This window comes from Agelaius tricolor, unplaced genomic scaffold, assembly GCF_023055355.1.
Source record: "Agelaius tricolor isolate 1412-34295 unplaced genomic scaffold, bAgeTri1.0.p SCAF_2, whole genome shotgun sequence".
NCBI classification, from domain to species: Eukaryota; Metazoa; Chordata; class Aves; order Passeriformes; family Icteridae; genus Agelaius; species Agelaius tricolor.
The window spans coordinates 29,291,527-29,404,351 of NW_027269262.1; the positions used below are offsets into that span (position 1 = coordinate 29,291,527).

A 112,825-nucleotide genomic window follows, 5' to 3' on the forward strand; every position below is an offset into this window, starting at 1 on the left:
CATATTCCTCTGATATTTCCCACACAAGATACTGAGACTTGAACCAGAATATTCAGAGTATGCAGTAAATGAGCCAGAAGCAAATCTGAGGCTCAGAGCACAAGGACAGCAATGGTCAACTGCTTCTACACCAAAACACAAGGGCTCCCAGTCTTGTGGATATTACACCAGCTGGTTATGTTGTGCTATCAGCTGCACCATGCCAAAGGCACTGTCTGTTTGCCATGCAGAATTATCTGACCTGTCCATGATGTCCACATTGTACAGTTGGTAGCACCACGCTGGCAGAGGCAGAGAAGTGCTCTCAAGCAAACTTGAGACTCTTGGTCTTGGTTTTAGAAACCAAACTCTCTTGGTTGTGGTGGTTTCCAAAACCAACCACAGAGCAGATCAGGTGTGCTGAAATGCAGTGAACCAGGAGCTCTAAAATGCCAATGCCTGAGCATTATTGAAGAGTCATCCCCAGTTACTGGCCTGGCAAAGGCAGAAAACCTCTTCTATGCTGACCAAGTGCTGAGGGGTGAGGGTGGGGATTTTGGGAACCGAAAGAAAACAATTTAACAATGTCAGTGATCATTTAAGATCGCTCCAGATTTATTTGTCACAAATCTGACTTCAGGAACCAACAGGGTTAATGGATTATACTTAAATGGTTTCTGAAGCCTGCAGAAGGCTGGAAGATCCAATTGGATTGAAGTTTCCAGGAACAAAGCATATCTTAAAAGACTGATCTCTACTCATTCTACCACTCTACCCAGGAGACCCAGCCCTGGCAAGTCCATAGCCAGAAAAAACCCAGACCATATGGATCTGGTTTCTACAAAAGCCATGACTCAGAAGATACAATTCCCACCAAGTTACATTCCAGCACTGTTGCACAGGGTTGAAATGCATTTTTTTCAAGGCAAAAGTACAAGGCAGGATAGTGGAAATGGCACATGATGCCTTGTGGCAGCCCACAGCTGTGGAAAGGAATGAGAACCATGAAGTGTTTCCTCACACAGGGACCTGACTGAGCAGGGTTGAGGTGGCACTGACCAATTTCTGTACCAAACAAGACAGGCAGGGCTAAGCACGCCTACAACATTTAACAAAGTTGTACAACAGCCTCTTGATGGAGCTTGGGTGTACCTGCCCCTGCTGCCAGGTTCAACTTCAGTTCTAATTGAAGTAGTTTAATGTGCTTTGTCTGAACTACTTCACATAAATACACACATATGCACAATCTGTAATTGAATAATTCTCTGTTTTCATTCAGTAATTCACATTCAAGATCACAAAAAAACAGGCCAGATCAGAATAATGATTGGCTTTGACTACAAAGGGTAATTCTGGGAGCTACTACATTCAAGCATGCCCTAAGTATGGGTAATACAGTCGGTTCCTGTGGTTTTCAGCATCTGGGAATGTGAGAGAGGATTTTGGGGTTTGAGATTTGTTTCCAGTTCATTCACCATGTAAGTACAGCCACATTTAAATGGAACTATATGTGCAACTTGATCTCACTGCCTCAAGCATACATTTCTTTCATCATTTCACACAGGGAGAGGTTCTTTACTCTGGGTAATGGAAATGACACTCCCACTCCCAGCACTTCCCTGACTCAAAAGAGTACAGGAGAAAGTGCAAGCAAAGGGTCATTGCTGTTCAACAAGCCATCACTTACCATATTACAGCCATCATCTGTAGTGACAGCTGTGATATCCCAAGACTCTGGAACACTTACCACCAGAACTGGTCATTTGAGCTGTGTCTATCTAACTGGCCTAGACTGAAAATGCTATTTTGCTAATCTGGCTAGCTACCTGAAAACATTTTCAGACCAAAAAGATCCACTAGAGACTCAGATACCCCAATTAATCAATTCATGAGCATCAAAACTAGGAGAGAAAACAGCAGCTAGAAAATTCTTCCTGTTTTCACTGAACGTGAAACCAGTTTTTTTTTCTGAAACAATCCAGATCTCCTCATTGTGCAGCCAAGGCAACTACAAAACTTACTCTCAAGTTCTTTGGTCTGAATATTTCCACTGGTGAAGTTGCCACAGCAATAAAGGCTGGGATTCTTTCCCACTTCCTGTGGACTGGACATGGACCCAACAGTTTTTCTTGGACCACTTCACAGGATAGGTGCCTCTCTTTGCCAAAGTTAAGCTTGTATGAAATACTTATTTCTAGAATTTAGAGGAAGTAGTGGTGAAGTCTCTTGAAACACTGGTTTAACCTCTGTTCTATTGCAAGTTCACTCTCAGTATATGAACTATACACAGCCAATTGGTTATAGTCCCAGAAGCAGGAAAATGACAGAGTAGACAGTATCTGCAAAGTAAAGATTTATGATTAACTTTGAAATGCACAGCGAAAGGCACATAAAAGTTGCAGGAAAGGAAGTTTTGACTAGGTACTGGTGGGGAGGTGGGGGATTCTTCACCACAAGAGGTGTCAGACACAGACAGGTTGGCCAGAAGATTTTATCATTCAAGACATGGAGGGAGGAGTTGACTGGGTGAGGTCCTGAGCAATTTGATCTAACTTTGAAGTCACCCCTGCTTTTGCAAAGGTTTAGACCAGATGACCTGCCAAGGTCTGTTCCAATCCAAGAGAAAAGCTAAAGTAGGAACGTTCAAAATGTGTGACTGAATCAGTATCATTAGGTACTGAGGAAGAAGTCCCAAGTTATTTAAGACAGCATAATAACCAACCCTAGGTGACTAAAGAGTGTACATGGAAAGAAAGCAAAAATCTATAAATTTGACTTAATGCAAAATGGAACAAAGAATTACTTCTATAGTCCTGTATAATAAGATAAATATTCAGAAGACTAAAATGCCTCTGAAGATCACTTCCTGAAAACATTTACTTAATGCACTATTGGAATGCCTAACAAATAACACAGAAATAATGCACATCTCTAAGGCAATATATATATGTCCTCATCACTATCCTAAAAAACACAATCCAACCTTTGAAAATAAAAAAAAAAAGAAGACTTGGAGAAAGGTGATGGAAATTAGACAGGACTTAGCAAGAGGTGAGGCTAAAAGGCTTTTCTAAAGAATAAAACAATGAAAAACATCAGAGTTATCAGACCTCCTAATGATATCCATCCATTGAAAAAAGGAAGATGCATTTAAAACTGAAGGAAATTCTGTGTCTTACAATTTCCTCCAGGGACAAGGAAAACAGTCATGATTGTTTCAGAGGCAGGTTACTGTCTATGCCCTGAACCAGTGCAATGACAATTACTTGGTTTGTTGTCAGAAGGAGCAGTTTGCTTTCATCTCAGAATTCAGTTCTGATATGGAGCAGCATCACCAAGCTGAATGGCCTGGCAAGGTAAGGGTCAGCTTACACTCCATGAAATGCAAGCAAAATGCTACAAAAACATCCTCCAAGATTCATAAAGAAAATAAGTGAACAGTGTAGTGAATTAGTTTTCATCTCAATGTCATAATTTCTAGTCTTTGGATAACCTATTAGTTATGCATCAGTTTTGTTTTCTGAAACTTACTATATAACTACTTACTTATATAAGTACTATTTTGCTGTTCAAAATACCAAATACCATGCTCACCACCTTCACATACCATAACTATACCTAGCTGAACAATTCTCAATCATCAGTGGTTAGAGTAAGATGCAAACCTGAGAACTATTTACTTTAAAATGACTATAAGAAATGCTAAAATAAAACTGAGAGCAAACAGCACTCTGACACTGTGCAAGTTTTAAACTTTGCACATTCCTCTCTTACCCTAAATCTCTACTGTTTACAATTTAGTTCAAATCAGATACAAGGTTCCTAAAGCTACCAAAATTTATTCTGTAGCACTTGCTTTCCTATACTTCTTCATTTGAAAGCATGAAGGAACAGTTAACGTAGTGAAGGAAAGCTTCGAGTTTCTATTTCTTAGTTAATCTTCTGAAGCACATTTGCATCTCCTCACTTACCTTGAAGGGGAAACAGCAGAATAAATCTGCCAGTGTTCTGCTCATCTCTCTGAATGCGCTACTTTACTTGAACAAATACAAGAAAGAATTAGAAAGGATCATCCTAATTTTGTTTCTAACTTGTAACACAGATTCTCTCTTTTGCTTACAATACATATCTCAGATAAGAACCATTGCTGTGATAAAATGAAAAGCAACTGCCAAGTCCCTTTGAATGGAGCTACCATAAAAATAACACTCTTAAAATACGACTTAATACTGATAAAACAAACTGACACTTTGAGACAACAGTCGAAGTCATATGTAGACACAGATAACTTTTGTGACTTTCAGTATCTGAAGAGACTCAAGATGACCTAATCAGACCTGGCACAGTGTAGTTATCTAAAGTTTGTATCATGTGTAATGTACTTCAACTGAGTTACAAGGCACTGGTATTTCTCAATAAATGTCTTCAGATGAGCAAATGAAAAGAGATGGAGAACAGAACACTGCCTTTAGAGCATGCATAGGAAATTTATGCTAAATACACTGAGCACAGGAGAGACAAAGGACAATAAGAGAGCTTACCAATTCTCTTCAAAATATAGCTACTGATTTTTTTTCACTACCATGCAACTATTTGCTGTCGTTAAATAAGACAGCAGTGGGGTTTTTTCCCCCTCCTACATCTGATCTGAACAGCAATTAATGCTGAGGAACTAAAGTGAGATTTCTACTGGAAACTATTAATAAATCTCATAATACAGGTGTGTTACACAATAACAAAGGCAATGCTTTGGGGTTTTTTCAGAACAGGTTAAATAAAAATATATACAGAGGTTCTTAAAATTCTATCTGAAGACTCAAGTACAAGAAGACAGACTAGATGGAAAGGAATTAAGTGTCTCTGTAATGGATAGAGCCAACTAATATTCCTACTCAAAGCTGGTATACAGAAGCACTGTGCCTGTAAGTGGAGGACCATGGCTGAGCAGAGTTCTAAGGCAGATCACTTTTCAGCAGCTCTGGGAGCTCTGGTGACACAAGCTTCAGTGGCAAGAGAGGCTCTAAGATAACTCTGTGTGTTCTATGGCTATGCTTGAAAAGTGCTTAATGACAGAATATTTGAAATGCCCATTGGTGCAGGGATTTTTTTGCAGAAGTCCTGTGCTGCTCACCAACACAGCACAGCTCCTGGGTACATGGCATGGAGACATGGACATGCTCAGCACAGCCCACTGTCCCTTAAACAGCTGTCCCTAAGCAGCCCCAGCTAGCCACCAGGGGACTGGCTGAGCTGAGGGGTTTGGAGCCAAACCCCTCAGGGCTGCAGCCACTCTTGGGACTGCTCCTTCCCCTCCCCATACTCAGCAGGGAGGAACTGGCAATGTATAGGCTGGAAATCCGACTGCTCCTTCAACTTGATACATGCATTTTAAGTTGTGCAATTATTTGTACTGCAGTTCTATGTGACCAACATGTAAAATGACTTGTTGAACTAAGAAGGGTACAATCACAGTAACACTGAGGCCTGCCTACAAGTTTAGTTGCCTCCCAAACCCCAGTACTTCAGTTTTTGTCAACAGGATATCACCGCAGGGATCATAAAAGTGGAAAATACAAAGTGAAAATTTTTGTGTGTTCAGTGATGTGCTGTGTGCATATGAAATCTGAAACAAATTAAGAAATTGTTAAAACTTACAGGACTTTCGCACTGCATTTCTGATGCTCCTGCTTCTCACTCCATGAAAGCTTACTCAACTCTGATTTAGAGCGTCTTTGCTGGAAATGTTTTTAAAATAATGTTTTGTGTTTGGGAAATTGTTCCTGAAGTTAAAGATACCACATTCTTAAGCACCACTACACACACACACCCTAAAAATTGCTTGTTTGTTAAGATAAAAAAAAACAGTTGGCACTGTCACCCACCTTGTCGTCTTCATTGACCATGAGAAAGGAATAATATCTTCCACATAACCACTAAAATGGACTTTTCCCCTTTTTTTTAAGTCTTCTTGGCATACTTCAATATATTTCTCACAAATTACTTTCATAAATCCACTTCAGTCTCATAAGATTTGCAGGGCTATCCAGACAAAGGGGTCAATAAAAGATAGTTAGCTATTTGGATGTTTTATCTAATATTAAACCCACATTGTCTCATCCTATGTATTTTTAAAGTAGCAAGGTAATAGTACAAATTTTTAACCTTTCCCCTGTATTCTGTATGAAAACTCTTGTGTACTGCTGCAGAACTAATGGAGATAACACTGACAACAGCAACTTAGGATAGTAAATCTAAAATGGCCTTAACAGCCAAATATAATTTCACACAACTTTTGCATGAGTCTAGGTTTAATTTGATTTACAGGACAGTTGGCCAAACAATGACATTTATCATAAAAATATCCTCTCCATTAAGCAAATCTCATTTTTCTTTCCAAAAGAAAATTCAATGTATACTCCGAGCAGTCACTGGCTCATTTTCAAGATCAGCCCACACAGATTTTTCTTAACAAAACAAAGCAATTTAGTTAAAAAATGCAGACCAATGTAATGACATAGTCATATTGCTTTTGGCTACGTTAACTTTAAAAACCATGCCAATTTCACTATTTTTCTTTAGGTTTTATTAGAAAAAAGCAGCAGATCAACATTACAATTCAGAGTCTAATCTAAATATGCACCTGACAATGAAGCACATGTGAATATGAAGTGAAAAAGGATTCCAGAAAACCTTCAGTTTTGCCAATCTTCTACCCAAATCATGTATCTTTTCTTCTGGCTTTCTGATGACTGAAATCAAACAAGGAGCAAAAGATTTATTGCTATGAAAACAAAACTGTAGTACAGTAGTAGAAGTCTTGGGCGCTAAAGCATATTGAAGTTAACTTAATCTCAAAGTGTACTTTAATCTTTTGTTTGGCCATGAAAGTCCATAAGCTGACTGACCCAAGTATAAATTGAAATGGCAGGTCTGGAAAAAAAAAGAGTTAGACAGCATGTTAACCTCCAGTTTTCAGACAGTAATAAAAAGATACAATTCCAACAGCCAAGAAATTAAAATAAAAGGAAAGTGGATCTGACATTCAAGAGCTGAATTTATTCTTATGCTCATTTTGTTTGCGCCCAAAATAATTTTAGACTCACCAGGACAAAAAAAAAGTATTTATGGACTATCACACAATTGAAAAAGAGAAACAATTGCCTTTTGACTTGGTTATTTTCCCCCACTGAGGTATAAAATCTACATATAAATTTGATACTTCACTATAACAAATTGTACTTTTCATAGTTCTGATTTAGTTTCATTAAACCCTGTTTACTTTTTGCTTTTAAACCACAGAATTCTTATGTCATGATACTGAATCTGGTTTGCAGCTCTCTCTTTCATTTATTTGTGGATCTATATTTAGTAGTCTGGTTACCACTGCTAACCAGGAAAAAAAGAATTCTTGAAACTTTCTTCATTACAATAGCACTTTCAGCAGAGGTTACTGATGTGCAAGCAAACTAAAACGATATGTAGCTCTTCAGAGAGACTATTTCATTGATTATGCTTCCACTGTCCAAATGTTCTCTAAATTATTTGCTGGAAGAAACTCTTTCGATCTTGTAAACATCAGTGGGCACAGTTTCACTGCTATGTGTGGTAGTTTCACATCCTTATACAGGAAGGCTGGTTCACAGATACTGAGAAGCTGCAGGAGTTCTAACAGCTGAGGAACTGTGGATTCTGCAGAGCAGAAGTTTCTCCTGTTGCTACTTGACAGCGTAGCCAAAGTATCAGCCGAGGTAGCCCAGTCAATCCTTGCTCTTCTCTAGAACCTCTCAGAATATTTCTGGAAGGGTGACATTGCGGAGCAGCCACTGCTGGGAGCGGCTGCCGGTGCAGTCTCTGATGCTGGGTACCTGGCTGTCCTCTTCCGTGGCTTTGTCCAGGCACTGGTTACTGTTCACATGCAACAGGGTCAATTTCTTGAAGAGACAATAAAAAGAAATTAGCTTTATAAAAACCACCAGGCATAAGGTAACCAAAAAATTTCTAGTTGGCATCAAAACTTTTCCATAGGCAAGTAGGAACTAGACAAGACTCTGTGGTTACTGACTGCAGATCCCTATCCTAAAAACACTTAAATATGCTATATGACATGGCAGACACTAAAAGCAGTGCTTTATGAAAAACAAAACAGTCTTAACTTGCAAATGATGTTCTTTGTCAAGCAACATCCACCATTCTTTAAATAGGGCTATCCAGCTAGAGATATTTGAAGAGTTAGAAATTACAGGTAGGTAAGATATACAATTTCAGTTATTAGTTATAATAGTAGCTTTTATCAGATCAGAATGAACACGTTGAATATGTTTTCAAAACTACTTTTTTTCCTCAGCTGGGGATACAATACTGACCTTACACTACAGTCTTTCAGCACTTTTTGGGCTCTATTTTAAAAGTATGTTCTTTAATGAAAAGTATGTGCAACTTCATATAAGTGTATATCTTTTGCAATACCTACTAATCCCACTTATGCAATCTTTGGTAAACCACTCCATCTACACCTCAGCACCATCCTCATGGAGAAGAGGTCCTCAAAAACTGCATTTCCTGCCACAGATACTCCTCCTACAGATACTCCCCAGTGCACCAACTTGCCTACAGCACCACAGGCATTACTACCTGTATTTCTTCTCTCATTCAGCAGCTCAGCCAGGACACTGGAATAATTGAAAAGTCGTGGCCTTACGTGCACAAGCAGCAAAAGGTAATAAAAAAAATCAAATTCAAAAATCTGATGAGCACATCAATTTCCTGCACTCATAGAGGTGCTGAAGAATGAAGGAGAGAGTTGAACAGAGGAAAAAAGAAAACAAAAAAACAAAAAAAACCACAGGAAAAAAAAAATCACTCAGCTATGTGGGCAGGAGTTCTTTTTAAGTGCCCTATAAATTTTTTTGTGCTTTATTAGCCAGCTTTCAGTTATGTTCTGAAGATTATGCCTGGATTTTCTACTGACGAAATAAAGAGAAGAAACAAATATAACCAAATCTATGGCTGAGAATCAACATAGGGGAAGTCTGTGACAATCACTGCAAGACAGATTATTGCGTTCAAGTGTCTAAAGATGTATTTTTATTATTACTGATAAGGTAGAAACCTAATGAAAAAGCACTTGCTCTTTGGTAAATCACTGTAGGTGGTAGTATTATTTATATTATCTGCTTAAGTCAGGTAAACTAACTACATTAAAACCAAGAATGAATGTTCCCAGGACTAACTTAATCCTGCAAGCCTTCAGCTTTCTTCAGTGTCCTATCAACAACTGCCAGCAATGTACAGAAATCCTAGCAGAGATCCATTGCCTTCCACATTAACTGCCATCCACAAAATCATCATTCACACATATTTGCTCTTGGTCTAAAAGGCTGCAGGCTTTGTTAACACCTCAGCTACTGTAGTCTACAGCAAGTGTATTTAGTCAGAAATAACCTTCACCTTGCTTTTTAATTAGTGAAATGACTTTTTAGTAGCTAAATATGTGAAAGTTCTTTTTAAAAATAGTTACTGCAAGTACTGGAAAGATTCTTCATCCACAAATTGTCTCAAAACTGTTTTTTGGAATAACTGATATTAAATTAACAAGCATGAGAGCTACTTTTTTTCTAACTATCCATCAAGTCAGAGTTCTTGACTGCATTACTCAATCAAAAAATCATTTCTAGAGCTGGCAAATCAAATTAATGATGAATTGATCACAGGACAATGATTTCTAGATCTGGCAGTTCAACATATGAACTTCAAAGTAAATTTGAGCACTATGTAGAAGAAAGAACATGATTTAAGTAAAGGTGTTTTAAGGTATATCTAAGGTATAGATATACCTTAGACATAACATGATTACAAATGTAAAATCACCTTTATCAGTTTGCAATGCTGATTTTTTACTTGGAAATGTATTTCCTTTTAACTTTGTGCAAGACTTTTAACTTTGTGCAAGACTCAGAAAAATACTGAGTGCTAAATTTGTCACCACTTTATTATTATCATTACTCTTATTGCTCCAACAGATACCTGGAATACGTCTCCATTTTTGATCTGATTGTAACACAACACTACACTATCAGATAATATTTCTCCACAGGTTCCCAAAGCACATGCAACCTGCTCTTACAAAAGCTCCCTCAAACTCACCAGGTAATTAAATCAACACAGATGTCCACTCTGTGACTACATAGTGAATTTGTGACAGAGGGAACATAATCCTGACTTTGTTTCCCATTTTGTCTGTCCATTAGTGGTCCACACTGGAATATGTTGCTCTGCAGGTTCATATAAAAGCTAAAGTTGCCTCATTTTACAGTCAAAAGTCCTTAGAAGACTTACCACTGGATCATATTCCCAAAGCTGATTTCCTTTTAGATGGTGGCACTTGAGCATCGTGACTGGGCCATTAAGTTTGGATACATCTAAACACAAATCATCTGTTCGAATTTCTTTGTTGGCAGTATATGAGAAAACCTAGAGAGAAAGAATGAGAGGAACTGAAAAAGAACTGCTTCAACCAAAAGTTTCCTGGAGTGAGGGGAAAGTGGAGCATTTGTGCATTACTTCATTTATTCCCACTATTTTTTTTTTCATTTGCTTTCTGTTCCCTTCATAACAGCGAGGCATGGAAAGATTTTTTATATTTTTTGGGGGGGGAACAAGTATTAACACAATCACAAGCTGTTCAGTCAAAACAGACTTTTTTTGAATTGAAGATTGCTTGCTGTGAAGGAACAGGAGACTCCCCAAACAGACGTAATCTCTGTTTATGTGAAAACAATTCATCAAGAATCATTAAGAAAGTAGAACAGAAAAACCAGATGAAACACAAATCCCACAACTGACACCCAGAAAAAGATATACTGAAACATATTTCAGGCACAGGCCTGGTTTTGTTTTTTTAAGTAACAATGCCAATCAGGAGTTCTAACCAGAATGCATTTCCAAAGAACCTACAGGTGGTGAAGTCTAGCTCATAGCAGTATTTTCCTCCCATGATTTTGTTTTTGACTTTAAAGTTGATCTAAAATGTATTGCAATCAGGCCTGAAAAACATACAAGCAGAAACCAACACCAAATCTTCTCATGCATTTCCTCTTACAGGTATTTTCTTTCATGAGGGTTCCCTAAGTATACTTTGAAGATAACTACTGAAAACATCCAAGAATTGTCACAATAAGCAGTAGTGTCTGAAATAATTCAATACATTAAGAAAATTCCTTTTTAAAAATTGTCACCTGATTGCCACCCATTCCATGGCAGTTAAAGATTCCAACTTTCTCATTTTCTTTTCTTGCCATGTTATCCAGACATTGATTTGTCTCCACATTTCTTATCTAGGAGGGAAAAAAGAGCACATCACCAAAGGCTGATATTTTTAGAAGAAAATTAGGTCCTTATCAAACCACAGTGGGCACCAGTTCTCTCCATGCACCAGAGGTCATGTGAAATAAATGACCCATATTAGCAATGAGGCATCACTGTCCAAACTCTCAAGCAAATGTTCAAGCTACCAGGTTACAGAACCATGATTGTTTCTTTGCTTTCTTTGGGGATCCTTCCACTTTGGGGGCACTTTTTGCTCCAAGATTCAGCTACAACAGAATGGACACAATTGAGTCTGCAGCCCAAAACCTTCAAAAGTACCAGTCCCTATATCACTATATAGTAAGCAGGCATGAATACCAAGTCTCTTGATAGTCATGAAGAAGCACATTCTGCTAAAAGTGTTTCTTTTAAAATCAACAGTACAAAATCACTCTACAGAAAACTTGATATTTAGTTCAACATGACTTATAGAGGAGAGGGTGCCTACTTATTTAGGACAGCATCATCTGTTAAAAAGGTTAAAGAAAAAAGAGAAATGCTCAGCAAGGCTTAGGGGTCACTAGAATTTGCTGGTCGTTGGTGAGGGTTCTGGGGGTAAAGTTCAGGACAGCTTTTAGGCAAAGACCTTGCTTGACCTAGTGCAGCTTTCAAGCAAAACTTCACTCATACTCAATGTAGAGAACATTATACAGAATGTTATGCACAACTACATTTCTGAAGGATTATTTCTAAGGCCGTTTATATGACATTTTGTACTGTAGTAGAAAAAAAGGAAAACATTCAAATTACAGTACTGCATACCAAAGTTCAGTTGTCTGCCCCACTGAGAAGCCAGATTTGTCATTCTACATGGGACAGAAACACAGGTGCAAGCTACTCGAACTTTGCTGGAGTCAACTTGCATGCACTACTCAGTTCAAAACAAAACTTACTGTACAATGTACTTCACATAGGGAAGACGAATATGAAAGATGAAATCTTACCTCTCCCAGAGAAAAGTAATGGCGTGGGATTTGGGAATCAGGATAAACATTCTCCAGGTACCAGGAGAAAGGCTTGCACTGGAGCTTGCGCCTTAGCCCAAGTCTTGACGATATGTCCCCATAATCAACTTTAGTAACACCTGAAAAAAGAAGTTGTATTCAATGTCTGCCAATAAATACCATTTAACCATAAGAAAATCCATCAGTATAATTTACTACTTCCATGAAAGACTTTCTCTTTAAAAAGTCATCTCTATTCAAAAGGAATTTTGCTTAATATAGCATTATGAACTTGTCTGACAGGACCTGTGACTTCTTTTTCCACAACAGATAGAATCACTCCATCTGGGCTGTGCATGACAATTTCTTACCTGTGGTTTGTGGAACAATTTGAGTGTAGTTGCTTACTAAGTTAATAGAAGGCTGAAACCTTTTTAGTAACTAATGCCATTCTATCCCCAGTGGTAACTGGAGTGCGTATCTATGCAGCATAACACAGCAGTCTCCTTCTGTGGAGCAAGCAGAATTCCAATTTAATTTATTTCTGTAAGCCAGGTACCACCTGCTGGACTCTTCATCATCTATCTAACTGCACAAAGAAGCAGCTAGAAAGCAGCCTTCATACAGAGCACTAAAGCTTAAATAATTCAGCATTTGTTCAATATAACCGCAGCGTTTGCAGGAAGTATGCTCACCATTATGACTGTTATAATTTTTTTGTGGTAGTTTGCTTTCCTTTTTATTCCTTTGCTCCTCATTTATCAAAGTGCTCCTTCTTCCTGTACCTTCCCACTCCTTTATGATTGCTTTAATTCCCTCTGAAAATTAATTTGTGCAAGTCCCATCTGCAGATGGGTTGAGGATGGTGTGCATGAACTGCAGATATTTTTGTTTCACCTGAATCCAGCAGTATTGTAATTAATATTCTATTATTATTATTATTATTATTATTATTATTATTATTATTATTATTATTATGTAGGATCATTTCTACTTTTCAAGCATCATGTCTTTTTTTCTGTTTCCCACACCACACTCTGTAACACACAGGTCAAATGCAGTTCACTACAAAAAAATCCAAATCAAAAAAAAAAAAAGAACAAAGCTGGCCCCAGCAATTTAAATTCCTCTAACAGACTACAAATATGGCACAGCTATCCACCATACTACAGACCTCCAGCTGCACACATTTTTCAGAAATCTCTCCACTTGGAGGACTGCGAGTTACCTTGAAAATTCTTGACCTTGGAATGAGTTTGAGACATTTCCAAGCTGGCATACTGTGTGTTAAATGGACTTGCCAGCAGATGGTGTCTTTCTACTCAATTGAGACAGATAACTGGATCAAAATTTAGCTGTCTGTAAATGCCAATGAAAAACATAATATTTCAGAAAGAAAAAAATGTTAGCCGGGTTTTTAGGATTTTTTTTTTTTAATGAAAGACTTTATTTTAATAAATATATTGGTAAACTAGCAAGCAATATATTTAAACAAGCAATATATTTACCAATATATTGGTAAACTGGTAAGGGAATGAAAGCAAAGGAAATCTTGTTTGTATAGAATCCCAGAAAACTTCTGTCTGGGCTTTCAAGTCACAGAAAAAATCCCAGAACTGAGAAATACAAGACAAATTTTAAAAAAACAAAAAAACCAAAAAACTGAGCCACAGAATGCTGCTCTATCTTCATGAAAGCAAATATTTGCTCTACAAGAAAGCAATACTCTCTCAAAAGCTAATGCAAGAACAGAAAGGTTCTGACCACAGCTAAGTACTGGATTCTTCATTTTTCAGTGATGAAAAAGCAGCTGATGGATGAAAGAGTTATCATGCCACTCTCACAACAACTTTACAAACAACATCCCACAACACTCAAAACATACTCATGTCGCTACACTGACCTCCCAAAACCAGCACTGTTTAAGGCTTTGTCACATCACTGAATGGCAATACGAATTAAAGTCACATCTATAAATAATTAAATGTAAAGTGAGACTTAATAGCATACAAGCAAGCTGTTTCTTAGAGTAGTTTTAAATGTCAACACACACACAAAAAAAGTGTCAGCTGATTTTTCTCTTACATTGTATTCCATTAAACCATTTTTATTCAGAAAGGTTTTCAAAAAATCCTCTCTGAAGTCAGGTCTGCACTAAAGCATACACAAAGACTACAGTTAGCAGCAGGTTAACAGAAGGACTGAAGAGCAGAACAGTTAGAGTTGCCCTTGGAGTGTCCTCTAGTAAGGTTGAATTTTTCTGTTTCCAAGGTTTTGGTAACTTATCGATATTACTCTAAACCTGCTTAAGTATTTCTCTCTCCAGTTACTTATGGGGAATTTGTTTTGGGGAAAAAAGAATGGAAGAACACAAGGAAAACTGCAGCAAAGTATAAAGCATACCAAAAATTAGGTACAGGTTTAAATCATTATTTTCTCCACAGAGCAGTAAAATTTATATGTATACCTACAACAGTGACACATAAGCTTCTAGGGGCTTTGGACATTTGTTCAAAGGCTCAGCTAAAAACAAAAACCAAACTGCAAAATGTAAATTAGATCAGATTTCCCCTGAGGAGACAATTATGACAGATTCCAAAGGAATCATGAGGAAGACAGTCATAGCCACTTGTTTTTTCAAACTGTTTGTCCATTAAAAACAAAAAATTAGGAAAGAATCATATAACCACAGAATAGTTTGGGTTGTAAGGGACTTCAGGATCATCTCATTCCAACCCCTCTGCCATGGGCAGGGACACCTTCCTCTACACCAGGCTGCTCAGAGATCCATCTAACCTGACCTTGAACATTTTCAGGGATGGGGTATCCACATCACACAAATCAGAAATAGTATTTAAGAAACCTTGCTACTGTTGTCTTTATCTGACCATAACTATATCTTTCCTCAACCTCCCTGCCCCTAACCCTAATTACATCTAAAAGTTTGGGCCTCCCTGATGATTCTGTTTGTCACACAGCTTGCTGTTAGCTGTGGGACAATTACATGGTTTTTTTCCACACACCTGCTTAAAGACATAATCAAAATATATAAAATATTTTTAAAAATATAATACATAAAATACTGGTAATGCAAAAAACATCTACTTCAAATCATCCAGCCACACCAGCACCAGCCATGTTGCAACAGTTGTGCCATGCTCAATTTTTCAAGAGCTGAAGATTTCCTTGCCCAAGTTTAATGTGTGGCAATATATTTATGCTAAAGTCCTTTGAAAAAAAAAATAGCATGTTGTTATCATCATGATTATAAATTGCTCAGTCATTTGCAAAAGCAGAGTATGAAAACTATTTCATATAAATCTAGCCTTCTGATAAAAATAATATAACTTGTTTTTATTTAGTATTATGAAACTCTATAAGCAATAATAATTTAAAACCAATTTGAATAGCTACATTCTTTGCATTCTCAATTAATGCTAATAGGGACTGGTATCTGAACACAAAAGCACGTGGAAACATTTAGTTTATACTTTGAACACTGCACTGCAAGATGTGGACTCAGTCCCTCCTCTGTCCTCCCCATCAACCATAAATAATGTTTTCCATTTCTAGTCTCTACATACTGAATCTTGACCTGCTGTGCCTGGCTAGAGACCAGGGCATGCAGTGATGATATGAGGCCTCCAGACCCAGTTTTCAGGATGTTGCACCCCTGTCTCTGTCTAGGTGACTCCTGCTTAGCTAATTCCACAGTGCTGTCTATCCAGGCTTTCTGCCTGCCCACTTAGTCCCAGCACAATACACCTCCTGGCTACATCCCAAAATATATCTCAGAATATACCCTTTGGGGCAAAGCTGACCAGCCTAATGCATTGCAGCTGCTGCTACTGCCAAAGGGGCAGCTTTCCCTTGCTCACCTTCAGACTACTGCTGTACCTCCTGTGCTGACAGATTCTAACTTAACCCCAGGGAGCCAGCCCACAGGAGGAACACCCCTGACAAATCCAGAAAGTCCTAGAAGCAGCTGATGCAGATGAAGGATCAGCAGGTGAGGGGAGATGAAGCCCTATTACCTTCCCTACACCTGCCATGAAAGTCATCTCAAAAAAACCCAATCCTACAAAATTCAAAGAGTGTAACTGCTTTTGTAGCTTGCACTTACCTCACAAAATGAAAGGCATACAGAGGTGATATACAAAGTAACAGAGCCTCATCACAGCTTATCGGTAACTTACATTTTTAAAGGAACTTGATTATTTTTTATAATTAGGTCTTCCTGTAACTTTGTACCTTTAAAATCCAGCTTGACATGGATGCATAAGAGCAATCTTTACCAAAAAAGACTGTACCTATTTATATACAATTTTTATGAATATTTCTACATGTTCATGTTTGAATTCATAATACTATATTAATTACGCAACAGGGCAATAACAATAAGCTGTTAGCTTCTGATTTCACCTAAAAAGTTTTGAATAGTACAAAGACTATTTTTTTATTAAATGTCTTACACAGTCTCATTTGAGTAAAGCATTCTTTTAAGACAAAACCACTGTGAATCCACAATGTCAGTTGCTTTCAGAAGTGTCTGTAAAATCCATAATCTAAAATTTGACACTGTTCAGACTCATATTACACTGTATTACAGCTTTTAATGTCAACAGTAATGCAAGTTTAATAAGCAGGTCATAAGGAAATACTAGTTTTAAAGAAATTTCTTTGGAAAATCAGATGTGGTATATAAAAATACCAATTAGTACATAAAGTCTAATGGCTCAAGTATTTAGAAAGGTTGGCTTTTGCTACCTGAAGTTTGTCTTTTTATGTAACAACAAAAATAACCTGTATTTGAAAGTAATAATTCAATATTTCCCAGGCTTCCTTTCTTCTCCTGAATTTTTTGCAGAAAATCTGATTTTACGGGAAATTTTCCCACATATTTTACATCCTCTTGTTTTGCTAACTGCCACATAAAGAAACAATAATAAATATCTTCACAGTCAATTATATTGGCAACTTGCCCCTATACTCTAGATAGTGAAATGCAAATTCTGTCAAGACAGAAGATACTCACTTTTGCCACTCCTCCTTCTGTGTTTCACTTAAATCACTTGTGATGCATTCAACATGGAATGCCTACAACATGGGAGCCAGAGCCCAAAATTCAGCACGTTGCAATATGACTTTGGATGGCTAATTTTCAGCACTACAACTGAGCTCTTTGATGTTCTACTGAGCTTCAATTCTATTGCACAGGAAGCTCATTCAGAAATCATGTTTATGTTAAAAAGCAAACAAAAACCCCTTCAGGACATGTCTCTGGCTAACAAAATTATTTTTCAATTAAGACCTTACTTTTTGTACACCTTAAGTGAGTTCTGTCTTAACAAACTTCAAAGCAATAACATTCTTATATAAATATTCACTTTATTTCCCAGTAGTAGCAATATTTTAATTCTTAATAAGTATTTCTCATAACCAAAGACCTGCTCACCTGGGGAAATAATGTAGAAAAAGTTTTTGAATTCATCCATCCAGACTTCTGCGAGCCGCCTGTTATTTTTGTTGATTATCTGCCCTGTACCTCCTGGGAAAGTGTACGGTGTTGCTTTCCTGAACACATGCCCAACATGTGAACAAGTTACAATTTCCAAAGTGCCACCACACTGCCAGATCTGGAAGCAACAGAACAATTATTGCATAGTTTCAAGTTGCTAAAAAAGTTCCAAAACATTAATCACTTGCTTCTGTTCAAGGTGGGGAAACAACATTTGCTGAGGTCTAGAGCAAATTCACACTGCATGGAAGAGAACTGCATGTTTTTTCCTGCTCAATGGATAAAGATGCTCACAAGCCCAAGCAAGGCAGCATATGAAAGTACTTCAGCCCCTGGAACAATACCACATCAGCCAGAGATTACTTTAAAGAACGGGGCAAGCTGACCACAAAGGAAGGAGAAGGCTCACATGAATCACAGGAACTAACAGGTGTCTAAACTAGTCCATTATAACACAGAATCTCCACATAAAAGAACCCACACACTTCCCAAGTCTCTAAAAATACTTTCAGTTTTATCTTGGATCTTGAAAAATAGCAGATTCAGAAAGCTGAAGTACTTCAGAATTCCCACCTATGTACTTTCTGCTAACAAAATTAAAGGAAATGGTGCCATTTGGTAGGAACAAAAATGAGAATACACCACTAGTTAGGTCCACAACCAAATGAACCCATGAAGTTAGTAAAGAGCAAGAAGAAAGGGTTTGTAACAGAGGTGCTCACATGTCACTGCCACATAAAACGATGCACTGACAACATCATCCTTAACTGCTGCTCCCACAACAGCTTTTCTATCTGAATTCCTTTCAAAACAAACACTCATTCTTCAGAATAACCATCTAAATCTTTTTATCACAAAGCTATACCAACAATTCATCATGCACTTTTTTACTGGCAGATACAGTCTTTGTGTATCTCTGCTGGAGGAACTTAACAGGGAAGGGAAGTGCCAGAAGAGGCAACAGAAGAGGACATTGGTGCAGGTGGCAGATCTGTATTTTACAGAACTCCAGATGCACTGTCCTGATTAATAAATTAATGATTAATAAAGCCCTGCAAAGTTTTACCTACCCTGAAGGAAATTTCTAAGTTTTCTCCACCCCAAATATCCATTCCAGCATCATATGTTCCAATTTCCTGAAAGTAATCTCTGTCTATTGAAAAAAGGCCTCCTGCCATTGTAGGTGTCCTGGAGGAAGAAAAAAAAAAATCACATTGGTCACTGTAAAAACATCCTTAGATACATTTCACACTTACACTGACAAAATAGCTGTTTATTTCCCAAGTTCCTAGCATATTCCTTCTCAGTAAGCTTCCCTTCAAACTCTGCTACTATTGGTGTACTTGCTAGCTCAAATTTTTTCAGAGATGGAACTAGGTAGTGGCAATTCTCCTTATCTTCTCACTTCAAACTGGTGTCTGGATAGAGAAACAGTCCCTAGAAAGCTGCTGTCATTCCTGAGAAAGACTTCTGCCTCCAATGCTGGTAACTCATAAAAAGGAAACCAGTTTCACACAGAAAAATTCTACTTCAGGCTACTGTTCTTGAAACAGCTTCGGGAGGTCAATAATCAGTCTGCTTGCTTTCACTTTTATTGCTTCATACAAGAAAATTGTACAGTCAAGGTTGTATCCAGATTTCGCTTACATATTCCTTATTGGTACAAAAAAATAAAACTCTGCTAGTAGTTTCTCAGAGCTTTAGAAACATCTCCCAGATTTCAACTTTTTTAGACAACAAACATACAATAAGTAAATTACATGTTAGGCCAATGACATAACTTTATAGTTCAATTATTTACACTTTTAGCACAAATGATTTTATATCACTAGCTATTTTCCTGAAATGTTTAGGGCTTTTTCTGAAAGACACATTAAATACAAGCTAGGTCACAAGCTAACTAAAAACTTATGTGTCTTTACCCCTACTAAAAGGAAATAGAGGGAAGAGAGCAATATCCTGAGCAGACCTCTTAATTTCTTAAACTAAAGACAAACAAAAACCAGCAAAGGCTGGATCCTGAGCTTTATTGTAAGTAAATAATGCCCAGTTTTCAGAAAAGTAAGGACAGAAAATGTAAGTTTGCAACTGTTAAAAGGTACACATTGCACACAGGCTATCTTTCTCATTACATTTTTATAAACTGACATGACATCTAAGTATAAATTCATGTCTCATCCCACCTTTTAAGACTTAAAGTTTGCATATAAATGCACATGCACAAATATATACATATACACACGCATATACAAAAAAAAAATCAATGCATGTTTACAAAATACAGTTTACTTTGTTATAATAAAAGATAAAAACAAGATTCAGTTTAAAAAAAGAAAAAAAGCTTTGTTAAAATCTCGTGCATCATTAGAAGTGTTACATGAAAACTAGTAATTCTCCAGTAATTGACATAGAACTGAAAAATATTTTCAAAGTGACAAAGTGATCCATTCCTTTACTTCTACCAAAAGTTACTGACAACCAATCCATGCAAGAACTGTTATGTTGTTCCTTCAGACAAAAAAGATACTACAATGTTTGACTAAGTATTTAACAACCTTAAGTACTTACTTTTGAGTTTCATAAAAAGCAAATATCAGTCAAAGATTTTAAGCCATTTAATAATTTCTCATTACCTAACAGGGAGGGTTCGGTCTCCTTTCCGTCGGTCCATCTCTCTCTGAGGAACCGGGTACCAACGAAAATTCAGCTTCCAGTTGAATCCACCGTAGGTCATGTCAGAACCTGCCATATATTCGAAGGTGTCATCACTGATTACATCAATGATGGGACACACTACTGTCCTCCTACGAAAAGGAAAGAAGCAAAATTATTAAATTTTAAACTAATAAAATCTATTAATCAAAAGGGTAAAGATGATGTTGGGGTTTTTTTTAAATTATTGTTTTTACACATTCAGTTGAAATTTTTATAATACCATCTCTTAACAACATTATTCAATAAATTAACAGGAAACATACTAAAATTCTGTCTTGCTAATTATAAATCTGATACAATTTTGGCAATGCCAGATCTTTCTAAATCATATTTGCATTATTACCAGTAATAAATATTCATCCCTCTCCAGACAGAAATAATAATCCAAACTTTCTCATTGCTACAGAGTGATTAAATAGAAAACACGAGGTTCTTCTTTCTAGTTGAGCGGTAAAAATAACTTGCATGTTTTGAAATTAAAACTTGGATATTAACTTTGGGTAAGTATTTTTATACATCCTCAGGACTAAGAGATGACAGTAATTGTTAACAATGTACAACTACTACATCATAGTTGACAGAAAGTGGCCTCGTTGTCCACTGTCCTGACATTATTAACACACATATTCACAGAAACCAATTCTAATCATCTGAAAGACACTTAAGTAACCATGCTCAAAGCAGGCTTCTTCTCATGGGAAGCTCTGTAAAAAGATTCAGAAACTGCTTGCAACTGAATTCAAAGGACTTAAGTCGAGATATTTGCATAAATTGTAACAAAGTATGTATTTTTGTCTCACAAAACCTGATTAATGATAACAAAGTTTACTTTGTCTTTGCACAGTGCTGAACAAAGATTCTTCATTATTTGTAGCTTACTCATCATGTAAGACTATATTTTGTAACATCAAATTTGTAGTGTGATTTTTATCTATAACAATAAAAAACCAGGGATCTTTAGCACCATGTTTTATTCTATTTTATATGTAGACTACTAACAGACTAGTGCAAAACTACAGCTACTGTTCAGATGTAGGGATATTTTATAAAGCAGACAATTCTCTCACCTTCATCCCTAATACAATTTCCATCGTGTATATAAGTGTAGATCAGCATGATTCCAGTAATTATTCTAACTTTAGAATATACATTCCAGAAGACCAAGACACAGCCCAGATTTCCACAATCAAAACCATTATGTAATAAAGAAATCACAATGAGAGCCTGAAAACAGTTCTTGTTCACAATGATAGTGCTACATGAAATCAGGGCTTGATTCTTTTCTCAAGAATATCTACCCAAATTCATGAAGGAATAGGCCAAGCTGCAGACTGAAGACCTCAATTTCCCCTAATTCCTCAATTTTATTCATTGCTCCCACTACTTAACACATTATTCCATGCATCCCAATATAGACTTCACTTGAAACAGAGTTTTACTTTTAAAAGTTTAACTGAATTAGCCTTTTATCCTTACACCAATGACAATTTATTCATCTCTTCAGAAAGTAGATATTTGCTTGTAGGCTATTTTGTAATACTTGAAAAATTTCTTAATAAGTGAAAAAACCAAAGATGGGCGAATAGATGGATAATTACCTGTCAGCTTTGATCCTTGCCAGCAGAGGTTCAAGCCAGCCTACTGTACATTCACAATGAGCATCTAAGAAGGTGATGACCTGGCCTTTAGAAGCAGCAGCCCCCTTTAATCTTGCTCTAATCAATCCAGAACGTTGTTCCATTCGAATCACATGAACAGGTACTTTTAATTTTTTCACATAACTCTCCAGTGGTCTTTTCAAGAAGTCTGTAAAGAATGATCAAAACTGTTAGTTATGTAGTTCAGCTTTTTTTTTTTTAATGGAGAGACTTGAATCAAGATACATTTCCCCTGTTCTTGCCTATCCTTTTTCTACTTTCTCAGATAGTTTCCACTACACTTCACAATACTCCTTTCCACATCTCCCAAGTGTTTCACTCAATAGCACAGAAAGTTCTTCCTCCTCTTTATTTCTCCATTATGGAAAACCCAAAAACGAAGAGAGGGTTGGACACTTAGACAAAACCAAGATGGAATATACAAGTATTTATGGCAGAGAATATGTGACACTTATTTTCAAAAACATGCATAAGTGCTCTTGGACTTCTTTACCAAGGAAATACAGAAATGTTTTGACTAGCTGAATATAATTAATTGCCTCCTACAGTAATGCAACTTACAGATAATTTCTTTGTGAGAAGTTTAAAACACAATTAAACAGATTTTTCTATTGTGCTTTCTCTAGGATTTTCTGGTTAATATTTTTTATATTAGATTATCACTGTAACAGCTAAAAAAAATATATAATAAGCTATACATAAATGAGAATCTGTAACACGAACAAATCTCAAAGTAGCACAAATTATGAAAAACAAGTTATTCAAAATACAGCAGTCAGTTACCATACACCCAGAGAGTCAAAATTACTTGCACTGCAAAGAGCTATTGGGTTGTGATGATTGATGCCAAAGAAAGAACAAAGAAGTGAGGGAGAATGCAATGGACGGTCACAGAAACAGACTTCTGCAATAACTCGCAGTTTCAAAACGTGTAAAAAAGGCAAAATAGTCTTACTGCTCAGCTATGGAATATTAGATTGTACACTCAAAGCACATGGGAGTTGAAAGTTGTACCACAACAGTGCATGGCCTGTAGCAGGATTTCACATAAGGTAGAAAGTACCTCATACAAAAATAAGTGTGACACTGGAGGGGGGGAAGTTCAGCATGAACTCTTAGTGACTCTTTTGTAAACCTCAAGAGGGAGGGTTGACGTGAAGGTGATTACCATTCCTTATCACTTCTCCAGACGAATGAGTTCTAATTGCCTTCTCATGTTTTTCTGTGCATTGTTGGACTGCCACTAAAACCCACAGAAATAAGTTCTGACGCATCTTGAAAGCTAAACTGTGCTAAAAGTACATAAGAGTTTGATACATCTAAATATTTGTCTCCAGAGAAACTCAAAGCAACTTAATTCTTACTTTGCACATGAACAGGGACTCAAATTATTACGTGTTTCTTAGTACCAACCAAGCGTACATGTCAGAACATTTTGCAAGGCTTTTGGGGTGGAGCACAGAGATCATGACTGAGTCTGTAGCAAATATAGTCTCATGTCTTTACAGTGTAGCTTTCCAAAGCCACTAATTTAAAAGAACTATTATCATGGCAATGTTTGTAGCTTTAATGTACACATGATGTACACAGAGAGAGTGTGCAGCATTTCTCTCTATGCTCATGAGCAAGTCACACAAATCAATGTTTCTCTGCACATCTCAGGTGTAATACTGATAAGCTATTAAAGTAGTTCCATCCACTTTAAACTTAAATGAATTAATATGGCCTGTGACATTGGTTATTGAATGTAGTTACATTAACAGAATGGTAAAATTCTGGCAGAGGGAAGAGAGAAAGAGTGCAATAGTAGGACTGCAGCCAGACTTATGCAAGTCAAGAACTTGCATAAAACACAATCTCACATACAGAAAGTCATGCTCAATGTATTGCATATGAAAATCTTGAGTCCTACCTATATTTTATCGGTAAAGTATTTAAAATTTCAATTTATCAAGTACTTTTAACTTCTCTAAGAAAGAATCAGAGATGTGTGCAGTGTTTTCACTACAAAGGGAAAAAGGTTAACAACAGTCCTTCTCTCATGTTTAACCATGGCCATAAGAACATTCTTATGAACTATCACCTTGTTCAAAACTGCAGAAGGGACTATTCCCAGAAACAAAACATCGTGACAGACCTCCAGTAACCGTGTCCTTAAAATATCACTAGAGCTCCAGCAAAATATGCAGAAAAGATAAAGCCTGATCTCTCATCCCTATAAAAGCATAGTAAATAATTCAGGCATCAAGATTTCTGAAGTTCTTCTGCTACCAGCAGTTAGGGTAAAATGTTTAAATCTAAGCAGCTACTTTCCCTCCAGAACACCCTCTCTAAGAGCAATACACATCCCTCACAAATTGTTGCCTTTGTTCAAGTAGCAGAAAACTAGCTTTTTTGATTAGTCATGCATCCAGAAACTAATAGGTTTTTATAAGGAAGACTTGATTTTTTCCCTTAGAGGAAAAAAAAACAAACCCAAACATTTACGTAATCTTTTAATGAATGTAATACACTTTGGCCTACAAGAAACATCAGGATAAAGCCATGAAGATGACTTTTTATCTTTTTATTCAAACCTATTGGTCATACTAAATTCTATATTGAACACTGAGATGAGAAGTTTTATGCATTACAGAGTCAGCTGTTTATAAATGACCCAGGATTAGAGCTGACTAACTTTTTAGCATTGCTTCAGACACTTTACAACAGGTTTAATAAGGTTTAAAAAAATCCAAACATCTCCACAATACTTCTAATTTGGAACATTAAGAATTCATGTAGTTTCATGGGTATAGCTATAATTTGTTGTGGTGGATAGTATTTTCAAGCCTTTTCTCTGTCAAAAGGGTGCATAGCTTTACCTAGGACTAAGCATCTTCTGTGGAAGTAGCAGAACTAAGGAAGATAAAAGAGCAAATATATTCAGTTCAAGTCAACTAAGTGCATTAGTTGAAAAATACCTTGCTGATTCTATTACCAAGTCACACTGATATGCATATAAATGAAAAATTAGGTTTCAACCCTTTTTTTTATTAATAAACTACAATAAAACACAGGTTTATCATTTTTATAAGCATGCAAACATGTTTTCTTAAGAAGTATGAATATTTTTGTAAGTACTGTTGGCAGGATTCAGTTGCAGTCACATTGCTTTGACCTGCATCTCTGTAGCTAAGTTCTGTGGATGTGGTCTATCCTGATGCCACACTTGGCTCCTGGGTGCTGACCTAGTCAGAGGCAGCAGCTAATCGTGATTTCTCCTGTTAACTGTGTCAAAGTAGTTACTAAAGATCAACACTTCAAAACTAAAGTTGCAGTTCTGATCAGTAACTAGAGAACAATTTTACAGATACGTCTTCTTTCTCCAATGCTTTTCTTTTGGGTGTAAATAAATGCGTGCTATTTATGCAAATTCATTCTTCTAAGAGTATGACACTAGCAGGTACAAAGTGTGCTTCAGGCAGACTGAATGCTTACTTTATTCCAATTAAAATGACTCTGATGTTAGAATTCAATATACAATACTCAGGCTGAACATTGTATTTTTCTGGAAAAGTATGCTGCTTTAATTCAACACAAACAGAATGCTTAAGTAGCAAACACAAACCTTTCACATCTTCAGGCATCGTACCCTTCTGTTTTGTTTAATGTAAAAGCATGCTTGATGGAACTATAACAAGCTCTTGGAAAACAGAACAAAAATAACCCCTCTCAGTAATTGTTGAAAATAACAACAAATAGAAGATGCCTAAGTAATCTGAAATGAAGATCACAGGCTTCAAAAAGAAATGCTGGAACAGGTTCAGTAACAGCACCAAAGAAAGTATGAAATGCTCTATCTTTCAGCATGGAATTAAGTTAATATGTTTTCACTACCAAACCCAGAAAGAGAAGATGTATCTAGAGAAAGCCACTTGCTTTTTTAAGTGGACTAAAATTCTATGATTCATAGTGAGGACATCTTATTGCTATGTTGAAATTGATTTTTTTCTAAAACAGAAACTGAAGAGGCAAAACAAAAGTAATATGATGTCTACATATTCTAATATTAGCTTGCTCTTTATTTCTAGGTCATACTGAAAGCTGACCTGTCACAAATAATAATTAGCACTGATTTGAATTAGTGCTAAGAACTGTTTTGATAAATAAAATGTAGAATTTTTTACATAAAGGTTAAAAACTACAACAAATAAAGAAGTATAATTACAAATTACCCACAAGTGCAAAAAACAAAACTTTGATGTTGTGCCTTTGTAAAAGCAAAATTTGATCATGCCTCTCATTTAATCTGGAACACATTTCTGTGGCACTTTGCATAGGCATTTCTCCTCTGCTGCCAGAATGTAATTGTATTTAATGCTTCTGTTCTTTCTTCCCAAATTGCACTGGAATTAGCTGAAGCACTTAGAGTTGGGTAAAAAAGGAAAAGAAAAGCAAGTGAGGGTGCCCAAGAGAGGAGAGGAGCAGAGACAAGTGCAAACACAAGCCGAGTGCGTGTGCTGTGCTTCCCCAGGAAAGCGGAGCGGTGCGAGCTCAGCTGGCTGATGGGATCTGTCCATGCTCCACAGGCAGCTGTGCCCCACACCGACCCAGTCAACCAGCCAGGCATCATGCACACACACATAACCTGGGGGCAGCTCAGTATGTTTGCTGCCACCTTGGAGGTAGAGCAAAAATCCACTTCTAATCCTCTTCAGCTACAAAAGCTCCCCATAACCACAGTAAGTTCGTAACTATCCTAAAACCTCCCCTTACACTGTAACCTGTGTATCATGGGGCTACTTGGGGCAAACCCAGCTCCTCTCTTCAGACACACAGATCTTGGGCAGATTTTGTCATCTGGACAAGAGTCAGACATCTTACTCTGAAGCTGGAATTACCATAGGCAGCAAAACATGAATTTTGCATCACTAGAATGAGAAGCAACAGGCTGAGATATCAGCATGCTGTAAAACCCTTCTATGTCTTACACATGGGAATTACTTCTGATACAGGCAACAGCCTACAACTGGTGACTGTCAAGACTTTTTCTCTAGTGGCCTACTACATTGGTTTCAAAATAGAATGAAAAAAAAGGTGAATCAATATAAAAATATAGACATGTTTTATTTAGTAAAGCTGTACTACCCTCTCACCTCCATTTGCCAACACAAGAAAAAAAAGTACTTCATAACCCATACCATCAAGAAATATTAAGTAAAGAACAAGCCAAATATCAACTATTAACCAAAATTAAATGTTAAGTATTATATAGAATATTGTTTTTATTTTGAATATACGCAATTAAAAATACTATGAAGATTAAAATCTAAATAATATTATTATATTTTACAAAAAAATCAGCTTCAAGTTTTGCTTATTACACATGGCAAGTGTCATTCTGTAGCATGGAGTTTTCATCTGGAGCACTATTCATTAAGAAATGGAACCTCCTGCAGCACAGAAACTGAATTTTAACTTCCCATGAACTGAATAATCAAAATTGATCCCTCTGAACACCGAGCCAAATGGTGGCAGCGACAGTAAATTTAAATGTGTGCAACAAACAGAGCTGCCTTTGCTATTATTCACCAGGTGATTCAAGTATTAAACACCCTCAAGCTGTATGAATGTGATCAAATTCTAAATGCAAAACACTAAAACTGTAGCAAAACACAAAGTCCATGCTGCCAACAGAAAGGCAGGCAGACAGATGAAGTTACACCAGCTTTCAGTGCAGAATAATCCATTGTATTTCAAAATGGGTCTTGCTCCCTCTGCCTTCCCCTGCCCCAGGTGCTGTGTTTTGCAAAGGAGGGCTAAGCCCACATCAAGGATGTCAGAACCCAGGAAATTCCTCTGACAGCCCTGGAGGACTTGAAACCCTGACAGGGGGCTTGGAGACCTTGGCACAGAGCCCAAGACCCCTGTGCCTTTGATCTTGACCCATGGAAAAAAATTACCACCCTTATATGAGGAATTACAAGCCACGAACGTTTAAGTAAAATGATAGGGAATTTATCACAGGGTGAGAATGTAGAATTTTGGGGTTTTTAGAATGGGGGTTCAGGAGGCAAGATGGAAGAACCTGGGCGTGTACAGTCTTTCTCCTTCTTCTTCTTCTTCTTGGCCTCCATATTCTGCTGTGATGGTGGCATTTTGGATTGGTTTACAGTAGAAACACATGGTCTAAGATAGGTGATAGGTATTGGGAAGTTATGGTAAATAATGTACACGTAGTTTTTAGTATAAAAAGATAACACCGCCCTGAGGGTGGGCAGTGTGCTTCAACCCAACCTGCCAGACAGACCTGTGGCGGGTCGGAGAAAGAAATAGATAAGAAACAATAAACTGTAGCAAGCACAGGCCCTGCAAGGGCCCCGTGGCGAACAGAGGCCTAAAGATAGGAAATGCCAAGTCATGGTGAATAGCTAGAAGCCACTCTCTTCCTCCTTCGGACCCCTGCTTATCTCTCTGTAACCCTATAGGTCACTCTCTATAGTAGGGGAAATGTATTGTATTTGAATATCTGTATAGAGGCTTTGCCCCAGAGGTCCTGGTTGCCCTTGATGGGCTGCAGCTTCGATGTCCTTAACTGGGCTGCAGCTGTGAGCAATGAAGCTAACTGCGATAAAAAGGGGCTGGGTTAGCCAGGCAGGGAGAGCCTTGGAGGAGCTCTGACCTGAGAGAGAATAGCATGCAGAAGAAGGAGTCAGTGAAGATCAGCAGCCATCAGAACACACCGAAGAGGTATGGACTTTAGAAGTCTGATAATATCATTATGGGACTCTAGAGAAGTAGAACAACAACAACAACTCTCCTTTAAGTCCTGCTATTGGACAATTTCTGACAACTTCCCCCTGTATCCTATATAATGGGCTGTTTTAGCCCATTCTTCTGGTTAGAAGACCTGTCACTGGAACCTTCACAGACCACCCAATAAAGACATTGCTGTGGAACCCCAGAACGGCTTTCTCCTCTCTCCCCTGCAGCTGCCTGCCTAGGCACCTAGCAAGCTAAGAGCTGAAATCACAATGAGCTGATCATCACTAAAGAGCTGATATCACTTAAGCATGCTAGGTTGCCAGAGGCTGAGAACTGCTTGAGTATTCGGGCAGTCTGTCCCGTAAGAGGACTGAGTATCCAGACCCCGCAGCCTGATTGGGGGCAAACTTGAACCCAACAGGAGGCTGCATAAACAAACAACCTTGAGAACTAGAACAAAAGAATCCTGACTCCTTCTTTGATGGCCGGGCCGGGAAAAGTGACTTGTAGCAGAGATTCTGAGAGAAGCCAGCTTCAGTTTTGGAAGCACAAGGAGCAGCAGGCTGGGCGCTGCTGGGCGCTGTCCTTACCTCTCTCGCTGGCGTCGTCGACGAGCACGATCTCCTCGAGCATGTGCCGCGGGGAGCGGTTGATGACGCTGTGCACCGTGCGCAGCAGCGTGCTCCAGGCCTCGTTGTGGAACACGATCACCACGCTCGTCGTGGGAAGGTTGTCCGCGTACACCTTCGTTTTACACCTGCAAACCAAGGGAAAGCAGGTATTTGTAAAGGTCAAGTCTTCAGTTAGAGCTGCAAGTCTGAGGTTTCCCTCTCGAGGATCGCTACTAACATCCCAGATATATCAATTTTATGCAGAGTGTGACAAAGGAGCACACAGTGCACATTTTATACATGCGCAAAGTGCTATAAAGTTCACCAAATAAAAAGAGAATTATATTCACTTTCCAAAGTTAGCATGCAAAGTCATAGGTTTACCTCTCCTAACAGCATATATAGGGCATTTATGTAAACTATGACATTTACACTTCAAGTAACCCCACACGGCCACCCCACACCCCAGATTTTTACACTCTGCAATGCTATTTTGAAACAAATGATGCTTTCATTATCTTCTAGAATAATAAATACACTGTACACAAAGTACTGATCACAATTCTGAAAAAAATCCAGTTCTGCTCTAAAAAATAACCACATAACTACAAGTGTTCTCTGAACAGATCTGCTCCTCCTGCACATTTAAAGATGACACAGCTACTTATGTAAGATTTGATGTTATTAATTCTTAAAGAATCCAAATTAAAGAGATATATGCAGATCTCAAACAAAAGGAAAACACCGAGGTGAAAAAAGAAATATATTCAGTGGAGCTCCATTCCAACAAAAAAGCTTTTATTAGATCCCAAATTGTTGAGTCAGTTCACTGTAATGTAACCTGATCTAAATGCTACAATATATTAACAAGTATTCATGACTATCATCCTAACATCAGCACTGTCCAAGGGCTTGAGAAGCACAGAGTGCTATCCTCTATCCTAAATATCCAAAAGCAGTGCTTAAGGAGCAGCCTGCCAACACAACAGGATCACGGTGTCAGCATCCAGTACCATGCCAAACAGTGACACAAGGAATGTCAGCCAGAACTAGGCTCCCAACATCAATATTTTATTAGCTGGATAACTCATTTAGCCAGAGCTCCTCTCAGAGCAGCTCTCACAGCAAACCAGCATTTCAGCTCTGAGGTGGTGACAAAAGCACAGCATGCACAGACATCTCAGAAAGGATCAGTAAGTCCAGGTGCAAATGAAGAAATACCTGGAAGGGCTTCTGTGAAACCATTTCTGAGAATTGAAGCAGTCGGATCTGGCACTATCTGCCTTCAATATTATGCCTACTTATTATACAACGATGCCAAATTTAATTATTCATCACACTGAACTGAACATTATAAAATCTTTATGGAAAGCTCCCATATATCCCTATGTTATCTTGATTTATTTCACGTGTTAAAAAAAAAACCAAAAGCTTGCAATGCATGCCAACTGAAAAAGCTACTTATTTGGTATACCTTGAAAAATAAAATAGCTTTTCACAAAAACACTATGAATTTCAGATGAAAAATTCAATCATAAGCCAAATAATTTTATCGCCATGTTTGCCATTTGTTCAGTCTACTTTGCTACTTTAAACCCAAAATGTTTTATTCCTTCTGCTGCACTGCTCCCTAGACCAGAAAATAAGTTTCTGATTGTAGACCTTCAGCTACAATAGTAATACAAATCTACCAATTGCTCCTCTACTTTTTGGAAGAATATTTGTAAAAAAGTTGAGAGAAGTCTGTTAGCAGTTCTCTATGAAAAAAAGTAACAATGTGTCATTCACCAGGAATATCATGCTGGGATAGCCACAGGATCTACTATTGTACTATGAAATCTCTCATCTTCAGCCTTACCTTTTATCATGGTTTTACAGAAGATTTTATTTTACTGAGCTCAAATCAATGAGCTGGTATAAACATCAGCCAAGTGTTCAGGGCCTACAATGTTTATACAGCATTGCACTGTCTGAAGTATAAATATATCAAAACATTTGAGATCTGCCATTGAGGGGAAGCTTTTTAGCACTAAGAGGAAGGCCTACAGGAGTTTTTTGGGGACCCTCCTCCCCACTGCAAGGCATTCCTCCTCTCTGTCCTGCAGAAGGTGAATCTCCACCTTGCCAAAATGGAGTGTGTCTATTCTCACCCTCCAGGGAATAGAGAGAGAATTTTTGCTCCATTTTGCTCAGCCCTTCCTGGGGTAACAGGTTAGGAGTGACCCTGCACTGGCACTTGGCTGCTGGCTGGGTTTAACCCATGGCACGTGTTTACCAACACCTGAAAGGCTGCCAGGAGTAACACAGGGGTGGTCACAAAACAAAACTGGCTGGGCATTTTTGAAAGTTCTTAACAAGTGTTTGGTATGAAATGATTCTGGATTCATTGATGCAGGCAAGACAATTGAAAGGGTTGAAAGCATGAGATCTGTTTTTTAGTATTTCTTTTACCTGCCCTTCTATATATACACCCTTTAGCTATATCTGTACAAATTGCTATGAATACATACAAATAAAGCCTCCTGTTTTGAATTCTGAAAACAATGGTAACTCCTTCTGCCCCAGGAATATATTGCTGCAGAACATAAGACAAATAAAATAGAACACTTGATGCCCGTGATTAGACATTAGCGTTCTAAGGAAACCTCATGTTTTATTCTATTAACAAACATTTAAATTAAGAATTCTTTTGTCTTTCATTTGAAAACAAATTACCCCAGAAAGGAGTACTATAGAATTTAAAATAAAGCATTAGTTTCAACCAAGTTATGCAACATTAGAAGCAGAATAAAACCATGAGGGGTATGACACACAGGCTATGAATTAAGGACAATTTGAATTTTAATGAGCTACTAATACATTATGTTCCTTTTGTTGGATCATGCCTCAAACTGTTTTAAAATTGAGTGCATAATATTAGGAAGGCATACCATCCCCAGTGATTTAATGAAGACTCCAAACAGCAGCTGAGAATGTCTACTCCTCATGGAATGCATCATCCCTCCTTTAATCTACAGCATTCACTGTAGATTATGCAAACTCTCAACTAATGTGACTCCATATATTATTTAGATTGTGGAAACTCCCCAAAAAATCATATATTTTAAATACAGAGACAGAAAAAAAATAGCTCAGATTGTTAAAATACAGAGTAATGACATTTGTCTTCCCAAGTCACTGTTACAGGTGATGAAGCCCTGCTTCCCAGGAGATGGCTGAACACCTGCCTGCCCATGGGCAGAGTTGCATTAATTCCTTGTACCACCTTCCTTGCCACACATGTGGTTTTTGCTTTCCTTATTAAACTGAATATCTCATCCCATGGGTTTTTTCACTTCTACTCTTCTGATTCTCTCCCTCAGCACACTGTGGGGGCAGTGAGCAAGTGGCTGCATGGGCCTTAGTTGTCAGTCGAGGTCAAACCACAACAGAAGTAAAGGGGAAATTACATAAGAAATAGAATTAAAATTATCAAAGACTTTTAATGCCCCATCCAAATCAGATGTGAGAAAAAATAATTAAGTTTAGTACCAGGCTTTGTAAAGCTGTTTTACAAAAACACCACTATAAAGACATGACTCTGCCTCTGAAGACCTTTGTAAGGTGCTCACACTTACTCTTCACAGAATTTTATCTTTTTGCAATTGTGCATCATACATTCAGAATACTGAGTACTGCATTCTGGTCTGGGGCCTTCAACATAAGAAGGACATGCACTTGTTGAAGCAAGTCCAGAGGAAAGCCACAAAGATGTCTGAGGGCACCTCTCCTATGCAGACAGGCAGAGAGAGCTGGGGTTGTTCAGCCTGGAGAAGAGAAGGTTCTGGAGAGACCTTATAGCACCTTTCAGGACCTAGAGCAGGTATAAATGAGCTGGAGAGGGACTTCTTACAAGAGTCTGTAATGACATGGGAAGGGAGAATGGCTTTAAACTGAAATAGGGTCAGTTTAGATTAGATAATAGGAATAAATCCATTAGTGTGAGGGTGATGAGACACTGGAACAAGTTGCCCAGGTTGTGGATGACTCTGGGAAGTGTTCACACCCAGGCTGGATGGGACTTTCAGCAATCCAGTCTAGGGAAAAGTGTCCAGAGCAGAGGGGCTGGAACTAGATGATCATTAAGGTTCCTTTCAACCCAAACCATACTGTTCCATTATTCTATGATTCTGTCATTCTATGAGAATAGTTTGGCCCAGTTCATTACAACTACATACTTAGTCCACATCTCCCCAAGAACACAGGGCAGTGTTAGAAGACAGAATACTTTATAACTTGAAATCAAATTTAATGGACGAGAAGCAAAGAAAGGTGGACAGATCCTAGCATTTATCTGTAACACTGCTAAAGAAGAACAATGACAGTAAAATAAATACATGTTGTCCCTGACCACCTGTAGCCAGAATCCAAAGTTTTAAGTCCATTACAAAAGGTTTTTAAATGAAAGGCTAAAAGCTACTATGAGTTTTGTTTGGTCTGTCCATTATTGTGACTCTTTGTGAAGGTAATTAGAATCTTTCATAGAAGCTTTGCAGGTTTTATCTAGGAAGATGTTCAGACAAAAAACCTGAGAGAATTTTATTCAGTGGACTAAGTATAACCACTTGAAAACTACCTGATGCTACTTCAAATGCATCTGAAGAGCTTCTGAATAAACTGCTTTCCTACATTCTCTTTCAACCCAGAGTACAAATAGTCCACAGGAGACATTACAAAAATAACCAGAACAGACAACAAGTACAGCAATTATGTCCAAATAAAATTAAACCCTTAAATCTCAGAGTTTAATTGTTGCTTCAGCACAAACTTGCAGGCAAAGAAGACAACTTTTCATTTTGCACTTTCTACAACATCACAACCATACACACTCAGTCCATCTCCACATCTGACAGAACTGGAAGTTTCTCTTCTCTCATACAGTGAGGGAATAAGGGAACAAATGTATTTCACCACTGCAAGGGCAGAAGAAATCTACCAGATGATCCTACAAGATGCTTCCATTGAATTCATCAGAAGGCGAAATTCTTCTGATACCTATCTGATCCCCTCAGTGTCCAATCAGAGATAAAAAAGCTACTCACTCTGGCCACAGCCAGGCATGCAGAGACTCCAGAAACTTGGGACAACACCTGTGCTGTCCTCAAGCTGCCTCTCTCATTTTACTGTTGGGTCTTTGACAAATATTCCAAATATGACATTAGAAAAACCCTGCAACTGTGCAGCCATCTTATTACAGAATAGCACTTGGCATTTTATCAATATTTTAAAATTGCATTCATGGATCAATTTACTTAGAAATTATTCCTGAAACCCAAGATTGAGTGCTACATGTGTAATGTTGGCAAGTCTTGAAAGACAGATATTTACAATGTTAGTAGTGATCTCTGCACACCCTTCAAAAGCATACTAAATCATTTCTGAAAGAGAAAAATAAGGATTTACTATTTGGATAGCTCTTAAATACCTTTTCATAGACTAAAAAAAAAATCACATCCCAAACAAAGCTACAAGCAGGGAAGAGGTCTTGTAGGAAATCAGTTAGACCCTACCATAATGCTTATGCAGTGAGACACAATGAGGAAAACCTCATTCACTGAGGCAAAATATGAAATAAATTTTAGATAATTTTCTAGGAAGATGAGGCCATAATTATAGTCCACATTAGAAATAAATGCTAAATTTCTAAAGTACAACAGGGCAGATTTCTACCCCTTCTGATGCTGCCAACATGTTATTCTCCACAGAGGAGAAATAAGAGAACAAGATACACATTGGAACTTTTTTTAACATGGATTGTTCAAAACAATAATCATGAAAATTAACAGAGTCACACACTACCTGAGCTATGATTTGCTCTACTTCTTTCCAGTTCTATTCCCTGTTCCACCAGCCTTTCAAAGGAACAAGCTATGAGCAATAATTTACAATGGCTCAAAAACATTAACAGCAGTAAAACATGTATGCAATCCTTGTTTTCTAGTCCAGTGCACAGAGCCCAGAGCACTCTGATAAAGGACAGAGATGGAACACAAGTAGAAGTGTCTCCTGTGCACTGAGCAGCTCAGTTGGGAAATCCCAGTGGAGCTCAGATTGGTGCTCGTACGTGCAGCATGATAACACAGTGCCAATGCATTTTTGAAAGCTGAACTAGCAACAGATTGGGGCAGGAAGGGAAGCATGTTTAGTCATCTTACAAATTTAATACAATCTTTCATCTTGGATACTACAAACAACAGTTATAAATAAAAACTGCAGTTATAAATAAACTGCACCTCAGGACTTAAATTTGACAATGACACATAGGAATAATCCAAGTCTTGCTGAAAATCAGGTTAGAGCTGAAGTATTGAGGAAATACTACACAGCACAGCCTCTGTAATAAATTTGTTTCATATTACTGATGCAGTACAAACAACTCACATTTCAGTATTAAAATACATTGAGAGTCTCTGGAAAGTAAGCATCAGTATCCTTTGACTTGAAAACACACATTTATTTTCCTTTGAGGTTAAAAAAGTTAATTCCAGATCGATAGAAAACAAAATCAGAAAATCTGAACTCCCCTCATGAAACTTCAGGTTTAATTACTGATATCTGATGAATACCACTGCAGCGCTATAAAATGTCAGTATTCCATTGCTTACCTGTTCATGTGCTTTAAGTTATAGCCTGCAATAAAGTTAATGTTATAGAGCCAAGGCACAGCTATGCCCAATGAGAAACCTCCTCTGTACTTAAATCCAGGTGAAAACAAGTTTTGAAATAAGACTCTGAGAGTCACCCTGAAGCTGCTGAGACTGACCTATATTTCCATCAAGGGAGAACGCCTTGTAGCAGGGTGTCAGAGAAAAAGTCAAAACACTACATCAAGAACCACCAGGACTCAAGCCATGTGGTGTTTTTCTGGTAAACACTGACTTAGTCTTTCCTGGATCACAGAAACCCAGAATGTGCTGAGTTGGAAGGGACCCACAAAGATCATAGAGTATAAGCAGCAGCCTCATAATACCATTTAAGAGGGGGTGCTAATAAATCTGCTTTTTCCATAAATTTTAAGAACACTCCAAGCTCCTAAATTGAAGACAATCAAGCTGGATAAAGATCTGATTTTCATATAGAAGCAATGCAGCTAAAAGGACTAAAGGCAAGTCTTCTGAGAGATATGGGATCACTAGCTGTTGTAACATGCCAAACCACATTTCACTACTCAGCTTTTGCATACCACCACACCTTTAACTTGCAACTGAACAAAGAGAAAGCACTGCAGAAAAGGTTGCAACAAAACTTCACACTACCCTGAATCTGGTTCTTTCAATCAAATCAGAACAATTCCTTTTAGGAAGAGAATTCTTTTCTGTAATTCAGAATTCTTTTCTGTAATTCATATCACAAGTTCAATTATTCTTTCTGAACAGGTGCCCTGGATGCAGGCAAATCCCTTATCCTTATTTAAACATTTTAACACAGCCTGCTTAATATCTGCCTTCAATAGTATTACATAATTTACCTGACATCAAGAGTATGAAATTTTCCTTTCTTCTGATCTCAAAGATTTGGATATAAGAAAGGTCGCATTATCTCATGAGTCAAGTAGAAATCTTCTTAAACCCTGAAAACAAAATCCAAAATGGTTCTTAAAACCATTGTGGTTACAGAATTCAAGCAGAACTTCACAAAAATAATACTATTTTCCTTATCCTGAAAGCGATCACAGAAAAGCATCTCTTGACAGAAGTAAAACCAATTCTGTCCTCAGAGACTGAAATTGAACCTAAATCTCTAGACCAATTATTTTCCATACCTGACCTAACAATCTAAATAAATTTCAGGATATGGTAGCTCATCCAAAATGGATGAGCATGAATAGGAAGATTGCAATTAAGAATGAGACTGTGAGACTGCCAAGTGTTTGTGCACATATACATCTGGGTATATATATATATATATATCAGTGTGTGTATAGTGTAACCCCCTCCCACCACCAAAATAAAACCAAAGCAGTTTACAGGAAATAAGCTGATTTTTAATGCTATTTTTTTCCCCTCTAAGCTTTCTCTAAGGAAAAGGTTTATAGGGAATTTCTTTCAGCTAACTCACTAAATCAATGTGAGCAAGAACAATTCCAAACATTGATTCTGCAAGGGGCCAGTAACAAGCTATAGGCACCACAAAAGCCAGATGAAAAAACATTCCTGCTTGAAAGAATGGAAAAGTCTTTAATACCTCACATGCTTTCAGATGTCCATGACATTGCTGAAAGTTACACTGCTGGTGATGAGGTCAGTAGATTTCTTTACAGATGCCAGGTTAATTAACAGCCTGGATTTCTAGCTTAAGTCAAAAGCTCTTGAGTCTTCCACCACTTATGTTGACAATTTTGCTCTTTTTTTATTGTCTTTACATTACTATGACCTGAGCTAAATGATTACCCAAAGTTCACAAAGTATATAACGATTTATGGAGCTTAAATCCCCATGGCCTTATGGGGATTTTAATGCTCAGGTCCTATAAGAAAGCTTTTCTCCCCACCACATTCCACATAATCCAGTGCAATTGTGGGCTGTTGCCGAAAGCAATAAACCCACCTTTTGCCGTTACAGTTTTGTCTCATCCCCTTCTTTCCACCAGATCTGGTGGTCATATGGCTGCTGTGTGGGTTGCTTCAGTTTGCTGAATCAACAAACTATACTTTTTTGCACTTTTTGGTGTCCATCCAGCCAGTGAACACCCAGGCCACACAATCATCAGATTAGTATCAACAGAAGTGATGAGAAAACATCTTTCATCTGCAGTTCACATTCATACCAAATTATATGTAGTATAAAACTACCCCTTAGCTATTCTCCTAAATTAAATAACTAAGTAGAAAGCACACTTTCACAAGCCTCATATAGAAGCAAACACCTTGAGTGCTGTCTTTTAAAACACCTATGAAATATCCCACTTGAGTCCCAAGACTACACTCTTGCATGTGTGCCTTCATTTGTTTTACTATGAATACTTCTACTAAAGCTATTTTCCTCACATTGAGATTGTGTTAATTTTATGGATGTGTTATATTTTGATTCAACTATAGTATCCTAAAGTATAGAGCAAATAAATTTACTTTGAGAAGCTAAAATTCCATATTCCAGTATATTCTCACATGCATATGTCATACTTTTTTACATTACATTTTTAAAGTACAGATATGAAAACTACATTGTGGTAACTGAAAAAAATTATATTGTATCATCTAATTAACAGTGCTGAAATCTAAATTCTGTTCTTTCTAACCAAAGAGATGACAGAATCAGTCAGAATTACTATTTTACTAGATTTACTCAGAGAGGACCAGCATAATTGTCATGAACTCCACAATATACACGTAACATAGAAGAATGTCTTTTAACTTGGAAAATTGTCTCCTTCCTCCCAATTGTGGAAGTAAGCTTGGCAGCAGGAACTGAGAAGGGTAGTTTGATCCAGAAAAAAACCCTTCAATAATACAATCTGACAACATTAATGTACCAGTCAAACATGAAGATCTCAGAGATATGCACCTTTCTTTTTTCCATGAAGTGGCTGAAGTTGTAATTTGTATGGATTTAAACACAGTTGACTCAAAATATGTAGGGTCATCTGGCTAAAAACTCTGATTACACCTTAACATGATTTATAGCATTCAAAATACCAGCACACCTACCTTCCTGAGTACAGTTTGAGAAAATGATAGTTAAAAGATCCAAGACTCTCTGCAGAACTAAATGAGGTATAATAAGATGCCTGATACCCTTAATTCTGGCAAAATTATACCAATTGGAAAAAAGGAAAAGGAAAATATTTTACAACAAATTGTATAGAACCTGTAGCCTTGGAAAAAGGGTTGCTGAGGGATCAGCAAGGAGCATGGATACTCCTGCTTGCTGCAGGTCTGCTTGGGGAAGCCCATCACCAATCCAAGAAACATCAACCTGCAAACATGACACCCTGCTAGCACTGCATCACCAGCTCCAGTGGGAACCAGAGCCCACATGAACACAAAATCATTCTGTGCAGCTATGCCTCCATTGTTTAAAGACTTGATTGCTTGTGCCTGGGAAAAAAGTGTTTGAAGCAGCTCTTTTCAAGAGGAAAAAAAATCTCAGAATTTGGTTTAAACTCTCACAACAGGGAACAAATGTCTACTTAAAAGTTTTATATATTCCACAAATTGCTAACTAATGAGTTCAGGCTGGAAAGCTCAGCCTTAGAACACAATACTCATTCTTCATTTTGCAAAGCAGTTTCTGAAGTCACCTCCAACAGCACTGAGAGCCAAACCAAGTCATACACCATGTGCAAATTTCATGCTTTCAATCCCTCTCCTTTCCAGTCTGAACACCAATCTAAGGCACACAGGCACAGCTGAGCATGTACTTTACTCACTGGCACCTATTTTATTCATTGTCTCCCTCATCTTCAGCAAAATCAAGGCAAGACACCAGTGTTCCTGATCATCCATCTTTTACTCTCTGCTGTCATGTCAAGCCCACAGCTGCATATTTTCCTGGCAACTGTGAATCAACTCCCACTTTGATGATTGATTCACAGGCTAGAATAAGACATGCTTGCAAGAATAATTCTATTAACAACTTAAAATCAATCTGGTATGCACAGCTGCTTCTTCCCCTGCAACAGCTTTCCTCCAGAGGTTGTAGCCTTGTCCATCATATTAGTTTTATACTAACATGTCCCAGTCCAGATTCAGGGAAGTATCCAGGCTAAAAAAATTTCTTCTGGCTTAGCTTTTTCTGTTGAGCAAATCACACTCAGCTGGAATAAACACAGGTAGAGCAAGGTTCCTGTTTATAGACACAAAGTGACCAGCAATTCAGGCACATGTCAATGATTTTATAGGTGTCTGTGTGCAGTAATTTTGTGCCAAATAATAAAAATAGATATAAGCCTGTAAATACAGCTGGGGCACACTTGGCAGAGCAGAGATGCCAGCTTCTGTAGATGTCTTGTACTGAGGAGTTCCCTTAGCTGGAGAAGTGCCTAGAAGTTATTAAAGAAGCTCACATTTTTGTTCTTCTAGTAAGGGAACAAAATTTCTTGGCCAAAACAGAAACAGAGTGCCCAGAGTGGATCACCTGCAGAGATAACCTATGAGCACTCCAGGACCAACACACTTGTTTTTGCACAGGTGATAGGGGTTTGGCAGAACTAGAAATTAATTGAAGGATGAAGCAGTCTACTTCAAAAACTCCTCTCAAGCTGACATGTCATGCCATTCCCATTAAATACATGTGGCAAATTGGTCCTGGCACTCTTAATTCCACGAGCTTTCCAATGATTAACCGCTAGGCAAAACCTCTGCAGGCTTCTGTACTTCAAAAAAACTGACATGCTGGAGAATTAGAGGACTTGAAATAATCACTTCTTCCCGCCACACCACATTAAAGGAAGCAACCCACAAAACTTGTGAAGAAAATAATTACATGGTTGAACAGCTAAGCGTGCCTTTGAACATATCCTGCTTTTTCAAAACCTTGATTGAAAGCACTACTGGCAGCTGTGCTGTAGGCACATAAATGTGGTAAGGAATGATTAAAAATTACCCATTCTCCTTCTCCACAAACTATTTCCATATTACCAGGGACGTAGATAGAATGAATTATAACAGAAGTAATTCCACTAATGCAGCACAGAGTGTTTTTGACTTTGGAGTATTTTGACTAATCAGATAAATAGTTTCATCAGACATACACACAACACCAGAGTGTATTTATAGCGTTCACAATTCTGAAAATGGTTACAGCGTTCTCAAAGAGTAATACTGAGCCACAGATACAGATTAAGACACCCTTGCATTGTAAACACAGTATTATTCTCAAATTTGAAAGAGAAAGGTTAACATTCTCCATGACTTCTTAATTACCATGACCTTATAGAGTACACGTTGAAAAGATGACAAATGGAAGAGATTTTTGGGAAGCATTTTTGTCTCAAAAACTACTAAAAATGAATACACACATAAATGTTAAAATTTTGGCTGGAACTTACAAGAACAGAAAAAAACAACTCTGTCCTGAGACTATACCTAAAATTTTATACTAAGATTCCACTTTCACACTTTGAGTATAATGAGAGTATTGTATCCAGAAAAAATGGAAAAGAGAAGCAAATGCAACACTACAAAACTTATAGCACATGTCTGACTGTGAAACACAATAACTGCAGAACATAGCCAAATGTGAAAAACAAAAATTTCTATTTTGCTAAACTGGATTTTGAAATAGCAAATTCAATTGCTTGCAAACCTGAGTGATGGTAATAATTTTTAGGTAATAATTTTTAGGGTTTTTTAGGTAATAATTTTTTAATAGTTTACAACAATTTCTTTTTCCATTTTTGTCTAATTCAAAGTCTAGACCTCACAAAGGTAACGATTAAGTCAACTTTTTAGAGCCTCAAAAGTATGTTTTCATATTTGAAAATCGATTAAAAATTAAAATACATTATTTCAATCTTGTGAAATCATATTTTGAAAAATATGCCTTCATTATTAGGAACACCAGCAATGCATCAAGAACACCAGCCCTACCAGGAACTCACAGAATCACTTTCATCACAACAGATGAAGGCACCTACAAACCAGTTCTTTATCACTCATTAAAAATGAAAAGCAGCAAGAGCTTCATCTCACTCTGCTAATATTATCTTCTGACAGAGGAGATGAAAACAATTCATCCAGGAGCTAGGCCTTGTATATACAGCAGCAAAGCAGAGCTTCTAAAGAAATTATTCTTGCAAGAAGATAATGTAGATAATTAGGAAAATTTTGTTTCATAAGTTTTATTCAACCTGAATGCCCCTTTCATAAAGAAGAGGGGTTGAGGTGGGGGGGAGTCATCATCTATCCTGTCATAGTCCCAGGAGAGTAAAGCAATCTTATTTTTTGTTAAAACAAGGCTACAATTTTCTTTTTAATTACTTATGACTCAAATAGCTCTGAAAGGATCAATATTCTAGAGACAAGATCAAAACCAAACCAGATGGATATTATAAAACATTATAATGCAATCTAAATGAGCCTTTGCACATTTCATTAGGTAAGAAAATTTTTGAAGTATTTCTCTCATCACCCAATCTCTTTTATTTTATATAAGGCAGGATTTTAGTCTGACTCATTACAAGCAATGCATGAATTTTTGAAACAAATGATTTTTTCCTGAAACGCCGATGCTAGAGTTAACTTTCCTTCAGCCAAATTAATTTCCATTCCCTGAACAGGCTTCATACTTATAATCAGATTCAAAGTTAAATAACACTTAAGAAAACTGGTTTCTGTTGGTCCATCTTATTTTACTAATAAGTATCTTGTAAACAGGAAATCCTCCAACTGTTTGCTTGAATGGTAATATCTTAGAGACCTGTACTGTTCTTTTGGATTAGTCTTCACACGTTCTTCATTTAAAGAGAGTACATTTTTAAATACAACAGAAAGTACTTACCCTTCTAACCTGACATCAGGTAAAGATCTGTTGAGTGCAATCATTTCACTTGCCATTAAATTAAATTGATTTATTTTAAACATTTCTTTCATTTTCTCTTGCTCCTCTTTTGGAATGACCACAGGCTTCCCCATCTCTCCAGGTCCTTCATGTGGTTTTTGCATGGGTTCTGGAACTTTGAAAAAATAAAATGTTACTAACTCCTTTTAAGCTTGTGTTTGTTTGTTTACAAATTAATTTACACTGTAGGAGTGCTCACATTTAGAACAGTCCTAAACCCACCAGGTTTTGAAAGTGAAAACAAATCTTCACATTTGGGAGTTTAACAGAAATAGTTAAGTGCTTTTCTTACACACCACAATTCATGTAAAAAACCAATAAAGATTTATTTCTATCCACCATTACATCATAATTGACTTTATAAAGTTCCTGCAAAGGAAAATTCAACTTTTCCAGGAAAGCCTGCATGTGCAAGAAAAATCTGGGATATAAATGAGGGGAGACCTCATTGCAGTCTGCAACTTCTTCACGAGGGGAAGAGGAGGGGCAGGCACTGATGTCTTCTCTGTGGTGACAGTGACAGCACCCAAGGGAATGGCCTGAAGTTGTGTCTGGGGAGGTTTAGATATGATACTAGAAAAGGTTTTCCATCCAGAGGGTGTTGGGGCACTGGAACAGGCTCCCCAGGGAAATGGTCACAGCACCAGCCTGACAGAGCTCAAGAAGTCTTTGAACAAGAGTGTCAAGCACACGGTGGGACTCTCAGGGTGTCCTATGCAGGGCCAGGAGGTGGACTCAATTACCCTGATGGAACCCTTCCAACTCAGCTTATTCTGTGACTCTGTGATAAATAATGTCCCAGAACAGTAAAGGTTCAATTAAAGTAAAAGTGTAGCTTTACATCTATTTCCACATTTTTATTTTGACAGAATGACATTGGCAGCAACAGTTTAGAAACAATTTCTCTTGTTTGTACTAATGTTATTTTTATGCAACAAAATTACATTTTGAAGGTTAACATAAGTAACAAAACAGTATCAAGACAGTAACACTTCACATCTGAAATCCAAAGAAATTTAAATATCAAATATCTGATCAAACTGAAGAGGAAGAATGGGACAAAAAGGAATTCAGACTCTTAAATTATTTAGGGTTTTAAACCAAATATGTAAAAAAATCAGAACAGTTTTTAAAAAGTTACACATCTCTTTACAAGTACCATTCACTTTTCTCCCAAACAGAAATGCTCAAATACTGAATTTGAGCTACATTACTGCTTTACAAATTCAGCAAAAGTTTTAATTAAAAAAATAGCAATTTAAGATCTAAACAAAGGAATAGAAAGTATCTTAAAATAAAGACACCAAATCCCCAAGAAACAAGCCTAACTTCAAATTATCTTTAATTTGCATCTAGGGTAGCACAGTGTAATTAAACCTTAGGCAGAGAGTAAACAGCCAAATAAAAAGAATTTTTTTTAAAAAAATGCCTGAGCCTTCCATCCTTGCTGAAACACTAAGACTTATATATTACTAATAAATGAGGCTTTTTGCTGGTCTGCATTTAGTGCTAACAGGGAACAAGCACAAAGTGCTCCTTGAGAAACTTTCATTTTCAAGTACCTGAAGCGATTGCTGTAGTTGCATTCACACAGGACCATTTAGCAGAGAAAAATCCTCCCATCCTCCTCCCATCACAGGGGTGCTTTCTTTTAACCAAACTCTCCTTGATAGCTATAAAACCCTAGAAGTTGCCAGCCAGCCACTCATCCAGTGAAAATTGATGGAGTAAGTGTGTTCCAGCAGGTCCTGAGCAGATGGGCCGAGGTGCTCGTTCCAGCCACAGGCTAAGCTGAGCAAGCAGTCTGCTTTGCATCTCTGCCTCTTCAGAAGGGACGGCTGGAACCTGCACCAAAACTGCTGACTTGCAATTGCATAACCTTTTCAACTAGAATTTGTGCCTTCTGGGGGGGTAATTAACTTAAAATTATGCTATACAATAAAGTAATTATTTGGGCTTAATTTTATACATTCAGCGTGGTATTATTATCTGGGCTATCACAGCAACTTTTGTTAAGTGTGTAGCAATAGGTTCACTTAGACAGAAAGTGATTTAACAATGGGTGTTCCACATAACTAAAACAATTTTAAAAACCCTAGCAGAATATAGTTGTATGCAGCATGTTTTTCTGAGTTCTGAGGAGCAAGTGTCTTATCCTACAAAATGAACTATTTAGAAGAAAAAAATTAATTTCCTGTTTCACTTACACTTCCAGTTCTTTCTTAACTTTCACTAAACCAGTTAAACTGAATAGCTAAATCAGCCAAAAGCACATCTCTCACATTTGCAGATCTTCCTGTTAAGATGAGAGTTTGGCACATCAGTGACTTGGATACTGATGTACAAATTCCACAAATTCATCAGTTGAATTTTTAAATTTCATTAGTAAATACATGCTGCTTGATTACACATTTCACCTCAGTACCTCATTCTCCTTGCAGAAAAATCCAGCAACAACTAACTAGATCCAGATATTTTGAGCAACTCACTAAATGCAGACAGTCAAGCTGAGGCACAGGCAGGGCAATGACTTTCCAAGAAAAGTTAACCATCAGAAGATGTTCTCTCAAGTTTCTGAGAACCATCTTCTCTTGGGTTTTTTTATGGTTATCTGTTTTCCCACAGACGCATGTAGGTTTCACAGAAACACCAACCAACAACGTTATCCCAAAATTAGTAATAAATGCATCGTTAAGAATTCAAACCACAGTGCTCTTTTGTCAGTTAAATACAGAAAAAAATTTCCTTTGAAGGACTCTATGTACTGATGGCATTCTTCTAACAAACAGAAATGAAATTTATAGCTACAGGTTTCAGAACTAAATAAATGACTGAATCACCACCTGATTAAATAAGAAATCTAGTAATGTATTTCCAGATATTTCTTATTTGTATCAGTAAACCATTAGTTTCAAAGAAGGCTTGACCTTTTCCAGATCTTCATTAAAAAATCAGGAACTCTTTATTTCTTTGGACTACAAATTTCTTTTTACCAGTCAATATGCCAAATAAAAACCAGATAATTCAAAATCTAAGGCCATCTAAAGCCAGGAAAAAGGGGTGAATTCTTCTGGTGAGATGTCTTTAGAGCCCACATAAACTGACCAATGCCAAGTCCAGTCACCTTTGGAGGCATTACCATAATTACAAGAAGTTTTTTGGCCAGGTAAAAGTTCAGAGCAGTTCTGCCTCTTACACACACCTCAGCCTTAATAGAATGAGACTGATTTATGACAAATGGTTCACATTTTCAATAATTAAACCTTGAAATTGCTCACTTTTCTTCTTAGGATTTTTTCATGTAGATGAGATAATTTAGAACCGAGACACAATTTAGAGATTCCTTTTTTACCAGAGCTCCAAATTCAGAATGCAAGGTCTTGATTGGCAATTGACAAAAATGGCTGATCTTAGTTTAACTTTGTCATTGCTCCAAGAAGAGTGTAAATAGCAAAGAGCTGAGATTACATGACTCTTGCAATTCAATGGTCCTAATTTTGAAAGATTCCCCAGCACCCAGGGCTTCTAATCATTACACAAGGGGAATGCACCTTGAGGTCAGAAAGAAAAAAGGAAAGAGGATGAATCTGAAAGTTTATTTAGAAACCACATCAAGTGCCAAAGCTGGAAGTTGTTTTTTTGCAATCAGACCTTTAGGAAGCCTATAACTGGGGGTAAAGAATGACTCATTTCACCTCCATTGAAGTCAGAACCCGAGGGATGACATTCAGGGTTCTTACAGAAATAAGACAGAACTACACAAAAAAAAAAAACTTTATTAGTAAAACCATGCTACCACCTAGGTATATTTTGTTTACAAGAATGGTCCCTAATTGTACTGTTAGAGAACAGCTTGAACCCTCTCTTTAAGTCTGGAACTTGTTTACATTTATTAAGTAAGCTGTGTTCCAGGCTGTGAAATCTAAATTGCAATGCCAATCCCCATATGAAAACAATAATGCTCAAGTAACTATCCTATGAATAATAGATTTGGAAAAAAATATTACATAACATGGATGATGCTTACTGAGGTTAAATGATTTTCTTTCCAATTCACAGCAGCATTTAAACTTACATCAGCCACCTTCCAGAGACAACAATTAATTACTCTTTGTGGCTTTTACTGAGTAATCCTCAGGAATTACAAACAGGGAGCCACCACCCAGAAGATGTGGCAATAGGAAGAACACGTGCGGTGTTTTGGATAAGGGGTGTGCACCATCCACGTCAGAGGAGGTGAGGCAGCCTCAGAGCTGAGCACTGGGAGAGGGCTTCCCCCAGTTTTCTCCCAACCCCTCTGGGGTGGTCACAGCAGGGAGAAGAAAGAGCAGCAATATCAGTGAGCACAGCACAGGCTCCTCCCAGCTCAGGGATTGCTGCTGGAAACAACACTGCTGGGTGTTCTGATGCCAGCTCCCCAGGTTACCTGGTAAAGGCACTGCAGAGGTCTTCTGCCATGGTGGACAGGGTGGGCCACCATGGCAGTGGTGGCAGCAAAGGTTAAGTCCACAGACAAATCATCCCACACAACTATGGTCACTGGATTCCAACTACCCCTCGCTCTGGTATAACCTTAGGTACTCAGTCTTGTACTCTGCAGACCTCATGCCAGGCCCCTTTCCCAAGGCACCTCCACCTCAGCTGTCCTCCTACCTGGCTCGTGGCCTGTCCCTTTTCTACCTCGCCTTTTGGCCCCTCAACTCCACACCTGTGTCATTTCAACTCCAAGCATTTAATCTCTGTCAGAGCAGACACCAAGGCTTCTATCTTATGCACCTTACAGTTCCCTATGACCATGTACACTAAGTTTTCGACAGTTGCACATTCCTTTATTATTCCTTATTTTGAGCAATTTAAAAAATATTACAGCAGTATAACTTAAAATCCAATATTAGACACATAACCTGAAGTTCCTGATTTAACATGGTGGTATCTTATGCCATCAATACCAATGAGAAAGAGCCCAAAGACAATTTTGGCTATGGCTCTTGCCTAATTCTATAAAAAGAAAATCCTTCCATTTTCTGTATTAAAGACCCATGGAAAACATCCTTCAAACTTCATGAAAGCCCAAACTGTCCAAAGTTGTCCTCAAAATCCTTTGCTCCTGCTGAAATAACTAAAGAATGATTTTTCCAACTGGACAAGCACAATCTGAAATAAATATAAACTCTTCAGAAAAACTTACTCCTATGTTGAGTAAGTTCATCAAATGCCATGGAATTCTTCCATGAATTGCAAAGATAAAGCAGAGTGACATGGACAAGAGGATATTAAATTCAGAACACTAGCATAATTTATGCTGAATCAAGGAAACTAATTCAATTATGGAAATTAAAAACAGAGGAAAAAGTGAAGTGAAAAAGCAGATTTTGATAAAAGCTTCACAGACAAAATAGCCTCAATGTTATCTGAGATGACTCCAGGCACTCTGAGCAGGAGTAAACCCAGCAGAGATTCCAAATCAGTAAACTACTGGAACAAGTAAAAATATCTATGATCAGGCATGCAGCTTGGTTAAAAGGAAATGTCACAGGGTCAACCAAGGTTTCTAGCAGACCTATTCTTGCACCTTACTACAAATCAGCCATTAAAAAAAAAACCCCAACAAAAAAACCAAAAAACAAACAAACAGACAAAAAAACCCAAAAAACAACAAAAAAAAACAGAACCCCCCCACAAACAAGAAAATGTACAAAGCTATATACAAGGTTTGTTTGTTTACCAGCCAACTATAAGATCTTAAAAATATATCAAGAATTTTAACACACAGGTTTGGGTCAAGGTCAGAATGAAGGCTGTACTCAACTAAGTAAAATTAGTGTTGCATAGGGAAAGTCATAATACTAATATGTCAAAACTGAAGACTTTCCCTCACCTGAAGGTTCCCCCAATGACTTCATATGTAAAGTCATCTGAAATTTCAACATTATCAATATATCACAGTAAGTTGATAGATATTGACTTCACCTGCTGTTTTCTGGCATAAGTTATCTGCTTTATGGGAAGCCAAAAATTGGATCTATTCCTACATAACAACACATCAGTTACTGTCTCACCACGTAAGAATTTCCAAACTTCTGGAGGAAAAAAAAAAAGGAAAAAAAAAGTTCAAAAAAAGACTGAGTTCCTGTAGAAGACATACTTTCTACATGAGCCTCATTAATTTTCTTGCCACTTTGCTCTCCTTTTACTGAAAAAGACACTCAAAAAATGTAATGCCAGCAATGAAAAATTTAAGTTAGTTCTGCAAAATTCAGGTGGATTAGAACCCCTTTGACATGTTCACATGCAGTTGTGAAACCAGGAGTCCAGAGGTGCTGAGCACGGAAATTCTACATTCCATACAGTGCTCTCTGTGGAGATTTATTGGCTTGTTTTCATCACAGGGAAAGAAAACAAGTAAACCAAATCTGACACTTCTTAAATATCACCCCAGTGTTACTCTGTAACACAGCAACATTATTCTTAAAATACTTCTGAAAATTTCCCAGGAAGGTCAAGGTTCACACCTGATTTCAACAGGTGAAAAAGTTTCTTGTGATGGAAAGCAATAACCTTGAGTGCAATTAACCGATTGGACTTAGCAATTAGCATCACTCAAAAGGTTTCCAACATCAGCAGTGAAACACAGACACAGCCTTTTCAGAGGGAGAGACTCCAAACTACAGAATTAGATGCTTCACAAACAAACTGGAGGTGGCAGGTGCCTGCAGTTCTAAATGCATATACTGAGACATTGCAGGGATGAGAAATCTCCCTGCACCAATCCTTTCTCCCATGTGATCAACTACACTAACTAGCTAAAAATAAGGTTGGCAACATCAATAGTAGTGTTCTCAAAAAAGCCCAAAACAAAACAACCCCACACTCAGCTTCTCTAATTGGTACTCAAAAACTTAAGATGGCAATAACAAAACTGAAGGCTTATCTAAAACCTTTAGTATTGAATAATACAGCTCTCACTTGAAAGTTATCTCAATAAGCATGTGCTCATATTTGTCACTTTTACATCCAAGTTCATACTACTATCATAAACCTTTTCATTATAATATTAACTGTGCCTTATTGCTAGAGTCTTTGTCCAAATTTTGGGTTAGGTGGGTTGTGGGGCAGGGGGTGTTTTTCAGTTTGGTTGGTTGGAGCCTTTTTTTGCAGGGGCAGGCAGACAAGTGAGCTTGGTTTGGTTTGCTTTACTAGCAGGTCTAACTAATGAAGTTAATAGTGCCTTTGCTTCCTCACTCATGGAAACTTAAAATATGCTTTAGACTGCATTAACATGGCTTAGATTTCTGCACTTCTTGTTGCATAGTTTTTTAGAGTTATTTCACATACATTAGTGCTTAAAATTCTACATCCTAAGTGTTTTAAGTCTGCAACATACAGCTCAGGCAAGATGGTTATTATTCTCTAGTCATTCAAAGAAACACAGAAGATTGTGTGACTCCTAAATGCTGCCACAATGCTACATTGTTGAGGAAAAAAAAATCCCAAATCTTTAAAAAGAGTGCAATTTTAAAGGAGCATATTTTAAAGAATAATTAGGCAGAAAACTTACCATCTCCAGCTGGCAGGCCTCGTTCCTTTTTCTCATCACATTTATTGCATTCACTGAAGTACAGCAACAGAAACATATCCAGAAGGACCCAAACCAAAGAGGTGGCAAGCACCACCTTGCAATATGCAAATTTTTTCATGGCACTTTAAGTCAAATACAAAAATAAAAAAGTATAAATAAAAATATCAACAGGTTTTTTTAATCCAGTTTGAGAGACCACGTTCTATATCTGGAAAAAAAAAAGAAAAAGAAAAAGAAGTCACAGCATTTACCTGAGATGCTAAAAGCAGAAATTTTAACTCAATTTTAAAGGTAAGAATTTAGTTCTCTTATGATATATGCAAGAAAATTAATGTCCTATGCATTTCAGTGAGATAAGGAAATGGGGTCAGTTATAGCAGCATTATTCCAATCCTTTATGATGCTAACATTCATCACCTGAAACATCAAAATGAGTGACCAAAACAGAGTCCTCTGCTGAGCCACTGGAAAAGAAGGTAGGCACATCTAACGGCATGAGAAGAAACTCTCTGGATCCTCTGGAAACCAGGCCAACCCAAATGAATGAAAACCAGGAACATCTTGGGAAGTAGGGTATCACTCTCTACTGTATGAATCCCATGGCTAATATTTCTCATGCTTCTCCCATGCAGCACACACTGACATTCTGGGTCCATCACTAGGAATGCTGGCCTACAAGTGCCAGGATTTTACACAGGGTCTAATTGCCTACTACAAAAGCATCACAAAGACAAATGCTTTGCACTTCCAGCAAACCAAAACCAAACGTTCCTTTTGGTAAAAAAAAAACAGTAGGCAAGGTTAACAAAGTACCCATAAGCCACCAGGATCATTTACTAGGTGTTCAAAGCCAAAGTTAGCAAGTCTGATACTTTATGCCTTTATTAGCTTAATGTTTGATTATAGAGCAAACCTCTCTATATTTTTTTATGTGTATACATTACAATTTTAGAATGCCAACCTTTGAAATTCTCTTTTGCCCTACTCAAATTACAGATTTTGTTACAAAGACTGCATATTTCCATGACTAGTAGGGCAGAATCAAGAACAGCTTTGAGCTTCCTCACACTAAAATATGGAGGGTTTAATTTTTAATTTTTTTTTTAACCACTACTGACATATTTCAACTCAAAGTACTCCTGCAATGTTTACCAGTGGGAACAGAATACCAGTTAAAACCAGAATTGCAGACACTCTTGACATAGAAAATGAAGGGAATAAAATAAGGAGATTTTAAAGACATGCTAGGATTTTACAAATTCCATACATTAAATTTTTCTTACATACTTTCAGTGAAAACCAAAGAATTTATTGAAAAGAGAACTTTAATCACAAGAGTTTGTGCTGGTTTGGACTGGTAATGGTTTGGCTGTAATTTCCTTCACTGTGACCAGTAGAGGCCATGTTTTGTATTTGTGCTGGAAACAGCGTTGATAATTCAGGGATGTTTTTGTCACTGCTAATCAGTGCTTACACACTGTTGAGGCCTTTTCTGCTTTTCACCCCACCCCACCAGTGAGGAGGCTGGGGGTGCACAAGAAACTGGAAGGGAACACAGCAGGGACAGCTGACCTCAACTGACTCAAAAGATATTCCATATCATATAAAGCTCAGTATATAAAGCTGGGGCAAGAAAAATGAAGGAGGGGATGTTTGGTGTGATGGCTTTTGTTTTCCCAAGCAATTGCTGCATGTGATGGAGCCCTGCTCTCCTGGGGATGGCTGAACATCTGCTTGTCCATGGGTAATGGTGAATAAACTCCTTGTTTTGCTTTACTTGTTTGTGCAGCTCTTGCTTTAACTCAACTCATTTTTCATTTTTATTCCTCCCATTCTCTCTTCCATCCCATTGGGGTGGTGGGGAGTGAGTGAGTGGCTGCTGCATGGGGCTTGGATGCCAGCTGGGGTTAAAGCACATCAGTTGTGACTACACAAAAACCTCATTAAAGGCCTGCATCGTTAAGACTGCATTTCCTTTACTATTTCATTGCCATAATTTGACCCCTTCCTCCCCCCACCCTTCTTAAGGGAAAAGATCATGACATCCCTTTACTAAATACAGCTTATTTCTTCTTATTGGCAGCAGACACATTCCTATCTCCCTACACTCCTTTACACTGAAGTCACACAGCTCTGGACGGCACAGCAGCATAGGAGCCTGTGACCTTCCACTTGTACAAGGCTAGAAGGGTGGACAATCCTCTGCTTCCTGCATAGGTGCATATCAAATGCCAAGAATTAATTATTTTTGGGATCTTAGCTTGCATCTATATAGTTTTGTTGTACAGGAATGACTGTAAAAAATTAGGAACTGCAGAAGTATCTGTAACTAACAACCTGATGATAAAGTAACAGATGAAATGACCACAAGGAAACATTAAGTGACATACATTATGAAAAAATCCCAGGGGTTGTTTGGTTGGAAGTTTTTTGGTTGTTTTTTTCCAGTGGTTTTTTTTTAATAGATAGGGGGATAGACCTGAACTCTATCCTCCTATCTATTAAAAAAATCTTGGGATTTTTTTAAAAAATTCTGTAAAATGAAATTCTGTAAAACCATCAGCAGCAGTGAAAGAAAAATAAATTTGTTACAGACTACTATGTAGAAAATACAAACCAAACCATCACTACTCCATTACACAGTACGTGCTCTTTCATCTTGAGTGCTGTATGAACATCCAGTCTTATCATTTCAAAAAGGATATAGGAGGATTAGAAGGAACAAGTGAGAAGTGCAAAAGGATGAATACAACAAAGAGCAGCTTTATTATAAGACGAAAGTACCATTTTTCCTGGCTGGAAAAGATGTAACCTAAATCAAGTAGTAGGTCTATAAAATCAAAATCTGTATGGAGATGGTAAATAGAGATCAACTGTTACCTTTTACTTCTTATATTGGCAGAAATCAAGTGAATTTAGCAGCAAGAGGTTAAAATCCAGAAAAGGAATTTATTCCCTACAGTGTGCAGTCATCCTGGGGAGCTGCCTGCCACCATCCCCTGCCAGCACTGCAAGTCTCTCCATCAAATAATAAATACCAAGTCCTCACCCCTACTTTGGCCAGTCACTGACTGAACTTCAAGTCACTCAGGAGAGTACAGCAAGGAAGTATCATTCCAGTTTCCCTTATTCTCTGTCCTAGATATGCACATCAACCACTGGCAGAAACAAATACTGTATACAGACAAAATTTGTCTGACATAGTGCATGACTGCCCTTAAACTCTTCATACAATAGGTTTCTTCTGGTCCAAGCTGGACACCATAGAAATGATTTGGCAAAGAATGAAGTCACACCACCACCCTGCTTGTTCTTAAAGAACACAAATGCTAATAAAATACATGTTTTGAAAGAAAACTCTACCAATTATTTTAATTTCACACTTCTTGAAGTTCAGACTTGTGAGACATTAGGCTGTAAAACAGTGTAAAACCCACAAGAGCACAGTGCTTTGGGGTCCTCAAATTAGCAAGACACAGGAGAACCACAATCTAGACTTGCTGCTTTATATCAAGTGCTTTGGAATGTATAGCCTGGCAGTCTATCTGCCTCTAACAAAAGCAAATTCCTTTGTCAGTTCAGTGAAATGTCAAAAAGACACTTTGTGAACCCTTTGAGCCCTTTGAGGGTTTGGGGAAGCGATGAAAAGACAGTGATACAAAAGTTCAACACACAGTTTTCCATTGATAAGGTCCTTCCCTGTACCTTTAGATGAAGGCTCTCATTCCCTTGGGCAGTCTATCATCTCATGAATTACACTGCGTTTTTACCACTGCTTTTATGACAGCACTCCCCCATCTGCTTCCCCAGCAGAGCAGTGAAGCAGAGGGGCCCAGAAACTCAGATGAAGCAACTGCTCTTATCATAGAGCCTTGACCCAGAGCTCTGGGAAGAGAGCTCTGCCACCCAGAGCTTGGTTCCTCCCTCTGCTGCTGGAAGGTGGTGGTGGCCTCAACCACAGGAGGAACGCTCTGCCTGAGTGCTGCTTCTTCAGTGGAAGAGGCTAAGGAGGAAAGTGAGCAAGGATGAACAGCAGCTGGATGCACCTCCACAGAGACCTTGAAGTGCCACGAGTCTGTGCCCCATGATGCAAAAAAAAAAAGAAGAGACAGCTAAGCATTGCACTCAAAGGATAAGTGGATGGAAACTCCCAAAAACGGAGGCTGAGAGAGACAAACCCAGGAAATTGTGGCAACAGAAGGAAAGTCTGCAGATGTGCCCTTCCACAACAATTATACTGCCTGGATGCTGTTGAAAGACTGATGAATAAGCCTGAGTTACATTTCCTGAGCACATGAGGAGGTTCTCATATAATCCAGGAGTACAAGTTGGAACAAACCAAAAAGCAGCAACAAGAACGGCACTTTAAGGATAGCAAAAAAAAAAAAAATTTAAAAAAGGCTGAGAAAAATGCAGATCCAGTGCTCAGCATGCAAAGGTTAAGATACTCAATGCCTTTTTCAGTCCCTTTGTTATTGGAGGCAGAGTCTGCAAGAGTGAAACTTCATAGGCAGGGGACAGATTAGGTCAGGGATCTCTTCCATGGCACCAGAAAGGTGGCATGGAGGGTGCTGAAGGAGCAGGGTGATCTTACTGCAGGGCCATTCTGTATCACCTGTGAAATGTCTGAAATGGTGACCCAGAGATTCCCAATCCTCAAGATTAGGAAAAATGTTATCATCAAGTAGGAAAGGAGATTCTGGAGAACCATCTGCTAAGTCAGTCTCACTTCAGTCCTTGAAAAGACTATGTAAGAAATCCTACATACAAACACACAAAACCCCAAAACAAACCAAAAAACAAACAACAAAATAAAGCAAACCCAATCCCAACTAGATCACCACAACACAAAAACTAAAAGGGAAACAGGCAGTACAGATACATCAAAGCCATACCATACTTGAACAATTTGGCAACTCGCTTCAAGGAGAGCATTGGTTTGGTGAACAAGGGAAGAGCAGTGAATGGTGTTTGCATTAACAGGGACTGTGACAGTCTTCCAGAGTACTTTTTCAGAACTTAGTGAGATTTAATCTAAAGAAGTGGGTTATCAGGGGGTGGACTGCTAGCTGGACCACCAGGGTTCTGACCCCCCATACAAAGTTCAGTTGACAGACAACCACTGGCAATGGCTCTCTGAGGCCAAAGCTGGAGCTGACGCTTGCTAGTGCCTTTACTGAGGAGCTGAGGGACAGGACTGAAAGCACGCTCAGCAAGGTTGCTGGTGACACCCAGCTGGGCTGGAGCATGCAGGCAATACCCTGAAACAACATGCAGGAATGGTTCTGATGGCCAATTCAAGGGACATTCAAAGGCTAGAAAAACAGGCAGGTTAAAACCTCAAATATTCAGTAACTAAAAGTACAAATTCCTGTTCTTAAAGGTCACGTTGGATAAGGCCCTGAGCAACCTGATCTAGCTGGTGGCATCCCTGCCCATGGCAGGGGCTTGGAACTAGAATATGACCTTTTAAGTTCCTTCCCCACTCAAACCATCTTATGATTCTACGAGTATTATCTATATAGGCTGGGTACTACCATGCTAGGAAGCTGCTCTGCAGGAAGAAATCCTTGGAGCCCAAGAGCAAATTCAAAATTAATCAGCAGTGTGTTCTTATGGCAAAGAAAGTCAACTGCATCTACAAACCAGCATAGCAACCACAGAAATAAATCCTCAAATGCATAGACTTAATAATTGCATTTACCTACAGAGTAATGTAATAGAATTGAAGATTTTTTCAAAACCAAGTATTTTTCATTCCTTCAAAATACTGGATTATAGATTACAAAACCCTTATACTATGGAAGAAAAAGGAGTATTAAAAGCACCTTGGAAAAGGTAGGAACAAAGGTTGTACTTTATCAAGAATAAAGTGAAAAGAGGAAAAATGGGTACATTCAAGTCTTGTTATTTCTGAAGGTCAAGTGAATTTTTCTTCCCCGTGACAAAATCCATGATATATTTGACACAACAGGAAAAGGTCATCTTTAAAATTACTGCTCATATAAAGAACATTGTTTCACTTAACAACCTCTTTTACAAACACAGTTGGCATGGGAAAGAAAACCTACTCTTTTTCAGTATGGCACACAAATACTCAGTCATTTTTGTCTTTGGATCAACTTTATCTGTGTTTATACTAGTGATCAGTCTTCAATACAACTTTGTGGCAGACTTGACAAAGGATTTCATTGCTGTTATTCAGCTAAATCAGGATTCTACACTGGATACAGCACGTAACCAGACAAAGCTGATGTAAGGTTTGTTTTCCAGAATTTCAGATATGAACAAACAGAAGCTGGCACAAAATAAGGGCTCATCAAAATCCTGACACAACATTTACTATGTTTAAGCTATTAATATCAATTTATACCAAATGGAAAATGATTAACTGAACAGCATCTAAGGAAAGATTGATGGCCTACACAAAACTGAATTTTCAGCTTCTCAGTCTACTTAATAATGAGGGAGAAAAACTGGCATACTGTAAGGTAACATATTAGGCATGTGTATGGATTTTTGAGCAAATTTCTAAAAAATTGAGCCAACACAAATTGTTGTGAGCATTGTCTACAGCTCTGTATCTCTGAACTATTAGTGAGTCCAATATATTTGAAACCAGAAGTGATGCCAACACTACAATCAGGTTCCAGAATTACTTTTCCTGCTGTGCTGATGTGTTTTGTTTTGGTTTTTTTTTTTTTCTTTTTTACTGGCCCATGCTCTAAATTGGTTCTGGTGCATGTTTGCAGAGAGCTCATTACCATCAGAACATCAGTAAACAGGTTGATTTGAGGATAAACAAAGCACTACCTTTCAATGCTATGAAAGAAAGTGATAAAAAACCATTTAAATTAGGTCAGCCCATCACCTGTGGAAAACAGATTATTCTTCATCTTTTTCACAGTAACACAAATGCATCCGGTAAACTTCAACAGGCAAAAATAATACTAAAGAGTTTTAGGATGCCAGTAGTCTTCTTCTCAGAAGTTAATATAAGAGAAGAATATTTCATGGGGCTATGCTCATTTGATGGATTTTGAAAGGTTTTATTATTCATCTGTTCAGTACAATTCAGCAAGTAAGTTCTGAGGAGGTGATGAGAGAAAGCAGATCATACTAGTCTGAAAACAATTCATTAAAAGCAAACCTGCACTTCAGAAAAATCTGAGAAATGTAGGTCAGCACAATAAATTTCTATTCTTCTCTCTCTGAGTAGGAAGACTACACTTTTAATTCATCAGAAGCACTTTTTTAATTCATAACTCAATTTTTTAATTGACCATTTGAAAAAAAAAAATCAATTATGTTTCTAAACATAGTGGGCCTTGGAATAAAGGCAGAATAACAAACATAGAAGTGGCTGACTACAGCTGAAAAACAAAGATGAAGTTCATACACAAAGGCAGAAGCTATTGGTTCATGCCTCCTTTCCTACAAATTAACAGAATGCATTATACTTACAAAAGTAGAAGCTCTTGTGAGGTTAAAATCTCTCATCACAGAGAAAAGCAATACCAGAAATGGAACAACAGCTATGCACTCCAACTAAAACTCTGCCAAACTGCTTACAACTGTATGGAACTACATGAATGTGTACTTGAACCTCTGATTCTCCTTATTCAGAATCACAGAATCATAGAATACTTCAGGTAGGAAGGGACTTTCTTACTCAAGTAGTCCTTACTTAACCTTTAAACTTTTAAGATTAGCTCTAAATACTTCTACATAGAAAGGAAATAATATTTCTGAATTGAAAAAAATGGCTCTTATAAAGTTTGGCTTTTAAAACAAGTTCTTACAGTTAATGCAAGAAAGTTAATTGAAAATGCAATGTTATTTTGGTACCTATAGTTTTCAGAAACAACTATAGTCACTGAACTTCTGAAAACAGTTTATAATTTCACAAATCAGTGCTTAATGGTTTCTCAAATGAGTTTGTAAAAATGCCAAATTCCCTCAATACAGCATTTTTAAGAATGGAACAAAAGATTATTTACACAACTGCTCAAATGAAAACCTTTGAAAACACTTAAATGACTTTTTCCAAGTCATAATCAGGCCAGTTTAGATTGACTTTATGAAAGCCCTGTCTTGCTTGCAGGAAGAAACTGTAGTGGGCAAGGTTTCAAAGGACCAGAAGAACAATATTTTAATCGAATAATAAAAAATCAAACCAATTCAATGCACAGATTTTGGATTTACATTCTTTTATTCACAGCAATTTTTGCTATGCAAGAAAAGGAATAAACTGATCCAGGAGGGAGATGAAATATTCCCTATCAGAATATCACTGTAAATATTGCAAGAGCTCAAGAGGATAGCTAAAATTTGGAAATTAAGAACACAATAAAAGTACAAAGACTACTGCTGTCATATAACCAGCTGAGATTCACTAGATGTCTATTCTATGACTTTGAAGTAGATTTCAAACGTCTGAGGCAACAACTTCATTTCTCTATTGTTCCACAGATTGCATAAAAATTATCTAAAACCAGACATCTCATCCAGGGATTCTTCACACATTCCTATTTTCTCAACTTCTCAAAAATTTAAAATATACTTCTATTATGTCCAGTGAGAAATCAAAATATATTACTTAATATTGCCAGTCTGATAACAACAAAAAAAAAAAAACAACTATACACCTTTTTACAGAACTGCTTCAAATATTTACACTTTATTAGCCCAGGTTAACTGCAACACATAAGAAAATGAATACATGTATATATAGAACACCCTGAAGCAAAGAGAAGTAGGTGTTTGCATGGGCATTAAGTTATTGGCTGTTGTTACAGTCCTGGCAGGTAAGTTCAAATCACTGCTATTCAAATCTTTTCCCTCTTAGACTGAACCACAGAACTGCCTCGCATGAGAGGCGCAGAACAGGCAATCCTTTTTGGAAAGCAGACTTATAAGCTGAAATACAGTTATTTCTTCTCCTGAAACAACTGCAGTCTTAAATTGGGTTACTGACACCTCAGATGCTGACTGAGAGCAAACATTCCTCTTCCAAACCATAGCTACTATGCATGCACACTCTGGGCGGGCTACTGAGGGTGCTTGACTAAGAGAAACAGTCAGCTTGAGAATACAAGCAGTATTTTCATCACGGAGTATCAGAGGCAGCACAAAGACAATGAGCAATTCACGAGTGAAAAGCTTTTGTTGTTAACAGCAGCAAGAGATGATTTAAACACTGAGCTCATGAAGCCTTGACATGCAATAATTAATGGCTGAAGATGCACCAGTAAGACCTATTTGAGCCTTCTGCTACCCTTCACAGCACCCTGAAAGGCTGAAGTGGACTAGAACCACTGGAATAGTTTTTCTTTTTGGAAGACTCACAGATGGTGACCCAGCACTTAGCTTTTTCAGCACAGCAACACTCCTGCCAATCAGCGTCCCAGAGCTATAAACTGACTCCACTTTTTAACAACTCCCTGAAGAGCTGTGTTAGCTGGACTTTCAACCCCAACACTACAGGACTTTTAGAGAAAAATTGAGGTCACATCAACACAGGTGCTCTAGGTGAGGACCTCCATTTCCTCAAGCAAAACAATCTGTCATGTGAGGTACAGACAGTGCAAGTTTACCATTACTCAGAAGAAACAGCTCCAAACTAAGTAATTTTAGGCTCCCTGTTGGATCTAAATGGTCTTTTAAGAAATTAAAAGCTGAACTACCCAAAATTTATATTGCAGTGGAGTAGTGTCACAGTAGCAGAGATTAGGCTATTAGTACACTATTAGCTGTCTGCAAGGAAAAGCTGTAAACACCTCCCCATGTTTTAGGCTCTCAGTCTTGTGACAGGATGTAACACTGTGAAGGCTTCTAGACAAAAGCAGCATCACCTGGTCTTATAAGGCATAGGTTCCCTAAGAAAAAAAGCATGCAAGCAGTCAAGGATTGCTAATAATCAAAAATTCATACGTTTCCAAAAGTTATTTTAAATAACTTGGCAAGTGTCAGTTGAGCAGTAAGTAGAATAAGCTACCTGATAGGACTTTTTTTAAAGTTAAATTTCTTTCTGAAAAAAAATTTAGTATTGTGAGCAAACTTCTTTTGCACTAGATTAGACTATGTGGAAGTAAAACTACAGTAAGCTGCTTCATATTCTCAATGCTCATATTTTCCGTCTTCCTTTACAATGTTTCTGCACGATTCAGAAAATCAAATTGACTTCCAAAATGTTTTAAAAGTTCAACATTTGTTTAACAAATGTTTTAAAAGTCCAACAAACTCAGAATTTACTAGCTGAGACAGAGCTAAAATGGATACTATACTTATCAATAGGTTGCTCTTCAAACAAATGTGTCAAATAATAGAACTTTCTGCAGATTTTATGATATTCAGTCTGCACGTCAACTCAAAAATGTCATGCAGCATTTGCTTTTGAAGTATTTTGAGGAAATAAGCAAATTCTTCTCGAAAACAGAGATAAGCACAGACAAAAGGGTCTCAAATTCACTCTTTATTCTGCTATTAAGTTAGAAGAGAAGAAAACTAGAAACTCAGGTGTCAGTATGAAAGAATTACAAACTTCAAGGAGAAATCCTTCACTACTTGAAGGTCAGGTGAATTCACCATCACAAAACTAGCTACATATTTTTCATAGACAAAAACTTATGCAGGCTCTGAACAATCAAATGAATAAATCTTATACAATATATCTGTGACACCTTCCTTGTATGTTGTAAGAAATTATTAAATCTTTCAAGCTAAGTCTCAAATGTTCAAAAATATCAAATCTCCATAAAGCTTCTGATTATTTTTTAGGTATGTATCAAAGCCACAACCTAGAGTGGAATAAAATTGTTCATTAATTCTTCAAACACTTTTAAAAATGGCAGAAAATTACATAGGAAAATAGTCATCATTAAGGATGAATCACCAATGGGCAAGAATTTGATTTAAAGAAAAGCAGAGTGAGCTAATCAGAGAAAAAAAAATATTATAGAAGAGACTTCTGGAAACATTGAGTAAATTGCAGTCAATAGATTCAATCATCCTTTTGTGAGTAAATGAAGAAACCTCTAATCCTGAAAACTTTCTACTGTAGATGAAAAATCCAGCAGGGAAAATAGAAAAAATACCCAATAACTTTGAAGAACATTTTTTCTCTCCCTTCAGCATATGTGAAAAATATTTTTAAAAGTGTTTTAGAAGAAAAGCTTTGAAATAAGCACAGGTAAAGAAAAATTCATCATACATGCTGGGGCTATAGGGTGTATATCATAGAGAAGCTGGCTGAATTCTGCCTAGAGTAACAGCAGAACTTGCTGAAAAAACAAATGCAGATATTAAGTTAAAAACTGCTGAAAGGATAACATGTGTGACTAATGGTGAAGACTTGAAGAATTAGGATATAAATTTGAAAACATAGGGGTGACAATCACTTAACACATGGTGGGTTCTACCACCACAAGTAAAATGAAGAACGATATTGCAAGTAGAATGAAGAATAGCAAAGAATTCAAACAAGTTAACAAGTTTTACCTCCCATTCCTTTAAAAGTGCCACTGCAGATAGTTTAAAATAAAAATCGAAAAGTACCACACCTTGTCATGTCTAGGGAAACACCCAAATTCTAACCAAGATAAGTCAGCACTTTTGCAGGGCTAAACACTTTTTGAAATACAGAGAAAACATCAGATCTCCAACCACAAAAGTCTAGCAACAACAACAACAAAAAAATCCCAAACAAACAAAAAAACAATCCATGTGGGTGTTTCTCTAGAAAGAAAAGACTGATAAGATATGCAGAAAAATAAGAAAAGCTAGCACTATCAAATTTTGGGATACATTAAATTTTTGCAAAGTTTCTCCCAAAAACTTGTGCTCCTTTGGTTTATATCCATAGGAAAATAAAAAGTCTACTTAGAGAGCAAAAAGGCAGTATTTATAGAGAAAGGCAATGTAGCTTTTAAGTATACAATCCCAGCTAAGCCTGTTCTCACATCACAAAGCTGTGTGCTCAGCAGGTAGCTTCTGCTGCTAACAACTGTTCTGTACTTAATTAACACACAGTATTGCACTATACATTAGATTCTTCACCTCCATTCTTCCCTCTCTCTCTTAGACTCATTTTAGAGGCAGTTTTTCTTAATTCTGTCTTTTCAGAGATCACTGGCAACAAAAATTTGAGAAGTACCACACTTTTATGTCCTTTTTTTTAATTGTTAATCCATGCAAATGTACACATGGTATAAAAAGAATAACTATGAGATTTTCTTCAACCATGAGACATCAATTTTTCCATGTAAAGTTTATTTCTAAAAAAGGCAATATCCAAATTTTGGGTTCTATACTGAAGAGGGAAATAAGAAGAAAAGAACTCTCATATAAAAAGCTAAAAAGGCAGAATAATAAATGCAGAGTCCTGGAAATCCTTCAGAACTTGAGAACACTTTCAAGACTGGACAAGACAAGAAGAAATTGATAGGGAGAAGTTGCTAGAATAGTTTTCAAGCAGACTGTTATTGCAATGGCTCTTCTTCAGGACTGGAATCCTGGATCTTTGTCCATGTGGAATCTTGGTCTTAAGCACTAGTACTGGTATCTCCACAGGAACTGAGCCTAAACTCTTGAATTCAGACTTAAGGTGAGCTTCAGAGGTTTATATGCTGACATCACAAGAGAATTCACAGAGGTATCAGTACTTTTGAGCAAAGCCTTGCAAAGGGGCTGGTTTCACACTGAGACATTTCTACCACAGAGTTCTGCTTTCCCTTTCCTTTTCAGTACCTTTTTCCATTTGCTGTTCAAGCAAGCAAACTATCCCTAACTCTGGCAGGGAGCAGCTATGACCAATTCAGGTCCCTGCAAGCAGATGCCCCCTACTAGCCCATTGCTCTTACACTGCATCTCCTAGTTTGCTGCCATCCCAACAAAAATCAAGATAACAGGTAATGTAGAGACAAGATGGAAAATGATCTGCTACTGTAAATGAATCTGCTCTCTGTAAAAGAAGAGGAAGAGAAAGTGACAGAAGAACCCACCTATCTAGGAAATATAAAGCAGCCCATATAATTCAAAAAGCCTGGGGCACACAGTATCCACCCATCCAATAAATAGGTATCTGTAACTGTAAAAGTGGATACAGGCTAAATCACAGAGATTTTAATTGATCATGTGCATACTTCTTCCCAGCTTTCAACTTCATTGAAAAAAAAATACAAACTTTATTTTCAAACTCAAAAGCAGCACTACAGAAACTGAGTGCCACAGAAATGAAAGGCCTATTTTGCTAACAGCTTCAAAAATCTGCACTTTTTTCTTTAAAAAAACAAACTGATCATGCTTTGAGTTCATTTATAGGAGAAAACACTAAAAAAGCAAAAATCAATAAAACTTTATAAAAATAGTTTTCACTTAGGCCATGGAAATTATTTAAACAAGGTAATTTTCAAAAGAAAATGCTAAATTTTCATTATTCTGTAAGAAATGCTTTTCAAACATTGCTGCATTTTATTTCTTGAATATTTCTTTTTCTTTCTTAAATATTTCTTAGAAAAAAAAATTGGCAATTCTCTCAGACATTAAACTTCAAGACTATACTCTTAAAGTTAGTAATTCCAAAACATGTTTTTCATCTGGCCTAACTTGTACCTTCATCCTAGTTTGACAAATTTAAATAAAATAGCCATATCATGATATGGAAAATGCATCAGTAAGGTAAAGGAGTAAATAAAATTTAGAATTTTTTACTTGTGCTGTACAGCAGTCCAGAGAAGTCTGAAGAGTGGAATATGCAATTTGAGGCAGAAAGATTATTTTGTGGAAGAGTTCACGTGTTTCCCCAGTTACCTCTAAGTGTGATGATAACAATTTTCTGCATAGTTGCATAAGGAAAAAAGTCAGCAGAACATTCAGGAAGGCAAGTATGCATCAGACTTCAGTGAAGCACTTACATTTCTTCTATACTTTGGTGCTTATTACTTGGCTTTTTTTCCCCCCCAGAAACTGTCAAGCACTTCATGAAAAAACAGCTAGTGTATTAATTTGACACAAAATGATTTTTGAAGGTATAAAGCTTGTAGCAACTTGAGCTGTTTTACAATTCAAAATTAATTCCTGACTAGAAGCCAAGAGACAAACAGGTCACCATAAGAAAGGTCAATCTGTCAGACAATATTAAGGAAAGGAATGTGATGGAGCTGTTTTGGAAATTCAACTATATATTAATTGAAAACCACAGAATTCGAGAAATAAAATCACTTCTAGAATTTAAATTAAATCAAAGATCAGATATTTTTTAAAACATCTTCTAAAATTCTGTGCTCCAAGACAATTGAAATTACTCTTCAATACCTTTCCTGAAATATTTTCACCTTCTCTGAAAGCTCTAGAATCTTTACAAGGAGAGATAGTAGAGATGCCTTAGAAGCCAGAGCATGCTTAAAGATTTATCAGCACACTATTACTGTGTAAGTAGCAGCTACTCCAACACACCAGCCTTCTGCTCTGCCAGCAAAAATCTACACAGCAACAAAGAAACTTAATCAGAGAACTGACACAGCTGAAAAAGAACCAAGAACAATTGTGTTTATTCAGCCACATTAGTCTCTCAATGCAGACTCAGACCAATTGGGTATTCTCTCCAAAAGAAGTATTTCTACTCAAATCTGTGATCTCACTAAACTCAACATTAGTCAGCAACCACAGAAGAGGTGATTGGGCCATCATGAAAAAAAAATAATGAAGATACCACTTGAGTGGCCAAAAGAAGTAAACCCAGAAGTAAAAAAATCGCTCTACTTTTTTTTACCCTAGACTTTTTTCTTATCAGCCTCTACTACTAAAGAGTATTAGGTAATAATTTTGGATATACTTTTTCCTCTCCTCTAAACTGATACTTGTTCCAGCTATACTTCTGAAGGACTGAATTTAAGACTACATGTTAGATCTTTTGAAGTTGACTGGACCCACTCAAGGACCCAGTCAAACATGAAACACACTTTTCCCATTTTACAATGCTGAACCTGAATCTCAGAATTGGACCCAAAGAGTCTTTCAGAACTCAATCTGTGAAAACTAATCTATGAAAACTACTAATAGGTTTCAGGAAAGAAAAAAATCAGGATGAAAAATCAGCACAAAATGTCAATACCAATGACTCCAAGTGCAGGACACCATTTAACACACTAAATACAATTGCACTGATTAAACTTTTCTGCCAAAGGAAACGGACCTGTCACACTGTGGTGGTTTGACAGGAAATATGTTTTCTGGGATGCTGTGGTGAGGCCAATTGGTGCTCAGATTTTAATATTGGCACCTAATGTGGCCATTGGGACATTGGACATGCCTCTGAGAACACGGGGTTAAAGCAGGGCTCTCCCCTGGGAGGCTCTCTTGGGTTTCTGGCGGGAAAGAGTTCGGGTCTCTCCCCCGGCCCAGCTGCTGGCTGGGCAGGGGAGGGGAAAAGCCTGGGAGAGGTAGGCCTGAGCCCCGGGGTGGAAGGGTGGAAGAGAGAGAGAGAGAGACACTGGGAGCCATCGGGCAGCCCCCCCTGAGAGACACAGAGAGAAAGAGAGAGAGAGAGCTGGTGCCTGGGACTGTAACCTTGAAGCTGGATAAACATGGGCCTGTGCCGGCAGCACGGCTGGGACGGAGAAGAAGGGGGGTGTGCTTTTAGGAGCCGCTTGTAGGAGCTTTTAACCCCTTTTCGGACAATGAAAACTTTACAGAACATTGACCTTTCCTAGAAGAGAGATAGAGTGGAAGATGAAGAAGGAAATGGGCAAGTGTGAGAGAGGTCTGGGCAAGTGAGAGATGTTGGAAGAACAGAGAAGAATCTTAGTGGGAAGAGATGATGGAGTGGCTTTTGCTGGACTCTTTTTGTACAGCCATGGACAGAACCATGTTCCTTGTGATACTGGGACTGCATCCAGGGGGAGGCAATGCCTCAGGACCAAGAGGGTTCAGTGTTGGTGCCCCTCAGCCCCAGGGGGTGAAATATGGGGGGGACAGGTGTCCCAAAGTTGAGACTGTGCCTTTTTGGAGAGGGATGAAGCATCCTTAAAAGTCGACCCTAGAAGCAGCTCTGGTCCGTGTTCAATGGTGAGAGCGCTGGACATGAAAGGAAGAGGTCACCATGGGCACAAGAAGGACTCCTTCTCCTCTTGATGAACTCAGGATGGAGTATTCTGAAGGGTGGTGCCGGACTGAGAGTCAATGGTTTGGGGGATGTATTGTATTGGGAATTTGGTGGGGAGGAGGAGAAGGAGATGTATTTGTGAAGATTTCATTTTCCTTGTGGGTTTCTTTTTTTTTTTTTCTCCCTTTCCCTTGTAGTTTAGTTAATTTTTTTTTTTTCCTAAGTGGGAGCCTGCTTTGTTTATTCTTGCTCACATCTCACAGCAGAAACCAGGGAGAGGGTATTCTCATGGGGGCACTGGCATTGTGCCAGTGTTAAACCATGACACACACCACATCTTTGCCTGTCCATCCCATTAAACTTTGGTTCTCCATCTTGCTTCAATCAAGCTTAAAAAAGCGTAGGAGACGCACACAGAGAGGAGGCTTCAGGAGTGCTCAGTTGTTAAACACCTCACTGCACAGCCAATGACTACACAGTGGTGGTTTAATAAATCATCTCTTGTCTGACAAGGATGCTTTAAGGGGACTGTTGCTTGTTGTGGAAACACAGAAAATAAAACTCGGGCTTTCTTAGGTCATCTGGATGGAAAGTGGATCTGAATTCCAGTTCACTGGACTAAGTCTTTTCAAGATATTCTGAGAGGGTAAAGGTGAATTTAGGAAAACTAATAATGAGGTCCTTTATCCACTTGGATACTGTGCTTCCCAATACTCAGAGAAAACCACAGGAACAGTTTAATTAGGTCTCCACTATTATCTAAAGGGATTCTTATGGAAACTTGTTTAATAGCTGCAGACAACTGAACTGGTCCAACAGGATGTGGAAAGAACAGTAAAATATGGAATATTCATGCAGACTATTGACCCTGGCTGGACTCCAGGTGCCCACCAAAGTCACAGTCCCATCCCTCCTCAGCTGGACAAGGGAAAGAAAATATAACACAGGGTTTGTGAGTCAAGATAAGGGCAGGGAGAAATCTCTCACTATCACAGCCAAACAGATTCAAGATGGGGAAATCAGTTCAGTTTATTACCAATCAAATCAGACTAGGATGAGAAATAAAACCAAATCTTTAAAAAACTTTCCTCATGCCCCTCCCAGCTTTCCAGGCTCAACTTCTCTCCTAGTTTTCTTAACCTTCTCCTCCCCCTAGCAGCACAGGGGAACAGGGAATGAGGGTTAAAATCAGTTCATCACATCCTGGCTCTGCCTCTCCTTCCTCCACAGAGGGAGGATTACTCACACTTCTCCCCTGTTCCCACAGGAAGCAGCTCTTGACAAACTTCTCCAACCTGAGTCCTTCCCATGTGCTGCACTTCTTCATGAACTGCTCCAGCATGGCTCCCCCTTCCATAGGGTGCAGCCAGTGGCAGGTCCCTCTGGGAGATAACTGCCATTGGTTCCATTGGACATGGGAAGTTTCTAGCAGCTTCTCAGAGAAGAGGCCTCTAAGTGAGTCACTAACAAAACCCTGCCACACAAGCCCAGCGCAATCCAGTGACAAAGCACACATGCAGCCTAAGTGGTCCCTTTGCTCTGAAACACACCCAAAGCAGACGGACCTGACCAAAGCACCAAAAATTCCTGGAACACATTTTGTACTCACCTCCTCTGCAGGTTTACAGCCATCTGGATGGTCCACTAGCACTGGTGGCAAAATCCTGACACATTGCTCCAGAGCACCTGTGGCAGGAACCATACAGCAACAGACTGGCCTAGGCCATTCCAACATGAACGTAGAAGCAAAAGAGGTATTCCACCAGAAAGGTCTTAAGGCTGTCCTAGAGGAAAAACAGAAATTCAGATAAGTTCCTAGCTCAGTTCTGGCAGTGCTTGAGGTGCAAGGGGAAGAAAGTTTCCCATTTAAGATTTCAAAATCTAAAATCCCATGCAAGGGAGAAGGAGTCAAAGACTGTTTCTAAAAAGAGGCAGTGAACTGTGCTTGTGAGGAAAACAACATATGCAGGGAAGAGTGGAGAGGTGGAACAAGTCATCAACATTTTTTAGCCTTCCAGATGATATGATTTAAGTGGGAGGACTGCCTGTCCTCCCAAATAAGCTGTTATCTATTTTTGAGTTCTATATATGTCGTTCTCTATCCAATCATGAATACTTAGCACAACAAACTATGAATTGTTCTCAATAAGGCAAGAAAACAGCCTCCTCAAAAACAGCACACATTCACATGAGCAGTTCCCCAGATGATCACTCTTTTGGACTAAATCTTCCTATACATATTCTAGTTTATAGATGTAGGGGTTTTTACATTCTTTCATCTCTCGCCCACAAGTTAAACATTAGCATTTATAATGACAGCTTTTGGAAAAAAAAGGTGCTATTACAGTAACACAGACTTGACGCTTAAGAAGCAACATTTTTTCACTTCTAGAAAAAAAAGTGACACCTGAAAAATGATGCCTGAGCCTTTCCAAGTCTTATCCATTAAAACTGTAGCAATACTGAATGAATTCCTTCAAATCTCTGCCTTTGCCCAGTTAACACAGCAATGTCTGAAAGAAATTCTTAACAGCTGAAAACTAAAGAATGTGTCTTAACATTCAAGAGAGATTTGATCAATTTTTAATGCAATTGAAATTTGTCTACACTTGGGTAATATTTGCCATGTATTATTCAAGCTTGTATCTTGCACTTGCCATATATCTGAACCTACTAAGCTAGTCAAGTTTCTTGACTGCCTGCCTCTGCCTGTTTAAACTTTTACCTCTAGGTATCTATCCAGGTGAAAAACTTTGTAGAAAGCAGAAAAAAAAAAAAGTTGCTGATACTATGGTAACACGACAGTATGGAGAAAGCATATGGTAAGGAAGGTTAAGATTGGCAGTGATAGAAAAGGTGTTTGTCAACCACCTAACTATTAATTATTACCCCAAAAAATACCCTGAAGCAGATAAAATTAGTGTAATACTTGGCAGTTTCCTTTTTTTTGGCATACCAAAGTAGAAGGGGAAAATGTCTTGTCTTAAAGTCTGATTATTAATAGAACTGGCTAAAGAGCTCCTTGAAATGATACCAATTTGTACCAAATCTGAAAAAGTCAGGGAAGTTTCAATGGCCAGAAAAATATGATCCAAGACACATCCAGCAGGAAACCTAACATAAATAATGTTTGTTTCTTTTCTGAACAGGTTAATATAGGAGATCATGACATCATTCTGAAGAGACCCAACCTCCTTTATCAAAGCCAATTAGCTGTTGCCTTCAAGAGGTTAAACAGATTTCCATGATATATCTGACTAGGTTCTACACACTGCACTGTAACATGCAATACACCCACACACAAAAAAATTATGAATGTTGTTTATGTTAAATTAGCCTTTTTTGTAGCACTTTTCTTCACCAAAACACAGGTGCCTTACAGGGGTGGGTGGAGAACACGATCCATGTTTACCAATGGGGAAACAGGTCTGTTACTGGCCAGGTGGCTGGCAAGTCTGGGAGATAATTTTCTTCTACCTGTCTAAAGTTAAAACTGAAGTGTCTCTCTCTACATCTGGCTGGTTAGATGAAGATCCATACTTTAGTGATTTTGCTAATTTATATTTTTTCAAAGGATCCTAAGATTCTTTGCTCAGTGCTGTCCAGACACTGACTAGAAGTAGTCCTTACAAATCACAAAACTGGAAGCCAAACAGTGAGAGGTGGACACACAGGGAATGGCCCATGTTGCCATTAGTAAGCAAGGCACAGCTACCAAGCGCAGATGTTCACTTATTTGTAGCGAGCTTCCACACACTTAAAAGCTTATTATTTCCCTTGATCTTTTCTTTGCATTACAAAAATGCCAATTCAATCATTCCTTCTGCCCACAGCACCTTTTTTAAATCATCAGTCATTACACTCCTGAGGCAAATTAAGTACACCTACATCTTTCTTGAAGTACAATGGCCAAAACAGATACACCACTTGAATTTCACAATATAGAACAAAGCAAAAGGTTCAACTCCTCATCTTCCAGATTAGACCACCAATTAGTCATGCCAATACATACACACATCTCTTCTTTGTCAACCATACTGCACTGTCAGCTCTCATTTTATAATCCATGCTGAGGAATGGAGTGACAGCAGAAACTTAACAGATGTTCTCCATATTTTCTTTTGACCTAAATATACAGCATTCAACTTATTTTTCTAAATCAAATCCAATTCTCCCAGGCCATCTTTCCAAAATTTAAGATTTTTCTGAATTGCCATCCCACCTTTGTGTAACTGCATTTATTCCCAAACACATCTTTAGATTTCATAACCATACGCTAATTAGCCAGTATGAACAAGAACAGTTAGCCGAAACAATTTTACAAAATCCCATACAATAGGCTTTCCTTGCTACTGAAGAGAACTACTGGAAAACCTCTGGTTACTGTTAACCTAATGAGTTTACACATATCCTAAAATAGCTTTTTTTATCTAGGCCGTATTTCCTTAGTTTGCTCTGTAACAGTATCGCATGTGGCTTTCTCCTGTCCACAAGCTTCCTGTTAGAGAGGATATTACATTACCTTGATTATGCATTTCTGATCTTCACAGAATCATAAAATGGTTTGGATTGGAAAGAAACTTAAAGACCATCCAGTTCCAGCCCCCCACCACAGGAAGGGACACCTTCCACCAGAACAGGTTGCTGAAGCCCCATCCAATCTGGCTTTGAATACTTCCAGGGACTGGGCATCCATAACATCTCTGGGCAACCTGTTCTTGTGCCTTACCACCCTCACAATAAAGTTCTTTTTATATCTAATCTGTATCTACCCTCTTTCAGTTTAAAGTCAATACCCATTGTCCTATAATTATCTGTCCTTGTAAAAATCCCCTTCCCAACTCTCTTTTAGCTCCCTTTAGGTACTGGAAGGTCTAAGGTCTCCCTGCAGCCCTCTCTTCTCCAGGCAGAAATCTCTCAGCCTGTCTGCACAGGAGATGTGCTCCAGCCCTCTGATCATCTTGGTGTTCCTCCTCTGGACTCATTCCAGCAGGTGCACATGGTTCCTTTGCTGGAGGCCCAGAGCTGGGCACTGCACTGCAGCTGGGGTCTCACCAGAGCAGAGCAGAGGGGCAGAGTCCCCCACCCCCTTGCCCTGCTGTTTTGGAAACAGCCCAGGGCATGCTCATCCTTCTGGGCTGTGAGTGCACATTGCTGGGTGATCTTGAGCTTCTCATCCACTAACTAAACCACTCCCCACCCAACCTGTATTTGTACCCCAGGTCAATTCCCCATCCCCCCACCTCCTGCTTACATACAGGGCAGGATGTTCTGTGGTATGGAATGTCCCTTTGGCCAGTTTAGCTCAGCTGAACCAGCCATGCTCCCTCCCAGCTTTTTGCAAATCCCCTCACCATCAAGAGCATGAGGCACTAAAAATTCCTGGCCTTGGAGTAAGTCCTACTTAGCAACAACTAAAACATCAGTGTGTTATCAATATCATACTAAATCCAAAACACAACTCTGTACCAGCTACTAAGAAGAAAATTAATTCTATCACAGCCAAAAACAGGACATCACTTAGAAATGAAGAATAGGTTTAAATAAGTTTCAAATAAACCTAACAAATTTTAGCCAGTCAATCTAAAATGCTGACCAGATTCACAGCTACAATGTTTGTAGAGTGCAAAATATAACTGTCTCATATTCAAGCAAGTCACTTATCTGAATAGTCTCAATATTTGCATTCCTATTATGCAGAGAACTTTCTTCTGATACATTTAATGTTTAAAACAGCAACAATCATGCAGAGCTATCTATGCCCAATGAAATAGCTATCCCTACTTGTCACACTGCACTTACCACTTTCACCTCTTCCTAAATATGATAGGGATTGACTGTATGATTTTTTAGCCATGCATTACCTTTCTAGTCTGTGCAGTCAATTTCTTCTGTAGTCAGTGAAACACCTCCCTACACATACGAAACCACGCACGTGCCATAAAATATGGAGCCAACTCCATTGCATCAACTTTTTTTTCTACCAACTCATTACAATGGTATGACCCCACACAAGGTCAGAAAAGTCAGTGCAAGAGACTGAACAGAACAGCATTAAATTATTAGGGTGCCACTAAACTCTGAAGAAAACAGATTTGTAACAGTGAGAAAACCACATTGTCTTCCTGTTATTCCTGAAGTGGCCAAAAATACATAAAAACCCAGAGTGTACAACAAAACAACCACAGTTTTGTTTCATAAGTCTCCATGCCTTTATCTTATACAGAAAGACAGCAAGGGTAAAAAAATCGTTTGAGTAAATCTTCCTTAAGGGAGACAATTCAAAGATTTTTTTTTTTCCTGCATGCACTTTGTTTCAAAAAAAAGATTCATAGGCAGCATTTATAACAGAAGCAGCAAAATCATAAAGACAGGAATTATGTTTAACAGCTGTTAAATACACACTGCTATCGTATTACCTCGCCAAAACTTAGGAAAAAACTGTCAAGGTAACAGTGGCTTTGATCAGACTGACATCTAAAATGCATGTCACTGCTTTTCTTGGCCTTCACTAACAGGTTGTTCACCAACCAAGCAATGATTCTGGCACACACAGCCATGCAAACAATGCAGCAGCACCTTCTTCTCACAGGTCTCCTGCTGCCCATGGGGACAAGGACTCAAAGCAGCACAAGCCAACACAAGCAGTGTATGAAAGGGACCAAAAGTGATGGAACCCACAGAGGTATTTTGAAGTAAATATGATTTTTAGAAGTTAATTGTAAAATGCACCCCAACCTGTACCCCCAAATCAAGACTACTGAAAAGCTCTATTTCATGTTGCTTGAGAGCACTACACTGCTGGAAAGCACCAGAAAAAAAACCCAAAATACAAGAGAGTCTACTGCTCTCACCAGTGAAGTGTATACTGTCATATTCTGCATCACTACTAAATCCCTTTGGACTGTAAGAAATAGCTTTTTCATAATATAAACTACCTACACAGAATTGTTTAACTCATCCAAAAAAACAAAATAAAATTTAAAAAAAAATAGAGAAAAAGCTCTCTTTCATAACCTCACAACTGCTCTCCAAAAAGACGAAAACCCAAATTATTTAAAAATCAGGAGAAGCACTGCAGGTTTGTAAAGATGACAGAAATCTTTTTTAACTATCATAATTCAAAAACATTAGTAAGGCAATCAGCAAAACCAGTTTATTTTGATAGCATTAACTTACACCAGTTTTAAGTAGGAGCACAGAGCATCAATCCAGACATGCTTGCCTCCAGTGGGACTATCAACAAAGAGTTGTGTGTTGACTGCTGTGAGCTGGCAGACACCCTCTGCACCTTCTCTTCAGCCACCAGGAAACACTACCCTCATTGTTCCACAAGTATGCAAAGCAACCAGCACTGGTGTGTATGGAGGATGTGAGCCACAGTGAAAAATGCATTAGACACCTCTCAGCCCCTTCAGCTGACAAAACATTCACTATGAAGGAATCCAGAAGCCAAAAAAAAATTAATGTTTGTGTCAACTAAAGTGTTTTGTTTGCATTTGTTTGTTTATAAAGAGTGGGTAGCGTAGTTTTCCAGTAATGTTTCCATTGTAATAGGCTATGAAAACATAAAGACTGAGCTGTACTTTGCTCTAAAAATTCCACTTTCCTATCCAATTTCAACTGCAGTCTTGTCCTCTCTACCCTTGCTGGGAAGAGCTCAGGTGGGCCCAGCAGCAGATGCACATCCCTGCCACTGTAGACAACACATTTCCTGTGTAAAGAGCACTGACTTTGGACCTCACCCGCAACTCTTCACCACAAGTTACATGAAGCTCAGGAGACATCAGATGGTTATCACTCACTCTAACAGATCAAGTCACCTTCCCCAAAAAAACACAAGTATGGCAGCAGCCTCTGACCCAGCAGCAGCAACCGGGCAGGATCACCAGCCCCTCTAGGGTTCAGACCAGCAGTAACCCCAGCTACACATGTGTGTGTGTGCATAGCCACGTATACAATGTGAATTTCTTCCCTTAGTTCTGACAAATGTAGCTCAGTTCCCGTTTTCAGAATACTGCTCTTTGCTAGAAAAAGTGTACATAATATTAACACTGGCAAATGCATTAACAAGGGCCCCTTCAGCTGAGAAAGATGGGGCTTTAACATTTTCTAGCCTTCCCCAACTCATGAGAAAAGACCAAATGTTTCCAGACCTACTGAGTAAAAACATCCTATTTAATAATGAATGCAAAATAGCTAAATACATAACTACATTAAAATCAATGACAGCTGCCCTCATAAATTTTACATTCTGTAAAATTGCATGCCCTATGATCAATGTTTTTTTCAACAGCATGCAGAGGGCTTCAGGAGAGCTGCCTGCTTTATTCTAGGTTTAATATTCAAATGAATAATCTGTAACCTCCCTTTCTCTGATCTGATGCAAACACCCAGACAGTAGTAAAGCTTACAGGTGTGGATGGCACGGGAGAACAGAGTTTAGGGTAAAAAAATGTATATAAGTTATTCCCATACCCATTTTATTAATTTCCACTGATAATTACTAATGGAACTACAGAGTGAAATAACTACAAATATTTCCCATTACTTCAGATGATCAGAGAGATCCAAAATCACAGACATTCAAATATACAGTCTTTATGGTGCTTAAAGGACCACAACTTCTGCCTTCCATGGGCCAAGAAATGAGTTCTCAAGTGTTAACAACTGCAGGATAATAAAGTTACAGCAACTCTATGCTACATGCAGAGAAAGAGAACTGAATTGTTCTACTTCTAACCAAAGGCTTAGATTTTTTGAGTTCACACACATTGAGGATTATAGCAGGAATGATAGCACATTACTTAAGAGTGAGAAAAGTGGGAGGGGGAGGTAACTAAGCAAGATCCTAAGACTTGCCATTCACAAGAGGCAGTACTTGAAATAAATCAACCAGTAAATTTGCAAAAGCAAATGTCACATTTACACAATGCTTCTCAACATTTACAAAGGGCATCAATGATATTAATATTTTCTCACAAAGATAATAAACAAAGTGCTAAGTGGTAGAAAATCCCCAAAGTAAAACCACTGCGCCACACATCTAATTATGTCTCTTTGGACACTGAGAAATCATTTCTTGCAGCACTCTGGCATGAGACAGACCACTGTCTATTCAGCTCTATAGCTTCATTGCAAAATAAATATAAATATTGGAGTTCTAAATTAAATCATTTGTGGCTGTACACAAAGCTAAAAAAGGCTGTTTATATATTTACCAACTTAGGAACCAAATGAAACTATAAAAAACCCCTCACAAATCTAACAGGAAGCAGTTTTTTGCACTATGTAATTAGCACTTGTTAATCAAAGAGGAAAATGAGAAAACTGTATTCTTGTCCACAAGCTTTTACTAAGTCTTAAATCATCACACATTACAATATTAGCCCCCAGTACATAATTGAAATCATAGAGACAGCTGTTTCAGAGGTGAACAAGCACATCATAACTCCAAAGTCCAAAATACCACATTGCTTATTAGGAGGACTTTAACTCAGGGAACAGATAAATTTACAGTACACAAAAGTAAACCTTTAGAAAAAAAGTTACCCTAGGGCACAGAAGTAGTACAGACAACCTCCCCTAGGGGAAAAAAAAAAGAAAGAAAATGTCTGGCCTAGGGACTCAGTCCTTTGAAAATATTAATGTTCTATTTAAAAAACAAAATTTTGTGGTGAGGGAAATAGTGAAGAGGGAATGGTTTTCTGCCTTCTGCCAGATTTAAAGCTTTTCAGTAAGACTGTCTGTCAGTGTCAACAGGAGAAAACATACCCAAACCAACAAACTGCTTGGCTGAGCATATGTCTTCATGCACAAATACTAACCCTCCCACAGAAATTCTAGTTTCGGATATATGCATCTGCCTCCAGGCAAAGCTCTGCTGCTTGCAACAGTATCTGAAATTTGGCTGAGCTGACAAATGACTATCATTTCTCACTTGCAAGAGTAGCAAGATCACTTTAAACAACAGCAGCAACAAAATATTCCATTTTTCTAAGGAAAATAAAGCAGGCAAACTTTTTCTGGCTTCAGGTGAGATAATGGTCCCTAATTCAGGAAGTTTTGTTTACCATGGAGGAACACAGGAAACATTACGTTATCAAGTTTCCAAAACAATGGATTCAGTTAGTAATACAGATCCCAATATTTTTCTTGTCCCTTTTTTGTAAAGTCAGTAACTACTTTCAGGTAGTTGAAACAGCATTCTGAAAGCCATTAACACTGTCAAAACAAGGATGAGGAAACTGCGACAATAACCCAATGAATTAGCTTTTCTAAAAAAAGCACTGCTGTTTTAATGCAGCCTTTGGCAATGCAGCAATCCAGCCCACAGTTTCCCAAATCATGCTGCAAACCTTCAGGTTTCTTCCTAGAAATATCCCATTTCATTTGATTTACTAATTGCTGAGTCAGTCAGCTGTTTGCAGCATCTTTCTTTTTACAAACACAAACCCAAAAGATATTTCAGTATGCAGGAAACAAGGTATGCAGTTTACAAATACATCAAGCTTAAAAGACGTGGAAAGAAAAAGTCAAGAAAGCTTAAAATCAGCACTGCAGCTCAAGGACTGCATAATGACACCCCTAGTCCCTAAGCATTTGCTCTATCCCCACACTTCTTTCTGACAACATCACAGTAACAGATTCAGAGCTAATTCAGCACAGAAATAAACTGCAATCGAGAAATTTTTGCAATCTATTTCACAATACTTGCCTGAGCAAGGGAAGGAATGACCAGGAAAAGACTTTACTTCAGCAGGAGAGGCAGACACATGATGCTAACAATGCAATTTATAAATTTTGAGAGTTTCCACTTTTCTTACACTAAATCTCAAAATGCCTATTATGTGGTAATTCTATCTTCTATTTTGTCCAACTCTGTAGTGGTTTTCAGTTATTCTTTATCAGTTTACCACCTCAATTTTGCCAGCTCCTGAGCAGCTGGGCCACAAACATTGTTAATTACATCATAACATCATGAGGAAAGGATTATTAATCTGATATTTGGCAGAATGCTTCAGGGAATGAGAAACTTTCATTGCTGGAAATCTCCACCAGTTACTCAGATATGAATTTGACCATTTAGCATTTTCAATAACCGGAAAGACATGAGTTGCTTCCCTTAACACCTGATTCAGGATTGAGGAATAATTCTTGCTTGAATATTCCAGAAAGAGATGAAACAGGAATCTTCCATACAGGCTCATCCTAGTATACATCATAATCTAGGTAGCAATATGAAAACAAGCAGAACGTTGACGTTTCTAATCAGCCCCTAAAAACAAAATTATTTAAGATAGATTAGTGCAACAAGCAGGCTAGGCACCCACTATGCTGAAGGAGAGTCAGGATATTGAGAACTATCACTTACAGAAGAATAAAATCAGAACTTTTTATTTTATGAGTGGGTCTGCTGCTATGCTAGAGAACATTTCAGCACGCATCAAAATGAAAGAAGGCACCTTTTAAAAATACAATTAAATGAAAAGCAATAAAAAAATTATCACACTACTTTTGTTCAGTCAACACTGAATTCCTTTGGACACATAGGAAAAAAATTTGGAAGCACTATACTGTCTTAAACCACTTAACCCAAAATGTTTAACTTTCATGCAGCAAAGCAAGCAGGGAGCTCTCAATACTTCTGCCAATCTCATGACAGACCAAAGCAAAGCCTCCCCACTCATTCAGCTCTCAGCTCAACTGTTTGACAAAGTTATATGCTTTGCAAATGACTCCTCAACATTGGCTCAGGTGGAAAGTATCAACTAACTTTTCTGTATAGGTTAGGAAATCTACTGTGCTATTTAAAGACTCAAATTCAACTCATCATTAGTAACTAAACTAGAGAAAGCGGTGCCAGCTAAAACAGCATTTCTAAAACCTTCCTCTGCAAATGAAAATCTCAGGCTTGCAAATTCCTCCCTGTGAGGCTCCCACCAAATAAGAACATTCATTTGTCAAAATATCTGAGCTGAGTTTACATGATGATAGATGAAAATTTAACTTGAAAATACTTTGATATAAAATTAAGAATCAACTTATAAGTAGTAGTCCAAGTGCTTCATCAGCTTCAAAAGAACAGCAAATGCTGAGAATGGGTATTTGCTTTGCAAGCTGAAGTGTTCTACAGACCAAGAATGCTCAAACCAATGATTTGTCAGCATTGCTCTTACATTTGTAGCAAAAAGTGTTGCATACTTCCAGAAAGCAAGCTCTAAATAAACTCTAAATAAAAATATGATGACTTAAATACGATCCTTTCAGCAAAAGCCTTATCAGCCTTCCATATTAATGGAAAAATTACATACAGAATGGAAAATTAAATTTGATTTTTTCCAAACCATAATGACATTCTGCTAATTCATCGAGAATGAATATGGCAAAAAAAGTTTGTAAAAGACTTATAGTTCAATGTTATCTTCAGCTCATGAATATAAAAGAAAATTACAAGTATTTAAAGAACACGTACATCTAACTTCTTATATATGGTCCACAGTTTGGAATACCATGTAACTTTTTGCTCAAGAGACATCATGTCTTATCCAAATACAGATACTGTCTTTCCCACCTCCCCAACAATTATTCCAGCACACCCCAGGACTATATTGGTGTGCCCCATGCACTAAATGAAAGCAGAAAATGTGACTATTCTATATTTTACTGGGGCATATAAACCCATCCCAGATTTTGCAAAGATCCCACTGGTATTTTCCTGGAAACTAAATCCTATGTCAGAGTAAATTTTGCCCTTGTCAGAGTCCAGAGGGACAGGAAGGAAGAAGGTCAAACTGATGTTTTTCCTATGTGAAATTGGCTGAACAGGCACTAGTCAGAACTTTTATCTGTCAATAGGTGAATTGTTCCAAATCAACACTTCCACATTCCCTTCACAGTTCTGGATTTGCCATCTCTTTTACTAATTACCTTGCTATACCTATGTAACATCACTATTTGACAGAAGAAGTAGTGAAATATTATTTAGCCATTGAAATATTTCGTTATCTTCTAGAGCAACACATTTTATTCTGTCTTGCCAACTTTTCTGTTCCCTTTTCCTACAGAATTTATGTTGCCCAGTACCTGTCTGACTTTATTTTGAGCTCCTGATGAACCTGCAAAAGCCTCTGATTCTGACACAATGCAAACTACTTTTACCTGCTAAAAGATGCGTGGTAGCATCACTCTTGCCATCCAATCCCAATTCTCCTCAATCTCAAATATTTGCTCTTTGAGGCAATCTACTTCTGCAATAGTTCTCCACAAAGCAATGTCTCATTATCAGATTTTAAAGCAGGAGGCCTAGCCTCTAACTATTTACGAGGTACACACTTACCGAAATAATTCCAAGCTGAGGAGCCAACAGTACAGTTTTTCAATATTGTGACCCAGTGATTTACTTATAATGCTTTGAAAAGTATGTCAGTGACCCATGAACATCACCAGAATGGCAGGAAATTCAAGTGTAGCAGGATGTTTTATATTACATGCAATTTGGAATTTTTTTGCTAACATGCAGAGTAATCCCTGTCAGAAAGACCAAGCTAAACATATAATTCAGATACCATTACCAAGAGATTAAAAAATAGATACAATGCACCTTAAGACAACTACACTTTTTCTTAGGATTTAGTAATTTCAAGGCTTGATGCAACCAACTCCTTTCATGATTACACTGGTTTGTGCCAAGAAAGTTAATATTTATTACATGTACAAAAGCAGATAATTAAGGTAAAAACTGGAATGAAAGTACAGGTAACAGCAATGTTAAAAATCTGTCCATTCTTACACTAACATTTCACTTCAGTAACAGTCAAGTCTTTAAAATCATATCAGCTACTAGCATTCATTAAGAAAAGTCAAGAGTATTGTTTATTAGAGCAAGGTATATAAGGTATTGTTTATAAGAGTATGGTAACCCCATAAGAATAAGGTACCCAGTTTGATTTTAGTGCAGGAAATATCAGCACAAAGACAGTAAATTAAGATTCTTTCCTTCTTTTTCCTCATGCAATTCAGAAAGCAAATAACCTGGGTTATCACTCTTCTTAATTACACCAGCTTACACACTTTATATGTATGAACAATACATTAATCTTTTCATCTAGTCTGCTCTCCTGTTCTCCTCTTTGGTTTCCCAACAGAGGAACAGGAGATGTCATACTTACAAAATAGTCACTTTATCAGCTAATTGTCTCTTCTACCAGCAACTTTCAACTATTCCCATTAAGAATAAAAGATACAAAAATAACTCTTTCCATAAATTCAGACCAAATAGTTCCTAAGCAAACTGTGGAAATTTTGTTTCAGGAAGAAGAAACATGATCAACCATCCATTAATATAAGTAGACCAGTTTAACTTTTACCACTATGCTTTTCTAATAAACTGCCCTGTAGCAGCAGCTGGATACTTTTTTTTTTATAATTTACAAGGAGCAGCTGCAGTATCAGGCACAGCACACTAAAAAAAAAAAAAAAAAACAAACTGACAGAATGTTAATACTTAGAAATAAATTGTGGTCTATCTGCAAACATATCTTGTTAAAACAATTTATCCTGCCTTGTGGAAAGTAGAATTTTGGGTTTGTCTTCCACAGACAACAATAACCTCAGCACCTTGCTGCTGCTGCCTCTTACAAGCTCACCTTTATTCCTCCACCTCCAAAATGTCCATTCCCCTCACAATACTAAGACATCTTTTCTATGCCTCTTAATTACCAAATCGTCAGTGGGTATCAGATGCTAAGGTTTGTTCCAAGGTTCAGGTATCCCATCTGGCCAGTCAAAAGCAAGGCTCACTGCTGAACTGGCAGGCTAGAAAACAACAGGTAAAAGTTGAGTTGCCTTTTTCAATTTTCTCCAAAATTGTGTCAATTTAATATTTTGGGGATTTTTGCCCATCAAAAATCAACAATCAACAAACTGGAGCAGGAGGGTGGTGGGGGCACAGGGTAACAATGAGGGAGGACTGAGGGTGAACAGAGTAGGAGATCAAACTGTCTTGAAAAGGCAACTCTTCCTCTCCAGCCAAAAAGATTTTTATTGCCTGACTGGGGCAATCTTCAAGTAAAAACACTACTAGCTTTTACAAAAAGGAGTACCACATGTCAATGTCACCACACTTGACATAGGATCAGAAACCAGGCAGACAAACTGTGGGCAGAGAACAGAATCCCAGCCAGTGGTGCTACACCCAGGGAAATGCCCCTCCCATCACTTAAGTCTGGACATTTGATCCATACATATGCAGGCAAAGCCAAACGTTTTCAAGTTTTGTGTATTCGCTTTTTGTGTATTAAAGTTTTGTCCTTAACTTTCCTCTCTCTTGAAAGAGTAAAAAAAAAATTTTTTTATTCATCTTAAGCTTTCTTTTTGAAGCTGAACAGAAAACAGTATTTCCTCCATTAACCTTCATTTACAGTGGATACAAAGATTTTCAGACATATACACAGTTTTAACACAGAAGTGTTTTAAAATTTCCCTAGTTTACACACAGTTGACTTCATAAGCTTGGAGGCTTTTCATTTATGTTCCTCCACAAACATTCAAGCTTTTACGATTTTTTTTGGCTTTTTACCCATCCATCTGAAACAAATCCCTTCTGGAAAAGGAAGATAATTCTTCAACAAGTATGCATAAGACTGGTTAAACTTCTCCAGTTCCAGCCACCACCAAAAGAGCTAAACTCCTTTCCTCAAAACCTAAGACTTGGAAATGGAAATTTTAAACACAGTGTTTGTCAGTTGGGCCATTGTGATGATTTCCTCTTCAATAAGCCTGACCACAACTGGACTTCAATCTACTTCAAATACACCAGTCTTCATTTTGCTCTTAAAGCCTTGTCTCACTTCCCTGACATATCCTAGTTTTACCTTTTATGTAACAGTTTAATAAATTGTTAAAACATAAAGAAACTCATTAAGCTATTCAAACTACATTGAAATATCTTTAGTAAATTAAATTATGTCAATAATAACTCACATATAAAGGAAAATAAAAGACCTTACATCTTTTCTGGATACTCTCCAAGCACCAGTACAGTAAAATGAACATTCACAGTTAGCTGACTTTGAGGTAATTTCCTTTTTTTTTAAATTTAAATTCTTGAGTTACACTAAAAGTGATGATTTTCTGGAAAACACTGAGCTTCACTTTCAGACAGCCAGATCTCTAAGAAATGTGAAATCATGTATCAAAACCCCCAAATTACTCTATTATTTTAACTTCCTTTGGATACATTTCTCCACTCTCGTTCTTGAATCATTACCACGTTCTTCTGAATAAAATTAATGATTCACCCAACTACTCATCACATACCCAGACAAATGGAAGAAATGGAGAAATCACAAATCATGGAAACCTAAGGTGGTGTGCTACAACAATAATTGACATAAGCTGTTTTTTAACTAACAATTAGCCAGCATTTTACAAGTGACAGATAAAGAAGCAAACAGTCTGTTAGAATAATGAAAAATTCCTCTTGGGTTTGCTCCACAGAAATATCCCACACAGCTCATCCCTGCCGACGGAAGCGGTAGTGAATCATAGCAGTAAAAGATGGTTTGGTTGTAAGAAAGTTGGTTTCAAATATTTTTACAGCCACAGAGTTGAAAATGTAGCTATGAAGATTGCAAAGTCAAACATCTGATTTGGAAATAAGTGCCTGATGTGCATGGTATTTAACTCTTCTGCACAGAAGTGGTCATAAAGACAGTTTGTTCACCTTAAACATCATTCCATTTTAGATTCTTTGATTAAAAATGCTAGTAATCAAAACTAGCAGAATACTGCAAACTAGTGACCAGAACTCACTGCTATTCAACTCTACTGCAAATAACATGAGGTACACTATAAAAAAAACCAAATAAAAGGCATTGTTTTACTGGCAGAAAGCAAGATGTTTTATGAAGTTTTCCATACAGAGGAAAATGTGGTTAAAAAAGGAGTCCTTAGATGCCTCTCAAATATACATAACACTTGCAAAATATAGAGAAACCATTGTTTCAAGCTCTTAGAAGCTCCTACTGTGTTTGGGAAAGAACAATTTGGGGGAAGAATGAATAGTCATAATAGTCTAAAACTGCATAAGAAAGCTTTGATATGATCCAAAGCAAGAAAATTACATATTGTTGTACTTTCATGAATCAAATCCCAGCTGAGATTGGGTCAATTGGTTTCTTGCACACAGCAGATTTCAAGCATTAACTGCCTGCAGAAGAGTGATTAGTTTTCCTGGACATGGAAAGACAGAATAAAAGATGTGATTTGACAGTGCTGCAAGATCCAAAAGCAACTAAAAGAAAGAAACACGAGGAGGAAAGGAAAGAAGATAAATTATGTCTAGTAACAAGGGGGTTGGTTTAATGGTTTTTATAGTGTTTCTTTTCTTAAAGATTTAACAAATTCAATACACAAGATTACTTTGCTTCCTGTGGGCATTGGTTACCGTAATTTTTTTTTAATTAACTACTGCAGGTATAAAGATTTTATGATTTAGAACTGCAGCACAAAATTAGATATAGAATCTGGCAAGTATATTTTGCTAGAGAAAAAAGTTTTGTGCTGAGTCTGCATACATAATGTATTAATTACTTTAAAATGTTTTAACCAGCTCTGGTTGCTCACTAGACTCCTTGAATTCTTCATGCTTTCTAAACACTCTTTTTCATTTGATGACATGACACCATAGCAGAATAATGTGAATAATATTATGAAATAGCATTTGAGTATGTAATAGCAAAAAAAAAAGGCTGTACCACCTGCCTTTCAATTATCCAAGTTCAGATTTTCTTCAGATGCTCTGATGTACCACATTTAAATATCTTCTTATCTTCCAAATGCACTCTTGCAAGAGTTGATGGATTGCTTAATATTTTCTGCAGGAGTCCATGAGTGTCACTGGGCAGTCATGGTACCAATGCTTTTCTCTTCTTTAACATTTTGTACAACAAAGTTAAAATACAAGCAGTATTTTAACGACCAACACACAACTTTAGACTTGATAAAATATTAATGCAGCTCCTAGCAATTCAATGAATCTATTCACAGCTAAACATCAAATACAAATTTTAGAGCACACAAAAACCTATAATGAACACTATTTTTTTTGTAAAGCTATACTAAGAACAATTTTAAGCCCTCATAACATCAGTTGTTTTGAAGGCTAGATTATCAGCCATTTACTTCTGGAACTCTGTATAGATCAACATCATCTTTAAGGGCAGCTTAGGCTACACAATTTCAAATTCTTTTATTCCAGTGTCCATAAAACCTGTGATATCATACATAAAACCAATTTGATGCTCAAAATAACCCAAAAACCAACAAACTAAAACATCTTTGATGAGTTTGCAATCTAACATAGCAGCAGCTGCCCCACTCTGTTCTATTCTAGCAGGGAACTTGACAAAGAATGAAGAATTCCTGAGCATCCCTCATGTCACATGGTTCTCCCTGTTCACTTCAGTGCCCAATTAAACCACAGCAGAAGCTGCAGGAAAGGGCCCACTGAGCAGCTCGGAGTTGTTTTCTCACAGCTATCTCAGACCACATTCCCAAAAGGTTGCCAGGCTGTCCTTCTAAGATGACAGCTAATTATATTAAAGCTAAATCTGAAGCAAATGTATGTTTAACTTACTGGACTTTCCTATCTGTAACCCTGCTTATACACACACAGCACCAGAGCAAGGAACAAGTCCCAGTAAGAATCTAAAGGCCTTTCAAAGCCTGTAAGAAAGTACAGAGTGTATTTTTGACCTGCATTAGGGCTCATGGAGGTGGTACTGTGCTTTTCTGCTTCCTAAAGTTATTGAACAACTCTGTATTTTTCATGCCATTTCTGATCTTTCAGTTCACAAAAATAAGCCTCAAAATAAAATATTTAGAAACGTCAGCCTGAAGAAGTTCTTCAACTATATAACCATTCTTTGCAGACAGAGGGCCTTAAGGGATGACTTTCTTTTTTCTTGAAATACGTATTTCAAATAAATCAAAGCACCTCTGCTGCACCTTAGGAAGCTTAATATTTGTTGTATGATGTGTACACATCCACACTATCTTCAGAATTTGAAAACAAAACAAGTTTACTAAACTATTACTAATTTAAGTACCCAGCTTTCTAAAATTTCTGATCAGAAAGCCCTGAAGAAAAAATTGGAAGAGTATATTGGAAAAGGGATGAACAAAGTTACACACTGCTAGCAGGGGTGGGGGTTTTCTTTGCTATTCTAAGTAGAGTTGTTATTTAAGTAACTCTTTGGGACTGTTCTGGTGTGCCCTCTTCAACCATTTTTCAAAGAAAAAGATAGCAGATATTTGATTCATTCACATGACATTATAGACAGTAACCTTTAAAACCACAGTCATCTAAAAAAAACAAGTTATGTGAAGATGCATATTTAATTTCTTGATGGCAAACTCAGAAACTGGACATTCAAATTAATATTCCAATCAGGACAAACAGAAATAATTCCTAACAGAAGTATTGTCTGGAAACAGTAGTTAAAGCTGAGTTTTGCACCTAAAATTAGGTTTCAGCTTCTGTGTTTGAAAAGTGTATCAATCCCAATTACCCTAAGTATGTAATGAACTGAAAATTAAATAAATCCATTAGTTTAATTTTAACCTAAATGAGTCCTTAAAGATACTTTAAAAGTGCTCCATCAGTGAATGTTCTCAATTGAATGTATTTAAGGCAGAAACATAATGAACAGGATATGCACATAAGAGCCTGGGCTGCTCTTAATGCTAAATTATTCATAGTGGTAATCAAACTGATGAATGTCACTGAGTGAAAAGACAACTCTGATCAATCTTAATTTTTTGCCCACAACTAATAAGCTTTTGGGCCATCAGAAGATTTGGAAGCCTATTGTACATGGGGTTTGTTTACTCTGTTTTTTAAAAAATTAACACCTAGCACAGTTAAGAACTGACCTCATGAAATGACATCTACTTGTTACCCACTTTGGGTTGGGGTGAGAGGCAGCTTTATGCTTGATCTTAGTCCTTGCTCACCCTGGCCATGGTAGTTAAACTCATTTTTGAATACTGTTGTGGAGACATCTGGTCAAGGGAGGGGATTGTCCTGCTCTTAGGCAGCCTCACCTTGATCCCACACTGAACTGTGTTCAGTTTTGGGCACCACAATACAAGAAAGACACAGAACTATTAGAGAACCTCCAAAGGAGGACAACAAAGATAGTGAAGGGCTTGAGGGAAGCTGAATGAGAAGCAGCTGAAGTCACTTGGTCTGTTCAACCTGGAGAAGACTGAGGGGAGACCCCATCATGGTTACAAATTCCTCATCAGGGGAAGAGGAGGGGCAGGCACTGATCTCTTCTCTGAGGTGACAGTGACAGGACCTGAGGGAGTGGCCTGAAGTTGTGTCTGGGAAGGTCTGGGTTGGACAAGAGGAAAACGTTCTCCACACAGAGAGTGGTCAGGCACTGGAAGTGCCTGGGCTCTCCAGAGGAGTGGTCAGCCAGCCTGACAAGGTTCTAGAAGTGTTTGGACAATGCTCTCAGGCACATGGTGTGACTCTTGGGGATGGGTCCTGTGCACGGACAGGAGCTGGACTCGAAGATCTTTGTGGGTCCTTTCCAACTCAGCATTTTCTGTAATTCAGACCAATACTAAATACTTCTTTGTCTTTAAAGACATACGTGGTCATTTGATCAATTTTTCATTGTGTTTTTTAGTCAGCTTCACCATTCAGTTATCTAATAGGAATTTTCAAATCTCTCTATATATACTGACAATTGATTCCAACCTGTTACCAGTATTCCCATCTTCCCCTGGTTTGTTTCTCACGGACATCTGAAAAACAAATAAAAAACACCAAAACAAACCAAACAAACAAACCCTTTAAAAAAAAAAAGAAAAAAAAAAAGGGCAAACTCAAAAGCCCAACCCCAAAATTTGTTTCCTTCTCCCTGGAAGAATCACTTTCCCTTTAATTGTCAGAATAATTCTGGTTATCATTCACAATTTGCACTAAAGCACTCCTAGCATACTGAGTGCAGGTTTAAAAGGCATGAAAAAGAAATAAGATAACAATAACCTGTGGCTATGGAAAAGTAAACAGATTGGGATTCAAGTTCTTCAGGTTCTGTTGGCCTTTGTCATGTGGTGCCTGTAAAATCAGACCAGTATTCCTGCCTCCTGTCAAACTACTTATTGAGAGATATGTATGTCCTCTGTTACCTCTGTTATTTTCATCATTCCTGTGGCTGACAGGAAGCACCAGCTGAAATTCTGGAGTCTATTCTAATGCACTGTAAAAATAAAAAGTCAGCATGACATACCCTCTCCCTTGCCTGTAACAAGTTTTCACAAGCAACTTAGATGCTGAATATCATTCTGACTCAATTGTTCCACATAACCAGGATGACAAATTTTCTTGTATGACCTCATCTACACATCAAGAACCCTGTTACAGGAAGATATATTAGAACTCAACATGAAAATAGTACTGCATTCCATTACAAAGAAATATTTGTACAAAAAATACTAAGAGTTTACCTACAGTAAGAAATCCCATTAAAAAAATATATAATTCCTAGAGATTCTACCACTTGCACAGTTTAACCAATATTAGTACTATTGAAAACAAAGTAAAATTTTCCAAAAAAATTACAATATTACACTGGCTTGCAATTTACAGGACAAAGTCTTATAAAGCAAGATGAGAATTAAGGAACAAAAGAGCAGTTCACATATTCTGCCTCCAAAGGATGCTAAAGTCCTTTCAGCTAGACAGCAAAACACTGCACTGGATTATCTGTTGGATAAGTCTTCTAAAAGAGTAAAGTTTCTAAAAGTTGATACCAGCATAGCACAAGAAAAAAAAAAAAGTATGAAAACACTTCCCTCCTTAACTAAGAGTGAATTTCACAGCAGCTTTACATGAGCCAGTCCCAGAGTCTGAATGTCCACAGCAGCAAGCTGCTGCTGCTGCTTTACACTGTTTTTCTCTAGTGGTACCTCCTCACAGGAGAACAAACACAAATGTCTTGAGGACCATCAGATTACACAGAACTGCAACACAGCACAAACAGTGCTCCAATTCCTATCTGTATATTTCTCTTAACTGGTAGTCTGACAACAGAGCTGAAACTATCAATGAGAGTTGCTGTGGTCATTAAACACTGATTCCAATGAGAAAAGGCACCATTACAAAGCTCTTACTCTCAAGGATAACTTTTTAATTCCAAAGAAATGAAACTGACCACTTCAATGCCAAAATTAAATACTTTGGGAAAAAGAAAAAAAAACTGTTTTGAAGTCTCTTCATAGTCAATTTCCATACCACAGTTTACCACTTAAAGAGAGGAGAAAGAAAAAAAAAAAACCAAAACAAAAACATGTTGTGGTAGAGTTTTTTAATAATTGAAAATAAAACTCTGGATCACAAAAACAAGGTTGGCAAATGGTATCAAAAGCCAGCTTAGGAAGACTACCTTACCATGGGTACCTTTTCTTAACTAACCAAGTCTCCAAGCACATTTGCTTTCAGTGAGAACTGAGGTTATGAGCTAAACACACCTTTTCCATGCTGACTGTTCACTTCCATTGGTCAAAGACAGGAGGAATCAAAATTGCTTCTTCTGTAAGGGACTACAAACCTGCACTCAGTAAGATGCATAGTGAACAGCTTTAGAATTCAAGCTAATTCTCTTTTGTGGGTTATAAAAAGACTTCAATGTGAACCCAATGGTAAGAATGCCTCCATGAGTTGGGAATTCCTACAACAACCCATGTATGAGATAATTTAAGCAGTGCTCAAAGTCACAAGCTTCCAATTTAGCCGAAAGTAAATGTCCCTAAAGAACCTTCATATTTCATACTGCAAAACTGTATTTAAGTAATCAAAAAGTGAATAATAGAGCAGTTAGCCAGCTCTTTAATACATTAGCTAAAAGTATATCAATTCCATTGATTTTTACAATGGGCTGATTTCACATAATGGATTAAGCTCTCTAGAAAGACTGTAAAGGGGAAAAAATGCTTTGCCAGAATTAGCGGAAGATGGTGTCAAAGTGCTTTTATGACAAGCATGCAGTTAAAACATTTTATTTGGGGATGCTAAATTTAGAGTACTTCTGTCAGGAATAGACCTGGTGCTAACAGTTGAGTAAAAGCCATGATTTCAACACTGCAGATATATTTTCAATATTTCTGTCATATTTTCTTTTAAGTATTTTATTCCTAGCTAAGAAACAGGAAGTTTGAACTAGGAATATGTAATCAAACTTGCAACACAACAAAAGGTTAACAGCAGGATGCCTCAAGGATCCACAAAGCTAGCAACATTTAAAGGCACTAATTAATGAGCTGAAAAAGAAAGCAGAAAAGTTAATAGTTATATAGGTTGGTCAAGTACATAAGTCCAAAAATGTAACCAACTGGAAGCTAATCAACCATGATGTACAGGTAATACACTGGCAGATAAAAGTCAATGTTAATAAATGTAGAAGAAGTGTCACTGAAAGTTAAATAATTACTTGTATGGTCAGCAACCTTCTAAATTAAAAAGGCCTAGTACAAACAAGAGGATTACAAGCATCCCTGTGGAACTCAGGGAAGATCTCTGCTCAATATGAGAACATCACTGCTGATAATTAAAAGTATCAAAATTCAAAAGCAGCAGTGGCAAGCACTAGCACAACTGCCTTCATATAAAACTACTGCTTCATTCTTAATGATGACCTGAAAAAGGTTGCTGCAGCATTAGACTAGGTAAAGAATTAGAAATCCAACAGAAAGTTTAAGAAGACAAAGAATGAAAAAACACAGTTATAGGAAGACTAAATGTAAACAGAAGGGAAATAATTTATACCTCAAAAATTAAGATGCTGCTCAGTGAAAGCAGGAAGTACACAGTCCAGAGATACTCTTTTTTGATACAAAGCATAATTGAATATTCACTTCTGTCTTTATAGTGCATCTTTATAATAAAGAATCTGTCATTATTCAAAGGAGGACAGAAAAAATTGACTGGGATGAAGAACATCCCATGTAATGATCCAAGCCTACCTCTATTAAGTATTGGTACAAGACACATACTACAACAGAAATATTAAACATTTACCTCTTTAACACTTCTTGTGTCTGTCATGAGTTATTCAACCAGATGAACTCCAGATAAACTCCAGTGTCACAATTTCAATACTAAAATCAACATGTTGACCCTTCAAAGGGGGAGGGGGGCACCAAAACCACCTCCTTCCAAACAAACTTTAAAAATCAAAGAGCAACACAGGAAAGCAAATGATACACTATAACTTGGCCTGATGGACAGCATAACATGCTTCCAGATTTTGGTTATAATTTAAGACAGATAAAAGAACTCCAAAATTCTTAATTAAGTGATTGGTTAAGTATGAAACAGCACCATTTTAAACAGCACTACTACAACTATTAAAAGGTATTTTAATGTACCTTACACACAAAAAAATCAATTTATTTGAATTTGTGAGTGATTTCTTTTCTTTATAAGCAGTGACAGCTCCTGATACAGCTCAGCTTAAGTCTAGAGATGGTCCCTGCACTTCCATGAGAAGACATCTAAAGACACAGGCTGGGGAAGACTGCAGAGCCAAAGACCATACCATTTTGGCCCTGTGAATGAAACTTTTGTGCTACATGGACAGTCTGACACCATATGCCCTAAAATGAAAAAAAAAAAAAAACCAAAACCTACTAGAAATATAAAATCTGTCAAGAATCTCTTGTCTCTTGAACAAAACATGATGCAAATTGCATTCAAAGGATTTAAATATTTGGAAGTACTTTTTTTTTAGATACATGCCTCTGGAGCTACTTTTTGTTCTCTGACCAAAGACAAAGATTACACTTCTTTTGTGAAAGAATAAAGAAAAAATATTTTAAAAGTTTACAGCTAACATATGGGTTATCAACACATATACAACAATGAAAGGACAGCAGAATACTATTTTCCTAAAGCAAAAATTCAGTATTGAAATTTATTCTAAATTACCACCATTCTTTTTCTGAACAGTTTATTCCTGAACTCATTCAAACAAATTCACTTTGAGATGATGAGTGGGGAGGAATAAATCTTCGTATAAAAGTGAAACAGTACCACCTCACCACTAGGCTAAGAAATGACTGTCACATGGTGTTTTCAAAGCATTTTCATGACTTATATTAGTGTCTTTGAATTGCCCTATTCCTATAAGAACAAGGCACATGAAGAATAAGGTATACTCATTCATGTAGCTTACAATTCTGAGCAGACAGACATCACCCAGTAATAGTCCATGTGCTTCCTTACCACCTTGATCTCAAGGGTGACTCGTGTGTGGTATCCTTGCCAGGTAATGTTTGTACCATTTTTCTGAGGAAGACCATGCTGCCACAATTTCCCTACTGACAATAACTATCTCAGGTTTACATTCTTGTTTCACAAGTAAGCCTGAGAAAATGCAGCAAACAAATTCAAAGTGCTAGCAATACCACTTAAAAAAAAGCCAGCATCACAGGAGGACACAGACACAATTCCAAGTCACAGAAAATGATGAAGCTGGCACTAGAAAGTCAAGTGCTATCTTCAAGATAAGTAATTCTTTGTATTTACAAGAAAAACGAGTTCTGTGCTGCTCCAAGTGTTCAGGGTAGCATGATCTTCAATGTCTTTGCAAAGGAATGAAGTTGAGAGCAGCAAGCTATAATAATACATGGTTAGTTACATAGTTTTGGTTTGCACAGCTGTTGGCTATGTTCATTTACAGTTCATGTAGTGCCAACATCATTTATATAAACGGAGGAGGCTGTTTCACTCCTGTTCATCGCCATAAAAGTTATTTCTCTCAGCAGCTGCTGCACAAAAATCAGTTTCTATTTCAGTATCTCAAGCTCTAAGTTCACGAAGTGGCAGGTTCCAGAATCTACTAAAAACAAGTGGGACCTAAAGAAACTTGCCCATGCTTAATAGTATAAGAGGGGGGCGGAGGTAGAGGGGGCAGAAGACACGCACTTCTGCTTTCCTAGAGTGGAAGGAGGTAGTAACCCTCTGTTAACACGGCCAAAGTCACATGAAAACCATTCGGCAACCAATTAGAATGAGAGCTTTTCCGAGCCTCTTCAGCTTTATGAATTAAAATGCAACAAAATAAGGCTGATCCGGAGCCCAGCAGATAAGAGAAACTCTAAAATATAAGTCACATGTTACATAATAATCATCAACTGAACGAACTTGATGTGACAGCGGTGAAGAGGTAGAGCCGACGATGGTGCCCTGGTACTCCCCCCTGCACACACACACGCACAAACAGCCACGCTGCCGGAGGCTGCTGACACACGGCAGCTCCGACCCCTGGAAGCAGCAACAGGACGTCCCCAGCCCCACGACCCTCTCCGCGGCAAGAGCACCTCGCGGAGCCGCCGGAAGGCAGCCGCAGGCTGTGTGTGCCCGTCCCCCGCGCCGGCTGCCTCCGAGCGGGCACCGCGGCGGGGTCACCCCGCTCGGAGGAAGCGGCGGCCGGCCGAGGCGGCGGCTCTCCCGCAGGCAGCCGGAGAGGGAAGAAGCCCGGCGCTGCCTGAACTTGGAGTTTCCCTTCCCCCGAGCCCCAGCGCGGCCGGGAGTGGGGCGGGGGGAAGCGGAACCCGAGGAGCCCGGAGCTCACACTCACCTCGGCCCTCCTCTCCGTCGCTGCGGGGCGGACGTCGGGGCGAGGCGAGAGGCGCCGCCAGCCCCGCCGCTGCCGCCCCGGTCACCGGGCGCCCGAGCGCAAGAGTCCCGCAGGGTAAATCCTCCGGGCGGCGGCGGGGACGGGCACACACGCCGCTCGTCGCGGCGGCCGCTGCCTCGGACCAAGTTGAGGCGCGGCCGCCGCTGCCGCTGCACTGCCGGGCTGCAGGCGGCCGCCGCTACGGCCCCGGGGAGCCGGCGCCTCCGCTCGCCGCCTCGCTGGGCGGCCGGGGAAGCAGCGCTGCACCGCCGCCGCCTCGGCCCCCCTCTTCCTGCGGCTGCCGGGAGCCGCGCTCCGGGCGCAGCAGCGCGGTCACACGGAGCCCCGCGGAGGAGCCGCCGCCTCCCTGGGCGCCTCGGAGCCCTCAGCTGCAGCCCCCCGGCGGCGCCCGCTCCGCATGCCCCGCGCTCCGCCGCTCCCGCTGCTGCCGCCGGCGGCGGCGCCCCCGCCCGCTCTCCCGCGCACCACCGCTGCCGCCCGAGCCCCGCTCAGCGCCGCGTCTCCATCGCCGGCGGCAGCGGCGGCGGCGGCGCGGAGAGGCGGGATCAGGGAAGGGGCGGTGACCGCCCCGCGCGGCCCCGCTCCGCCCCGCCGCTGCCCCGGATGTGCGGGGGTCGCCGTGGCGGGGATGTCGCTACCCGGGGCGGGGGTCGCTGTCGCGGGCGTGCGGGGGCCCGGAGCGGGCGGGAACCGCCGCCCAGCCCGGTGCAGCAAAGCCGGCGGGCTCCGGTGCCCCCGGTGCCAGCCTGCCCCGGGCGAGGGCGGCTGCCGGCTCTAGCGGGCTCTAGTGCAACACGCACCGACCCGGCGCTCCCTGGCCGAGGGGGCCCTGCGGCGCTTCGAGCGCGGCCCTGCGGGTGCGTGGCTGCCAGCCGGGTGGCGGCTCTCCGGGCCGTGCAGGCTTTGTACTGGGGAGCAGGTGTGGTGTTTTCCTGTGTCATCCCTGCTGTGCTGGCACCTGCTGCACCCGCGCTTAACGTGTGCTTTTAAAGCAGGTCTGGTCGGCGGGGACGAGCGGGAACCGCGTGGCACCGGCTCGTCTTTGCTACGCCTTGTGGTGGGGGTCAGCAGCAGCTCCCAGCTCCTTGCTGGGCCACGGCTTTGGCATAGTTTGTGTGCCGGCAACGTGGTGCCCCTGCAGCGATGTTGGGACGAATAGCTGAAACAAATGTTGCATTGGATCATTAGGCTGCAACAAGCCTCTTCTTAGCAGTGGCCCCTGGCCAAGGAAGCATCAAAATGTTACATACCTGCCCTAGTACTACGTTTGTGTTCTAAGATTATTCCATACAACTAGAAAATTACTTCACACAGAACAAGATATATACTGCCATCTAAATTCTGTGAAGTGTTTTATCTTCTCCCTAATCTTAAATTCAGCTTTTTAAAGTTTATAGATCAAAGTTTGTATGTCCCCTTTAGAAAGTCTAACTCACAAAGTTTTAGTGAAGAAAACGCTGGGTTTCCTTGACGAGTGAATCTTAAGTCTCTGAAATGATATATAACTTTAAAGAGGTATTTGTTTACAGAATCCAAAAATCATGCTGTGTTCATTATAGACATTTTTAACAAGTTTCTTGGCAGAAACCCTATATTCAAAATAGAACTTAAACAGAGAAAGGGGAAAAAAAAGTGTGCAGACAAAGTTAGGTGAATGCTGAACACGTCATACTGATGCCTGATCATTTTTAGGGGGATATTGCTGGTGTGTCCATTTATTTCTCTCTTTAAAAATCTTTAAGTTCAGTCACTGTCTGGTTCTAGCCCTTTATCCACAACACACTTGAAGTTGTGGTGTTTTCATTTTATTTAACCCTAAGAGTTAATTTTTGTTGTGGCACTTGCTCTTGCTGCCCTCCAAAGTAACTTAGACCTTTTTAAAGGCACTTAGGTTTTCCAGCCATTCATTTGGGATGCTTTTTCTTCAGACAAAACCAGCGAATTCAGAATCCTCATGTACCCACAGATCTGTTGAGGATGAGCATTTAGTTTGTGAGGTAGCATACAGGACTCTGTTTCTCCATATATTTTGATGTACATTTTGAAGCTATTTCAGGCCCAGCCTCTTAAAGCAGTAGAGTGCAGGCAGCAGCACGGTGGTTGCATTTGACGTCCATCTGCCTTTCTCCCCTCACTGGGGAAGAGTCAAAAGTGCAGGATGGATTCCTGAGAAGACCAGGGTGCACTGAGAATTCGACTAAAAGAGGATTTGACTAATATTGACTGAAACAGTTTGAATATTAAAAAAAAAAAAAAATTATGGAAAATGCCTGATGGTGTAGTCAGGTGACAGAGTAAACATTCCTGTGAAAATACCAAGGTAGCCAAAGCATAAACAGTAGGACAAGGAGGCATTCTTTGCCCAGTGGAGGGCTCTCACATATGTTCACCTTCCGTGAGCTGAATGGGATTCCTTGTGTGCTTAAACAACTTAAATGTTTGAGCTTTGCTGCATTGTTCAGCTGATACATTCAGCAGTGTGTGCACTGTGCACTGACAGGTAGCTTCCCTGTGAGAGGTAATGCACGCAGGAGCTGTCGAGCTACCTTCATTTAGCATTTATAGGCTGGGCACTAAATATGTGTGTACTTATACACAGGCAGATAATACAAGAAGTGTCAGGCTTTCCTGTCAAAAAATTGTTAAATTCACACTATTTTTTTTTATGATCTATTGTATGCAAGCAGATTAACACTTGTTCTGTTATGATTGATGGTGCCATAGGATGTATCCCAAGTAGAATGGTGGAATGCCTTTGTGACACCTCAATTAACTATTCTATTGCGTTGCTGCCAAGTCCAGGAAACTCACTTAGCAAAAATGCTATTAATTTCATGAAAAGAAAAAGTCAATGTGAGATGTCTAGATACAGCCAGAAACACTTTAAGAAGTGACATGAATTCACTAAACTCTGTAAATAAAAAGATGTAATTTTGAAGTGAACATTCAAAAATGTAGTCTATAATTTAAGGGCTATGTTTATTGCAGTTGTATTTAGAGAATTATTCTGAGATTCAGGTTTATGGATTGTGGAGCACTACTAAGTCAACTTTGTAAAATTACTACTGGAGGGATCTTTTACAACATGCACATCTTTAGGTCATGAGAATGAATAAATACTTTTTAAAAATCTTTGTGATGGTTTGTAATTATAGTCAATGCTAGCCTTTTGATTTCATGAGACTATCAAATTCCTCTAACATACATACTGCAGAATTGCCTAGAGGGAAGCAAGAAACAACTTTGAGTATTTTTTCTTACTTTGGTTACTTGTTTGCCCAAGCTGTGCCACTCCTTTCATGTGCCCAGAACCCCACAAAACACCAGGTCTAAGGAAAACCATAGAGGAGAGGAGCCCCTCCCTGCCTCATGTCATTTGTACTCCACCAGGCACTAATGGACACAGGTGTGCCCTGTACAGGTCTCCATCCTATGTCTGCAGCCCACCTACAGCTGCAGGGGGGTGAATTGACCATGACAAATGCCAAAGCTGCCAGATGAGGAGCTGAAGTTCAGGCTACCTACAAGGTAAAGGGAAGCATCAGTGACCAGATCCCACAGGCAAGGCACGTGTAACTATAATACACATCAGCAGCATGACTTAGTGTCCTGAGGACAACAGCCAGGAGTAGCCTTGCCAAAGAATCCTCACAGAACTGGGATTAAAATACTCCCTAGCTGAAGGAGGTTACAGTGCCAGGGTTTGGCAGTTTGCTGCATCTGAGGCAACATCCCATTTGAACTGAATGCAAACAGGCATTGACCTTAGTGGAGGTCATTTTGCACTCATTCAGTATTTAGATGGTGCTTAGAAACCTTAGAATATAATGTATACTTATGTGCCAGATACAGTCTGCTTTTTCAAAAGGAAGAAATATGTAAATAGTGTCTTCACATCAAATTTGGGGAAGTGTTTGTCTCACCAGAGCTAATTACCAATGAGGATATTGGCATTTATTGTTGAGGTTGTTACAAAGGTTGTCATAAACTAACTTCATTATAGCAAAAGTTGAACTGTATTTGCATTATTTCTACTGCATCGTCTTTGCTTTACAAGCTGTCTGAAATAGCTTTTCTTGGAAGGTCTCCAACAAAGCATTCTCTTTGGGGCTACTAACTGCAAATAAGATTAAAGTTTAATATGTCTGGTAATCAGTTTTCTTTTAAAGAGTGCAATCTGATTTCTTATGGTCAGTTGGGATCCCACACATCCTCATCTGCTCTGTTTTTCAACTTGCTGCTTTCAATAACCCAAAAAAGGGCAATTTGCCAACAGATGTCCTTTCACCACTTTTCCTGAAATGGAGCACCATCTGAGAGGCAGTCATACATGGCTTCTACTCCAGAATCCCAGGCTCCTGTCTTCTAAATGGAACCTTTTTTCTTTTATTTTTTTTTCCCTTGAGCCTGAGCAAGAACAAAGTGCTTTATGCCCTCCATTTGTTCCCATGACATGCAGTGAATAAAGGTGGGTAAATCTCCTCTGCTCAAAATCAAACAACAGGAGGAGGTAATCTCTATACTCCTCACTCAGACCATTGATTTGCTCCAAAAGAACTGTGATGATACTGAGTGGATTTTTCTTAATATCAATTAAAACATCCTTTGGGGCAAATGGCAAAAAGAAAGAGAGAGCACCACAAAAACTTGTCAGTCTTTCATGAACCCAGTCCTACCTCCCAGCTGGAGCTGATCTCACTCGACTTTTAAGGATGGAAGGAGGGAGCAGCTGGGATCTGTCCTGACACCCAGAGGGAGGGTAAGAACACTGTCCTCGCCTCCCAAGATGAGGAGTACAAAGATCCCAGCACTCTCACTTCCCATGAATGCTTCCTGAGCCTGAGTGCACAGCCCTTGTCTGCTTTGATCCTTTGTTGGGAAGGACTAGAGAGAGAACAGGTCTCCTTCACAGAATTCCTTCCCCTCTACTGGACTGGAGCTAGGATACTGTCCTGCAAGTGAGAAAATTCAGGACAGAAAAACAGTGAGACTGGACCTGCAAAACTGGATTGAGTAAGCCTAGCCCTAAAGATATCATGTGGGATTGACAGCCTAATAATTATTAAATCATTTGGCATCATGTGCAAACTGCATAGCAGCCACATGGCACTCCTGACATCTATGTGGCAATATTGTACCACGGAAGGGTCAGGAGTTGCAGGAGACCACAAATCATTAAAGAAAGCTTTTGATAAAAGGGCATTGCATTTTTTTAAAATATTTCTAAAACTCATCTTGACTGATACTATACCTTTCCTATTGGGCCTGCTGGAGGAAAGCACCAGAGGATAACATCGTCAGACTGTTAGTTCCTCACTGGGAGATAGTTTCTCACACCCAGTCCTTAATTTTTATTTTTTTTAAACTCTCCTATTGAACAAGTTGCCCAAAGAGGTTGCAGAGTCTTCCTAACTGGAGATATTCAAGAACCATCTGGACAAAATCCCACACTGTGTGCTCTAGAATGACCCTGCTTGAGCAGGGAGGTTAAACCAGATGACTCACTGTGATCCCTTCCAAAAAACCCATTTTGTGATGAAAACGAGCTTTCAGGTAAGATAACATCAGAGCATATCAGTATATTCATCAGCTTGGTTGTCAGAGGTCCAAGAGGATTTAAACCAAGTTTGCCAAAGTAGGAGGTTGCTTCTAGGGATAAACAATTCAAAGAATGTAAATACCAGTTTTCAAAACATTATTAAAAGGTTTTGGTAGGTATGAAAGTGCTTCCATTTCCATCTACATTAAACCTGGAACATATTCATCACTCTTACACAGCCTGTTGTTATTCCATATGTGGTAAGTTGTTTTGATACTTATTTTTAAGTTCTGTAACAGGAAAAAAAGGTGAACCCTGTTTTTCTAGCACATTTCTGTCACAGCATAGTTTCAATATATTATGAAACACTTGATCCACAGCTACAAAATGTGGATGTTCAAAAGACCAAAAAAAACCCAAAACTATTAGGTTTCATTCAAATACACATGCGACCAAAAAGAATGAAGATTTATCACAAACAGCTCCAGCCTATACAAAGTGGTCCCATTCTGGAAGAAATATGAATGTGCTTTCTCCCAAGAAAAATAGAGGCAGCCTGAGGGCAACATAAAGGTATAGTAAACTTCTAAAAGATGAAGTCTCTATTTTATTTTTTACCACAATAACTTTATGTTATGGATAAACAAAGACAAGATATAATTTTATGCAGCCATTTGAAAGTTCATAAGCCTGGCTAAAGCTTTCAGGAGCAGCCTTTAAATACAACAGTAAAACTAGCAACAAATAAGATTGCCTGATACACTGTCTCATCTAGAGGATAGTAAGGTCTGTCTAACACCACCATTCTCCCTGCAGATGGGATCCCAGTGTTCCTATTTCAGCAGGATGTTTTTGTCACTGACTTAAAAATAATAAGCGATTAAAGTGAGAGCAGACACTAAATGTTTTCACATAAAAGCCTGTCACAGATTTCTCACCCAAATGCTTCCATCTATCCTTCACTATTTACCATTGCTGTTCACACAGTGGGTCAGCACTATAATATTTTTGCCAAAAGTGAAACAAAACAATTTTGTAGGGAATGCTTGAGGCCACTTGGAAACTGATTGCTTGAAGGAGAAGGTACCTTCTGAAAAGGGACTCTTAAAGCAGCACCTGAGGCTTCAACTTTGTACCTTGATGGCTCCTTTAATAAACAGGCTCTGTTTATCACATACAGAAGAGCAAAGGAGAGGAAATGGGCTTCCCACAGACAGGTCTGCAAGGCGAAGTTACTGTCTGCTTCACACATCATAGATTAGGCAGAATAAAAAGGCTGAATTCATCAGTCTAGAGATACACTGCATCATTAAACTATGCCTTCAGTGACAACTGAATAGTCCATTTGCCTTCAGCAGCTTTCTAGTGAAGGCAATGATTGGAACTTAATAAACAGTTGTGTTAGAAAAACACTATTTGTTATATATATGGCTTGTTAGACACAAGCAGTAGAAGAAAGCAGGAACGTTGTTTAGTGGGCTTTTTTGGTTACAAGCACCAGAAGAAATTACTGGTAGATAAAGGAACTGGACTGATGTGATAAAAATACACTACTTACCACTCAATTTTCAGGTAGAATAAGCCTTTAAGAAGTATTTGGTAAGTCTTCCATTAGTCTGGTATTCCTAAAGTGTGCATTAAGTAGCATTCCAACATGTTATTTTCAGTAAAGTACTCCACCCCTAATCTAGATTCCAGTTTGATGTCTCAACTGGGTTTTTAAAATTATTAATACCCACAGCAATTCAATAATTTCATTACATTTATCATTTACCTAAATGGCATTGCAAGTGAGCTACACCAGCACCAATGGATGGTTTGGGACAGACCAAAGGTGTGTCTAACTTTGTATCATCTCTGACATCTCCCGAAATGAGTACCCTGGAAAAGATTAAGGAGGCCACTACAAACACATGGTGACACCTCCCCAGCTTCTAGCTGAACTTGAGTTTCCTTCCTCTTTTCAACACAAAGGTGACTTGCTGTTCACTTGTTTTCTACAACTTGTAGGAGTCTGCAGAGGCAATAACCCTGAAGACAATCCTTAGTTAGGTCTCTCCTGAAGTACATGCCTAATTGAAATGTACTAACAGCATGCAATTGCTGCAGGTGAGCTTTGTAGACAAGCAAGCTGCTGGCAAAAGCAAAAGGCAAACATCACCTCCATGTGTTAATTCAGTTTCTCCATTGTGATCATTCCTAGAACATGGGAATTCACATACCTTCCCTAGGGGTTTGATTTCTGGAAATAGTGGATATCAAAGTGGGTCAAATAATTTATCCAAAGTATAAAGATGTTTTTCTGTATAACCAAGAAATAACCCATCACTCAGATTTCCTTGTTATCAATTTTCAAGAATTAGGAAAATGTCTAAATTTTTAATACTCCATTCTCATTATATATATTAAATCCTCCTACCCCACAATAACAAGGTATATACAAGTATAAAATATTTGGCTCAGGATATGTTTAAGTGTAAGGGCATTCTAATATGTTTCCTTCTGTCTTGTTGTGTAACAATGATCTTTGATCTTAGTACATTCACTGCCTCCCTTCCAGGCTTGCACTGATTTTAGACAAGGTGGATGAAAATCCCTCCACCTGGAGCTATTTTAATGCTTACTGCCCAATTCTTAAATCCTGTGCAGGAACAGAGTGCACTGTGGCTGAGCACAAGCCCAGGATGGAGGGATTAGAGAAAAGAAAATCCAGCACCTCAAGGCAGTACTTGGCAGCTGCTGTTTCAGCCTTAGAGCTACAGCAGCTGCCACAGCCAAAACAGCAGTGCTTGGCACAGACAAAATAAGGGAGGTTTGCCCGATGTGCTTCTTCCCTTGTGGAAGAAAGGAAGGCAGGCAAAAACCTTGTGGCTTGCCTTCATTTTTTTAACTCATCCTTTACATGATGCAAACAGTTCTACCTGGAGAGTAAACTTGTGGATCCAAGAGAAAGGCTATGTTTTCATCCCTATTACACAATACAGCCACAGAAACCTCTCTTATATTCCCCCCAGGTAAATATTATGCTAAATTAAAAATAAACCACATTATTTTCAGAAATTATATATCTCATACATTAAAATTATATATTAGAAATCCTAGAGGTGGACAGTAAGAAAGATCCTTTCCTCAAATGTAACAAACATCAAGACTGTGCAAGACATGAGCTATACTTTAGGAAACCGTGAGAAAAGATTGAGCATATAGTCTAGAACCAGCAGAGCAGCATTAATGTATTTAATTCTATATGAATATATTTTCATAGGTTTCTTTTCATCCAGTCTTTTCCAGAAAAAGGTTTAACTCTCCAGAGTGCCATTTCTGAGACAGCTTCCCATAATGCAAGAGGGAAAAGTCTATGAGCTTTCCAGTATAATAAGCAAGTAGCAGATGTGTGTGAGTACAGCTCAGTAAGTAGGTATTTCCAGAGAGCTTAGATAAAGTGCTTAATATGATGCCCAAATACCACAAGTCCCAGTGGGATAGTGAAGCTTGCTATGGAAAAGAGACAATGGAAGAAAGTCAAAGACAATGCAGGAATATGACCTTTTTGAACCGTTTCAAAATCCAACAACCTTTGTGCGAACTTGTCAGTCTGATGCAGTCAACAGAATGATGCAGCACAGGCTGTGGCCATGGAAGGTAAAATAATACCTGCTCAGGGTTATTAACTGCATTCCAACTGTCCTGTACAAATTCTGGGGTTAACCATCAGAGCCAGGAGCAAGCACAATTTTATAATTTCTAAAGTATGGTTTTAAAGTTGCACCTTTGCATCTAAACAAAGTCCAACTGTTTGCTACTCATCTGAACGCACACAAGATCTGAGTTTTATTAAATATTGAAGCATTGGCACTGGTCAGTGCAGGTGCTAGGTGAGTAAACATGCACATCCCCCATGCTTTTAACCTGAGGTTCTCACAGCTTTTGCAGATGCAGCTGCCTCAGCCCCATTCCTTTTAGACAGACAGCTACACTTGCACCAAGGCCAGGAGGTGCCACACGGAATCCTAACTGCACTGCAGGTGACCCTGTAATGCAAGGTGCAACCCTGTGACCTCCCTCCCTGCTTCTTGGGAGGCAAGTGGGGTCTTGCCTCAGGCTGCAAAGCAAGTCAATGACATAGTGCCAAAAGGATTCAAGGTCTCACCCTGCCTCCCATTCCTGGGCTCCATTATTAAGTCATGCTTCTCTTTTATTACATGCATCTCACTTTTCATTACAATGTATCACTTTGTAGCAGAGTTTTGACAATAAAACATACTTTATGATTTTAAGTATCCTTCTTTGGATAAAGAGAAAAGCATTTTCTTCTAAAATACACTCCCATCTTGAAATGTAAGTGTTAAATCTCTAGCTGAAAGACTATTTATGGTCTGCATAGTTATTCTTTCAGGGTATGACATCATCTTCAGCACATGCATAGCCCAGAACACGTAAATTATTCTTCCTGAAAATTCCTTTCATTACTCTCAGATTGTTAAACATCACCCAGTGGCAAATTTGTGACTGATGTCTCTTGTCTGAAATTGATTTGCATGCTTATTCCTTTTGTTAACTCACTGGGGTCTCTTACCTTTTGTGTCTACAACAGAACAAAGGATGTAAATATTTTAGGATTGAGAGAATGAATTATTCTAGCCTATTTGCCATTTTCTAAACCTGTATTTATTTACTTCTTAAAAATGACTTCTTTTCATGCAAACAATACTCTTTCACACAGTTACACATCCTCTGGTATTACCTCAGATGCAAAATGCTATTTTCTATCCAACCTTTGATACAGGACTTTTGCCTCGTGTGCAGGCAACTTCTGCCCATGGCTAGTCTCCCTGGCTTTGCAAAGGAGTGACCTTTTGAAGTTAACACTGTTTTGTTCATTCAGTATCACTATATCACTACTCCAACTAGCTGAACATTATCAGGATGATCTGAGGCCTCTGAAAGCAAAAGGTTTAATCAGAGCCCCTCATTCAGTCTTTGGAAGTATTCTTCAGAAAGACAATACAGGCTTAAAATTGATTTCTTGCAGGACCTGTGAGTGGCTGCTGCAGAGAATAAGGAGATAGCACAGCTAGGAGTCCCATGAGGAAAATCACTTTAACCTGAAGAGCACTGGAATTCCCAAAAGCTGAATGGTGATGAAAGCAATTATCTGAAAATATAGGCAGTGTTTTGATATTTTTGCTATTGGCTTTTCTTCATGGCTTTTGGAGCTGTTTTTCTCCTGGCTCCAGTAGAAAAGCCAGCCCTGCAGCAGCCTTGCTGCTGTCTATCAGCTAAGCAAGTGTCCAGTATTACCCTTTTGTTATGGTGGATCAGGCCCTTAATCTGAACAGTACTGTCTGTAATGAATCAAAAAACCTCCAGGGCATTCTCCTGTGTATGGCACAGCTATTTGTTGTATGGCTATGTTATTTGCTTCCATGTAAAACATGCTTTTTAGTCACAACTGCTGTGCTGCTTCTAATATCCAAATAGTGATAAACTCCTTGTCACATATTCAAACAGAGCAGGAAATACCTCTCTTTCTGAATTTCTTTCCCCCATGCTGTCAGTCAGCCAGAGTTTTTATTTTTATTAAATAGGCAGATTTGCCTTCCCTCATGTGTCCAGTAAAAGTAACCTGCTCTAGTGGAAGGTGTCTCTGCCCATGGCACAGGGGTTGGAACTAGCTGATCTTTAAGGTCTCTTCCAACCCAAACCAGTCTGTGACTCTTATTTTTTTCTTGTTTGGGCTCTCATAGTTGATTACCTTGCTACCAAACAACACACCCCGATCTTCTGACTAGTGCCTTTATTAGGATTGCTGTGCTAGAGACACTTCCCTATTCAAATTCAAACAAATTTTTGGACATATAAAGATACAGAGGTAAAGAATGGAAATGGACACAACTGATTATTTTTCTATTTGAAAACAAGTTTTCCTGCTGTTCTAGACAGATGGAGAGGAAAAAATATAGTACTTAATGAGGTGGGACATATTGTACTTCTTGACAGTACTGCTGAGCCAGAATACCATTTTTTAACATGAAAACCAATGCAGTAAATAATGTGCCTTTCAAATACAGATTTAAAGTAAAAACCAATACACAAACCAAATCATCTCACCTAATTTTCTCATAACCTAATGGCTTTATTACCTATATTTATATTTATTACTGTTCCCTATTTCTCCCATTTCCTACTCTACTCTTTTTTTCTCGGAAGAGAAGATAATGGATGCTAGCAGAGTAACCCTCAAGACAAAAATACCTAAGAAACCATGCACAATTTCCCATTAATTCTTTCAAAGCATGGACCTAAAGGAGTACGCTCATGAACTGCAGCCTCATGACCGAGCTCTGGTCAGTGTGGGACATAGTTTTACACTGCTAGAATAGAAATGCTGCTCTAACTGTATGAAAAAGTTTACAAAGTTTATAAACTTGCAAAGTTTTAGAAATTCTCTGCCGGCAAGGTTAAATTACCCCCTACTCTGAAAGCAATGATTCAAACCATCTGTGAAGAAAAAAAAAATGAGGTGTCAATTATCTAGAATGAGCTTGGGCTTGACATACAGCCACAGCAATTCTACTGAGCCAATCCAGCCTGTAGAAAACTTATTTTATGCATGTGATTTGGGAAGCATGAAGAGAAGAAGGCTCATCCAGGGCCTCTGCAGTCATTTGGAAGAATGTTGTTAGCTGGAATGGCATTCAAAGGACTCTGATGGATAAAGCAGATATCTTTGGCTGCCAGCATCAGAGTTAACAAAAGCTGGGATCTTCTACACTTACACCCAGCTGAAGAGAAGCCAAAGTTACCTTGACTATCAACATTCATCAGTAGGTTGGAATCTTACCATCCAAGGTCTACAATCCTTCCTCTCTCAAAAGCCACAAAGATGGCAAAAATGAGATGAGGCCTGGAGCAGCACTCAAAACCACAGCTTTTGAAATTTCAGAAAGCCAACTCAAATTCCTAAAATGTGATTTTGGAATAATTCTAATTTAATTGTTGTGTTTTGCCTCAGAGTTTTTGTGCCTATGTGTTTCAATTAACATTTTCAAGCCAAAACCTAAAAGCATTTTGCTGTAAGTAACAGTAGAAGCTAATGTAAAAGCTAATGGAGAGTGTTCTTACCATTGAATAAGGCACAAAGGAAAATAAGAGCCCCAAAGAATTTACCATCTAAGGGCTCATTAAATTCAGTGGGACTTCTTCCAAGATTAAATGAACACTTCTAGGCTGAGTATTTGTGAGATCAGTTTCATACTGCAGACGTAAGATACAAAATTTCCCCTTGAGACTGGAGAATAATTATGCATAACAGGAGGCATGCACTCACTTACTGTACTCTACAGTAAAGTTTAATGATAATAGGAGAGCCCTCTGTTGTCTTCTTATACACACTCACTCATATCTCTACATATGTGTTTATCTAAATGTTTTATCTTTTTTTAAATACATAATTGTGTCTGGGTATGTGACGTCCAATCACATAATATCGAAGTATATTTATATTTATACTTATATCTATATTTATATCTCTATATATCTTTGTTTATATCTATATTTATATTTCTATATTTATAAACTCCAATCTATCACTGCTGTATGGCATACAGTGTATGAAGAATTTGTAAGCTAAGAAAGCAAGGGGCCAGTTAGAAACAAAGTCTTTCATACAGGTTGCAACTTCATTCTCATAAGACATCAGAGCTCCCACTCCAGTTTTAGAGAAATATCATCTCATTAAATGTATGAAGTAACTCCTCTTTCTGCAGGAACTCTAGCTCCAGCTATGGTCAATGGAGAGCGTTCCTCTGCTTCCAAGAGGAATCAGACCAGGCCTTGCTCCACCCAAACAGGAATCACACAGACAAGGCTATGGTGTCCCTTCTGATACAGGAATTACATATTTTAAAGCAGTAGATATTTCATGATCACAAATAAAGGAAAAACACTTCAATCAACACAAAACCCAAACCACACCAACCAAGTTTATTTCTTCTATGTATTGTTCCAGATGTAGAAAAAATTCCCTATTTTTAACCTCATGTGCAATTTTAAACAATCAGAATCATACGAAAGTGGGAAAGTGGACATTGACCACTGCTTTGGGACTAGGCAGGTTAACATTATGGCAAAATTTAAGAATTTAAACCTTAAAACTACAAGGGATTTTGATCTGCAGGAAAACCCTTACATCTTGCCAGGCTGTTCAAACTACTTTCTGGTATTCATACTAAGCTCCTGTACAGTAACATTTCTGAAATACAATGAACTTGTATCTTTTTAATCAGGAGACTGAAAACTGCCTACCTGCCTGTAAAATCATCATTGCTTCATCAGTAAAATCACATCCAATGTTGCTCTCATTTAATCAAAAGCCAGTCTTCCTAAGTTAGAAAACAGAAGTGGCATATGGCATTAGCTAACACCAACATTAAACAAATAAAAAATAAACTAATAGCTCATTCAAAAATTAAAGCAAGAGTGGAAAGGAAAAAAAAATTAGAGTAGACTCTTTTCTCCAAGAAACATAAAAAAAAATACCATCAATTTTCAACAAGCATTGGCAAAGCACACATTTAGAAAATCACTTAAGATTTCATCATGGCAAAAGCAGGATAGCATCAATATTTTAGATTCTGTAACATCTGTTTACAGTCAAGAATTTTTTCTGAAGTACTATAAATTGGCAATTGTTTATGTACAGTAATGGACTCAATTACTCCTACCCTGGATTATGCAATAAGCATATTCAGTAACTGAGATAATTAAGCAACACATATATACTCCAAGCTACAGCACAGCCTTGACAGCATTAATTCTGCAAAATCAGAAGACATGCACACATTGCAATGTCATTTATTCACACTTCATTTTTCACTACTTCGTCCTTCACTGTTCTCTTCTGTAATGCTAATGTACCATTGCCTTGCAAATAATTAAAATTATGGTCTGACCACATGCAGTTTGAAGAAATTAATGTGTGACCTTCAACACTACACAGAAACACATACATGCTAGAAAACAAGGTTATGTAGCATTAGGGAAACCACTATGCAAACTTATGCACATTTTAAAAGTCAATTCACCAACCAAAATTTTAAGACACCTTTTGATTGCACAAAGATGTGTGTGTTACATCCTTACATTACAGAAATGTTCTGTTGGGGTTTTTTTTAAGTGTCCCTCAAAGTCTCAGCTGAACCACCATAATTTGTCTCCAAGCTTTAAATCTGTCAGAAATATTCTCCTATTAGTTTTTCATTCTTTTTTTTTTTAGCCAGACACTTAAGTTGCTGATAGTTGCCTTTGAAGGCCTAAACCTCCTTAAATTTACTAAATCTGTGGCAGAACAAAAATGCTTCACATCACCAAACTCACATTATCTAACATCTCTTAGAACTTACTAATTGGGAGAGACTGAATGTCACTGCAGATTAATGCACCTCCTTTCAGTATGAGCACCTGAGTTGAATCTAATCTGCACAAAAGTGACTAAAAATCAATCTAATCTGACAGTGGTGAAATTATTATGTATAATTATATGCATTCTCAGATCCTTAGCTGGAGAAGACAAATTCCTTAAAACACTTCAAGAGAGGAATTTAAATATTTGTAGGGTTTATTTTTATTTTTTATATAAAAAGCCATGCAGATAACATTTTCAATCAGAAAAGATGAAAGGTGATCAAGACAATATCTTCTGTTTATGTCAGCCCTCAGTATTTGCTACAGGAAACAACATATTCCCATGCCAGAAGTGTGCTGGAGGAAGGAAGGAATTGGGGGAAGGGAAAAACCTTGAAAAGTACTCAGATGCATCATTTTTAATTACCTGAAAATATGCATTGCATTTTTAATGATGGGCTCTTTTCCATTAAAGGGGCAGAGATCTTAGCTTGCTCATATAATGACACAATCAGCAACATTTCCTGTTGGCAAAGGGCTGTGTACATACACCTAATACAGGCAAGTAAATTCAGCCTTTTTACCAAATCCAGAGCAATGGACATGATCAGTAGAGCATGACCCTGATTTGAAGCTACTTTTCCTTTTTCCTCCCTCAGTTTGCTGTGTGATATTCAACTACAAATTAGACAATATAAAAGACAATACATCTATTTTTGTCAATCATGTCAGCAATAACACAACACCAAACAGTATTGAGAAAAAAAATGTAGTTTGTTTCAATAGGCATGATTAGTACTGAAAAGGTTTAAATTGTTTTGCAAATTTTTTATTGTACAACATGACATATTCAACAGTACTCAGTTAACAATGATCTTCATCAAAATCTTTCTGCAAGCAGTAAAATTCATCCATTTATAATGCCAGTATTAAAAAAAAAATCATGATTAAATCATTGTATTCTGAGCATTAAAAAGCACAGAAAGGCCATGTGTCACAACTTGGAACATGACAGTGTGACTAAACTAACAAATTTGCATTTGGTGAGTAGAATAGCTTCTCATGTCCAAGATAATCACATTGTTTGCTACTACTGTCTTAATTTTATTCCCAAAGGCACACAGGCAGTGGAAATCCAGATGATACAATCTATCAGGATTTCCAGAAGGCTTAAGGAAGCTAAGGACCTACCAAAAAATAATGAAGGCTCTTGCACAGATGAAGAATTTTTCAAAAATAGAATAAAATCACCTACAAGAGTTAGGGAAGTTAACAGTCCTCACAGAAATCTACCCTGGGACTCGTGCTGCTTGTTGTATTTATAAGAAAGCCAGAAAAGGAGCAGGAGAATAAAGGTTTCCAAATTTCAAATAAACAATGAGCTGACCAGTATTACTCAGGAAAAGGGACCTTGAGGTTAGGAAAGCAGATTATGGAAACATAAGCTTAATGCTCAACAATATCACAAAAAGAAAGAAATCACTTACTTGAAAAGGAATTGAGAATAAAACAAAGAACATCTTTTTATTACCTACACAGTGACTGCATCTTAACTTCTATATGACTTTTGTGCCCTCCATCTGAAAGGATGTAGAGCTCAACATGTTCCAAAGATGGCAACAAGGAGTCCAAGCATCATCTGCCATATAATAAATAGCTATGTAAGCTAGAACTTTTGAATCGAGACACAAAAAATGTTTAAAAATGAATAAGGTAGAGGTTGATAAAGTCTTCAGCTGCAACAAAGAGGATGGGTCTATAATGTCTGTCTAAAAGAATGAGAGCCAAGAAGCATCAAATGAAGCTAAAAGAGGGTCAAGTTCAAAACCAAGAGAAAGGTTTCAACACAGGTGATGGAGCTGCAAGAGCCTCTGGTTGTGGAATACCGTGAACACCAAAAGCTCAGACTTGTTCAAGGGGCACCAGATAAATTCAAGGAACTGGAATCTAACAAAAGCTACTAAATACACAGGAACCATCTACAGTAAAAGTATTACTTTGTATAGTGGGCCTGTTTGTACAGTATTCCCTGCACATCTGCTTTCAGCTCCCACTGAGATGGTGCACTGGGTTAAACACTCTGACCTCGTCCAGCCAGGCTCACATTCTCACTGCTCCCTGTGAAAGCACATGCCTTTAACAAATAACCATGGAACTGACAGAATCACAGAAAACAGAACTGCAAAAATTCTTGAGAGGTCATCTAATCTACTCTCCTGTCTCTGGGTAGAATCAGATGTGCATGATCTTTTGTGGCAGATGTCTAACCTGTTTTTCAAAACCTTCAAAAGCAAGCTATTCTAGTGTGAAGCAGGCCTTCTCTGAAAAAAAAAGCTCATCGTAATACAACCTGAATCTTCCTTGCTGCAAAGTTAATCCCTTTATTTCTTCATTGTTACAGACACAGAGAGAGATGGTCCCTCCCCTTTTGCAGTGGCCTTTCATACCTTTGGACTTCTCTACCAAAACCTAGAAAGAAAACCCAAGCCCTCTCAAATTGTTGTCACCTTATCATTGAAAGAAAAATCCAAGCATTGTTCTTAGCAAATATTAAAATTCCTCTACATATTCCCACTTGAGTGCATCATAGGAAGTAAAAAATCAGATTCTTCTAGTAGGGACATTATTATTAAAACAAACAAACAAAACAAAAATAAAAACCAAACAAAACCAAAATCCACACAAACACAAATAAAACGCACAAACACAAACCCAAAAATGTGTGAAGTCTGTTTAGTATATAAAGAATGGCCTATAGCACATAATAAATTGAGTTAATCTACAACAGGAACAGAGAACAGCTCTTCCTTTCCTGCTGGAACCTCCTCCAGTCCCCTTCTCCTCCTTATCCTTATGTTACATAGACAACCCAAATTCTCAACCACTTTTTACAGACTACAATCCCTAGACCTCAGAACATCCTCTTCTTCTCTTCAAGACAGGAGAGATTTGGAGAGAGCCCAGAGGTGTAATGCCCAAAGCCAGACACAGCATTCAAATTGAGCCTAAGCAAAGCTTTGACAAGAGAAGGGAATACTCTATGTGCCTTGCAGGCTTCCTGCTCGTGTGACGTGTGCGTTTCAGGGCTCTGCAATCCCGCTGATTCATAGCCAGCTCATAAATCAGCCAGGCTCTGCAATGCCTTCTACTGCAATTGTTATCCACTCCTTTTTACCCCAGCCCATGATTTATGGAGTTCCAATCATTTTCATTTTTTTTCTTTCACACAGAACAGTTTCTACTAAAGAAGAGACAACCTTTTTAGGAATTTTAGCTTTGCGCTGATGCTAAGCACTATCAATTTACTTCTTCTGGTCACTACACATGAACTGTAAGGACTTCCCAGGATCAACAGGTGAAACTTTTAAAATTACTGGATGTAGAAATTTAAGTGCAAATCTGTGCTTGTCTGTGCTGATCCATTTACATATTTTTTTTTTTAAGACCAAAAAAAGACAAGCTCAGAAACATTTTCTCTAAGTTCTAATCTTATGCTCCAACTGGGCTCTTCTTGAGTATCTGCACATTTAATTAGGGCTTTTTGTCCATCCAATCATCTGGTTTGCACAGTAGCAACTCAGAGCAGACACTGGGTGCAGTCTGACTAGTTCTGAACACACCAGAGTAGATAATCTAGCACTTGAAGTCCTAGCTAGCATTTAGGGAAAAAAACAAGTGAGACTGACAAACAACCACCAAAGCCAAGATGTCGTCAAGCAGATGTCAGACCTTGGCTGAATTCTGCACCTTCACCCTTTGAGTTTTTTTCTTGTGTTGAGAATTAATAATGAGAAAATCAAATAGCACCCACAGATTGCCCACTAACAGTTAGAGACACTGCTGGCATTACAGACTTACTCAAATTTGTATCCCAATTGCAATAAAAATACCACAGGCTTAATGTACAGGCAAATGCAAAGTTACTATAGAATTAAGAGTGCTATAGCACCATAAGACTTGCTGCAACAAGCAGAGATGCATGAGCTAATCCCTCTGAGCAATTTATTCAGTGACTTCAACCCCTGTTCTGGTAACGAATTCAATGGGACAGTTTTATTTCTGTGAATTTATTCCTTAGAATTATTAATAAATTAATTATATAACCATGCTCAGTCTCCAGATTGCTTGCAAACTAATAGCCATCCTACCAAGATTTTATGTTCATAAATCAGATTACTTATTCAGCTAATCCACATATTTTTCAGTCTACAAACCCTCAGCATTTTCAAGGTGGTTACTACATTAAAGATTATGCAAATTAGTATCATGACATTTTTATCTTTCTCAGCTGAGCCTTTTGGAAATCAAGAACTTGTTCACATGAATAACTGCAGAAAACATTCATCAGACTCTGAATGCAAACTAAATAGGGAAATTCTTAACCCATTTTCACTTCCAAAAAGAAAAGATTA

General features: G+C 38.3%; 1 protein-coding gene across 3 annotated transcripts; it reads right to left on the reverse strand.

Annotated features, from left to right (window-relative positions):
• Nucleotides 1-6,269: 6,269 nt before the first annotated feature.
• Nucleotides 6,270-93,999, reverse strand: GALNT1 (polypeptide N-acetylgalactosaminyltransferase 1). 3 transcript variants are annotated; one of them, XM_071455044.1, is made up of 13 exons: nucleotides 93,410-93,999; nucleotides 68,362-68,531; nucleotides 50,630-50,858; nucleotides 43,012-43,186; nucleotides 29,513-29,679; nucleotides 22,119-22,326; nucleotides 20,439-20,609; nucleotides 18,876-18,993; nucleotides 17,743-17,923; nucleotides 12,288-12,427; nucleotides 11,214-11,312; nucleotides 10,315-10,449; nucleotides 6,270-7,910 (listed from the first exon to the last, which is right to left on the reverse strand). In XM_071455044.1, exons 3-13 carry the CDS (start codon nucleotides 50,766-50,768, stop codon nucleotides 7,764-7,766), a joined length of 1,680 nt encoding a protein of 559 aa, XP_071311145.1. In that variant the 5' UTR covers nucleotides 50,769-50,858; nucleotides 68,362-68,531; nucleotides 93,410-93,999; the 3' UTR covers nucleotides 6,270-7,763. The 3 variants fall into 3 exon arrangements, with proteins under 3 accessions (XP_071311145.1, XP_071311138.1, XP_071311151.1); XM_071455037.1 differs by having other exon boundaries at nucleotides 68,362-68,536; XM_071455050.1 differs by lacking the exons at nucleotides 43,012-43,186; nucleotides 50,630-50,858; nucleotides 68,362-68,531; nucleotides 93,410-93,999 and adding an exon at nucleotides 37,041-37,059.
• Between the last annotated feature and the right edge of the window lie 18,826 nt (nucleotides 94,000-112,825).

Coding starts and splice junctions, on each gene's coding strand:
- GALNT1 (XM_071455044.1), bottom strand. CDS start 50,768: ATGAAAAAATTTGCATATTGCAAGGTGGTGCTTGCCACCTCTTTGGTT. Junction 18,994..20,438: donor GACCGAACCCTCCCTGTTAG/GTAATGAGAAAT, acceptor TTCTTCCTCCAG/GACACCTACAATGGCAGGAG. Junction 7,911..10,314: donor TTTGGGAATATGATCCAGTG/GTAAGTCTTCTA, acceptor TGTCTCTTCAAG/AAATTGACCCTGTTGCATGT.